At 33.4% G+C, this 121,896-nt stretch overlaps 10 protein-coding genes across 14 annotated transcripts; 4 read left to right on the top strand and 6 right to left on the bottom strand.

The window, feature by feature from the left end:
- Positions 1-2,957: 2,957 nt before the first annotated feature.
- On the bottom strand, positions 2,958-5,227 carry LOC124538772 (3-hydroxyacyl-CoA dehydrogenase type-2-like). The gene is made up of 5 exons (XM_047115957.1): positions 5,103-5,227; positions 4,862-5,026; positions 4,572-4,736; positions 4,175-4,412; positions 2,958-3,602 (listed from the first exon to the last, which is right to left on the bottom strand). The coding sequence occupies exons 1-5, from the start codon at positions 5,109-5,111 to the stop codon at positions 3,409-3,411; spliced, it is 771 nt and encodes a 256-aa protein (XP_046971913.1). The 5' UTR covers positions 5,112-5,227; the 3' UTR covers positions 2,958-3,408.
- A 201-nt stretch (positions 5,228-5,428) lies between these two features.
- On the top strand, positions 5,429-7,549 carry LOC124538928. The gene is made up of 2 exons (XM_047116201.1): positions 5,429-5,787; positions 5,949-7,549. Exons 1-2 carry the CDS (start codon positions 5,686-5,688, stop codon positions 7,077-7,079), a joined length of 1,233 nt encoding a protein of 410 aa, XP_046972157.1. The 5' UTR covers positions 5,429-5,685; the 3' UTR covers positions 7,080-7,549.
- A 421-nt stretch (positions 7,550-7,970) lies between these two features.
- Positions 7,971-8,790, bottom strand: LOC124538929 (mitochondrial import inner membrane translocase subunit Tim16). The gene has a single exon (XM_047116202.1). The coding sequence runs from the start codon at positions 8,599-8,601 to the stop codon at positions 8,218-8,220; it is 384 nt and encodes a 127-aa protein (XP_046972158.1). The 5' UTR covers positions 8,602-8,790; the 3' UTR covers positions 7,971-8,217.
- Positions 8,791-9,673: 883 nt separating this feature from the next.
- Positions 9,674-12,575, top strand: LOC124538951 (zinc finger CCHC domain-containing protein 10). Its single transcript, XM_047116231.1, has 3 exons — positions 9,674-9,926; positions 10,005-10,172; positions 11,306-12,575. The coding sequence occupies exons 1-3, from the start codon at positions 9,883-9,885 to the stop codon at positions 11,505-11,507; spliced, it is 414 nt and encodes a 137-aa protein (XP_046972187.1). The 5' UTR covers positions 9,674-9,882; the 3' UTR covers positions 11,508-12,575.
- A 417-nt stretch (positions 12,576-12,992) lies between these two features.
- Positions 12,993-29,161, bottom strand: LOC124538877 (DNA replication licensing factor Mcm2). Its single transcript, XM_047116121.1, has 15 exons — positions 28,999-29,161; positions 28,711-28,874; positions 28,056-28,222; positions 27,295-27,484; positions 25,771-26,263; positions 24,745-24,948; positions 23,509-23,740; positions 23,016-23,107; positions 21,854-21,939; positions 21,240-21,407; positions 20,731-20,892; positions 18,545-18,695; positions 17,766-17,865; positions 16,559-16,698; positions 12,993-13,429 (listed from the first exon to the last, which is right to left on the bottom strand). The coding sequence occupies exons 1-15, from the start codon at positions 28,999-29,001 to the stop codon at positions 13,142-13,144; spliced, it is 2,640 nt and encodes an 879-aa protein (XP_046972077.1). The 5' UTR covers positions 29,002-29,161; the 3' UTR covers positions 12,993-13,141.
- A 780-nt stretch (positions 29,162-29,941) lies between these two features.
- Positions 29,942-33,863, bottom strand: LOC124538947 (tRNA pseudouridine synthase A). Of its 2 annotated transcripts, none has more exons than XM_047116228.1 (7): positions 33,732-33,863; positions 33,179-33,440; positions 32,590-32,756; positions 32,048-32,321; positions 31,553-31,652; positions 30,828-30,983; positions 29,942-30,466 (listed from the first exon to the last, which is right to left on the bottom strand). In XM_047116228.1, exons 2-7 carry the CDS (start codon positions 33,412-33,414, stop codon positions 30,002-30,004), a joined length of 1,398 nt encoding a protein of 465 aa, XP_046972184.1. In that variant the 5' UTR covers positions 33,415-33,440; positions 33,732-33,863; the 3' UTR covers positions 29,942-30,001. The 2 variants fall into 2 exon arrangements, with proteins under 2 accessions (XP_046972184.1, XP_046972183.1); XM_047116227.1 differs by having other exon boundaries at positions 33,651-33,834.
- A 368-nt stretch (positions 33,864-34,231) lies between these two features.
- LOC124538920 (protein tipE) lies at positions 34,232-35,161 on the top strand. Its single transcript, XM_047116181.1, has one exon. It carries the CDS (start codon positions 34,313-34,315, stop codon positions 34,991-34,993), a length of 681 nt encoding a protein of 226 aa, XP_046972137.1. The 5' UTR covers positions 34,232-34,312; the 3' UTR covers positions 34,994-35,161.
- A 5,262-nt stretch (positions 35,162-40,423) lies between these two features.
- On the bottom strand, positions 40,424-46,095 carry LOC124538924. Its single transcript, XM_047116186.1, has 6 exons — positions 45,657-46,095; positions 45,187-45,297; positions 43,531-43,702; positions 43,033-43,314; positions 42,421-42,577; positions 40,424-41,591 (listed from the first exon to the last, which is right to left on the bottom strand). The coding sequence occupies exons 1-6, from the start codon at positions 45,762-45,764 to the stop codon at positions 41,114-41,116; spliced, it is 1,308 nt and encodes a 435-aa protein (XP_046972142.1). The 5' UTR covers positions 45,765-46,095; the 3' UTR covers positions 40,424-41,113.
- A 929-nt stretch (positions 46,096-47,024) lies between these two features.
- On the top strand, positions 47,025-78,359 carry LOC124538889 (actin-interacting protein 1). Its single transcript, XM_047116140.1, has 13 exons — positions 47,025-47,197; positions 47,316-47,528; positions 57,505-57,652; positions 59,312-59,492; positions 60,014-60,133; positions 64,569-64,733; positions 68,656-68,857; positions 69,372-69,497; positions 70,272-70,378; positions 70,840-70,942; positions 76,611-76,783; positions 77,271-77,421; positions 78,189-78,359. Exons 1-13 carry the CDS (start codon positions 47,182-47,184, stop codon positions 78,293-78,295), a joined length of 1,812 nt encoding a protein of 603 aa, XP_046972096.1. The 5' UTR covers positions 47,025-47,181; the 3' UTR covers positions 78,296-78,359.
- A 4,087-nt stretch (positions 78,360-82,446) lies between these two features.
- Positions 82,447-96,009, bottom strand: LOC124539019 (modifier of mdg4-like). 4 transcript variants are annotated; one of them, XM_047116324.1, is made up of 6 exons: positions 95,715-96,007; positions 95,404-95,460; positions 92,873-93,013; positions 86,570-86,746; positions 85,598-85,880; positions 82,447-82,877 (listed from the first exon to the last, which is right to left on the bottom strand). In XM_047116324.1, the coding sequence occupies exons 2-6, from the start codon at positions 95,404-95,406 to the stop codon at positions 82,636-82,638; spliced, it is 846 nt and encodes a 281-aa protein (XP_046972280.1). In that variant the 5' UTR covers positions 95,407-95,460; positions 95,715-96,007; the 3' UTR covers positions 82,447-82,635. The 4 variants fall into 4 exon arrangements, with proteins under 4 accessions (XP_046972280.1, XP_046972281.1, XP_046972279.1 ...); XM_047116325.1 differs by having other exon boundaries at positions 95,719-96,007; XM_047116323.1 differs by lacking the exon at positions 95,404-95,460 and having other exon boundaries at positions 95,715-96,009.
- Positions 96,010-121,896: the final 25,887 nt, after the last annotated feature.

Below are 121,896 nucleotides of genomic sequence, written 5' to 3'. Positions count from 1 at the left end.
TATTGCACAAACGCATTGTTCGTGGTCAGGAAACGAGTTTGAACGTACAGACTACAAAATATAACTATATTACTTTGATTCAATCGAATTGAACACAATTTTTTTATGTTTCGAAAGTTTAAGTACCTACAAACTGTTATTTGTTTATTTATTAACGAAATTCTTCAATGTTTGAAATTTATTTTTAATTCAATCTTGTTTATTATTATTTATTTACTAAATAATACAATAGGCTATTTAACGATGCGAAAAATAAATTGTCAAATATTGTAATCATTAGGTATATATTATGAGTTTAAAAATGATTATATACTAACGAAAGTTGAAAATAATAATTAATTTATTCAAAAATTCATAAATAAAATGCATTCTTTGCTCCTGCTCCTGATAGGCCGAGCTTATGATGAAGTCACTTGCTTGTTAACCTCGCTTACCTACTATATGAACCACAAATTAAAATACAAGGAAGTGACGTCACCGACCACATTACAGCGCCATATTGTCCAAGTAGCGTTTTCGTGCTCTATTTAAATATGGAATATTTTATATGATATTTTTCGGCAAATATGTACTAGAAAGCTGAGTTCCTTAAACTCTACTAAATAATATAAAACGGATTTTAAAAACCAGTTAAATAGCCTATTGTATTTTGTAAATGTATTAATAATGACTCTTGCCCAGGTAACTCATAACGTCAACTTCAAAAGTTTTTTTTTTAATCAATTATGTATACTAACATGAGTAGCACGCAAGCTAAGGTCACACAAAAAGGTATGCAACATTTGTCGCTATAAAATATTATTAGGTGCCTAAATTAGGAGTAAAAAACAATTTAACAAAAAAAGTGCAAGTTAAGCTTCGTATTCATGGCGCCGCAGCCGGACCGCATAAATTATATATGAATAAAAACGCGAACACTTTCGCGTCTTTATTGCCATACAAGCGAATCGGCCTGACTTTGCACGGGTGTAATATAATAAATAAAATGAATGCTTTGCGTGAAAATAATAATAGAAGGTATAGTTATTATTTTATAGTTTGCATAAATATGTTATAAATGCGAAAAATGAATGCTTAAAAAATGGTTGTAGTCATAATTGTAATATCAAACAGATAAAATTTGTCTACGACTAATAATTCTAACTTATTATGGTATTCATTCCTCTGATATTGTGTAAAAGAGAATTTAAGCTATATCCATAATACCCCTTTATCTATCTTTAATAGATAGATAAAAAAATAAATATCCATAATAAAACTTATTTGCAGTAAATAAAAAAAAACCGAGGCCTACTTTGGATAGCCCTGATTTAGGCCTGACTGTTTTAATATTAATATCTACCACTCCCCACTTCGTCTGAGTAAGAACTTCAGAATCACGGTGCACATACACAAACAGCCACTCAACCACACCTAAAACAAAAATCGAAATCAGGCCAACCTTTTGGAGCAGGCAAAACCCGAAGGTACAGAAGATTTATACGAAGATTGTTGCTCAACTAAACTACGACCCGAAAAGACAGCTGAGATTGAAGATTCTTAAACTGACGCTACTTGACTCTATTGTACACAAAGCTTATAATAAAGATACGACATCAAAATCTGTTTATATTATAAAAAAAAACTTGCCTTATTTACCTTAAGCAGAGGATTTCACGAAAAAAAATGAAATGTCATAATTAAATTTCAATTTTTTATTTTTATTTTGGTCGGTTTTGGGCTAAGTGGCCTGTACGGTGCTGAGTAGAGGAGACTTAAAATACTTAGTCGAATGTTGGAAACCTACTTAAGAACATAAGATATGGGCGTCTAAACGGTGTCTCCTGAGGCCAAACCTCGAATTAGGAAACCACCGACGTCAGGAGACTATGCTTGTACAGTTATATATATTACCATTAAGTGCAGGCGCGGGCGGAGCGTAATAAGTGAGAGTCAGTCGAAGACATTACCATCCTTACTTTTCCTTACTGTAACTTATAAGATTACACGAGCCACGTACCCAGGGTCCCCATTCTGAGGGGGGCCCGAAGAAACAAAATGTCTCTCAAACGTTATGCTATGTATATTTTAGAAACAGCCATATTTGTGAGAAATAGTTAACATCTTTATCAAAAGCCTATTGATGATAGTCAATGTTAAAAGTTGAAAGCTATAGACGTTAGTCATGATAGAAATAGAGTGAGTGAGGGTTCTTCCTGCTCGCCCATAGAGCGAGCCGGATACGGGCCTCGTGGTTTCCCATCTAAGATAGTACAACCAATCAGATTTCCTAAGGGCCCTCGCCCACGGCGACTTTTTGTAGCGATGCAGTCGCGCGTTTCATAAAAGCGCGACGGCAGCGATACTAACGCTCGTTAGTCGCATTTGCAACGCGCCACACCATCGCAACTGTATCGATGCAAACGCGCGGCCATGTCGGACAACATCGGGGAGAGAACGGTGCGGGGATGGCGTGTGAGTGGAGAAACGAGCGAAACCACCAAGTAATCTCTCTTTGTTAAATGGGTGCATCCAATATTGACGCCGCTTTCGTTGCCCCCGTTTCGGCTGCTCACAAAGCAGCACCAAAGACAACGTGACTAATGTTGCCTCAACGGCCCTAAGAATTGCAGTAGGCGAAAATTACAGCAGCGTTTATTTGAAACTAAAGTTTCATCAGAGGTGTTTAGAATGCCTGAGAATCTGGATAGAGGACCATAGAGATATTAATTATTGCTATTGAAAATTTTTTGTCACAGTCTATTGATTGGTAGTGCGTAGACTCCCGTGCCTCAGAAAGCACGTTAGTTTAGTTATTTCCAGCACACGTATTTGTTCACAGTTCACACACTTTAATGTCCTGTATAGGATGACCTCCCTTGAGTTTGGCGGCAGTAGCTAAAAACGATCAGTCCTCATCACATTATTCATTCATAAAATAACTCGTTTCAGGAGGTAAAAATAAATAGACTTTGTTGGTATATATTTTTAATTCAATAAACAGTCTAAGCTTATAAATCTACTTTGGTATCGATTCTGTTATACACATTCTTAAAGCAACTAAATTGAATCTATTACTATTAAATATTCCAATTTTACTTATGTTACTGAGAAATGCAATGCAACTGAAATATTTAATAATAAATATTTTATAACGAATTACAGTTCATCTTTTATGTAACATTTATATTAAAAATGTCGTACTAACTACACAACTACTGTTGTTTTGACAGTTTGGACTAAATACTTTTTTGAAATTATGAGTTCATTTAGACGGTATGGTTGGTAAAGATGTCAACAAAAAGAATTATTTTCTTTAATTTCCGAGAAGTTTCAATTTATTGCATATTTGTCTTCCATAAGAAAAAACACCATTTTTTGGCTTATAAACTATGTACAAGAGAATCAACACTGTTTTCTAGCTTATATTTATAGTGGGAACCACCTTTGAGCTCCATCTAACCTTATAACTTCACCGTTTAACATTGGATTTTCAATAATACTAGTAACAAGATGAGCATATTCCGATGGCTTGCCTAATCTTGATGGGAATGGTGTCATTCGTTTTAAGAATTCAATCATCTTCTCTGGTAAATATCCTATTAAGGGAGTGTCAAAAAATCCTGTAATAAATAACAAATGTATTAGTATCATCCTATAAATATAAGAACATTGAATACTGCTAGGCGGAGTTCTACTATTCTCTACAGAAGGAGCATTTCAAACAATACATGTTGATATATATTAAGTTTAATTAAATTGTAATGAAAGTACATGTACATATACTTGCAAATACTTGACCAAGAATTAAATTAATACACATTGAATACGAAATAGATATATTGATAGTCATGATTAAAAGGTGACCAGCCAACACTTCATTTAATAAAAATATGATTGACTAATTGTCGCCCACATAAACTTGAATATTCATGGAATTTATGCTTGATTCACACAAAATTCATCAAATTCGGATCAGTGGTTTGACAGTAGAAGAGACCGTACCAAATTTTGTATGCTGTAATATCTTACATAGACAAGTATTAACTTATGTATGTACTGTATATACTGTATATTATTAAACATTCTACAACTTCAATTACAATTATAACTAACTTCCATTGTAGTACAAAATAAAAAAGATATAAAAAATACATGACATATTATAAAGATGATAGAAATCAATGTAGCCCACCTGGTGCTATAGTTACAACTCGGATACCTCTCGGAGCAAGATCCCTCGCTATTGGTAATGTCATACCAACAATTGCAGCTGTTGATGCAGCGTAACCTGCTTGACCAATATCACCCTCGTATGCTATTGTCGATGCTGTATTTATTATAACACCTCTCTGACCATCTTCTGTTGGTTCATTCTTGCCTATTACACCAGCTGCTAGTCTTATAACATTAAATGTACCTATTGTGTTTACCTGTAAGAAAAAAAACATTGATATTTTATTTATTGTTATAAAAAGAAAAAAAATTGAGCACACTGCCTTCACGGTGGATATATATGATTTGTCTTTTTTTTTTAAAAATAGAACAGAAACATTAAGGAAAGTTTTTGCTTTTTTTAATTAAATACTCACATTTATGCAATTTATAAAATGTTCCATCTCTGTTTCTTTGTCCTGGAAGAAGTTGTAAACCTGGCTTGTTTGAGCGTGACCAGCACAATTAACTAGTGTGTCTAATTTGCCAAACTTTGTCTTGGCTAAATCCAACGCTTTTAAAACATCCTCTTCAGAAGTTATCTGTATATAAATTTTAAATTTTAAATAATAATATACTTTTATTGTTGCGTGAACGATAGTTAAAAAAATATTTGGAGACTTTTTAAATATATTCAAGTACATTTGTTCTTAGGAGTTCAACTTACGTTACCGACAGAGACTAGGACGTCATCCCCCAGCTTTTTTTTCACCTCCTGTGCCCTTGTGCCTTGAACATCCAATATAACAACCTTGCCTCCATTTTGAATCAGCCTTTCCACGGTTGCTTTTCCAAGACCTGAAGCTCCTCCAGTAACTAAACTTACAAGCCCCTGTAAAGAGGTTAGCTTTTTGTTTATATATTATCAAGACAGGAAATTCTACACTTTTATACTATAAATGACAAACCTTTAGCATTCTTATTATGGTATTTTATAATTATAAGTAGATGATTTTACACGTTTTAGTAATTTTCACTTATAATTTATAGTATTAAGCCCTATCATAAGCATAACCTCAATTTAAAATTTATCACTCAAATCTAATGTCAGTATTATAAATATTCGATACAAGTACTAGAATAATATTGTTATTATGTAGAGTATTGTTGTTGAATTAAATAATTCTTAATTATCACTCGAAATTAATTTACAATTATGTAATAAACTATAATATATATTACAGAAAATAGTATTATTGCTTTTGGTTTTGTGTAAGTATCCGATTTGTATCTACCGAGATCCGATGTTTGCGAAAAACAATGAAAATTGAAAATGGTGGATTAGCATTTTATTATGTTTTCTAAATATCCATGGCTCAACAATTCTAATTCGTTTAATACTGTATTATGATCAATTTATAATTAAAATTCTATACAATAGCCTGACTTTTACGAATAAAGTAATTCAAAACTAAACGATACGAGTTCGAATTAAAATATCGCTCCTTATATTACTTATATTTACAATAGCTGAACAAGACCGAACTTATAATGGCTAAAGTCGAACAACCTATATTCATCCTGCCAAAAAAACGAAATGGAAAGAAGCCAAATGCAATCGCCGGGCACGTTGATCATATAATCACAGTGCAGGTTTGTTTAACGTACCTGTGTATTATTCCATAAGAGTATTTGTTGATAAAGTATTATTTTTTTGTAACACTTTTTTCTTTTTATTAAAAATATATAAAAATGTTCTTATAAGTGTTTTTTTTATTCATTTGTAATTGAACTTATTCGGTTTGCGATTTTAGGGAGCTGTAGAAACTGAACTGCCGTCGAAATACAAAAATGGACTTTCGCCGGTTTCTGAGCATGTAGTAAATGGAATTATTCATTCAACAATGGAAGGTCTCAAGTCTAATATGAAAATAAATTTGCCAATAATTAATGACGTTAATGATGAAGAAATGACTGAAAGTCAATTACAGTTGGATCAGAAGCCTCTAAGCTTACAAAAGAACGGTTACCAACCGCTGTCAACAATACACAGCAGTCGTGAAATTATTGACCTATCGCCAATATACGAGAATTCTTCCGACGCATGCTCCAGCCACGGAGACTTGAAAGAAATAAATGATAATGATATTCAAAGAAGCTGCCGAATTTTGAATTCAGAATACAATGAGAGTTCTTGTGCCACTCCAAACAGTTTATCCCAAACACAATCTGAAAACAGCTTTGAAATGGGTCCACTGACCGATAGTCTTAAAAACAGTGCTAAAAGAAGAAAACGAGTCAACATTGTTCCTGGTATTGTAGAAACTGACAACACTGACACAGAGATCACAGCTCTAAGAGTGGAATCAGAAGGATCAATATCCCCAGAATTTTCTTTGTCTGAGAGTAAGGACTGCTATTTGACCATGACTGGTACTATTAAAAGGGGAAAGAAGAAGGGTCAGAATGTCGATGTGAAGTTGAACATATCAAGAGAGGAATTAGAAATAATTGAAGCAACAATAGTTGCAGAGGAGTATAACAAAATGGATGTTTCAAAATGTTCCTTGTATAATGGGCCGCATATATTTTTATTCAGTCTTCTCTGCATTCCGTTTGTTGCTTTCATATCATCAATGTATTCATTCTATACGGGTACCATGGCTTGGTATAATATATTTACACATGTTACAGAAGATTTAAGTTGTATCAAGAAGGTGTTATTGGCACCAATAGTGATACTATCTTACCCATTTCTGATAGTATTGTTTACAATTGGTCTCGGTGTATATGCTGGAATTTCGCAACTTACATTCAGTGGTGCTAATTGGTGGAAGGACGTATGTGATTTCGAGAAAGGCTTTTACGGATGGCTCTGTAATACTCTAGGCTTATCTGAATGCTGCCCTTATGAAGTTGTTGTGTTAATGGATGTAAAGCAATAAAAAATAACTCTACATATTCCAAATTCGAAAATCAGTATCTCATACTACATATTCAATATAATGCGTTACTTAAACTAATATATAAAGCAATATTTATAATTATCGACTCTTAAAAGTTGAGTATCAATTCTATAGCAAAAATAAGAATATTTTTTCTCTATGTTCAAATCCAGCTACAATTGACTGCCATCCTCAAATGAAACAAAGATATATAGACATTATCACAGCTTTTATAAATTATATTAATTAATTTTATAATATTAATTCCTATCAAAACAATTCTAGTCAAAAATAATAGTCATTTTATTATTTTAAGGTATTTCATAAGTTTTATCATAAGATTGGAGAGATTTTAAGGATAAATGGAAGATTAAGAAAAAAAAAAGAGTAGGCAATTTGGCGGGAACAAAATGGGATGTAACAGGTTTTATACAATATTTTGAATTTGTATTTTTTACCTAGGATTAAGATGTATTTTAATGGAATGTGTTTTCCAATACGAGTCTTCTGCTTCCATTATTTTATGTAATAATTTTATACAATGTGTAATCATAGTTGCATAACATTTTCGCCTAAAACATCAAAGTCCATTATCATCTAAGTATATATTACAACCTCCCGATGGTGTATAATAGATTTTATAGTGAAACCAATTTTTATCTTATTGCAAAAAGGAGGAAATTTTAAAAGAAAATATTTAATCTGCTTGTTATGTAGCACAAATAACTTTTATAAGTATTGTAAGTTTATCCATTTTGAAGAGAGAATTTATTTAATCCAAGGATAATTTTTATGTATAATGTTTGTATTCATAAAATGTAAGTCTAAATGTTGTCATTCAATCAGTTAGTATAATTATTAGTTTATTAAGTAAAAAAAAAACTGTTTGTACTGCTTAGGGTTTATTAATAATCATATCAGGCTTAAATTATTTTTAAGCGATGTATCTGCTTATGCTGCATTTTTATATAATGCCATAACTATTTTACATAATCATGTTACATAGTTAAAGACTGATGTATTCTAGTCACTATTGTGTCCATTTTCTACGTAATAAAATATTTTATAAAACATAATTGTTTTACTAAAACAATAATTATCTACAACCAGAACAGAAGAACAACTTCTTTTTGTTTTTTCATGATGAGGCCTTGGATTGACTTTGATCTTGCTTTGGTTGTTTACTTTTCAGTTCCGTTTCTATTCTCTCCTTAGCTCTAACTATTTTAGATTGTAAGTAGAAGGAACCGCCTTTTGCCTTATCATTAACGTTGAATAAATGTTCATAGTTGTTCTTAATTTTTTCAGGGTCTAATTTTTCTACGTTAAGGATCTGCATAGCTTCTTCTAGAGTCAGTCCTGTGGAAGCATTTGCTGCGGCTCTTCTTGCGCCTTCAGGGCCTCCACCAGCTCTTTTTGCAGCCTCTTGTGACGCAGCTAATTCCTGTTTCAGTGCCCTAGCAAACGCTCGTCCAACAACCTGAGTTCCAAGAACTATTATTTGAGCAATATATTTTGCCATTTTTTGTTTAAGAAATAGGAAAATGTTAAAACCAATGTCATTACGACAAATCCAAATATTGTTTTAAAATTTATAGGTTATGTTATTGAATGTCAAATTTTATCCATTTTACTGATCTGAAATCAAGTGATTTTAATTATGTTTGACATAAAAAAATGCCTGTTCGAGCTTATTAAATATCATCCGAATTTTAAGGTTTAGTTTAAGCAAAAAAAAACAGAGTCAATAAAATGGTAACAATTAAAAAAAATTAAGTTAAGCAAGTATCTTAGAAGTGATATTAAATTTTTTTCATAAAATGTAGGTAATTATATTAATTGATTATATAAAACCGATAAACGATATTAATGCAAAAACTATTCGTTTTAACCAAAACCTATCGAGATAGTGTTTTTTCGGTATTTCAAGATCTCTCAATTTTTTCAAGATAACTAATTTAGTATGCCTTGTAAAGACACTATATATAATAAATTTTTGCCAATAAAGAGAAATAGAATGAATGCATGCAGATCACATAAAAATCAGTTATTTTTATACTGATTAAGTGTACTAACATTAGCCAAACTGTTGCTTCTAACTACTGTTGCTATATATAATTCATTTGAAATAGCTTGTCTATTTTTCCCACCTAATATTATTTTTAAATTTTCATTTAATTACAAAATAAACATTTGCATGGTTGAAATATAATATTATTTCTTATAATTATAATTAATAATTCACTTATTATTTTATTTTTATTATATTCAGGCAAAAAAATTTTTTTAATAACGTCGAAGAAGTGAGAAATATTTCATTATGTATCAAATTACTTAATTTAAGAACTACATCCCTAGAAATCTATAGTACTGAAGCATGTACTAAAAATGTATTTTATGTACATATTTTTATAAAATATATTAATACGATAAAAATATTACATAAAACATTATAATAATTTTTTAACAGAACATGTTTGTGTTAAATTAATTAACAAAAGTCTAGGTCTAGTTTAATTTTCGACAACCTAAAAACTTCACCAACTGAAGATATTATGAACCATTCTTTTATCTTCAATAATAATTTTTGTTGACAGGTATCACCAATCCAATCACTAACAAAGGTTTGTGTTTGACAATTTTCTATGGCCACGCTTGACGCAAATTTGTGTGCGCATTAGATTTAATTGTGATCAAGGAAGAGTCGGACATATATCCAAAATACAAGGGGTAATAATACGAAATTGTTAAACGTTTTTGACTTGAAAATAATACAAGACTACAGAGCATTATCTGAGGAAAAATGACTTTGGGTACTTACAACAGACATCAAGCAGAGCGCAAAAAGTGAGAAATTTTCGAAATACCTGTCCTTCATATTATTATTTTTATTTCGATTATGAGATAATTTCGTATAATTTGCAGGCAAGCAGCTTTGGCAGCTGCATTTCCTCAAGGGATACGCTGTCAGAAATGTCTGGAATATGGGCATTGGAGCTACGAATGTAAGGGAAAACGTAAGATACCAGTGCGTCCGTCTCGCTCCCAGATCTTAAAGAAGAACTTGAAAGCGAAGCAAGAGAATGACTGCAGGTGAGATTTACTTCTATTATAAACTGCTGTTCAGTTAATATGAGTTTTCCAAATTCAAATTTCTGATTACCTTCATCAAATATATATATATATAAATTAACAAAGTTTGTTAATTTATTTCATCTACAATAAAATAATTATTAGAGTTTATACATTATTTATGTACTATTCATTTATATTGTATATGCAATTTTAGATAATTGATATGAAAATAACATAACTCAATGATAAATGTGTGTGGGTAGTTTATAATTAAACCCCTCTTAAAGAAATGAAACTCTTAAAGAAATTAAAATTTAACTGAAAACGTAATAATATGGCAAATTGTGGGTAGTTTTGATTTATAAATAATGTACTGCTAATTTTTGTAACTACCTGTTGCTATTGAACAAAGTATTTTTTTTATATGCTGCTAAGTAGCAAAGATCACTTTACCTTATTATTTTTTTAATTTAAGCTAACCACGGGCTCACAGTTGCCCGTGCCTTTTTTTATATTTTAATATTTTTGTGCCAATTTATAGCATACAGGGATTTACAGTAGTTACTATTCTAACATTATCAGCTTATTAAATACTGTATTATATACTGTACCTTATTTATAAAATTGAATATTTTTATCTGTGAAATTATCATTGCTTGCGAAGGTAGTAACAAAATTGTTCTAATAATACCATTAAATCTTCTCTAATACCCTCATCATTAAACTAAGAATTAAATTGAGGGTAACTGTAATAATTTTATTTTAAGCAGATTTTGTATTCCTTATACATACCCTATTGTTTACCCTTTTCGAAATAAAAGTGATTTTAATGATTTACACACAATCCATATGATTTGTTCTGCTATATTTTCACTAAAGACAGTAATTATTTATTTATTCTACTTACATACTTATATTCAGTTTAATTCTAAAGTTCCGAGAACTTCGACATTTAAAAAGCCGTTTGTTCAAGAATATGTATGAATATCATAGATTAATCAAGATCTCAAACAATGATTTAGCACCAATTCAATATCTCTTGTTACTTATATATACAAGACTATGTCTAACTATTCCCTCTGTGAGAAGCTAATTAGATAAATCTATATACAATTTTCGCTGCATTTATTAAATAGTTCTTATCATTTTAGCAATGGAAAGTGCAAGATACCAAACAAAAAGAAGCGCACAAACTCAGATTGCTCGGACTGCTCCGATAGCAGCTCATCTGGCAGTTCTTCAGACTCGTCGTCAGGTAGCTCAAGCTCCTCCAACAGTGACAGCAGCAGTGACTCCGAGAGCGACAGCAGCAGCAGCAGCAGCAGTGGTTCCGAGTCGTGTAGCGACTGTTAATTTGTTTCGTTGTTGGAATTTCCTCATTTAGATTTATTTTTACGCATTTGAAGATTAATTTTAATTTTTTAATGAATATATTTATTATCTATAACAAACTTACTCTCTAATCTTTCTTTTATAGTTCTTATTTTCTTTTTCTATCTGTATCTGTATTTGAATGAATTGTTTCTTTTTTTAAATGTGATGAAGAAGTTCCAGTTTGCCAGTATGTTTGATATATGATGCTGGTCATTGAAAATTAGGATAAGTTAAATTTTTGTCTATATATTCCTTATTAATCATACTGGCATGATATTATTATATTTTATACTTGTATTATTTCATTGTTACCTGATTGCTGATAAACAATTAAGACTTGGGTTAAAGAATAATCTATGACTTAGTTTATCTTAATTATATTAGGCTTGTAAAAATTGTTGTAAGTTATTCTATTTATTGTTTATTGGTAATAAAGGTCATTATAATTTATATTAAAAAAAAAAAAATAGATTATTAATTTGTGTGATTCTACTATCTTAGTGTTAATGTTTTAAAAATGTGACTCTAGGCATAGTTTTAAAAGCTGTAAAAACATGCTCTTATTGTAGTTTTAAAAACATAAATGTATTGTAGTAGATTGTGTATTTCTCTATTTTACTATTTATATTAAGACTATGTAAAATGTTTTCTGGAGTTAAATTGTTTTTATTTAATTAGCAAAGTATGAAATTCGAATTTTAATATGAATAAAACAATTTCAGTAAGGTAATGCATATTTTATTCAATAAAATGACATATAAAAAAAACAGTTTAATTTAAACCGGCAAATGGGTTACACATTACAGAATACTTAACGACTTTGTACTTAAATTTAAGGCACATATTCTATAAACAATAATTGTGTGTAATTAGGTGGGCATATTTAACACATTTAATGAAAACAAGCTTATATAGTGCATGTTTTATGATCACAGATAAACATTTTTGACCGTAGAACTCGGCTGTATTGTATTTCAGTTTAGAGATAAAAATTAGCAGACATTGTAGTTAATTATAAAAAAAAATTTCAATGAAATGAATGTTACGTAATATACTTAATTATAAAAAAAAATGATTTTCAATTAAAACAATTGTATTCAGTTTACATTAAGGAAATAAATTTAATTGCGAAAACAATTTTAATATATAATTTCTTAATAACTTGTCATTGTCATGATTGTTTACATACAGAGCTCTATTAGAAGCTGTTTACATCTTTATAATTCTACTTGATAGATGTCATTTAATATATAGTAAAATATACAACTGAAAAAGTCATTGAAAAGAAAAAAAGGTTCGAAAGTTAAGTTTTAAAATACAAAAGCAACAAATACCCTTGCAAGATGATTCAGCTCCGACTTAAGCTATTATTTTTATTTAAAAAAATTATTTGCAATTATACCAAATTTTAAAAGTAATGCTTAAAACTATTACTAATACATATAAAATAAAAAATTGTGAATATTGTCGTCTGTGGGAATATACACCTAGTATTATATAAATGACAAGAAAAAAAAAAAAAAGATTCAATATGGTTGATCAACAAGACACATCATAAAGCAACGAAAAATCCTTAAAATATTAAAACAAACTCACTTAACAATATTTTAAAGTTATGATTCAGTCGGCACCTCAGGTAGTGTATGAATAATGACTTTACGTTTTTGATCGTAGCTGAAGCTGTTTAATTTGAATATTCTGCTGTCATAGAAGGGTTTCAAGTCTGAGATGTTAATCTGCCTTGCTCGCTCAATAAGATCCCGCTCAGATATTTCAATAGTCGACTGTGAATGGTTATGAAGACCCCGCATATATGCCAGCTGATCCATTGTGAGCTGACGGAGTATGTAGTAGAGTAACTCACTATGATCTTTCTTGTACGATAAATATTTCTGGAATGTCTGTAAACAAATTAATTTATTTTTATTAATATGATTAATGGGCTTCTATATCTTTAACAGTATGTTTATTAGAATTAAATATTAAAATAACATGACCTTATGTTAAATATGTACATTTTTTACAATATGTAGGCTTAATAGAATTATACGATGTTCATAATATTTTACAATTACTATTGTAAACGGTATTTAAAGGAATATATGTGAAAAATAAATAAACATAAAAGTATTGTTACTTCTTTAGGTGTTCTATAACCCAATTTAAAAGAAATATGTAATGTATAATTTTGAAGGGGGTGTCAATTGTAATAATTAATTGACTAAAAATAAATTTAAATTTTAAAAAGGTTAATTTTCTTCGAGGTAAACTAAAAATGCGGTAGAGCTGGACAAGGTTTTTAAATTAATCAAATCCTCGAAAGAAAGTGCTCCGGAAGTCAGTTAAATAACCCTTCAACATTACAAGTAGATTTACAGAAAAGGCAAATCTATGTTATAAATTAGTTTATTCAAAGAAAATATATCAAAATAATTTTAACAATTAAATAGTCTTAAAGTAAAAACAGTAACAAAATCGGGCGCCTGGATGTTTACATCCATTTAAATTCACTAAACTTAATTAAATATTTACTTATGGTAAATGTTTTAAAGTTAGCAAAAAATTTTAGAGTTAGACTAAGATATGTAATTAAAAGTTACACACAAGTCAAATATTAAGTTTAAATAACGGTACAACAATGTACATAACTATCCTAAAAAAAAAATGTTTGAATGCCAAATTTTCTTAAAGTTATAAAATCTATACTAAATCCCACGAAGTTCCAAAGTTGCGGTAAAAATAAATATGTCAAAATTACATACCGAAATCCAGAAGTTAAATAATTGTTATAAAGTTTTCACTTCCTTTACGGTTTCTAAAATTTAATCTTCAAAATATCCAAAGAAATAAAGTTCATAAGTTCTTCGAGAAGCGTTGAAAATAATCCACTCGAAGATACAGACAAAGAGAATAATTCAAGGAATAATCCACGATAATACAGTTGTAGAAAATAACTGTAGAAAATAAATTTCGAAAATAATTGTTGAAAATAACCATTGAAAATAATTGTAGAAATAAATTGTTGAAAATAACTGCAAAAGAGAAACAATTCTAATTAGAACCTAACACGAATTTCGAAAATCTATAGTTTCACTTTAATAATTCAACCAACTTACCCGGTCAATCCCGGTTATTTTCCAAAAATAACAAAATGCATCATGGGAAATATTCTAAAAATTCCCTGTAAAGAACCACAATCGTTGTTACGAAACCGAACAATTGAAATAAATTCAAATTTCGAAGAAAGTTTTTCGACTTACCACGAGGCGACAAATATCCAAATTTATTTTTGTAATCCGACATGGATTTACTTCCAATCGTTTAAATTAAGACATATCGTGCCTTAAAACTTCAATTTTCAACAATATTCAATAGTTTAAACCAAATAAAAGTTACAAAAACTTTGAAAATAATTTAGCGTCACATTTCGACTTAAAAGGCGGAAGGAAAGTGAGGTCTTAGACAAATGTCAAAGATCATCTCAAAGATAATATAAAGATAATAAATCACAATTAGGTCAGGAACGCATAATGCATAAAAAGTGCATTTTTATTTTAAATGTCAAATTTAGCGGTATTTTTAAATTTTGCATAAACATAGCCTTAGAAATGGTTGTCAAAGTCAAATGACAGATGACATCCGATAACCTATGTTAGAAATTTAATATTTTTTGTTGAAATTATTTATAAATGGATGAAACATGTAACGTGCGCCACAATTACGTTACAAATATATATCTATAAAACTCTTAAACTAGGAAAGCCATTACTTTTTCAAAATTAAGAGTATCAGCAAATAAAATGAAACATTTCTGGGCTAAGGAAAGAAAACCGAAAGTGAACCACATTACAGCATACTTCCATTGAAGGTTGGGAGATACACATGTTATAGAATTTCATTGCACATGCAGTGTCCTCCACTGTGTGTGTGTCACAGAAGAGAACAATATTGATTAAATATTAGTCATCGATTTGCGCGATATTTGAACCTTCGAACATTTTTTTTTTTTATTAATAAATATGAGACATCACATACATTACTCTGATTCCAATGTAAGTAGCTGAAGCACTTGTGTTATGGAAATCAGAAGTAACGACGGTACCACAAACACCCAGACCCAAGACAACATAGAAAACTAATGGTAATCTACATCGACTCGGCCGGGAATCGAACCCGGGACCTCAGAGTGGCGTACCCATGAAAACCGGTGTACACACCACTCGACCATTTACGTGATCTTTGTAACAGAAAATTCAAGGCACTCAAGTTACACATTTTTATATTCTTAGATAAAACTCAACTAACTATATCTTCATGTACAATACAAAGCCACAAATAATTTATATATAACTAGCTTTTGCCCGCGACTTCGTTCGCGTGGACTTCAGGCTCGTCCCGTCTAGTCTAGTAATCGCTTAAAATCGCTTCGTAAATAAGCCATTATTTCTCGTACAAAGTAAAGGATAAAAAATGGTTATTGTGGGTTATTCCTAAGAGATAAACATATACCATCACGGACTTTTTTGTAGACCTTTTTAAGTTGTACAATACTGTTTTTTTTTTTTTTTTTTTTTATACTCTTTATTGTACACCAATAATAAAAAACAAGGCAAATGGGTAAAATGTTGAGTAGATGTACAAAGGCGGTACTGTTGTACATTGTTTTGATCTATCTTGTAGGATTCAGTCAGCGTTTGCAATGTAAGCTCAAAAAAATTTTTTATTTACGACCTCACATTAGAAACCTCAAAAATTGTAGCCTATGTGTTATTCTTATGTATAAGCTATATTGTGGTAAAGTTTCATTCAAATCCATTCCAGTAGTTTTTACGTGAAAGAGTAACAAACATCCATACATACAAACTTTCGCCTTTATAATAGTAGTAGGATGTATAAGCTATATTGTGGTAAAGTTTCATTCAAATCCATTCAGTAGTTTTTACGTGAAAGAGTAACAAACATCCATACATCCATACATACAAACTTTCGCCTTTATAATAGTAGTAGGATTTGACTATTTCGTATATTACCTGTCTCATAGCGCGCATGACGCTGTACTTCTGCGTGTCCACAAAGCTCTCCAGCATGGTTCTGATGGCCAGGTTAACATCTTCCTCGTTCACTTGGTTCCGCAGATGCATCCGTGCGTGCGCTTCGCTCATCCGGATAACTGAAAAATAACAAATAGATTAATATTTTAACTATAATAGGTAGGCTTACTTGGTGGTAGGGCTTTGTGCAAGCCCGTCTGGGTAGGTACCACCCACTCATCAGTTATTCTACCGCCAAATAGAGAGAGAGAGACTATGATGACACCGAAAATCTCTTAATTTTTTATTTATAACCTTATTCTACTACAGTGAAGGACTATCTCACTCATTATAAGTTGGCACTTATTAACACACACACACACATACACTCTAACACACACAAACAATCTCTCCAACATACATACAACTATATAATGTAATGAGAACACCTTGTTAATAAGGCAGTGTGGGGACCTGGAGACCTGTAATACAGGTATTCTTATACCCATCACGGGCTCCAGTCTCTCACAAATGTGTTCTTATGTAAGATGTCTATAGTATTTTTGTGAAGAGAGAAAATAAATGACTTTATTGTTATTATTATTAAATAACAGTACTCAGTATTGTTATGTTCATGTTTGAAGGGTGAGTGAGTGTAACTACAGGCACAAGGGACATAACATCTTAGTTCCTAAGGTTGGTGACACATTGACAATGTAAGGGATAGTTAATATTTCTTACAGCGTCATTGTCTATGGGTGATGGTGACCACTTAACATCAGGTGGCATATATGCTCGTCCGCAAACCTATACCATAAAATAAAGCAGACTGACCATTGGCCACTTTATGGTGAATGGTCACTACAACCCTGCCAATGCGCCACCAACTGTGGGTAAGAAGATATGACCGTTTTGCCTGTAATTACAATAGACCACTCAGCCTCCTACTGTAACATTACTAATGTTGAGAAATGTTTGGTTATATAATTAAGTGAGGTTGTTTTTCTTCCACTTGGGGTAGCACTCATTTTATTTGTATATAATTAGACGTGTGGCATTAAAATAATTGATAGGGCGGGGTAAGCGTTACTACAATCATGTAGTAACGCTATATATCAATATACATACAAGCAAAATACCATACTACTATGAATTATTATTGCATACCAGATTCACAGCGGTAAGTGGTAAGTACATTACTACTTACCAGATTCAATATGTCGAACAGTGATAGGCAGGCTGCCAGTTGCCAAAGATTCTTGTCTCAGCTGGCTATACATTTTCGCCACTTTGTCTTGGTCCATGTTCTATAGGAAAATTTAACAGTTATAAATAGAATATTTTAATTGACGTAAAAGTAATATTTTAATGATCTATACTAATATTATAAACTCTGTCTGTCTGTTGCTCCAAACAACTGAACCTAACTTGAATAAACTCCAAGGAAGATTGGGTTATTAAGACATCACATAAATTACTCTGATCCCAATGTAAGTAGCTAAAGCACTTGTGTTATGGAAAATCAGAAGTAACGACGGTACCACAAACATCCAGACCCAAGACAATATAGAAAACTAATGATAATCTACATTGACTCGGCTGGGAATCGAACCCGGGACCTCGGAGTGGCGTACCCATGAAAACAGGTGTAAACACTACTCGACTACGGAGGGCGTCAAAGAGGCGTTATTAATTATTTATTTTATTGTTTTTTTAAGTCTAGCACCAGACATTCAAAATTACAACGATAGCGAAGCCGCCGGTAAAAATTATGTATATAAAATAATGTACTATTTTAAATTATAGTATTTTTTAAGAATTTATAATTATTTCATATTTGTATATATTTAAACATTTAATGTTATTAATTCTTATGTTAATGAAGAAAAAAAAAATTTCTATACGAGTACCAGCTATAATTAAATTGTCTGCAGTATATTTCCTTATCAGTCACACAGTTTTCAAAATATATTTTTTTAATGTTACCTGCAATTTTGGATGTACATTTTCTCTCGCATACACAATGTACTTCTTGAATAGCTCTTGAGGTAGGATGAAATCGTTGTCCGTCGATGTGTCTTCCAAAGTTGTACCGCGTTGGGTGGGGTGATGTCTTATATGTGAGCTCACTACAAATCTAAGATAAAAAAATTAATACAATATTATTTATAATATGAATCGGTCCAGCCGTTCTTTAGATTATCCAGAGCAAACAGAAGAACAAGTCTTTAGTAGAAGTGTTTTATAATTTACACTTAACTAATAACAATATAATATCGACACAAATAGTTTTGTACTACACTAACTTGAATTTTAGTGAAAATCGTTTTTTTATGCCCAGTTGCTTAAAATATTTTTTTTTTTCATATTTATTAAAAAATCGTGAATGAATATACAAAATTAACGAAGCTACAAATTTTATTTATTTAGATTTTAATTACGCTAACATTAACATTATTAGGGGAGTGTGTGCTCTCGAGTTAATGTATATAGTATATTACATATATGTATGTATCAGTTTAAGTATTGATTTTGGGAACACTAGGGTAGAGTGTGAGGCTTCACACTACTTTATATATTTAAGTACCATTTATTTAATTCATGAACTAAATTAAGTACAGATTTTTTATTAATGAAAATCTAAACATCTAAAGTACCACTGTTATTTTCATATTTTGAAATGGAATGGCTCAGTGGCCAAGTTTAAATGAACACATTGTTAGTAATTATCAAATAATTATAAAAATTTAAAGGGAATTTCCCTTGTATCTTAATCAAAGGTCTTTGTTTAGTAGTCCAGTCTGCAACTGACTCTACACTAGATAAATAAATATGAGACAACATCACATACATTACTCTGATCTCAATGTAAGTAGCTGAAGTACTTGTGTTATGGAAATCAGAAGTAACGACGGTACCACAAACACCCAGACCCGAGACAACATAGAACCCGGGACCTCAGAGTGGCGTACCCATGAAAACCGGTGTACACACCACTCGATCATGGAGGTCGTCACTAAGCTTCACTTTTACGTTTATTGTAATATATATATAGTACGACACAAATTACATGTAGCATCGGAAAATGGAATGGGATGAAAATAAAACCGATTACTACCGATTTACACAACCAATAGAAAGAGCTCCCTGTCGCGCCATTCGACGCTATTCGTCGCTATAGATTCACGCGTCAGAGAAAGCAAGTGCATGTAAAACGACGCGTCAAATTGACGAATATATTAGGTCATATGACATTACAAGTAATTACGTTTGTGTAAAGATCATATTCGCGTGAGACATAAATACTGATAATTTGGGAGCGCGCACTCAATTTACGAATTTTGCCGATGCGACATCTAAGTTGTGTCGTACTATACTTGTGTTATGGAAATCATAAGTGACGACGGTACCACAAACACCCAGACCCGAGACAACATAGAACCCGGGACCTCAGAGTGGCGTACCCATGAAAACCGGTGTACACCACTCGATCATGGAGGTCGTCACTAAGCTTAAATTTTACGTTTATTGAAATATCAGCTCAGGATGTTGTTGGGGCTACCGTGGCGCTACAGTGCTTCCAACATGTTCGCGGAATGGCGCATTGATGGCTTTAAAGCCATAATGCGTAAGAGGTGCGCGTCGTTGATTTCGCGTGTCCGCGGCAGCAACAATAATATTCTGAGTGTATTCGCTGATAGATGGGAGTGTCCAATGCTGCGTCATTGGATTAAAATCCATATTGAATATTAAAATTTTTTTTTTTTTTATTGTATAGTTTGGCGGCCGAGCATATGGGCCACCTGATGGTAAGTGGTCACCATCGCCCATAGACAATGACGCTGTAAGAAATATTAACTATTCCTTACATCGTCAATGTGCCACCAACCTTGGGAACTAAGATGTTATGTCCCTTGTGCCTGTAGTTACACTGGCTCACTCACCCTTCAGACCGGAACACAACAATACTGAATACTGTTATTTGGCGGTAGAATAACTGATGAGTGGGTGGTACCTACCCAGACGGGCTTGCACAAAGCCCTACCACCAAGTAGATAATTAATAAATGTAACTGTGATGTAATTCTCTACTAACACTAGTTTTAAGAACATTGTTACTAACACTATATGGGCGTAGCCTGAAATAAATGATTATTATTATTATATACTCACTTAGCTAAATGAGCGTCTTGCATGGGATCAGCCTCGTCCCTGACCACGCAGAGCACGTCGAACCGAGATAGGATAGGCTCGGAGAGGTTTACGTTCTCAGTGAACGTGAGAGACGCGTCGTATCGCCCGCCGATCGGGTTGGCTGCTGCTATTATTGAACATCTGGAATATTAATACGCATTTCATGAGTTTCAGTTTATATTTAAACGATGTGCCTTCGACTTCTTGGTCCTTTGAATTAAAAAGAAGTTATTATCGTATCATAAGGTCCTTATTACATCAGCTATCTGCCATTGAAAGTCAAATCAAAATCGGTGTAGCCGTTTTATAGATTAGCCGGAACAAAATCAGAAGACAGACAAAAATTGAAAAAAAAAGAAACCAAAATTTTGGTATATGTGCCGTGGCTACAATTATACATATATATGCATTTAGTAAAAAACGGTGAATTTAATATTAGAAACAGACACTCCAATTTTATTATATGTTTAATTGTATATGTAACTCACCTCGCATGTAATGATGTGACAATACCAGCTTTGGAAATTGATATGGACTGTTGCTCCATAGCCTCGTGGATGGAGGTTCGGTCTTGGTCATTCATTTTGTCGAACTCATCTATGAGACAGACGCCTCGGTCTGCCAGAACTAGCGCACCCGCTTCTAAAGTCCATTCCCTGGAAATATCATGTTTTGATATATGTTTGTAGACAATCTACTTTTTTATTTATCTCCTAATTTTAAATAGTAAAATTTATTTTAACCAAAAATAGTTTAAACATTTAAATAAAACGTTTACACGGGTAGACCCGTGACCACGAACGCTGTAAAGTGCTCGAAACGTCGGGATGTCCAAAATAATTAATATACGCGATTACAATCCGTTATAACTAGTTTTATTTAAATGTGTAATAATCGCGAAAATTTAAGACAACATTATAGTTTAAACAGCTTAGCTGCAAGGCTGTATTTTGTAATTTTTTTTTGTCAGGAAATTTGTTACACCATAGAAGAATAAATAACTGTAATTCTGCACAGCACTATGCTTGAGAATGTCCGCTATGATCCAAATTTGTAAGATCATCATCACAGATAAGATTAAAAATAATAAACTGTATAGTACCTTGTGGTTGGGCTCTTTCTCACGTAGGCTGTGAGACCGACGGCGCTGGCGCCTTGACCGGTTGTGAATATGGCTCGGGGTGCGATCTAAAAACAATATTGATACATTAATATTATTAACTACCATTTTGTCTATTAGCTATATATATAGCTGAGTCTGAGGTCCTAGGTTGAAACCCCAAGTCAGACTGATGAAGTTATTAGATATTGCAAAATTGTCAGTAACATTGCAGAGTTGGAAGTAGGTATACTCCTGTGCCTCTGCCTTTGATCTTGCTTTTTCCTATCGTTTTGAAACCTCCCATCGGATTATGGTGTATGAATAAAAATATACCTGTGTTATAGCGCACACTTGTATACATAGAAATGTACTTCTATAAAGATTATGTGCAAGGCTGCTGGTTTGGGTATCCATGTAACTGTTAATCTATCCCTAAAAATCAATACACATATTATTTTTTTCTTAGAAAAAAAAGCCAGCAGCAGGCCAGTGTTATTTCAGACACATGACACATAACATCTTAAATGCCAAGTTTAGTATTGAATGTATAAGAAGAACTGTGAAAATTTCATTCAATCTCAAAATTTTTAAATGGAAGCGAGGATTAGATGATCAATATAAGAGTAGTAACTAGAATAATTTTATTTTGTTTTATTAACAGAGCAATGTTTGTATATCTTTCTAAAATATATAAATATACAAAAGTACCTTACAATTATCCCTGTTTCCACAAATAGTCAGCATGTAAGGAAAAAATATTGTTAAACATATTTAATTTGAATCTTTCTATACTCTATTCCAACCATAAAAAAGAAGCAAATTGACGAGATATCATTGGTCGAGAGCTTGATTAATCTATGATATTCACTATGGATTTGCTACACAATGGCGTTTTTAAAGTTGACGAAGATATAATGGGAAATTTGGAAGTATAATTTAAGTGGAAATAAGTACTTAAATGTAATAGTATGGTATCATAAATAAAGATATATTAATCATACGCTCTTAGTGCGGTAAACTGCGTTTATAGGATAAGAATCTACCATATTTAAACACCAACTAACACTGTAACAGCTGCACTAGCAGATAGAGTAAGCTGCAAAACTTATCCAAAAGGTCAAAAATTCTTATTATTATAAATATAGAACTATATTAAACTCACCTTTTCTGTATATTTCAAAAATTGTGATTTAGCTGTACCGGGGTCCCCGCATATCAATACATTGATGTCTCCTCTTAGTTTATGCTTATCACCTAAAATAATATAAGTATATTAATTAACATGGCCAGAAGTAGTATTTTTTTTTTATATACATTTCACATTCCAGCTAAAGTATAATCTATTTCAATGATGTCAAACAAATTTTACATTGAATGAATGTGGTATCATGGAGTGAGACCTTAAATTAACTATGGTATTTAGTAATGTATGTAAATCTAAAATATTCATTCGGAGCTGTTTGTACTACATATTAAAACAAATACATTATGTTAATCTAATGTTTGTTATATTCACTTTACTCCTTCTTTGATAGGATCAATATTGTCTATGAATTTGATAATATGACACCACCTTACAATTTCTGTTTTCACTTTGGTGTTTTTTTGCAGTCTACAGTAATGTACATATTAAAAACAAAAATTATATTTCTCACCAGGATTCTTAGGTTCACCCCCAAACAAAGCGAGTGCTAAGCCTCGTTTGATGTAATCATGTCCGTATATAGATGGAGCAATACTTTTGACGATTCTCTCCCCAATCTGGGGATCCTTTGAAAGTTTGACTATATTGGCCACATCGTCGTCTGTTAGCGAATCCACTATGTGCTTACAATCTTTCACAACTATATAATTTGCAATGATCACCGTTGCAAATACTGGGAAACCCTGTAATATTTAAAAATAATTCATATAATATTGGAAGATTTTATAAGTCGAGATGGCCCAGAACGCGTGCATCTTAACCGATGATTGCGGGTTCAAACCCAGGCAAGCACCGCTGTTTCATGTGCTTAATTTGTCTTTATAATTCATCTCGTGCTCAGCGGTGAAGGAAAACATCGTGAGGAAACCTGCATGTGACAAATTTCGTAGAAATTCTGCCACATGTGTATTCCACCAGCCCGCATTGGAACAGTGTGGTGGAATATGTTCCAAACCTTCTCCTCTAAGGGAGAGGAGGCCTTTAGCCCAGCAGTTGGAATTTACAGGCTGTTGTTGGTGTTGTTGTTATGAATTATATATAATAATAATATCATCTAACATAAATGTGACCAACCCCTCATTACATCTCCCTTGCAAATGCTGTATTTTTATTATTTCCTACTTTCTAAACTTTATTAAAGGTATACACACTGAGAGATTTTAATTTGACTTCATATGTAGTGGAATGGATTTTGTGTGATTAATTTAAATGGCCTGTACTTAACACAACTAGTACTAGTTTTCAGATTATAGCATAATATTATTTTAGAACTTTTTTTATCTTTTTTCATATACACATTATCATTTGGTAAGAGATTACTTTTTTTTTATTGTATAGGTTGGCGGGCGAGCATATGGGCCCAACTAATGGTAAGTGGTCACCATAACCCATAGACAATGACGCTGTAAGAAATATTAACTATTTCTTACATTGTTAATGTACCACCAACCTTGGGCGCTAAGATGTTATGTCCCTTGTGACTGGCTCACTCACCCTTAAAAACACTTTAGTAAAAAACAATTATACAAACTGTTATTTGGCGGTAGAATAACTGATGAGTGGGTGGTACCTACCCAGACGGGCTTGCACAAGGCCCTACCACCAAGTAAAACTTCTAATTAAAGAGAACATTATGGTGGAATATCGAAATCAGTTTTGATTAACCGAACATTGAAAAATAACTCACCTGTTCGGTATTTAGAGAGCCATCATAATTGTTAGTGTATATCCCTGTGAGGTCTACTTCATCACCAGGTTTGCAGCGGTCACAGAGGTCGGACAGCAGTATGCAATCCTTGCTCCTTGGTATACGTCCTGCGGGAATCCGGCCCGGAGACTCTTGTATGGTTACTTTTTGATAGTTACGATACACTGTTTGTTCCATGTTCACCTGTAAACATTTGAAAACAAATATTAATAACAATTTTTTTTAGTTATTGCTGTGAACTTAATTATCTTCTTTAAGTTGAAACTTGCGTGTTCTTAACTTGTAACGAGATGGGTTTTGTTGTAAAAGGTCGTATGTCGTATAGTCTTCCAAGTCGTACGAATTATAAAATCATCGGGATTTTAGATATTATTCCAACAATTGTAACGTAAATGGAAGGAATTCAACTATATACGAATTTTAAACTCCTATAACTCTAAACCTGCTATCAGGAACATTATAAATATGCTGAATTATTAATAATTCAATTACGATACAAGATATTATAGATGATAAAAAAGCGTGGAGTTAATACCAGTTGACTTCCAAGCAGGATATATTAATTTAAATAATTGTATTTAACTAACATGACTTTGTATTTTTTAAATGTTAAAAAAGGTTTCTTGCTGGTTCTTCTCGGTAGAATCTACTTTCCGAACCGGTGGTAGCTTCACTTAATTGTAAAATGACGATTCAAAAGTGCTTGTAAAAGCCTACTTGAATGAAGTTTATTTTGATTTGATTTGATTTGATATGCTAAATTGCCTCTGGCATTTGAACCAAGTTTGGATTTGCAGCTTTATAAGCTTCAAGATCAACCCGAGACCCACGTTAGAAGTACATATTAATATATGGTGTCATATTAATACAAAAATATGATGAAGTTATGTAATTATATCAGCAGCAGTCCATATTTTTAGGATTTGACACACTATAGCTACTCTAATATTACCATAATTTATTATCACATTTACATCGAAAGAAATATTACTTTATCGAACTCACCATAAACGGTCCAGCGCTTTGGCACTCAGGGCAGGAGCCCGGCTTCACTTCCGAATTCTGCGACTGCACGAACGGTCCAAGAATGTAACCACAGCGATTACAATCGTACTTCACCACCGACAGCTGTGGCAGGACGCCAGTGGTGGCGGTGATCACTCCCACCGTCCTCACCAATTGATTCAGATGCAGCTTGCGGAACGTCCGCAACTCTTCGATGAGCGGCAGGTCAGCAATGCGGACGTGGATCTCTGACGTCACGCGCTCGTAGCTCGGGAATATCTGCAGGACGATTTCCTTGGCGACCTCGTCGAAGATCTGCAGCATCTGGAAGGGGGCTTCCGGCAGAAAGTAGGCCAGGACCTGTTCCCGACGCGCCAGAACATCGAACTCCACGTGAAACGAGGCCTGGTTGTGTTCACACATGCGCCGGATCCTTTCTTTGTACACGAACTGGCCCTTGCTGTTTGTGTATGTGCGGAGGAAGTTTTTGAATCTAAAGAAAAGGGATAATGTTAAATTGAGGCTTTTGTTAGCAATAGATGCGACACTAACACTAAGATAAATATTACTATATTATTTGTTGAAAATAGTGACACAACACTATTATTGTAGGAGATTTGCTTCTTAATTATAATTATATCTTTGCATTTATATGTATAATTCTATATCTATATTTACTAATTGTCGCTCGCGTTTTAGGCAGTGGGTTGTCATATGTTTTGCAAAAAAAGGTAGCTTATGTCCTTCTTTGGAGGTCAAGTTTGCTCCACACCAAATTTCATCAAATTCGGTTTTTTGATTTAATCACGAAAGACAGACTGACAAACAGATAGACATAGTTACTTTCAATTTATAATATTAATATATATGTGTAGTTGACATTGAGAAAAGCTGTGGTCATCAGTCACTATTCACATTTTTATAAATAAAGTTACTTTAAATGTGTAGTTTGCTAGAAAAGAGATACTCAATAGTAGTTTGGAGGTGAAGGAGAGTAAACCTCTTTTGTTTTTTCTTGTTATTATGGGTTTCCCAACATAAGCAAACTCTCTGGTGCCCAGGATGCTTATTGTGTTATAGTTCACCAGATTACATAGTTCCCACTAAAAAAGCAGCAGTACACTCTCCGTCTCTTTATAGGTGTCATGAAATCTTTCGTGTATGCTATTGATATGCCTAGAATCACTAACCCCGCTTTAACAAGCATTTTGATAATATGCCTCAACTTTTCTCACCATCAAGTTGATTGGCTTACCATTACATAGACAGCGAAATAAGTATATATGGTTCACTAAGGACTATAACACTCATTTCCTACACTAGTTAACTTTCGCCGGAGGTTTTTCTAAACCAATACGACATGGGAACCTTCAAGAAAAGAGCGTACACCTTTTTTAAAGGCCGGCAAAACACCTGCAAGCCCCCTGGTGTTGCAGATGTCTATGGGCAGTGATAGTCACTTTCATTCAGGTGAGCCTCCTGCTCGTTTGAAAAAAAACATTAACTAGGTATTTGCACTGTTACCTGTTAGATATCTCAGTCCTTGGCCCCAACATGGAGACCCACTCCTTGGTGGTATATCCCTTTGTGTCTTCCAAGTTCTCAATACTCTCAATTCCTTCCTCAACTTGTTCATCTGAACCAGTAGCAGCCTTCTCTGCAGCTCTTCGACGCTTAGCGCGAGGAGCATCACCGCTTTCATCATCAGAATCATCTGAATGAAACATCAAATTTTCATCTCATTATAATACATAACAAAAAAATTAAATTACAATTTGATAGATACCTCATTAGAGATAAATAAAAAAGACCTTAAATGAACATAATATCATTGATTAAGATCTTAATAATACGTAGTGTATAATGTAGCAAAATTTTGAGCTAGTCATTTTTTGTCTCTAATGTGAAACTTTATTTGTTTCCCTTATATTGGACAAAGTGTTTATATACATAGTATATAGTAAGAAATTCTATTTCAAATAAGCCTAAACAGACTCGCTAATAAACATTGCATAGCATATGTTATATATAGTTACACAATACCTAGACTTCTTAAACCAAATTTCAATACTATCAATATATAATATATTTCAATATTAAGAGGAATATGTATCTAACTATTCCATGTACAACACTAACTGTAAAGGTCAAAACCTTCTTCTCTTGTTACAAAATACTTGTAAAGTAATAAGTTATTAATGCTATTGAATAACAAAGATTTATGAGAGACCATTAAAATATTTTATTTTCAAACTTTTTTTACTGATTCATTAACTAAAGCTAACCGTAAAGTAAATCTCGATCATCTCTCCTCATCCTGCCCTCATCTCTGTCTCGTCGTTGAAGTTCTCTTTCTGCTGCCACACGGTCTCCAACAGACATCGCTTCGTAGTCTTCATCGTCAAGATCTTCAGCATCATACCTATCCAATGCTGGCATTGGACGGTAATCACTAGAACACAAAGTTGTTCAAATTGTTAAGCTGTTCAATTGCTTTTATTATAAGAAATGAGAGTTTGTTTGTTAAAACTAATCTTAAGATAATTATGCTAGAATAATTTGAAATTAGTAAAACAAGGCCTGTAAATTAATTTCAAAGAGTTTCAATGGTTATGTTATACAAATAAAGTTATTACGATGCAGCTCATATTCAGATACTTGCAATAATATAGTGGTAAGGTAAAGTGAAATTAGTCACACATTTAACACACAATATCTATACAGTAACGCGAGTCGAATAGTCAGATATTTTATAGAAATAATTGTAAAGATTTACCATAAACATGCATATTATTGTGTAGCTAAATGAAAATTGTTCGAAATTTCAGAAAAAATAATAAATAACACTGTACTAATGTATTCTAATATCTGGTTCAATTCTACAAGTTAATTAAAGTTAAGTTCTGGTTTTGTCACTTATGTATCAAGAACATTACTCACGCTTCCATATTGTCATTAAATAGTTCCTCTCCATCTTCTTCCTCTTCTTCAGGATTGTCACCCAAAATGGCCCCTTCATCTTCGAACATTTCATAATCACGGGCTGGTGATGTCATGCGAGACCGAGCTCCATCTCTATCGGGCGTATCAGGTATTGGCGAGCTCTGAACACAATAAACAATATGTTAAAAATATACGAAAATACTTACAACATGACACAATAAGCTTGAAGAAATTATGTGTATACAAGTGGCATTTCTCAATTGATAACGATAAAGACATACTAACCATTGTAATTTAAGTTATTTATATTTGTAATTTGTGTAAACTATAATATTTATTTCAATAACCTATATGTTTATTGACTAAATTCCGTTAGTTCAGATTCGGAGACATGTTTTCATAGTTTGATAGTTTACTGTCAAAAAGCGCGCGAACGAAAATCTGACAGTTCCATCTGCCTGACAATTCGAATTTTTCGTTGAATACAGATAAACTAACACGTCTGAAAATGTTTATCGTACAGAACACGTTCTACAGAATATAGATACAGAGAGATACGGTAGTATTTGTATCTGTTGTTTCTTATGGAATACTAGATCTGGCCAATGTAAATATAAAACTATTTTAGTTCTCACACTTAAAATTAAATACGCATATCCTATAATTATTATGCCTTCCGAGATAGAACTATTTTCTAAAAACGACTCTTTACCTAAATTTTTAATGATTAAATTTTAAGGGCACATTTTTTTTAAATCGTATAGCTCTGTCCACTTCACTAGTTTACTTATTTTTTTCTTACGATATTTAAAAAAACAAGGGTCGATACTATGTTTCAACGCTATTACATTATAGCAAGATTATATTGTTTTCTAATGATAATAAACGCAGGTCAGATTTTTTATTTAAAATACAAGCTAATAAAACAAAAAAATTGTGTTCAAGAGCAATAATTGTATCGTTAACGAAATGTTATGTTACTGCAGTTACTATTCCTTAGTTAAAATGAAGAGTTTTGAGAGATTAAATATTGCTTGAATCCAGAGAATAAAAATATGTTATATCATTAAATATTCCTATAATTATATATTTTAAGTAATATACATTGTAATTAATCACCAATTAAAAAAAAATATATATTTTGATTTGTTTAATAATCGTTAATAAGCATACATTACTAAATAATTATTTAGTCTTAATAGGATTGGAACATTAAAACAATGGTACATCAAAATATATGTAACTCTGTCATACTTCATAACATTTAATTATACATTTCTATTTTATTCTATCGAACAACACTATCACTGGATTTGATTTCATTATCAACAATATTATTTGCATCATTTTTACGAATATCTTCTGTTTCTTCAATTTTCTCTTCACTTGAAATAGTAACAGTTCTTTCATCATCTCTGTTGTCAATATTTTCTGTTTTGCTTATAGTTTCACTCGGAACTGGAAGTTCTACTTTGTTATTCTTAAGATCATCACTCTCTATATCATCACAATCATCATCATCATCATCACCATTTACTACATTCTTATCTTCTGGAATATCATCACTAGGCTCGAAAGAATGCCCCTTTATCTTTTCAAGCCACAACCCCATTGAATTATCTTCTATTTCACCTTTTACAATGTTTGGAAAAATTTGCTCTCTCTTAAATCTTTCTACGGCTTCCTCCTCTGCGTCCCAGGATAGACTTTCATGGCTATCTTTGAATTTAGCATCATATCTTTCATAGTGCACCTAAAATTATATAATTGCTCATAAACAAACATTATTTTTTCATTAGGAAAACATGTACAAAAATCTCACTATTATATTTGTATAATTTATGAAATGAAATGCAACAAATTAGAGATTTGTGAAAGTGAAGTTTTTAAGCATTTTAAGTACTTAAACTAAAGTGGTCAATCATCACAATCATTATCTTTTATTTTCTCCTATTTGGGAGTCATTATAAAATTATAGTATTAAATAAGTTATATATACCAAAATTTATTTTACTATTAAGATATATTTCTGAATAAATAACTGCAGAAAACCATTTCTTTGTCTAAATTGTTTCTAAGATTATCCTATTGTTTAGTAAATATAAAAGTAATACCTTATCAAGCATGAGTCCTAGGCCAGGTGCAGTTGGTATCATCACTTTATCCTTGCCAAATGCCTTATCCATCATACCCATGTCTGTCTGTCCTCTAACAACGGCTATCATGAGACCCACCATCTTCCTTATCTGATGTAACATGAAGCTCTGACCCTAAAACAAATATAAAATCAGTAAAACTTTTTGATATTGATATATCTTTTATTACTTTGAAAATGGAATTCCTAAGGATATCTAAGTGAAACAAAAATTATAAATAGCCCAAAGGTCTATATTATATTTCACACTTTCTTGGCTTATGTCTAAAGGACCATTTATTTATTACGTAAATCTATTTTCGCTAGTTTTTAAACCCCTCTCCTTATTATAAGAAAAAATAAGTATAATCCGACCCCCTCCCTCTTTGTTTAATATTTATTATGTAAGAATTCAAGGAAGTAAATGAATACCTATATGTTTTGTTTATTTTACAAAGCAACAATATTTTGAAACATTTATTTGTAATTTCAATGGTGCTAAAGGTCTGATCCGAGCGAACAATCGGAAATCGCGAGATTTCCCGCGCTTTTTCAAATAATATTAACTTCGCGCCTTTTTTTGATCTTATGTAAAAACTATTGAAACTTTTTACCATCCCCTTGTAAGAAAATATCTGACATGTTCGAGCCGACTATGGCAAAATTCATTGTGCTAATACAGCATTGGATTTAGACTTAACTCACCTTTACTAGTAACTCTGCAAATTCAACTTCAGACTCAATGAATACTCTCTCTAACGCAAAACTCATCATATATCTTAAGGATGATGGATCTTGATAATGTCTGAAACAATTGTACATAGTTATATTATCCCACTATTGGTAATATGGTTGTTACCGGCACAATGTTACATTAAGCTCAGGTAGATGTTCAATATCTTTGATGACTCATAACACTAAAACTTCAGACTGCGGCAGTGTAACATACATCTTTTAAGAGGTATAAAATACTTTACATCATTATACAGAATAGATCACGAAAATCGATCTAACAGCCAGTTAAAAGTTTAAATAATACAACAGATTAAAAACATTGTATTTGCAATTTTATATAATTGATACACAATATTATGCCACAGACTTTTTATATTGATGTTACCTTTTAAAGTTAAAAAACGAACAATTAGCAAATCCAATTGCTACACAACTACCTACAAAAAAAACTGTATTAGTGCTTACTTTTTCTCAGTGAAATTGTGATAACTTTTCGTTCCTTTATAGACTCCCAGAATCTCATTAACTTTCGTCATTTTCTCTGCTGTAATCCGGTACCTCTTTCTCTCTTGCTCAGTAGTCAAACTTGGTTCAAAGACATACGTGGGTAGAGTATAGCTATATGTCCTTGCATTGCACTTTGATTTGGAGTTGAATTTATTTGTGGCACGTTTGATTCCAAACACTTTTATACACTGAGGTAATCTATTGTTTATTTCTTCAATATTCACTTCTAAAGCTAGAATTAAGAATATTTTGTTATTTACATTTAATATACCTACATGATTCTTAATAAACAACTTACTTTTGTTAATAAGTTATTTTATTTAGTAAAAATAAAATGATCAAAGCTGTTTTGACTTATATGGAATGCAATAGGCTTACAAATACAATTATTATAAACATAATAACTATTAAGACTCTTTTAAGCAAAAAAATAATACAAATAAAAAAAAAAACAGACGCCATATTAAAGTAGCATAAATTTGACAACAATAAATACTAACGTAGCTTAAGTGAAACCACCTGTCTTGCCGCAGAAACTCCTTTGTCTGTACGAGAACTTCTTTGGAACTGTGCATTTTGCTGATTATTGAAATCTTCCTCTGTGATGTACTTTGCATCATATAGAGCCTTTAGTAGATCCTCCTCAATGGTTGGCACACCTGGATTTCTGTTAGTTAACTTTATGTTAGATTCATAATTTAAATACAATAAAATATAAGATATATATATTCAATTTCAATAGCAGCTTACTGCTTTATTATTCAATATTTTTGACAGCACATCAATAGTGTAGTAGTTCATAACCAAGAACTATTAGCAAATTTTTATCTTCACTCCTATTGCCATTGGAATAGACATTATAAAGAATAATATAATTTATTTTTTAAGAATTATTGAAACAACAGAGGTACAGAAATTATACAGTTTTCATGTAACTTCAATTATAAGATCAAATTGAATTAAATTATAAATAATTTTTGTTGCAGATGAATAGAAGAAAAAAAGTACTATTATATAAGATTAAATATGTTCTCAATATTATACTACAAGTACATGTGTGTATTATAGTAATATAGTTTGTTATCGTACCTTTGCATACCATAGTAGTTAACACCACAATAACCTAACAGTACAGCCATTTTCTTCCTCTTGATCCTCTCAAATGGCTTGTCACATACCTTCTTTTCTTCGCTTTCGCCTGGTTCTGTTTCCTTCTTGGTGGTTTCCCATTGCCGTTTTAAAAACCGACGTTTGTAGCGCGTATGATTTTTGCTTTGTACTATCGAATCGTCGATTTTCTCTTCTAACGGTTCCATTGCGTTCATTTCTGTTATAAATCTTATTTGTACCCCTGTTTTAAAATAGGATAAACTTAATTTATTAATCTCTATTTAATCGTTGTTAACATAGAGTTAAAACTAAATAGATTGAATTAATACTAAATGTAAATTTGGGTGGAAAAATTAAGGCTCAAATCAAATAAACCTCTACAAAAATAAAATAATAACCAAAGTTGAGAAAAGTTGCCTAAAAACACGTGAATTTTTGTAACGAGTTGTACCTGATCTTACTATATTTGAGGGCCTTGGTAGATTCTGTCTCAAAGAACTAACAAATAATTGAAGTAAACGAACGGACATACCTAAAAATTAATATATATATTTGTAAAACTTGAAAAATCCACAATATTTATGTATAATCAAGTTTATATACTACGCCATCTTAAGGCTTAGGTTGACAATTTTTGACACTTGACAAATTGCAAATCGACAGTTCAAAAACTAGAAATAAATGCTTTTTTAAACTAATCGGGTCGATTACGCACAAATATAAACTAATAGAAAGTTTTAATATATTTTTTTTAATTAATAGTAGGCATATTCAGTGAATACAAATTGAAACCTATGCTACATTCAACACCGATCTGAAATTTATGGTAGCAACGCACTAGCAGTATGAACTTGTAATCGTTTATTAATTTAAATTTAATAAATTAACGACATAAAATTTTAATTAATTAATAAAATAAATGCTTTTGTTGTTTTCCTAAATGTTTTTATATACATTTTTAATAATAATCAATTCAACAGAAGTAATCAAAATATCTTAAATATTTTTCACTTTGCGCATGTTCCAATTTTGCGCATGCTACCTGAATACTTTCAGTAATTGTATTTAGGGCAAGGATTTTAATTCAGCATGGGTTGACGCAGTGGTGATAAAATGAGGGGTGGAAGTTCAGAGCGTTTGGTGGTGCGTTCTTCGCGCCGAAGAGGCGACACGCGCGCAAAACTTACCCGATACATTACTGTTATGCTCGCGGCTCTCCTTGGAGGTGGCGGTTCAGCTCTTCTCTTCCTTGTGCCATTGTATGCTGACCCCGCTTTAAGCGCTTTAGCGGCTGACTTTGATCCTATACCAGCTGAATGTGTGACAGAGCGTCGTGACGACAGGCTAGGATTGGATAATTGCACATGGGCATCATGTCGAGAAGGTTGTACTAGCGACGCTTATAAATGTATTCAATTGCACGTCAAGTACAAAGCGCAGGCTGAGGATTGGCGTCCTGCTGTTCTATTTGTAAACATCAAAGGATGTGGATATCCTCCACAGGTGAATTGCGAGAACTTCACGTTGAATTACGGATATGTTGGAGCAAGGTATCCCTGTTATTGGTCTCGTGCTGATACAACAGTCGTAGTTCCTAGATGGTCTAGAGGCGAGCAAGTGGCGACTGTGACCAGAACATTGGCTATACCTCTTTTCTTGTCTGGCTGTGCTGGTATTGGTCTGTGTGCACTACACTGCGAGTGCAGACCAAGGCGCCGAAGACGTCCTCCACGCAGACCACCACGTTTGCCGACGCTGACTCTCGATGACACAGCTGTTTACCGACTCGCCTAGGTGTGACATATCCAAATTACTTATTTTATGAATTGCACCAATGTACCAAATTTCCGTTTTAATGTTAGATATCTTGTAATTTAAAAGAATCAAGTTGGAATTTTCGCGCAGATATATTTAAATATAACTATACTATGTGGAGAATAAGTAAAGTACTGTATATTTTAATGATGTTTTATTTCAAAATTTAGTTTATTATTATACATATAAAAAAAAAAAATTGGGCCCTGAATTCAACGCAATGCACTAAATTAAAAATATAATGTGATGTAAAAATATTTTTTTTTTAACTATAAGTACTATTAATTTTTAATCATGATCAAACAATGTAATAAATTAGTGTTGTTTCATAGTGCATAAATTATTAAATGCAATTAATTTTACTTAAACGCTTTAAATTTTGAATTCGGCAAAGTTCGTAGCTAAAAACAAAATATTAGGTAAGTATACAAAATATTAATATATATACAAATTTCTAGATTAATGTGTTTTTAGTAAACATTACTGGCACATCAGATTTTTTCATTCATTCGAATGTTTTTTTAATAACTAATTATTACTATATAGCAGCATGAAAAATTCAAAACTGAATATTTTAACAATGAATTCTTAACTTCGCCTTGAACTATGAATATTGCATTGTCCATATTACAATAAAGTTATTGAAAAGCTTCTAGTCACTTGAAATTGAAAAGACGAGGCCTTCACATTAATCTTTCAACGTAATTCTTGTCGTCTGTGGCAGTAGGTTCAAGGTTGCAATTTGCACCATTTATACCTACTACAAATGCTGCGGTTTTATTAAGAAAGTTAATTTCCGGATTATGAATATTTGAAGCTATGCCATTATTCGGCTTATTATTTACTTGCGACCCGCTCCGGCTTCGCACAGGTGAAATACTATACAATATAAACTTCAAAAATTATTAGTGTTTGTTAATTAGGTATATTGTTCATGTATTATATACAAAAACACTATCTGTTTAAAAAAATCGCATCAAAATCCATTGCGTAATTTTAAAGATCTAAGCATACGTAGGGACAGACAGCGGTGGGCGTAGGTTTGTCAGTAATTACAGTTTTAAAAAAAGTCAAAAGTCAAGAATTAACTTGACTAGATTTTACATATTTAAATTTGATTATAATTTGTCTGGCGGAAAGATAGTAAGTCAATTAACATGGTGGAATATACATTAAACCTTTTGGTTAATCTTAGTCATAAACAATGAATTGGTAAATTACGATTAATGAAATTATGTATAAAATGCAGTACATAAAATAATTTACATACTTCTGCCTCAAAAGCTTTTACAATTGAAATTATTCATAAGCAAAAAGCAATTATTTACTTAACGTTAAAATTTATTTTGCGGTTGCGACCACGGGCGCCTATATAATTTACAAGTGTCCCAATTGAAAAGAAAAGTGGACTATTGTGTGGTAAAAAAATATGTTTTTATCTGTATGCAAATCATCATCATCTGGAAGCGTGAATTTTGACCGATGATAGTGGGTTCAAACAAAATTCTGTCTGACGAAAGCTCCAATTAGTTTGGCTATAAAAGAAAACCACGTTTCTAACCAACAATTACTACGAAATAGAAAGAACCCGTAGTAGCGGTGTGGATAAGCTCCAAACCTTCTCAACATGGGAAGAGGCCCTAACAAATAATATTTTCCTTGATTTCCAACGACTAACTTAGGTCAATGGGTTAATCCATTGTATAACGTAATTTTGTATACATAATTTCTTTATGGGTTTCCCGGGCTACATTTCAAGATTATCTTACTCCGCTGATGAGATTATACGACACGTGTAACGTAAGGCGCTGCTCTTTTTTAATCGCTCGTCACCCAAGCTTCGTGCAGTGTCTTTGAAATTTTTGAAAAAAAATGTTGAGAGTTTATTTTACACGCGGACTGCCCCGCTGTCAGTTGGGCCCCACACTTACATCGTGACATTCATAAGTCTGAGTCCACATTTATATTTAATATTGTGGCTAAGGTTGATGAACTCAAATTTAATAGGTATTTTTTATATTACAGTCACCACAGTAAATACTTCTTTTGATGATATCGAAGAAATACAACTCTTTATAACTACTATCGTTCTCTTTTTTTATATTGACAGTGACAAAGGCAATAATGGTATTTATGGTTTTAAAATATTTTTGTTTCTAATTCGGCATTAAAAAGACGCATGACTTATAGTACGACACAACTTAGATGTCGCATCGGCAAAATTCGTAAAACCGATCCACATCCGAATTGAGTACGCTAGCCCAAATTATCAATATCTATTTCTCATGCGAATATGATCTTTGCACAAACGCAATAACTTGTAATATCATATGACCTAATATATTCGTCAATTTGACGCGTCGATTTACATTCACTTGGTTTCTCTGTCGCGTGAATCTATAGCGACGAATAGCGTCGATTGACGCGATAGGGAGCTATTTATTGGTCGTGTAAATCGGCAGTAATCGGTTTTAATTTCATTCCATTGCATTTTCCGATGCTACATCTAATTTGTGTCCTACTATACGTGATTATACATAAGAATTTTATTTGTCTGTATCATATGACACTATTAAAGTGAACCAAATATTTTAACATTATATATGTACTTGTTATGTTAAACCGCTGTTTGCATCAATACCTTGTACCACAATAAATTAAAAAAAAAACGCGCGGTCGTCTACCACGCGCGAAGTTTAAGTGCTGTTATATCTTTTTGAGTCAGAGTGAATTTGTTTTAGTTGGTGAGTCCAAATAGGAGGGTAAAGAAAACAATTAATTAAAAAAAAACTTCTGCACTTTACTTCAAGTTCACATTTGAATTTAACTGTAACTAAACATTCATTGGAAGCATATTAATTTTTTTAAACATATATACCTACAGTCAGATGAATATTAAAATTAGAAAAAATAAAGAAACATATTCATAGGTAATTTAAGCGTTGAACAGATTATAAAGATTTTTTTGAAATAAGAAACGAATCTTCCGACTGTTGGTACATTTAAAAAAAAATTAACATGCGTAACAAAATTGAATACATTATTATATTTATTTCTATAAACAATCAATTTTAAGATTAACGTTACAAATTTAACAATGGTAACTTAGAGAGAACGTTTGGTTCGGAAAACAATTTTAAAGTTTCTGAGTTCAATAAAATAAAAAAAATACAAACGGTTATTTAAACTGTCTACATAAAGAATGCAATTGAGAAATAGCGATTTGTTTTGTAACAAAAATGAGATTTTTTACATTGTAAATGAATAATGCTTTCATTATTATATTCGCGTTTACCTGCGCAAACCGGTTTGCGCAAACTACGTACAAGTAATCGATTATGTATTTTTGTTTTAATATCAACAAAACTGGCTGATATATCGCTATTTCTAAATTCAAATAAATGACAATGCAACATATCCCCAAAATCGTAATGGTGTGTAATAAAAATATAAATTGAAAAAAAAAAATCTCTTTCAATCACTTGCTAAATTAAATACATTTAAAAGTGTGAAAAAAAATAAATAAGATCAAACTCTTTATTCACAACCACACCATCGAAAACGTCCCTTAAAAAAATAAATAAATGTATATATTTAATATACAATTTTCTACGTTTTATATAGCACGAGTAGTTTTTGTCTTTGTTAGTCGATTCATTCAGTCTGTTATTATTTTTAAATGCATTTATCGTATTAAAATTTATTTCTCATCGAAATTCGAATGACTTAGACGCAGACTTCTCGTGTTACATTCACAATGGGTCTTAAGATATGAATAAAACTAATAATTAACATTAGGGTGATGTTTTAAAACAAATCCAATTTTATTAAAAAAATTGAATTTTTTAAATGGCTCAAGATTGCGACTCCTTTGCTTGAATTAAACTTTTAAAAAAGTACCTTCAATTTTTATTTAAACAAACATGTTTGAAGGTGGATGTTGCCAGTTAAGTACTCACATAATTTATATAAAATGAATCTTATAATAAATCCAATGCCGTCTAAATCTAAAAAAATCACCCTAATATATTATAAAAAAGTAGGAAAAATTAACTAATTACAATTAGGAAACAAAAAAACCTCAAGCTATTGCTTTGGTAATTCTCAATTAACAATTCTGTAACTCATCTATCCATACAAATGTTTCTTCAATTTTGATCATTTTTTTAAATTCCATTTCACTATTTGTTCCCGTGAAAACAAAGTGAATATTACACTAACTCAATACAAGCTTGTTTAAGATTCATGATTAAGTGAATAATATGTTAGGAAATAAAAGAACTACTTGAATGTAGAAATCTTAACTGTTAGAGATTACTGATAAACATTATATAACGGATGAATTATGTATAGAATCTTTCTTTCTCGCATTAATAATTTTTCATTTGAAAGAAGAAGACAAAAGATTTAACTATAACACAACCGCTATGTAATATTTATTAGTAAGTAGCTAAGTAATTAATATTGTTTTAATCATACATGAAAATTTCATTGAAATGGCTATACTATTGCCGTATTTATACAGATAACATCTGTCTTAATATAATAATACTTACATTTGTAAGCTGTTATACGATTTAGCGTTACTTCTTATATCAAAATAGTTTTTATATCTCAATAGCGACTTTAACTATACTAATGATATAAGAATACTTATCATACATTGCTATAAGACTTACCGTCTTTACATAAGGGCAGTATATTTTTTTCATAGCTTTAGTTATAAACCATATGCTATTAATACATTTATGTGTAGATACATTATAATAGATAGATAGGTTATAGAATAACTCATGACGTTTACACTATGATGAACCGTTTATTTCTCATTAAGAATTTAAATGTCATATTTAATATATATGTCCTTCCAGATATACTATAGGCACGTAGGAATTAATTTGAGACTCTACATTATATTTTTCCTTTCTCGTGTATTAAAATGTGCCTATACTAGCCTAGAATGTGAGGCTCTTGAAATATCACTTGTAATTTTCGTCTTTGAAAATAAAAAAAATAAAGAAATAGTCGGTCCGTCATATTGTAAACGCGCTACGACCGACGACGACGACCGAACACGAACAAAACATTCGACACTAATACATTTATTTACATCTAACGTTTCTACAACTGGGCGTTTAAAGCTCTGGCATAGTTAATGTTCGTTCCTCGACGATAGTCTTACATCGAAACCACAACCTTATTACGTTATTTTTAATACGTATTCATTAAGTAACTACATGTTATGTCGTTGTGTTAATTTGTAAACGGAATCCGGTACTTTAATTTAGCTTGTTTTTTTTTTTAATAATTTGTAAATATAATCTGCAGATCTATTTGTATTTTAAAATTATTGTTTTTTTTTTTTTGTTATATTATAAGGAATATGAGGGCTACTAATACTATGAGGGCTTATGCATTTAATATTTCCTGTAAAAAAATATAACAAATATGTAGTTTTTTTTGTATTATTATTTCAAGGTTGTGAAATCGATTCTAATTTGTTTCTATCTAAAACTACGATTCTAAATACATTGTATAAAATGTATTAAGAGGTTAACGATTATACAAGTCTTTTAATAAATATCGATGCAGGCAAAGCCTAGATATAATAATTTTAAACTAGCATTTTTAATAAACAAGTACGTCTCGATTATTTGTCAGAATATTATGCGTTTTCGCGGCAATTCGGCAGCCATTTTTTTAAATGTTTTTTTTTTCTATCTACTATACTTTTTTTCGTTATCTGTTTTATATATTTTTGTACTAGTTTTGTATGTTTGTAATTTTTAAACAAACTAAAGCTCAGATAATTTATTTAGAACTATTTTTTGAAGATGCCGAATCATCGCTTTAATAATCGATTATTCGAATATATTTTGGTATGTACTTTTAGCATTATCTGTATAAAGGCTATTTAATTTTTTATCATGAACATTTAAAATACTGCTAAGAACAGTCAGAAATTTATTTTGTACTGTGGAATAGGACAAACAAACATGGACTTTTGAATCTGAACTGTAACATAAATGCAAATGTTTCGAATATGTCAAATAAAAAAAAAAATTATGAAATGAATATTCTCGAAGACTAGAAGGATAATCAAAGAACAACTTGCGACATTTGCGAGGCGAGACGATACCTCTTTCTATCAAATTCAACGTTACTATCTAAACCTCTCTTCACAGCCATACTAGTAGATGGTTGAACCGGATCGAAGCTAGCTTCAATTAACCTACTTGACCTACAGAAGCTGTAATCCGCTGGGTTATTGACCCTTTGACAGGTCATATCAACCGCAGAAGGTAGCCTATAGTACTCTTGGTTCGGAACGTGAGATACTTCTGTGTCGTCCAAGTCTAATACGGTGTAAGCGTTATCTGACCTTACTGGACGTTGGCGGTATGATGTGTCAACGTTCAGGCAGCTTCTGGAAGAGGTGCTACATGTGCTGGAAGCTGGGGAGATCTGATACCTCGGTGACGCACAGGGTGTTAGGTTGGGCGAGGTTCGAGCGCTGCTGTAGCCCTGATCGACTTCAGAATCGACTGTTTCACGCGACTTTAGAATCTGCATCATCCTGTAAGAGAAAATTAATTTTATTACGATTTTTCATTATTTGGTGATTGAAGTTTTATAACACAAACGATCAGATTTTCGCTTCGTTTTTATAACCACAAAAGGAAAGGACGTCAACCTTACGGGATATCGACTCTCCAAGACTTTTCGGCCTTTGTTCATCATTAGATTTACATAGAATAAGATTTTTAATTGTTTTAATACGAATCAATATTCAATATAATTTTGTTGTTTCAATTTAAACAATAAAAATCAGAACTAGACACTTGAATTGCTTTTATTGAGTCATTTATCAACTGAAACAACAACAACAAGTTATGTAAAATGGAAGTTGATCGCTGATCCCCAGTATGAATGGTAAATGTTGTCAGGCATCAGTAATGTCGCCCGACTTTATCAAGTTTTACTTGGTGGTAGGGCTTTGTGCAAGCCTTTCTGGGTAGGTACCACCCACTCATCAGTTATTCTACCGCCAAATAACAGTACTCAGTAATGTTGTGTTCCGGTCTGAAAGGTGAGTGAGCCAGTGTAACTACAGGCACAAGGGACATAACATCTTAGTTCCCAAGGTTGGTGGCACATTCACAATGTAAGGAATAGTTAATATTTCTTACAGCGTCATTGTCTATGGGTGATAGTGACCACTTACCATCAGGTGGCCCATATGCTCGTCCGCCAATACCATAAAAAAAAGTCTAGTACTGTACACTCAGATTGTACATTCAAATTGTTTTATTATCAATAAAAAATTAAGGTTAGGTTAGGTTATATATTTAATTTTTACCATATATAGTGAATAAATACTGCGTGAACAAAGCGAGAGTACTGACCGCTGCAGAAGGCGCGCGACGGGCGCGACGGCGGCGGGCTTGCGGCCGGCGCGCGCCGCAAGCCAAGCCGGCCACGCCGCCAGCCCCAGCGCCGCGCGCGCGCACGCCACGCACGCGCAACCCACGTCCGCGCTCTCCACAACCTTTAGACGCACGTCTGCGCAAAAAACAATAAAATTATATTTTATACTATTATATTATACAAATAATTGTTTCAATATAATCATAGATTATTCATATTACTAAATTTGGTATTACAATGTGAAAATAGATGTTATTAGCATTTATTAACATGTAAGTATTGTAACGACTGATTGAGGAAGAAGGTTTGCGTGATGTTTTGTGCACACTACACGCGTTTGCCTACGCAAACTTTAGAGTTGGAACCTTAAACATTTAGGATCGGAAGTATTATTTTAACTTTCAATTTAGTAAAACTCTTATTTCTAAATAGACATTTAATTTAATTAATAATAATTGAATTGCTTGATCTATATGTACATATACACCTATAAGATAAAAATTATAAAACTCAATTTAAATTTGAATAAGTGTAAATAATATTCATATCGATTTATATCTGTATTATACTTATTATAAAAATGAACTCACCAGACAAAGTTAAATCTAAATATGCTTCTAACAACTTGGCTCCATCTCGTTTGAACCGCCTAACAAACTTTGGATGCCTTGTGGTCAAATCGCAGTCAGCTACCACATACTGTGCCAGCAGAGCTGCGAAGGTTACTGGCGTCGGTGCAAGCAGCCTCCAACGCACATGCTGCCCTACCATCCACTCTAACTGTCTGAAAGTCTTGCCACACAGCTGCACGCCGGATATTTTGGATAATGTTTTCAATGTAGGTGCTCTGCTGAATTTCTCCTCGCTTTTTGCTGTAATAAATAAAAATTGTATTAACTCACTTTCTGAAAGAGTAGGGAAGAGTTTATTTCCCCTGTGATATATTTAGGGTACTGCAAATTTCTAAATACGAAGAGAAATAAAATCAAGTAAGAGAGCTGTTTATAATTTTAATCCCCTGGAAATCATATTTTTTGGGAACTCATATACATATCACAACTAAAATAAAGTTGAACAACGTGTCTTACCTGCTAGACTCAAGCAGGCGAGTGCAACATGTGTCAGTCTATCTGCACGTAGCCTGTGTGCGTCCATAAACAGATCTAACTGGGCGACGGCTGAGTGTAGAGTGGCCAGTGTCAGACCCAGTTTCTTTGTGACGTCACGGAGTTGTTGAACTAAGGCACCTCGGAACTCTAGCTGTTGGAAGAAATTGTCTTTGAGTGAACACATTCGAAATTTAAAGTTCTATTTAATGTTTTTTTTATATACCCTTTGTGTATGGCCACCTTCCAGAGTGCCCACCAATCATTAATTTATTACTTTCGTCACAATCATTTTTATAAAAAAGTCTATGTGATCCAATATATTTGTGGTCACAAGAGTATAATCCATTATGAACTATAAAATTTGAGTTTCATTTATCAAATTTTCGTTATTTCAAATCAATATTACATATATAATCATTGCATAACAATAAAAAGCTTTTATAAACATATCCTATTTCAAATGAAATGCAACTATGATGCAACAATCAAGATAATGATGAAATATTTGAAAGTGATACAATAACAAGAGTAATTGTGTAAGTACAAAGAACAAAAATAGTATTTTTTTAAATACAAAATAATGTTATATATTTGGGATACAAAAGTATCCAAAGGATACAAAAGTAATATTTTGCAGATAAAACTGAATCTGTGGATATATGTAAAAATAAATTATCATAACAATTGTAACTATATGTATATATCATATTAAACTACCATTTGTACTTAAAAAAGTTGTTATATTGTAGATATTGATTAAAAAGGTTGGAGAATGATGCATTTATAGACTAATATTGACGTCCTTGGAGATTCAACTTACAATTAGCCACTGAACATAAACATTCACATGATACACATTTAGAGATAATATAATTGTACATTTACTAAAATCTATACCTTAGGCTAAGCCCAAGGGATTAAGGCTATGATAGATTAAACTATGTTTAACAACTCTACCCTTTCTATAATGATATTTATTGTAACCCTGTATATATTATTACATATTGCAATAAAATCATTTAATTAATTGCTCTTATTTCATAGTATCATTTTTATCTTTTAAATCATAATTAATTTTATTAGAATAGTTCAACAGAATACATAAATAAATAACTGTATATACAAAACATTGTCAAAACTCAAGTCATATTCATTCTTCAAAGGAAATATGTGTGTTATTTATTGTTTAATGTAAACAAAACATTTAATGTTATTGTTATTTAAAACATAAATTCTTGAGATTGCAGATAATAATTTATACTTTGATTATAGAAGCTATGAGACAGATCCAATGCCAACATTATGGGAATTCTTTCACTTTACTATGAAACATTAAGTGTTATTAAAAGAATGTATACTTAAGGAAATACAATAAATAAGTTAAATATAATTAAAGGGTAAAAATGTGAATGTACTAGTAGAGTCAATCTCAAAAGGAAATCCGTAAGAATTAGTAATTATAATATGTCATGCATTACTCTATATCTTTCTAATCTCTGTTTTGATAGTCCAGCGGCCACATTTGTCCATATAAAGATAACAAACAGGAACAGACACATCAATGCCAAAGACTACAGACTGTATTGTAGGTTTTATGACAGAAAGGATAATGATTATAGTAAATTTATGTCATACCTGCGGTGATTGAAGGTGTATAGTAGGTTTCTCTGCATCCTGTTCCAGCAGGTTCTTCCAAATTTCCTCACGATATTCACAGTGATATTCATCGTCTGGATCAGTTAAGGCCTGGAACAAATAAAATCATTTTGAGCAAAATTTATTAAATATTTAGTATTTTAGCTTTTGTATTCTTAATGAAATTCAATGATGAAAAATATAGGTAATTCTCATTTAGAAAGAAATAAAATATATTTTCATGTATTTGTTTTAATTAAATTGAGACGTATTAAGGATGTCTATTAAGTGTTTTTTTTCGATATCTGATGCAATTTTCAAGGTTAAGTGCACACAATCGTTACTTTTTGTATGCAACACATGTTTCCTATTTCGTATCATAAAACATTGTAGGGGAACAATGACATTAAGTTTGAAAATAGATCTTAAGTTATCTATATGATAATTTCTATAAACAAAAATGCACTTACAATGGTCTCAAACTTTGGCTCTATAACATCTTGTTTTAATGTATTGTCACCAGGAACGGTGCTCCTCACGCTGGACAGATTAAGTTTAGACATATTTAAAGTCTCCATTTCAATCTTCAAATGCCGTCGAGAACAAAAACACAGTTAATATGACGAAAGATTCGTAACACGTAGACCAAATGTGACAGTCACCACGTGGAAACAAACGTCAATTAAACTCGCTTTAAAATATCACAGCTCGATCAAAAACACCCTATTTCGTTTCTTTAAATCCCTTTACATTTGTTCCATACATGTATGCTACAAAAATGCAAGGCACATATTGTAACGAATGAGTGAAATTTTCATGAACATTCATGATGCAATGCTCCCCCAGTCCGAACTCCGAGACATCATTGAAAAGTCGGCGCTTGACAGTTGACTGACACTACATGAAAAAGAAAAGTTCAATGCATTCCACAGGATGCGAGAATTATACAAAGTGAAGTTGACAATGACAATTGACAACGTCATTATATTTCTTTCGGCGAATATTTTGTTTCGTTCCTTTTATGAAGCTTTAGATAAAAAGTTTTATTTTATAATGTTAATGAGTATGTATTTTTATACTTATACATTATATATCTTGTTACATGGCTATTCAGATAGGGTGAAATCTCAACCGTACAGAAACAACACATTACGAATATATGGAATACTACAAGACTTCGACATTTGCGTATGAGACTCGAGAATGTGCATGTAATATAAGCTATTTTATTTAGCTATAAAAATAAGATTAAAATTTGAAATATTTTAGAAAATAATAAAATATATGTTATGGCAATACTACTATTATTATGTATCGCCAAATATGGGCATTTCTTGAAATAAGACAAGGCTACCAACATCGTTTTAATAAGTTGACATTAGTGTTGTCTAATTTTGAAAAAATCGATTATTTTAATTAAAAGATTTTAATCAGCTTAAATATTACAATGATAAATATGTCCTTTTAGTACAGTGTGCAATGTGTAAAAAATAATATTTTTTTTCTATGTGTCATTTAAAGTAACTAGAAATATCAATTTTTAAATAAATCATTTTTATATTTTTCAAATAATAATTAATTTAAACATTAATTAACATTTACATATGAATTATAATTTCCATAAAATAAAAATGACAATTCACATTAAAAAGAATACTATTCGTATAGCAAAGTTTTTTTTAAATGATTCATGTAAAAAATAGAATATTTTTAAGATATTATAACTAGGAATGAAAAATATTATTTAATGGTATAAAAATGTAAATTTATTATAATGAATCGATCCGAAGCGATTATTATTTATATACATTTTCAAAGTGAAATCTACCTCGGTACGTCACTATTACTATACGTCACGTCATTTTTGGGAGGCTATGGAAAGTACCTACCTAATAGCGGCTGATTTTGTTTTTCTATTTTAACTTAAAAGTACTGAATAAAACTTATTTATTGTATTTAAATATTAAGGAATAGTGTAATAGATATAAAATTAATATGTCGTATTCAAACAGTAAGTAGATTTTTATGTTTTATGGTGAATCATGGAGCGGTGGACCGAGACTGTTTTCTGTAAAAATTTTAGATCAGTTTTCCATGTCTGTGAAGTATATGAGTGCTTCTTTCCGCAGAGTATACCTTCGCGGCGTTGCCCAGAACGCAGCGGGGAACACCCCTAGTGTTGGGAGGTGACCCTAAAGGCAAAAATTTCCTGTACACGAACGGGAATTCTGTTATAATAAGAGATATTGAAAATCCTGCAATTTCTGATGTATATACGGAGCATTCCTGTCAAGTGAATGTTGCCAAGTACTCGCCTAGCGGATTTTATATTGCCTCTGGAGGTAAGTCAGTCATTTATATATCAATTTTTTCAGAATATATGCTCATTGCTCAAAAACACTACAGTGAAACCTTATAGGTTTAATTAAAGTACTGAGCTAAAATGCTAATATCTATTTACAATTGGATAATACATATAATTTGATCTAATTTTTGCCACCAATTAAAATAGGATTGTGAATAATATAAATATTTCCATTTGGTCAATAAATTATTCTAAATTAGTTCATTATCTATTTTATATAGTTATAGCAGAGTATTACTATTTTTCTGTGCAACATAGGATGTCACTCATGATTTCTGTCCAATTTCTTATACATATTAGACTGAATCTCAATTAGACCTTCCTTATTAAGCAGTCTATTTATAAAAATACTTGACTTGTCACTGAGAATAGTGAATGATAACATAAAAAAATCCAAGTGTTTATAAAAAAAAATCTACAAATTCTTTAAATATAATTGTGACAAAAAGTTTCAATTTAAAATTTGATATCTGGCAGGTAACAAGAAAAGAAATATATATATATTTTTTTTATTTTATCTTCACCATATTTGTAATCAAAGGTGTGTTACCTGTGATTCATACTTTGTACTACTTTATCAGATACCTTATATGTATATATTTTACTAAAGTTCTTAGATTGGTTGATAGTAGCATTTAAATCAGATACCATATTTGTTTACATGTTTAAGATAAATTTAAATTTTATAAACTGGATTCCTTTTTCTATGTTTTTTTTTTTTAACAATCAAATGATTGAGTTCATATGTTTATAATTTCACTGTGTGAAAAAAAACAACACTGTTTTTTTTAATAAAATCTAATAAGAATTTAACTACTTAAAAAAATATGTTTAGGTGCTGAATTTTTAACTTACATTACTCTGATATAGAAAATGAATTTAGTGAATATGTTCTTTTTATTTTTTAACCATTTACTATATTTTTCATGTTTCTCACAACAATTACACAAATTTTATGCTATAAGCACAATATATATATATATATTTAAAATATATAATTTCCTGTATTAACTTAAAATATATTTATGCTTATCATAATAATTATTGTTTGAATCGAAAAAAAATATACATAAATAGAAGTTTATAGATAATATGTGATAACAATACAAGTTTGATTGGTTTTATGATAAAATTAAAAGATAATATGTATACTAAAAAACCCTGATATTTTATAGGTTTTTTTTACTAGTATGAGTTATTCTCAGACTTAGTAAGATCTTTTAGTGTGTATGAGATGATAAATGTAAGAATAAGGCAATCATATAATTGAAAATTGTTCTTAATAATTTATGGTAAAGTGGCATGTCTTCACAATTCAGATCTATATATATATGTTCTTAACTGATTTGAAAGTTTTTTCTATGTATATCACAGACCAGATGTTTGCAGATTGCTCAAATATAGGTGCACTCATTTTCACAAGTGCCAGTTCTTCTCGGTTTCATAGTCCAATGTGATTGAATTTCAGAAAAATTACATTCCATTCTTCAGAAACTATTAGGCGAAATGGCAATGTTGGCAGTGTCAGTGCTAATATCCTATGTTCATTAAGGGCAAGAAAATCATGTCCAAGGGTTTTTAATATTTAACTGCTATAATAATTATTATATTATCTAGTATTATAAGTAGTTAACCTAACTTCCTGTTCCATAGAATTTTGACGCGATACTTATGTTATAATTTGTTACTTTAATATAGTCGTGTCAGCGGTGAAGCGAGCATATTGCGTAATAAAAAGTTACAGGAAGGATAAATCTGCTTTACGAAATCGACTTCAGTATCATATTCGGGTAACGGAAATGTTTGCCTACTTTGAAGTACTTGTTAATTTTTAAACGAAGCATCAGATATCATCTCGTAACTAAATATAAAAATGGTTTATAGTCATGCAAATATAATTACATATCACCTCCACTAATAAGGTGTAGGGTAGGGGCATCGTCAGTCCAGACCTATATCTGGAGAACCCTATGGGTATAATATTATAGATACTATTTTAAAGGAGTGTTCACATCGTCAAATTAATGAGATAATTCAAAATAAGAAAGAACACAGTGGTTGTATTTGGATAGATCTATGTCCATCAGTGGACGAATATGGGCTGCTGAAGAACGCAAAAAAACTCGTACTATAATGAAGTAAAACGAAAGTTATTTTATTGTCCACGCTTTGTGTTTATTGGATTAGAAGTAACTGCCACAGCTAACTGATACAATTGACCGCAGTCGTGTTTGCAAGCGCAGTCTCGTGGTTGATTTGATCTCATTATTGTTGTTATATAGGTACTTTTTATATATACTTTGTAAATGTAATATATTTACTGTCATGTTGTTTATATGCTTTGGATAGATGATTTTTTTTAATGTATATACAATACGTTAATGGATAGAGTGATTCGAGAAGAAGGTTTTTGCATATAATACATGGGGATTTGGTATCAGCATTGCACTCGTGCGAAGCCGGGACAGGCCGCTAGTTTATTATATATTGTGCGATCTTTATATAGTACATCGTCAATGGAAAGGAAGAAAGTCTTAAGCGCCAAAATTGTTATTTTCAGAATTAAAATTTTAAGTTAAGTTAGTATAATCTCATTATACAAAAATATTAGTTCCGTTTTACTATTTCTTTCTTGCCATTAACGACATGATTATATAGATAGTGATCATATTAGATCTTTTCATATTTATGAATATTATGTCTTCGTTATTTTAACATTAATGATAATCCCTTTTATTTCTTTTTTTATTTTTTTTTAAATATGAGACAACATCACATACATTACTCTGATCCCAATGTAAGTAGCTGAAGCACTTGTGTTGTGGAAACCAGAAGTAACGAAGGTACCACAAACACCCAGACCCAAGACAACATAGAAAACTAATGGTAATCTACATCGACTCGGCCGGGAATCGAACCCGGGACCTCTGAGTGGCGTACCCTTGAAAACCGGTGTACACACCACTCGACCATGGAAGTAGTCGAGGTCGTTTTATGGACTCTAATTACGTAATTAAAAAAAGTACTAATCGATTTCGGTCTTATTGAATCTTCTAATTGGAGAACAGGTGCACGCTCTAATCTCTCTAGGTGTCTTATAATCCAACGGGACAGAAATCTAGCATAACAGGACAGACATCAGGGTTGGGAGAAAAGCTCTACGTGCTTCCCAAAGGTTGATAATACCGTTTAAAACTCGTGCTGTGTTACTGAGAATTGCTTCATCGAATAACGACTAAAGTGCTATTCTCAGGAAGACAGCATAGATTCGCACGCGATGGCAGTTTTTAATAATATGGATATTTGTAGTAATTATATAGTTTCTCATTGAATCTCGTTAAAATCTACATTCCAAGCAAATCATTAAATGTATTATACATATAATATTCCCCTTGAATCAATCTATCTATTTAAAAAAACCGCATCAAAATCCCTTGAGTAATTTTAAGATCTAAGCATACATAGGGACAGACAGCGGTGTGTGGCTTTGTTTTATAGTATGTAATGATGATTATATATTACTCTGTTCTTTAAATTCTAAAATACGTTCGATTATTTCATTTATTTTTTTCAAAGTTATATTCATCCTTCTGTCTAGGGATTATTACTTTAATTTAATTATGCTCGATAGTAAACTTTTAGAACGTGTATGGAATAAAATCACGATGTAGTGACTCTTCAAAAATTCAAACGGACAATTGCCTGTTTGTCCTTTGTCAATTTTTGTGGATAACTTGAGCTATAAAGGCCCAACAAACGGATAATTTTCCTTTAGAGGAAGTGATTTTTTACGAATTTAGTGTAGTCAAAAGCTGAGGGTAATATGTTTATAATATAAGTAGTTTCAAGATTATCCTCTAATTAGTATAGCTACTGATCTCCATGGTGGTTCTTCTCGGTTGAATCTACATTCAGATTTCAGAATCGGCGGTAGCTTCATTATTGACATTACAGACATCTGTGAAATAACGATTCAGAAAAAATAACTCAAAGTAATTTTCATTTTCACTTTAGTCACAATAATAGAAATCGATTTAAGAAATTGCTGATGATGTCGTTTACTTTTTAGTTGTAAAATCGATTGTTGGCGGAACGGCCATTGCCCGTACTTGCAAATTTATTATGTAAGAAGCGTGTTTAACAGTCGACCTTAAATTATTAAATCCCAACTTACGTTACAATTAAAGCCTATTTTATGCCTGTTTCTTTTAAAAATCTTTCACCTCGGTTTAAATTTTCAATTAAGATTAGGGAACTGTGATATTGTTACTGTATATATTATACATAGTACTAGAATAAACAATTTTGAATTATAAATTATACTACGACACAACTTAGATGTAGCATCGGCAAATTCAATAAAACCGATTCCTGCCGATTTACAAAACCAATAGAAATAGCTCCCTATCGCTCCATTCGACGCTATTCGTGCCTATAGATTCTGGCGTCCGCTTTAGTTCAACCCGAGAAAGCAAGTACTTGTAAATCGACGTGTCAAATTGACGAATATATTAGCTCATAATAATATGATGTTACAAGTTATTACGTTTGTAAAGATCATATTCAAATAATTTTGCCGATGCTACATCTAAGTTGTGTCGTACTATACGTAACCTATAAAGTTGTATATCCTATGAGCAGTTAATGTATAATTATACACAAGAACTATTAATGGAAGGAATCCGGTTTAAATAAAGGATTATTTATATTTATTTCCTTGCTGTTGGTTACATTGGCAGATGACCAAAACGCGGTGTTATTTACTGTTTACATCTGTCTGTTCTTAAATATATATTTATGATGAATCAATAGCAATACTCCAAACAGTTCGGTGTTTTTTTAAATTAATAATTCAATAGTATACCTATAAAAAAATATGGGTTACTTTCGTCCGTACATTTGAGCACATAAGCTATCAAAACCTTCCGTGACCACCTTCAGTGACCATCGATGGCCTTTAAAGTTCTACGAAGCCTTTGTATATCTGCCTGTTCGAACTCGATAACCTCAGAAACGTATTATTCATTAGGTTTATGTGGTCAATTTAGACGATTATTGTTGAAAATATCGGAAAAATCATATTGTGTTTACTGGCGTGCGACCCGTCACAGAAAAGTAAGTTTTAGACGATAGTGACCATAAATTTTAAGTCCCGGAAAAGGATATAGGTTACTTTTGTTAATTCACTCCTTGAGGGGGCAAAATGGTTGGACGGTTTTGTTGCCAAAGGTAAAATGTTATTAATTACGAGTAAAGTCGCAAGTTCAAAAAGTTACTGGTTACGTTATATACGTATGAATAATGTCGAATTAGCTATAGCTTACATTTTTGTTTGATTTTATCTGAACCCAACACAATTGTGTCGAGGTATCAAAAGAGCTATTGTCCAGGAATTCGAAACAATAGAACAAAATACAGGTAACTCCATAGATACTTATTGTAACTGATAATTTGATGAGATGACATTTGACTATATCAGTTCGAATTTATTTCCTTGATTATCTGTGATGTTCCATAATGAATCCTATACAAATCTACATATATATTTAAAAAAAAATTAGTAAGGCGAAGAAGGTTTCAAATCAGTGGAATAGACAAGGATCATGGAGCGTTTTTAAAGCACTCTCGACGCGTTTGCAATTGAAGTGTGCAAAATATCCAGTGAGGGAATCTTAATTGTCTCCAACCGTGTGCGCCAGCTCGTAAAATGTAGGGGTAGTCTGAACTATACTCAAGCCTGAAAGGTTTTTTTTACTAATTGTCGCCAGCGGCTTCGTTGCATTTTAGGGTTGATAGGTGTTGGCATAAAATTTCATCAAAACAGACAGACAGTTAGGTATTTTCGCTTTTATAATATTAGTATAGATTACAAATGTCCGTGACGTTGTAACATCACTTTATTTAAAACTAGCGACCGACCCCGGCTTCGCACGGGAGCAATACTGATGCTAAATATACTACAGATTTACTTTGTTTATTTACGACATCACGTTAGAAACTTCTAAAATTATCAGCGTTTCTTTACTAAATTGTCCATGTATTATATACAAAAACTTCATCTTGAATCACTCTATCAATTAAAAAAACCGCATCTATGGGGTAATTTTAAAGATCTAAGCGTATATAGGGACAGACAGCGGAAAGTGACTTTGTTTTATACTATGTCATGATGTCTAGCTGTGCCCGCGACTTTGTACGCGTTTGAATTTTTTATTTTATTTTATGGTATACGTTGGCGGATGACCATATGGGCCACCTGATGGTAAGTGGTCACCATCACCCATAGACAATGAAGCTGTAAGAAATATTAACTATTCCTTATATCGTCAATGTGCCACCAACCTTGGGAAATAAAATGTTATGTCCCCTGTGCCTGTAGTTACACCGGCTCATTCACCCTTTAAACCGGAACACAACAATTCTGAGTACTGTTATTTGGCGGTAGAATAACTGATGAGTGGGTGGTACTTACCCAGACGGGCTTGCACAAAGCCCTACAACCAAGAAAAGCCCTACCACCAAAAAACAAAAATAATATTGAATTTAACAAAAATAATATTGTTGTAGCCTAAGTTACTCCCTATATCATCTTTTATCTTTTTTTTTAATATTACAAACGAACACTACGATTTTATTATATACTAGCTGCGCCCGCGTACCTTGTATGACTTGAATTTAACAAAAAAAACGTTACTGTAGTCTAAGATACTCTTCATTATATCAGTTATCTGCCATTGAAAGTCCCGTCAACATCGCTCCACCCGTTTCAGAGATTGGCCGGAACAAACAGACAACAATTGTAAAAAATGATATTTTGGTGTATGTACCGTGTATACATACATATGCATTTAGTAAAAAGGCATTTCTTTTAATATCACAAACAGACACTACAATTTTATTATATGTATTCATTATTAGATTATTTCAGTGTTGTATTTTATTGGCCAACAGCATTGCAATCTAAATGTTTTACTAAACTTACAGAAACTATGAATCTAGGGAAATGCTGAATAAGTGTCATGCAAGATGTAATCTTGTGATACGCTGACTTGGAAACAAGCCAACTGGAAGCGCTCTTATATAAAACTATGTTTAGAATCTTAGTCGGACGGACTGTACGTACCTACACGATATGTATATGTATTTTTGAACTAGCTTCCAAATATATATACAACGAAACGACGACTACATTTGTGTGACTAAATAAATTGTAGATTAAAAATCTCTGTAACAAGAATGACAAAAGAAAAACGAAATAAATAATTAAAACCTCTTTGGTTTTAATGATAAATATAGTTTTTTAGTCATTACAGTATCGTACCTACTGTTCCAGATTCACATTTGTACAATATACTTATTTTAATATTTCATATTGAAAGTAAACAATAATTTTTCTCTTGTACATATTATATAAAATATTTTCTACTAGCGGCCCATCTCAGCTTCGCACGAGTGGGCATAAGCTTTTTTTATATTAATACCTTTATTTATAATTTTTTTGTTGTTTTTTCGACATGTTCAACAATTGTCGTTTTATTTCAGCTTATTTACACAGAAACCTTAACAAATTATATACCTAAACCTTTCTTATGAATCCGTCTGTTTGTTAGTAAAAACCATATGATAATCCGTTCAGTAATTGTGGAGTTTATCGTGAACTCTACTATACGGGCAGGGCAGGCGCAGCCGGGGCACTTTGTTTTATAACATTCAATGTATATCAATATCAACCGCAGGCCTGGTCGGGTATGACATGTAAAAAGAAGCCATATTTTTTACATAAAATGGCTAACGACCACATATACATAACATAAAGAATACGATACTAATATTATAAATACGAAAGTAACTCTGTATTTCTGTTTGTCTGATACTTGCTATACTATAGAATCGAATTTAATGAAATTTGCTATCAAGCTTGTATTCTAAAGAAGGACAAAGACAACTTAATAATGTAAAGTAAAGTAAGAGCCTGTAAATTTCCCACTGCTGAGATAAAGCCTCCTCTTTCCATTAAGATGAGGGTTTGGAACATATTCTACCACGCTGTTCGAATGCGGGTTGGTGGAATGCACACATGGCAGAATTTTGATGAAGTTAGACACATGCAGGTTTACTCACGATGTTTTCCTTCACCGCCGAGCACGAGATGAATTATGTACACAAATTAAGCACATATATATAGTGGTGCTCTCCTGGGTTTGAACTCGCAATCATCGGTTAAGATGCACGCGTTCCAACACTGGGCCATCTCAGCTCATCACTCTTTATAATGAGTGATGACGAAAACCCAAAACGCGAGTGAATTCGGCGGCAACAACTAGTTTATTATTAAAAACTATAGAGAAATACTGGTTTTTTAATACAAGAATATAAAAAGTGCTATCTATGTATATATTTCATATTAACATAACAATTTATTAGGTATTTAATAAGTTTTTCGTCATCACTCATTATATTTCCTATATCAGTACGTAATATACAAATACACACAAGAATACACGAACTCGCATTCATAATACATATTAATAAGATTTGATAATATGCAGCCTGGAATAGATTGCGTGGACTTTGCTTGTGTTGATAGAGATTGGTGTCAACTTATGTGTTGTCAACTAGTGTTGGTGGACGTCGTTTTGTCGTCAACTGTTAAATTATATTCCAAAATTTAACGCATTGTCCTAAGAATCGGTGATTTTCTTTCTATATCTTTACGTATATCTATCTATATACATATAAAATAAAGTCTATTGACCGTCTCTATACGCGATAAACCCAAAAACTACCAAAAGGATTTTAATATGTTTTTCACTAATGGACGATTTATGAGAAAGATATAATTTGAACACGTTTTAAATTTAACAAAAAAAAATATTGTAGCCTAATTTACTTCTTATCATATCAGTTATCTGATAGGGAAATCCCGTCTAAATCGATCTAGCCGTTCCAGACATTATTCGCAACAAACAGACACACACGAAGACCGACAAAATTGTAAAAAATGTTATTTTGGTATATGTACCGTGTACATATACAAACAGACACTCCAATTTAATTATATGTAGATAATTATTGCTCAATATTTATGGGAAAATTCGCCAAGTTTTGTATAATTTTGGTGTAGATAACTCGTTTCATTATACATTTATTTATATGTATACGTGTGTATATAAGGATATTGACATCGCGTTGACTCATATACAGTTTCAAATGGTAATGCACCGTATCTCTATTGCGTTAAGGCTCTTTATGCAAATACAGAAGCAATAATGCAGATTGTGTTAACTAACCAGGAGGTGCTACGTCGATCAACAACATACAAATTAGTATATACTTTTTTTATATAAACAGACATAGATGATACCCATCGTTTTGTATTCGAACTATCACTGCGGAAGTGTATTTGTTTTTTTTTTATTGTTAAACATATGCATGTGTGTGTATGTGTGTATGTGTTATTCAGAGAAAAAGAGTAACTGCTGGTTTTGTATTTGGTTCTTCTCAATACATACTGAATCTATTTATTTATAACTAGTTTTCACCCGCGGCTTCGGTCACGTTTTAGGATATTGGTTGTCATGTGTCAGGCAGAAAAGTAGCCTATATACCCTTTCTTAGAGTTCAAGTTTGCGCCGTACCAAATTCCATCAAATTCGGTTCAGCGGTTTGGTCGTGAAAGAGCGACACACAGACAGACAGAGTTACTTTCACATTTATAATATAAATATATACATTTAACAAAAATCTGTATAATGACGATACAGAAGTTATTATAAGAGTACAATTGTATCATTTTTAAAGATTTAATTTATAAAATAATAATTAAAAAATTAAAAGGTTGTTGACCTTATCAGATTGCAGGATATTTAAATAAAAATTAAACCCGTTTATGATACAAGCAAGCACGTTATAAAAGGTAACAGTTTTTTGAAGGTCGGTAATATTTGTTACAGATGTATCGGGCAAAGTTCGCATCTGGGACACCGTGAACAAGGAGCACATCTTGAAAAACGAGTTCCAACCAATCGGCGGGCCGATCAAGGATATCGCTTGGAGCGCTGACAGCCAGCGGATGGTGGTCGTCGGGGAAGGGAGGGAGAGGTGAGATCTGAACAAATCCTCTAGACATGGTCAAAACGACGCAACTTTTAAGTTTTAAACAATAAAAACAACAGGAGTTTATTAATTTGACGTGTATTTATGAGATACTAGTTGTTACTCGCGACGCTCACGTTCGAGGTTGGTTGTCACGTGTTAGGCAAAAAAGTAGGCTATGGCGTTCTTTGGTAGTGAAAGACAGACAGACTGAGTTACATTCACAATTATAATATTAGTATACAGGAATAAGTTAGGGCCATGAAATTTGTTGAATAGGATCGTTTTATTAATTAGACATCCACCTAAGGAAGGTATTTATGGAAATTCTTCCCTTTAGGGAGTGAAATAGGAGTTGAAAGTTTGTGTGAAAGTCCGTCATTTTTAAGGTGGAAATACAAACTTTATTTTTTAAATACTGATTAAATTTTAGTAGATGCGTATTTAAGCGTTTCTGGATATTCTACCATAAGGGGTGAAATGCAAACCAATCGCATATACAAAGAGGTCCTACGTTAATATAATATTCTGGTTACTCAGTAAATATATTAAACACGGGTATAGTTTATTAATAAAGAATTATATGATAAAAATATATTTTATACCAACTCACTGAACTGAACTCAGTTGAGTAGATTTAATTGACAGTATAAGTATAAAAAAATATTATTTACATGACAAATGTGACTTTCTGACGGAAATGAAAGGTTTAGAATAAAATATTTAAGCTCACAGTCATTACTTTCATTGCAATAAAAGAAAACATGAGAACGTCTTCTTCCTCTTGCGTTTGCCATTTGTGGATCTCTATCCTATCCTTTATTGTTGGAGGGATATTGTATTTTGTAACCGGGGTATTACTGAAAATTTATGCAAAATGGTTGATTCGTGTCTGCGCCGTAAAAGGTTACATATCGAGTTCCTTTACTCTTCTTTTCTAAATAAGTAGCAGATACGATACACTCCAAATAATATTTTCATGAACTTATAGTTTGAACTTATGTTTAGTTTTATAACTCTAAATTCAGTTCGATAAGATATAAATATTTTTATTTTAACATAATAAGTTCATTGGGCACAATTCCAAGTTGTACAATCAATCACACTTAATTTTTAAGTTAACCCCGTTGAACCCCTGATTCTGACCATCGATCGCTCTCTTCTGTTTCTCTTCTCTTCTTTTTATTCCTCCTGTCACCTCGCAATGTGTCCGGTCATCCAATTGGCCAGCCGTACAAAGTCGCCTTTCTTAACCAGTCAAACACGATGCAACAGTGCTACCATCTCTAAATCAACTACAACAACAACAGCCTGTAAATTCCCACTCCTGGGCTAAAAGCCTCCTCTCCCTTTGAGGAGAAGGTTTGGAACATATTCCAACACACTGTTCCAATGCGGGTTTGTGGAATACACATGTGGCAGAATTTCTATGAAATTTGTCACATGCAGGTTTCCTCACGATGTTTTCCTTCACCGCTGAGCACGAGATGAATTATAAAGACAAATTAAGCACATGAATCAGCGGTGCTGCCTGGGTTTGAACCCGCAATCATCGGTTAAGATGCACGCCTTCTAACCACTGGGCCGGCTCCTATCTCGATCTCTAAATCAGAATAACATAAATAAAAATCATCATCATTATTAATAACAGTTTTCGTTTTACAGATTCGGTCATGTGTTCATGGCAGAAACTGGTACATCCGTAGGAGAAATTAGCGGTCAATCGAAGCCAATCAATTCGGTCGATTTCCGTCCGGCGAGACCGTTCCGGATCGTCACTGCTTCCGAGGACAATACCATCGCAGTGTTCGAGGGTCCACCGTTCAAATTCAAGTGCACGAAACAGGTGAATATGAGAACAATCTTGGTGGTCTTTGTGCCTTCCAGTCATCAGATAATCAAAATATACTTCATTCAAGTAGGTTTTTACAATCACATTTAAGTCGTCATTTAATAAAATAACTATATTAATTGAAGCTAACACTTTGTGGTATGCAGATTCTACCGAAAAGAACCGGCAACTTAGTAGTTACTTTTTTTCAACATTTAAAAATACAAAGTCATTTAAATATGTATGTGATACATCCTGACTGGAAGTCAACAAGTATTAACTCCACGTATTTTTCTCATCTATATATAATAGTATACCCTCTTTACCAATGTATATTTTACAAATTATTTAAATTTATGATAACGGCAAAGTTAAAAATGTCTGTGGAATTTTATCATTCTATCGGAGTCGGAAATTCGGCGTTATACCATATTAAGAAGCAGTTATAATTGTAATGGTTAGTCAGTTAGTTGGTTTCCAAAAATGATCTTGGTTGAATTGTCGAAATGTATCTCATTTGTCGTAATATGTTTCAGGAGCACACTCGTTTCGCCCAGGCCGTTCGCTACAGTCCGGATGGCAGTCTGTTCGCCTCGGCCGGTTTCGACGGCAAGATATTCCTTTTCGATGGAGCTACGTCAGAGCTTAAGGGAGAAGTGAGTTTTTATAATAAATATATGTTAATCAGCGTTCTTATGTATTGAAAACGCGCAAGTGGCATATATTATATCATATGTGTCGGTATATGTATTGTATGGTCGTTTCTGTGTGCAAATGGTGAGCAAAAGTGGGCAGAAGTTTGCGCATGTACACTTTCGGTTAAATGACAGTAGCCCAACGCTCAAAAGAGTCCAAATAGCAGGTAAAATGAAAAGTGAACCGTATAATAATTTATTATACATTTAAAAAACACTCTGTGCAAATAAAAAATAAAGTCTGTATGTTAAACATTCGTTAGATTTTGATGAAACTTTTGTGGGTCGTTCTCCGTAAGCCAGTGATGATGATGATGGAGCAAAAATTAAGAATATTGTAAAATTAATTAACAGAACAGAACAAGCCAACCTCACCTGCCCGTGGTCATTCTGCCAACTAGCAAACGAGGCTCTGGCGACCGAATGATGGCGGTATAACCTTCAAAATAAACGTAGCTAAATACCACAGGCCGATGACGGGCAGCAGCGTCACCGGTGCGAGTAGCTACGTTCTGCGATCGCCAACACGCCTGCCCAGCGTGGCGATTATGGGCAATATCCTCTATATGCAGCACTCACACAAGCCACGGCCCCCAGTTCCCGGCAGCCCCGCTATTCCTCGTCATGGTGGCGATGATGGTAACGGCGGGACGGGGGGTGCTAAGAATCACCGGGCTACGGGAGGCCACCACAACCGACTGACCCTTGCGACGTACAACGGACGCACGCTACGGCTTGACTCGCATCTGGCGCAACTTGAGGTAGAACTTGGGAAAATTAGGTGGCACATATTAGGGTTATGTGAAGTCCGGAGAGAGGGAGAGGACACCGTAACCCTCGATTCGGGCCACCTAATGTACTTCCGAGAGGGAGACCAACAATCCCAAGGTGGCGTTGGGTTTCTGGTAAATAAGTCCCTAGCTGACAACGTTGTGGAAATCTCCAGTGTGTCGAACAGGGTTGCGTACCTCGTAATAAAGCTCACCGAGAGGTACAGCCTCAAGGTAGTGCAAGCGTACGCACCGACCTCGACACACTCGGACGATGAAGTGGAAGAATTGTTCGATGATATATCGAGGGCCCTCCACTTCACCACGAAAACCCACTACAACGTTGTCATGGGGGACTTTAACGCTAAAGTGGGAGTACAGAGTTACAGGAAATCGGTAGTAGGACCCCATGGATTTGGAAGTAGGAATCATAGGGGGCAAATGCTTGTCAACTTCCTCGAACGGGAGGGGCTCTTCTTGATGAACTCCTTCTTCAAGAAACAGCCCCAAAGGAAGTGGACGTGGCAAAGCCCCGACACTATGACCAAAAATGAGATAGACTTCATCATGACAGACAAGAGGCACATATTCAGAGACGTCTCTGTGATCAACAGGTTCAATACCGGTAGTGATCACCGACTTGTCCGAGGCTCTCTGAATATCGATTTTAGGGCCGAGCGCGTCCGTCTGATGAAGTCCACGCTCCGACCAAAGCTGCTCCAACCCATTGCGGGATCTGAAACGTTCCAGTCAAACCTGGAGAACCGATTCACTGCCGTGAAAACCACAACAGACGTAAACCAGACCCTAGAAAATGTAGTTCGAATTCTCAGGGAAGAAGGTACAAGATTTTGTGGCATGCAGCGTAAGGGCAGGAAGTCCAAACTTTCAGAAGAGACCTTAGGGCTAATGAAGAAACGACGTGAAAGCCCACCTGTCACTTCGTCAGAGAAGCGGCAACTAAACCGAGAGATCAGCAAGCGCGTACGACACGACCTCCGGTGCTCCAATACTCTTACGATTGAAAGAGCAATCGAGCAGAATCGGGGGTCTAAGGTGTTCGTACAATCTCTTGGAAGGAGCCACCTGACGAAGTTGACCGCATCAAGTGGAGAAGTCGTTTCTTCCAAGACGGCAGTTCTTTCGGAAGTAGAGGACTTCTACGGCCAATTATACGCATCGCATGCACCTCGACCTGATCCCGAAAATGAGGATTCTAGAGCTACATTAACACGCCATTTCTCAGAAGACCTGCCTGAAGTCAGTATTGGCGAAATCGAGATTGCTCTTAAACAGCTTAAAAATGGAAAAGCCCCTGGAGAGGACGGTATTACTATAGAGTTATTAAAAGCAGGAGGTAATCCGGTACTCAAGGAACTCCAAAAGCTTTTTAACTCTGTCTTCTTCGAAGGGAGAACTCCGGAGGCGTGGAGTAGGAGTGTGGTCGTCCTGTTCTTCAAAAAGGGAGACAAAACCCTGCTGAAGAACTATCGTCCCATATCCCTACTGAGTCACGTCTACAAGCTGTTTTCAAGAGTGATCACGAACCGTCTTGCGCGAAGATTCGACGAATTCCAACCCCCAGAACAGGCCGGGTTTCGGACCGGATACGCCACCATAGACCACATCCACACAGTGCGGCAGATTATACAGAAGTCCCAAGAGTATAATCGGCCCCTGTGTCTTGCATTCGTGGACTATGAGAAGGCCTTTGACTCGGTTGAAATCTGGGCTGTTCTGGAGTCCCTACAGCGTTGCCAAGTTGATTGGCGATATATCCAAGTGATGAGATGTCTCTACGAAGCCGCCACCATGTCCGTCCGAGTACAGAATCAGCAAACAAATCCCATACCATTGCATCGAGGAGTGAGACAAGGGGACGTTATTTCCCCCAAATTGTTCACTAATGCAATGGAGGATATGTTCAAGACGCTGAACTGGAAAGGACGTGGCATCAACATCAATGGCGAATACATCTCTCACTTGAGATTTGCGGACGACATCGTCATCGTAGCAGAAACGCTGCAGGACCTACAACAAATGCTGAACGATCTAGCTGAGTCTTCTATGCGTATCGGCCTACGGATGAACTTGGATAAAACCAAGGTCATGTTCAATGAACATGTTCTACCGGAACCGATTGCGATACACGGTACCGTCCTCGAAGTTGTTCAAAAATATGTCTACCTTGGGCAGACTCTGCGATTTGGTAGAAACAACCTTGAGGACGAGGTGAATAGAAGAATTCAGCTAGGTTGGGCAGCGTTTGGAAAATTACGTCGAATCTTTACATCGTCGATCCCACAGTGCCTTAAGACGAAAGTCTTCAACCAGTGCGTCCTACCCGTCATGACATACGGAGCCGAAACGTGGACACTCACGGCAAGGCTGGTCCACCAGTTTAAAGTCGCTCAGCGTGCTATGGAAAGGGCTATGCTCGGCGTTTCTCTGCGGGATCGCATCAGAAATGAGGCGATCCGCCAGAGAACCAAAGTCATCGACATAGCCCACCGGATTAGTAAGCTGAAGTGGCAGTGGGCTGGCCATATTTGCCGCAGAACCCATAACCGTTGGGTGAAACGTGTTCTAGAGTGGAGACCGCGTCTCGGCAAACGTAGTGTAGGACGTCCTCGGGCACGGTGGAGTGACGACTTACGCAAGACGGCTGGCAGGAGCTGGATGCGAGTAGCCCAAGAACGATCTCAGTGGCGTGCAATTGGAGAGGCCTATGTCCAGCAGTGGACGGAAATGGGCTGATGGATTGGATTGATTGGAATTAACAGATAGACTTAGCTAAAGTTACTTTTGCAATAGGCTATTTGACAATGCGAAAAATAAATTGAGAATTATTGTAATCAATGTATATTGAGAGTTTAAAAATAGCTATTTACTAACGAAAGTTGAAAATAATACTTGATTTATTCAAAAATCAATAAATAAAAATGCATTTTTTTTAAACGTTTGTCACGTGACACAAAACGCTCCTGATTGGCCGGGTTTATGATGAAGTCACTTTCTTGTTAACCTTGTTTTTCTACTATATGTACCACAGATTAAAATACAGGAAACTGACGTCACCTACCCAATGCAGCGCCTTATTGTCCAAGTAGCTTTTTTTGCGCGCTATTTAAATATGGAATTTTTAATATGATATTTTTTCGGCAAATATGTACTAGAAATAAAAAACACATCTTTTACTGGGTTCTTTAACTTCTACTTAAATAATATAAAATGGATTTTAAAAACCAGTCAAATAGCCTATTGTAGACCCAGCTTCAGATAAACAGGAACATCAAATAATTAACAATATTCAATATGGTTTACAATATTTATTTTTACAGTTTTCTTTACAATCATCCATTATCTTCCGTATTTAAAGGCAGATTAACAATTCCCATGTCAAATGTAATAATATTCTATTTCTACTTTTATTTATAAAAATGTCAAACCAAAAAGTATTCATTACATTCATATAATTCTGTGACTGAATATAGCTCAACAGCTAGAAGTTATATAACATTTAATGATTATTTATAAATATTATATTTAAAATACTTTATAGGCTTACACTATTATTATGTGTATGTGTATGTATTATATTTAGATGATTTAATTCGATATCACAGATCGGTTCTCCGGCACACAAAGGCGGTGTGTACGGTATCGCTTGGTCGCCGGACGGCAAGCAGCTTCTGTCCTGTTCCGGTGACAAGACCTGTGCGATCTGGGACGTCGAGACCATGCAGAGATCTGTCACCTTCAACATGGGAACTGCTGTCGAGAACCAGCAGGTAAAATGCCTTTTGCACAATAGTATTTTTTTTCAACCGACTTCAAAAAGGAGGAGGTTATCAATTCGTCTGTATTTTTTTTTTTTTTTTTTTTTTTTTTTTTTTTTTTTTATGTTTGTTACCTCATAACTTTTTACTGGGTGGACCGATTTTGATAATTTTTTTTTTGTTTGAAAGGTAGTGCTTCCCGTGGGGTCCCATTTTTTTTAAATTTTTTTCCGATGATGGTATCCGTATGAAAACGACATAAGTCTTAAATTTGCATTATGTTTATGCGCGACAAATAGGTGAATAACTCAAAATCACGTTAACCAATTTCGATGATTCTTTTTTTATTATAAAGGATATACTTTAAGGGTAGTTTGGTGAAAGTTTGGTAAGGTTCTGAGCACAGGATCCATGACAAATTAAGGGAACGGGAGGGAACGGAACAATTCTGAGGAGCACGTTATCAATACTCGGTCAAATCTTTTATTTATGGGTTACTTGGATATTTGAATCACCTTCCGGAACGTGGTTATGTTCATGTAATTGTCATAATCGAATATTATAATCAACTAGCGACCCGCCCCGACTTCTCACGGGTGCAATACTGATACTAAATGTACTAAAGAATTTGTTTATTTACGACATCACATTGCAAACTTCTAAAATTGTCAGTGTTTCTTTACTATATTGTTCATTTATTATATACACAAACCTTCCCCTTGAATTACACTATCTATTAAAAAAAAACGCATCAAAATCCGTTGCGTAGTTTTAAAGATATAGGGACAGAGAAAGCGACTTTGTTTTATACTATGTATTGACGGAACTCCTAAACGGCTTACAGTTAGGGTGCGATTTGGGGCAGAATTTCTTACTGTCTTTAATCAAATTTTGTGTATATGATGTGATGTCATATGATGTACGACATAGCATACGAATAGCTCTTTTGCAAAGTTATTTTACTGAGGTCGATTACAGCTCATTGAAGGGTGGTACCTTGTAGTTTATGCCGCATTTTCGAAAGTCTGTTTTTGCTTTATTCGAAAGTTTCTTTTGAAATTGTTCCTGAAGTAGTTTCTGATTCATATAAACGGCACGCTTAATATATCCATATTAAGAAAAAAATGTTAGTCTACATCAGCCTCACTTAAAATCAAAAAATAAATAAAATTTTAACAAAAAGAAAAACCGACTTCAAACAAAACAGTATTTTAAAACAAATTAAAATGCACTAAAAAGTAATAAAAATAATTGCATATTTAAGATATTTTTGAGAGTCCTCCTAGGTAAAATGAAATGAAAAATATTAGACTACTTAAAAGTCGATTTACGATTATATAATGTAGTTATAATTATTGCTATACTTGGAGTCGGTGTCAGCCAACCCTATACTATACCTATCAAAAAACAATACGAGAATACTTTAAGAAATGTTTCTTACAAATTACCTTTTATACGATATTATACTGGGTCAATCAAGAGGCTCGTATCGCTTCTTTCTTTTGATTGTTGAAGCGTGTGCCTGTGGCTGACACCGGCTCCAAATATAACAATAACTATAACTACGTTATATAATCGTAAATCGACTTTTAAGTAGTCTAATATTTTTCATTTCATTTTACCTAGGAGGACTCTCAAAAATATCTTAAATATGCAATTATTTTTATTACTTTTTAGTGCATTTTAATTTGTTTTAAAATACTGTTTTGTTTGAAGTCGGTTTTTCTTTTTGTTAAAATTTTATTTATTTATTTTTTTTTTTTATTTATTTATGGTCCACAAAACAGATTATAACTAAATACACATTTAATATATAAGTAAACATTATAGCAAGCTAAGTTATAACCCAACAACTATGTGAACACAGATTGTAGACGAAATATTTCACTTATAAAAATCAAATAACATCAGCTCTTGAGAATACATTGTATACATTACAAAAAACAATAAATGAAAAGAAAAAATTATACAGAAAAATATGAACAACTTATGACAATGAAAAATAAAATGAAATTATGAAATGGTGAAATGTATATATGTAGTATTAGTGGAGAGGAAATATCATATCATGTTATATATATTAAATTCATTTTGTTAAAATTTTAAATTACTTTAATTGGACAAATGTTCATTTATAAGAAAATTTACAAATAAATATAATAATAATCTAGCAACCATATTTGCTAGATATAAGATCTATGATACAGTTAAACCATGAACTGTAAATGTATAAATCAATAAATATTAAATACATAAATTATAAATCAATAAAAAAATGACATTATGAATACACATAAAATTCAAGTACCTATATGATCTAATTACACATATACAATTAGTATGAATGCATATAATATGTCCTTAATCATATCGAGAAATAGAAAAAAATGAAGATATAAAGGCCTGTCTTGTAAAAACTTAAATAGCGGCTTCGCACGGTTGCAAAATCAAAATAAACTTTATTCAAGTGGGCTTTTACAAGCACTTTTGAATCGTCATTTAACAATTAAGTGAAGCTACCACCGGTTCGGAAAGTAGATTCTACCGAGAAGAACCGGCAAGAAAATCAGTAGTTACTCTTTTTCAAAATCTAAAAAATACAAAGTCATGTTAGTTAATACAATTATTAAAATTAACATATCCTGCGTGGAAGTCAACAGGTATTAATTTCACGTTTTTTTATCATCTACAAAATCTTGTATGGAGTAATACGCCTTTTTTAACAATGTATTTTTTATAAACGATTTGAATTTACGAAGAGGCAAAGTTAAAAATGTCTGCGGAATTTTATTATAAAAACGGATACCTTGCCCCAAGAAAGAAATGCAATCCTGATACTAAATATACTGTAGAATGTCTTACAATGTTCACAGTTTTTCAATCATTTTCTACTATATTGTGCATGTATTATACATATAAACCATCCTCTTGTATCAATCTATTTAAAAAAATCTGCATCAAATTCCGTTCTATTATTTCAAAGATCGACAAATGACGACCTCCATGGTCGAGTGGTGTGTACACCGGTTTTCATGGGTACGCCACTCCGAGGTCCCGGGTTCGATTCCCGGTCGAGTCGATGTAGATTACCATTAGTTTTCTATGTTGTCTTGGGTCTGGGTGTTTGTGGTACCTTCGTTACTTCTGATTTTCCAAAACATAAGTGCTTTAGCTACTTACATTGGGATCAGAGTAATGTATGTGATGTTGTCTCATATATTTATTTATAAAAAAAAAAAAAAAAACATCAAATTTAAGTACCTATATGATCTAAATACACATACACAATAAGTATGAATACATATAATATGTCTTTAATCATATCGAGAAATAGAAAAAAAATGCAGATATAAAGTCATGTTTTGTAAAAACTTAAATAGCGGCTTCGCACGGTTGCAATGCTGATACCAAATATACTGTAGGATGTCTTACAATGTTCACAGTTTTTCAATCATTCTCTAGTACATTCTGCTTGTATTATACATATAAACCCTCCTTTTGTATCAATCTATCTATTTAAAAATATGCATCAAAATCTGTTCTATTATTTCAAAGATCGACAAATGACGACCTCCATGGTCGAGTGGTCTGTACACCGGTTTTCATTGGTACGCCACTCCGGGGTCCCGGGTTCGATTCCCGGTCGAGTGTTTGTGGTACCTTCGTTACTTCTGATTTTCCAAAACACAAGTGCTTTAGCTACTTACATTGGGATCAGAGTAATGTATGTGATGTTGTCTCATATTTATTATTTATTATATATATATATATATATATATTTTTTTTTTTTTTAATTATCCAAGTAGGCTTTTATAAGCCCTTTGAATCGTCATTTTACAATTAAGTGAAGATATTAAAGATCTAAGCATACATAGACGCAGACAGCGATTAATAACTTTATTTTATACTATGTAATGATTTTATCTGTTTCCAGGTGTCATGTCTCTGGCAAGGCAAGCACCTCCTCTCCGTGTCTCTGTCTGGAGACATCAACTACTTGGATATTGACAACCCCGACACGCCGCTGCGCGTGCTGACGGGGCACAACAAGCCAATCACGTGCCTCGAATTGCACGACAGGGGCCTGTTTACCGCCAGTCACGATGGTTCCGTCACGCTGTGGGACGTCGAGACCGGTGAATATCTTGTGTTTACTTTATTTGGTATTTGTTTAATTAAGAATATACATGAGATTGAAATTAAAAAAAGAAAATTTGTAATTTAAGTAATGTCAAAATAAAATTGTTGATAAATAATAGTTCTTAATCTTCAAATGGATTGGCGATGTTTGTAATTATTCCAACATGGCAAAAATGTAATACATACTTACATAAATGTTAATTCCCAGGTTTAGTAGGCGTGCGAGCAAGGAATGGTTTAATATTTGTCACTCGTTGTCAATATCATTCGTATAAATAAATGTCATATATATGTATATAATGACGAATTCCGTGGTCGAGTAGTGTGTACACTGGTTTTCATAAGCACGTCGCTCCGAAGTCCCGGGTTCGATTGCCGACCGAGTCGATGTAGGGAAATTTCATAAGTTTTCTATATTGTCGTTCAAGTGCTTCAGCTACATACATTGGGATCAGAGTACTGTATGTGTTGTGCAATGTTTATTCATGTAACGTGCGTGTGTGCGTGCAGGCGCGGCGCGGCGCGTGTCGGGGCGCGGGCACGGCAACCAGCTGTACGGCATGCGCGCGGCGCGCGGCGCGCTGCTGTCGTGCGGCATCGACGACACGCTGCGACGCGCCGCCGCCGACAACCCCGGTACGCGACGATACGTTCCCTTTACTTTTTATATTTACAATACAACCCTCGAGAATTAGATGAAATTTTTATGTCAAAATTTTAAAAAAGTCTACCCAGTCTTGAATGCAATAGGCTATTTGACTGGTTTTTAAAAACCATTTTATATTATTTAGTAGAGGTTAAGGAACCCAGTAAAAGTTGATTTTTTTTATTTCTAGTACATATTTGCCGAAAAATATCTTATTATAAAATCCATATTTAAATAACGCGCGAAAACGCTACTTGGACAATATGGCGCTGCAAAGGGGTCGGTGACGTCACTTTGCTGTATTTTAATCTGTGGTACATATAGTAGAAAAGCAAGGTTTACAAGAAAGTGACTTCATCATAAGCCCGGCCAATCAGGAGCGTTTTGCGTCACGTGACAAACGTTTGAAAAAATGCATTTTTATTTATTGATTTCTGAATAAATTAAGTATTATTTTCAACTTTCGTTAGTAAATAACCAATTTTAAACTCATAATATACAGTGATTACAATGATCCACAATTTATTTTTCGCATTGTCAAATAGCCTATTGAGTAAGATTTATGTTATCTACTTTACATTAAAAAAAAAAATATTAAAAACATGCTCAGATTGATAGTTGGTTATATGAAAAAAGTAGATAAAGTAAGTATTTCATGAGCTTAAGAAAGAACAGTCAATAATCTAGGCATTTGGTTCAAGTTATACTACTCAAAAACTCAATTTTAAAGTATATGATATAAAATATTTTGGTTTGCGTTTCAGATGATGTCCCGACCTACACAGATGACGCCATTCCGCTCGGCTCTCAGCCTCGTGGACTGGACCATCTCGCTGACGAAGACTTAACCATAGTCGCTACTGTTAAAGAGGTATACATAAAGTAATAATAAAAATTGAAAAAAATTATTATAATATATATATATATATATATATATGAGACAACATCACAAATATTACTCTGATCCCAATGTAAGTAATTAAAGCACTTGTGTTATGGAAAATCAGAAGTAACGAAGGTACCACAGACACCCAGTCCCGAAACAACATAGAAAACTGTTGATAATCTACATTGACTCGAAGGGGAATCGAACCCGGGACCACGGAGGTCGTCAAATATTTACACAATTTTATCCAGACAATTTTTAGTATTTACAGAGTAAATAGCTGTAATTACTCCTACTTTTCTATAAACATATTTAATGTTTTTTTTTTAATTTATGTATTTTGTTTTCTAAATAACTTTATAAAATATTTAAATTTCTAGGATCTTTTAAAAAATCGATAAGCTATGTGTTTATAATGTTTCATTAAATTAACGTATTATTTCCAGCTGGCGGTCATAGTGGGTGGTTCGAAGAAGTCCAGTCTCCCCATCGACTACGAGCCGAGCTGCGTCACCATCGACCCCAAAAACAAGCACGTCGCTGTTGGTGGTCAGTAATATAATCACAATAATATTATTATGAGCCGAGATGGCCCAGTGGTTAGAACGTCTTAATCGATGATTTCGGGTTCAAACCTAAGCAAGCATCAATATATATTTATGTGCTTAATTTGTCTTTATAATTCATCTCGTGCTCATCGGTGAAGGAAAACATTATGGAAACCTGCATGTGACAAATTTCATAGAAATTGTGCCACATGTGTATTCCATCAACCCGTATTGGAACAGCATGGTGAAATATTCCAAACCCGCTCCTTAATGGGAGAGGAGGCCTTTAGTCCAGCAGTGGGAAATTTACAGGCTGTTACTTTATATTATTGATATATATCTTTAAAAGCGAAAGTAACTATATCTATTTTTATGTTGTCCTACCACATCTAAACCACTGAATCGATTTTGATGGATTTTCATATAAAGCAAGCATGAACTACAAGAAAGGGCATAGCTAGTTACCTTATAAAGCTGTATATAGCACGCTAATCTAAAATATAGATAAGCAAAGCTTAGTTTTAAATATCCCATACAATTGGCTGCTAGTTACACGTTATTACGCAGATGTATATATATGTATATGTACATAATATATAATTTATTTGGTGTTTGAAGGAAAGGGGTTGATACAAAATTGATAAAAGTAAAAATTACAGATATAAAATACTAAATATCTATTAGTCATTAAAATAATAAAAATAACATAAATTTGAAAGCCAGATATAGCCAATCATGTATAAAGAAGTTATTGATTATGCAATGTGAATGTTTATATAGAAAATGTTTGTTGCGCATATTTTTAACCGCTAACAATTATTTAATGGAGATTCTGTTTATTTAATTATGTTTGCTATTAATGTTTGCCTAAAAAAGACAAATGGACAATGGAGAGCCGAGATGGCCGCGTGGTTAGAACGCGTGCATCTTAACCGATGATTGCGGGTTCGAACCCAGGCAAGCACCGCTGTTTCATGTGCTTAATTTGTCTTTATAATTCATCTCGTGCTCGGCGGTGAAGGAAAACATCGTGAGGAAACCTGCATGTGACAAATTTCATAGAATTTTGCCACATGTGTATTCCAGTGTTGGAACAGCGTGGTGGAATATGTTCCAAACCTTCTTCTCAAAGGGAGAGGAGGCCTTTAGCCCAGCAGTGGGTATTTACAGGCTGTTGTTGTTGTTGTTGTTGTTAAAAAGGACAAATAAATATACTAATTAATTTAGTAATCTCGTTAATAAATATAAATCACTGTCAAATTGTTGTCTAAAGCGGTTGTGTAGCTAGTCTCAATTCTCAAACTTAAATCTACCCACAATGGCAAGCAAATGCGATAATTGCAACAAAGCAATTACGAAGACTTCTCCTGGTATAGAATGTAACAAGTGTGAACGGCTAGTACATATCAACGCGAAATGTACCGGGCTAACGAACAAGCAGGTTGCGGTTCTGAAAGCAGCATCATCTGGACTGGGATGGACTTGCCTAGAATGCATTCGAGAATCACCGAAGCGCAACTCCTCCATTGTGATTCCAGAAGAAGATGACGAAGAAGACGATGTACACAATAATCCTGATGCGAAAACCCTAATCCATAATATATCAAAGCACGTTGAAAAAACAATCAAAAAGGAGATGAAAGAGATAAGTGAATCCCTACAATTTCATAGTGCGAAGCTCGATGAAGTAATGGGAAGTATAGAAATATTTCGACAAACAATTAAAAACCTAGAGAAAAAAAATATTGAGCTTACAAATAAAAATAACAACTTAGAAACTAGAGTAGGTGCGCTCGAACAACAAATTCAAGCCATGGAACAAGAAAAGCTTTCAAAAAAGATTGAAGTTTCCAACGTACCTTACAAAAATAATGAGAATGTTGAAGTCATAGTTGAAAACCTAGCTCGAAATCTAAACGTTCCCAAAAGTGGCATTAAGCATACCTATAGACTAAGAGGAAGAGGTGATCGTGAAGGAAACCTGCTAGTGGAGCTAAAAGAAGAAGCTGCTCAAACAGAGTGGTTAGCAGCTGCACGATCGACATCGGTGACTGTTGCAGACGTTCACCCCCAGGAACCTAGCAATAACGGAAGAGTATACGTAAGAGAATGCATGACTCGCTTAAATAAACAAATAATGTGGCTAGCAAAACAAGAACTTAAAATAAAACAGAACTATAAATATGTGTGGTTCAAAAAAGATTACGTAAAAGCTCGCAAAGATGACCAAGGAAAGATATTCTATCTAAGAAATCTACAAGATGTACATTCACTGGCCAACAAAAAACAGTGAAATTTATAAATACACATATATATATATTCTCTTATTAAAATGGCCATTCAATGTAATGATCTTGTTGAATACTTAAACTGTATAAATATTAATTGTTTTATAGAAAGAATACCTCAAAAGCAGGTTAATTTATTATGTATGCATGTGAATATTCGATCTTTAATTAAAAATTTTGATAGTTTAGAAGAAATAATATTAAATTCAAAGGAATGTATAGATGTCATTATCTTAACGGAGGTTAATATTCATGAATCAGATAGCTGTGTATTTAATTTAAGTAATTATCAAATGACAAGTCGTCTGCGAAAAACCCGTAGGGGAGGTGGTATTATCCTTTACATACATAACAAACATAAATTTTTAACGAAACCAATAAACACTGTACATTTTGAAAGCATATTGTGCACAATCACTACTCAGTCGGGTTATTCGGCAGACATTTGTGCCGTGTACCGTCCGCCTAAGAACAGTAAACATTTTTTTATCTCTGAACTTGATAATATGTTGCTCCTACATAGCCCCAACACGGAGTTGTTTGTGGTAGGGGACATCAATATTGACTTAAATTGTGATAATCCTGTAAAACATAAATATAATAACACACTTTATGGCAAGGGTCTTGTGCGAGGGATAACTAGCGATACGCGGATTGAAGTAACAGCTGGTAGGTTAACTAAATCCTGCATTGACCACATTTATGCGAGATCTCATACACAGGACCTATACACAGCAGCGATTGGCACGACACTAGCGGACCACCGCGCGATCGTTTTCGCCTGCGTCGGACCATGTATACAGGACGTTCCTAGAATCAGGAAGTGTATTAATAAAATCAAACTAATAAAATTATTGAATGATGTACGATGGGAAAATACTAACGAAATGAGCTGTCCCTGCGAAATTTACAGTTTCTTGTATGATAGTTTTACCGAGTGTTATGCAAAATGCACATTTGAGACAAAAACAATACTAAAACCAAAACGTACTAATAATGAATGGGTAAATAAAAAAATCTTAGAGGTTTGTCGCTATAGAGACAGGTTATACAATAAATGGATTAAAGACAGCGGCAATATGGTCCTAAAACAAGAATACAATAAGGCAAGAAACCATGCTAACACAGTAATTCAACGGCGTAAAAACCAATGGTTAAAATCGGAAATTTCTAGGAATGCAAATAACCTAAGAGTACTTTGGCAAAAATTAAATAGACTTACAGGAAGAATTAAAAAGTCAATCGATGACGTTATACTGAAAAGTTTTAGTAGCTTGAGGAATATTCCGTTTCGTATAGCACAATCATTTGCAGAAAACTTTGACGTAAGTGTTAAGAAATCGATTCTTGAATGCAACGTACCATTGCTAGAAAAAGGTTCATATAGTGATGACGTTGATGTGTCAATGCGATATAGACCTGCAAATGGAGCTGAAGTAGAAAAAATTATCAAAAATTTGAATAGCAATAAAGCGCCTGGCATAGATTCCATAAGAGCTATAGACTTAAAAAAAATATGTTCTAGGGTTAAAGATACCATAGCAAATTTTATTAATGCGTGTGTCAAAAAAGGGAAGTATCCAAAAATTCTAAAAACTGGCATTGTTAGACCGATCCATAAAAAGGGTAGCCTCACTGACTATAATAACTATAGACCCATAACCATATTACCTACAATTGACAAAATAGCTGAAAAATATATATGTACACAGATATATGACTTTTATGCTAAGAATGACATATTAACGGATAAGCAGTACGGATTCCAGCCTCACAAAAGTACTACTCAGCTGTTGTCGGCTTTTACTAATAGCATTTATAAGCACCTGGATGAAAAAAGACACGTGTTAGCCATCTTCATCGACTATAGCAGGGCCTTTGACATTCTATCTCATGGTAAGCTTATAGAGAGTCTTGATGACAACGGTATTAGAGGACCATTGTTGGGTTGGTGCAGGGACTATCTTACAGATAGAAAATATACGGTTAAAATAGGGGAAGCCTTGAGCACCTACATTGACACTTCAGTAGGCACGGCACAAGGATCTGTGATAGGACCGTTGCATTATATTACGTATGTCAATAGTCTCGTAAATGTCATCAAGCAATGCGAAATATATCAATATGCAGACGACACTTGTTTGATCGCAGCCGGGAAAAACATCAATGACGCTGTACGTATATTGCAGGAAGAATTCGACATTCTAATGAGATGGTCTCATGATAAGGGGCTTGTTATTAATGCGTGCAAGACTAAATTAATGTATATTAGTACTAGCCAAAATAGGAGCAATGTTATACCTAGAATAATAGTACATAACCACGAATGCCTACACAAAAGATACAGACCGACAATAATGGACCCATGTACTTGTAATGAACTAGAGCTGGTAAAAACGCAGACCTATTTAGGACTTGTAATAGACAATCAATTTAATTGGAAACATCACATCGAAGTCACATGTGACAAACTTCGAGGTCTGTTATCGAGGTTTGCTATGGTTAAACGTAAAATCTCATATAGAATTCTTATTTACTTATATCGCTCATTGGTGGAGTCTGTCATCTCATATGGACTGTCTAGCTTTGGAAGAACATACAAATCACACTTAGATAAAATTTACTCACTTCAGTTGCGTATACTAAAAACTATAGTACCAGACAATATTAAAAGAAAACACAAAGATACAAACTATCATACCCTTTTTAATCACTGTAAAATCATGCCTATACAAAAAAAAGTGCAATATACGTTACTAAAAGAAGAATTTTTTAATGAAAACCTTAAAAAAATTGCAACCTATAACTATACTGGGACTCGTGGATCTTTAAAAACGAAACTAGAAATACCTAAATATAATAACTTATACGGAAAACGAACACTAGAATATATGGTTCCAGAATTAATAAATAAATTACCTATAACATTAACAAGAGAACTTAATAAAGAAAATATCAAAAGTAAACTTAAAAATCACATATTAAATTTTAATTAATTAATTAAAAATTACTTATATTCATTTTGTAAAACTTTCAATCATAAAGTAAATTTGGATTGTTTGTAACAGCCTGTACATACCAGGCGGGACGACCGGATCGTATTGTTTTCATCTTGCGTCATAATGATTGGATGATGAGAGTGTTTGTCGCTTCTAATTTATCTATTTTGTATAATTTTCTTTGCCTACCCTATTTTTGTTCTCTTTCTTGTTTTTTTTTTTTTTTATTGATATTTCTTTATATAAATAAAATATGGTGACTGTGGTACACGGTAGAGTTTATAAAACTTATGCTGTACTATAATAATTTGCTGCTATTTTGTATCATGCTAAACGAATAAATAAATTAAAAAAAAAAAAAAAAAAATTATTTTCAATTCAGGTGGAGACAGCAAGGTCCACATATACACTCTCCAAGGCACGACCCTCTCGCCTCTCACGGAGTTGGTGCACCTCGGCCCGGTGACTGACGCCCGCTACAGCCCGGACTCGAGCCACCTAGTCGCCTGCGATGCTAATAGGAAGCTGATATTGTATACGACTGATGAGTACAAGGTTAGTTGAATTATTTGTTTAATCCTTAAGTCCCAAGTCTCTTTCAAATTTTAGTTTTTAACTAGCGATCCGTCCCATCTTCACACGGCAATGCTGATACTCAATATACTATAGAATGAGTTTTTTACGACATCACCTCAGAAACCTTTAAAATTATTAGTATTCCTCTTCTTTATTGTACATGTATTACTCTTGAATCAATCTATTAAAAAAAGCGCATTAAATTCTACTGTATAATTATAAAGATCTAAGCATACATAGGGATAGACAGCGGTGAGCATTTTTGTTTTATACTATTTAATGATTGTTTAGAATTAAGTTCTTTTACGCTGCATACTGTAGAGTGAACTGACAGAAATCTCTTTCTCCATCTTTGTCTCTTTTTATCGTATAATGTCATGTATTATAATATTATTTATTATAACGCAATTGGGATGTATCTGTTCTATGATGTGAGATAAAATAAGTAATGTGTTTTGGGTTCCAGCTGGCGCACAACCGCGAGTGGGGCTTCCACAGCGCGCGCGTCAACTGCGTGTCGTGGAGCCCCGACGGCACGCGCGTGGCGTCCGGCTCGCTCGACACCGGCGTCATCGTGTGGTCGCGCCTCGCGCCCAACAAGCACACGCACATCAAGAGTACGTGCCGCCCCACACACACACACACACTGCACGCTCCCTACACGCTCCCTACACGCTCACTGCACACTCACTGCTCACCCACTATATACTCCCTACACACTCACTGCACATTTCCTACACATTCTCTACACACTCAATACAGACTCAATATACACTTAATACACACTCAGTATACACTTACTACACACCCACTATATACTCCCTACACACTCACTGCACACTAAGTACACACTCACTACACGCTCAGTATACACTCAATACACTCTCAGTATACACTCACTACATACTCCCTACGCACTCACCGCTCACTCACTGCACATTCCCTACACATTCTCTACACACTCAGTAAACACTCAATATACACTCACTACACACTCAGTATACACTCAATACACACTCACTGCACACTCAGTATACACTCAATACACACTCAGTATACACTCAATACACACTCAGTATACACTCAATACACACTCACTGCACACTCAATATACACTCAATACACACTCACTACTACACACCCACTACATACTCCCTACACACTCACTGCACATTTCCTACACATTATCTACACACTCAATATACACTCACTACACACTCTCTGACACTCACTGCATACTCCCTATTCGCTCACTGCACACTCCCTACACACTCACTACGACGCGTTAGCTAAGATTTGAATGAACAATATCAACATTTATTGCGAAACATCATACTAAGATTCATTTCAAAAGATAATTAATGAACTTCTACGTATATTCCAGATGCACACCCGCAGAGCCAGATCACGGGTCTGACGTGGCTCGACAACACCACGCTGGCCACGGTCGGCCAGGACGCCAACACGCGCATATGGGACGTCCCTGCATAAACGCTTATAACTACGGATACATTTTTACTATACAATGTATTATTGGTAATGTCAGCTGGAATTACGAAAGCATCATAGAATACGTGTTACAATATTTTATAATATTTATTTAAACTGCGATTTGCTTTGTTAAATAATCGTTTCACAATATTTTTATGTACAGTCGGGGTAAGGAAAGGTTTGTCATCTTAAGATCTATTTTCGTGTGCTCAGTATGAGCGATAATCTGCTTCACCGATCGAGAATATATGACACTGACAGACATATTTTGACAATTCAGTTGAAGATATCATATCTCATTTAAATTTGTAATGACTAGACGTAGTCCAAAGATGTTACACTATTTTGAATCAAGTTATCATACTGAGTATGTTTAATTTTATATGCAGTTTAGTGCTTTACTTTCAAAAGGTACTAAGAGTGTATGACTTGATAAAGGAATTAATTTGAAACTGACAGTGGTTTTCTTACTCTGACTGTAACATAAAACTTCAAATGTCAAACTGAAGTCTAAATAATTTTGGAACACGCTGTATAAATTGTTTTTAAAAACGCATATAGAAGTCAGTATTTATTGAGAACAGAGCATGAAAGAGTAATGCTAGAAATAACAAGTAATATATATATTGTATAGTAAATACATCCTAAAAACTAACTCGTGATTACATAGTCTATACTATATACTAACCTATTTATTTACGAAACTAATTAGCTGGTTTGTGACTAAAGTTACTAATCAGGTTTGGATAAATGCATTTTTTTATATTTATTTTTTGAATGCTCAGAGATTAAACGATCTCATAACTGAACCATTTCATTAGACATTGTACATTTTTTAAATATCTTTTGATTCTGAAACCGTCATTATGAATTTATGTTTACTACAAACATATTACTAAATTGATGATTTAATTCATACAAAGCTTTTTTGTATAATTAGCGAGGTTCACTTTGCCTCAAACGCATCACAGGCTGTGATTGATGGTGTTATTAATTGTTTATACCCCATGTCAAAGAATTCATGTTTTAATTCTTTAAAGTTTATTTGAATTTTGTACAATTTGTAATGAAATGGATAATGAGTCCTGATCGTCGTATTATTAAATGAAATTATTGATTATACCAGTGAAACCTTTATTACTATTACGGCGTGTGTGCGTTTTTTTTTAATTTCGTATCTTAAGCTACGAATTTATAATGTTTTCAAAATCAGAATCAAGTAAGCTTATAAAAAAAATTGATGCAATAGTGTGTGTTACATGACAATTCAAGTGGAATTGTCATGTAACACTATTGCATCAAATTTGAATTTAGCACCAATAGATTCTACCGAGAAGGGAGATTTTTTGTAAATGTGTATACAAAATCTTTTGTGTAATTTTACTAAATTATGCAAAATCTTTTGAGTAATTTTAATAAAATATGAAATCATTTATATATATACAGACACGATTGTATCCATATTTTTTTTATAAGAAATACTACAATGACGTTCAGGACTTAATTTTTTTTTAACTAAAACATATTCAATGGTTTATCGTTTAATTACGTATTTATATTCACCTAAAACATATTTTGAAAAATGTCGTTCGAACAAGCTATCTTCGATTGTGAAATTTATTAAAACTGACTTGTCTTTAATACAATTTCCGCAAGTCTTTCAAATGGCTTACATTATAATTTCGATTTAAAAATAATTATAACTATACCCATTTGAAAAAAGTATATAACAATATTATTTGTTTTGCTGACGCTATGTATAAATTTCAAAATGACATGTCCGCTGTTTAAATAGTTTATATTTGACTGTATTTAATTAAACGATAAATCATGATCGAATAAAGATTCTTAGATAGTGTAAAATGCATTTACGATTGTCCTTTTATAAGTTTTTACTTAGTAAGAACGAAATCTAAACATTTCGAGCAGTATTTTTATACTACCTAATTTTCTGATAGATTTTCTCGTTTTTTACGTGGTTTCTACTAAAACTAAGCATATAAGTGATAAATAAATTGTGTACACTTGTATTTGCAGTTTTATTTTTTTCCAGTGGAATATAGTGTCACTTATTTAGTACTAGCGACCCGCCTTAGTTTTGCTCGGGTGCAAAGCTGATACTATATGTACTACAGAATTTGTTTATTTACGAAATCACATTAGAAACTTCTAAAATGATCAGTGTTTCTTTACTATATTGTCCATGTATTGTATACAAACTTTCCTTTCGAATCACTCTATCAAAAAAAACGGCATCCAAATTATCAGTTGCGTAGTTTTAAAGATTTAAACATACATAGGGATATAGGGACAGAGAAAGCGACTTTGTTTTATACTATGTAGTGATGACAACAAACATTGATATCGAAATTATTATACTAATGAACTTTACAAAGTGCGTGGTTAATTTCGTAATGAAAAAAATAAATAAAAATATATGGAGCAAAATGGCTTCATTGTGTTTTAAAAATTTATAATTACAGAATCAGACAAGTTTACTAATAAGAGTTAAATTATTAATTAGTTTCAGTTCGCGCATGAATTTTCGGGGTCATGAGTAAAATTTCATAATGGTCGGTTGAATAGTTAAAGACACAAAAGCGTAACACTGAAATGAACTAAAAAAATAAATAAATATGGTGTTATTAATAAAAATAAAATTTACGATAACAAAATATCATTTATTTATAATTATTATGTCTTTTATAAAAGTCCTTATAACTAAAAATGACTAGATTAATTATTACACTGTATATAGTAAGAATATGTACCTAACTATATTACTATAATGCGCTTGCAAACATTAACAATTCAAATTTTTAGGATTTACTAAAAACATTTCAACCTAATAGATAATGAAATTACTACTAAGTTTCACTATGGAGTGTCGAAAAAATGAATCAAAATTGTTGATAAAATGACGTTATATTTTTCAAAATGGCGTTACTTTTTTTTTAAAAAACAGCTCGTTTAAAATTTGGATGTCATATAGTTTGACTGTTTCACTTTAATTGCGTTTTAATTAAATACATTACGATGAATATTCTTATAAACACTACATGCTAGACTCCATTTTTTATTAAATAGTAAATGAGCATAATTTATTTCAACAACAAGTATAGACTATGGAGAAACAAATAACTTTTGACATCGCTTTAAACGTTGTTGAACAGTTACCTAAACTTTTTAATTTTCTTAAAAAATACTGGATTACTGTTGTATAAAAAATAATAATGAAATGTTTTTAGTATATTATAGCGCAGTTGAATAAATCGCATTGAATGCGTTTTTTTTAGTATCTATATTGATTATATCGATATAGATTATATATTAACTATATCGATATATTGTTAACATTTGTGAGCGCGGTAATTTTTTAAAATTGGAATTCATTCTTTCCGTTAAGGCGACGCTACAATTGGTGCCCATAATATTTAAGTGTTTTTTTTAGGATTGGTAAGTATTACATGATAAAATAAATAAGTAATCACGTATCACGTTAAAATTAAAGGGAATATGTAGTCACAACTCAAAAATGAAAATTCTACCTAATCAGTCGAGTGGAACTTGATTGAAATTAAGTCATACTAAGAAGTGAAGTTTGTAAAAATTAAATAATATCGCGTTTCTATATTTTCGATGGATAGCCAAATGACGGTCTCACTATTAATATTTCTATTCGATATTGGTCTATAAATTAGTCATTATCATTCTGAATTATCTGTGGCAGATTGTCAATCGTCTTAGGCTTAACTTAGACTAAATAACATTTTGTAAATGTGGGGAACTGACTAACTATCTACCAAATTCTTGTCTAGTACTGATCTCATGGAATAAGGGCAAACAAACAGAGGTACATTACACAATTATACATACATGTTTAAAAACTATACAAAATATTTGTAGGTTTATTTTAATTAACGAAAGTTCGAAGTAAAGGTGAGAACGATATTGTTTTACACTTATTGTATATACAATATCGTTCTCACCTTGCATAAGTCTTAATAGGGCCGGATATTGGGGAAGGCATCCGGAACAAATGCCCTGAGGCCTCCATGACAAAGGGCCCCACAATAGAGATTCCGACTAGTTTAAAAAATAATGTAATATTTGTGTATATATCTAGATATAGTAAAATAATTATGATTTATTATTATTATAGAGTTTACTGACAGAAATGAAATTATTAATTTGTAAAGTAATAATTAGAGGCCTCCTATTTTCTGTTGCCCCAGGGCCTCAACAATTTAAAATCCAGCTACGCTTGACAAACATACATCTTAACGTTCTCGTTAAGATATATGTTGTGTAATCGTGGTCGGTCACTTCGGCCGCCGGCGTCACAGCGGGCGGTCGCGCGGCGCGGCGGGCGCGGCGTTCGCGGCGGGCGCGTGGCGGTAGGCGACGTGTTTGCGCAGCGCGTCCCGCGAGCGCGACACGTGGCTGCAGGCGCGGCACGCATGGCGCCGGCCCGCGTGCGTCTCCATGTGCACGCGCAGGTTGTACTGGTTGCTGAGCCGCTTGTTGCATATCGTGCACACTGAACTGTTCGAACGCCATTTCCTATCGAAGTCCGGTGATTCTGGAATTTGTTTAATCGATTTTTAATGATTTGTTTTAAAAAAAATTATGAATTTTATAAACAGTATGTAATGTATATGTATATATAATGTATGTATACAGGGTTACAGGTTAAGTCGACCGAAATCCTTTAAGAGGGGATAGATTCCATCATTCCTAACCGATTTGACTATGGAACCCCATATCCTAAACCTAACCCTTCTCAAGTGATTGGCCTTTGAATTTATTTTATAAAAATGACAGATTTTTTGACGATTGCCTCTTTATTTTCGTTTTGTGTCCCAATTTTGAATTCTTTTTGCTATTTTTGAGTAGAAGATTAGTTGCTTTATTATTTTAAGCTACAAAACTGCCAGTAACTATACCAAATGAGTCGTAGTAGACAGTCAATTGTTAAAAAAAATAATTACATTTAAAAAAATATTTTTTATTTCTAAGATATCTTTCAAAAAGTCTATGACATATGTACTGCAGATATGCTAAAAAATATCTACGGCTCTTCAGCTTTCCGATAAGGTATAATAACATTGGGTATTATTAGAATCCTTGGAAAAAATCTTTAAACAAAAACGCCCGAGTAACAAACGTTAAGCCGCTCGCAGCGCCTGTTGTCCTGCAATGAGTGCGAGCGGGACATTTTTCAATGTAAATAGGTACGAGAGGCATAGGTAAAAACTATTTAGTTGTTATTGTGTGTGCTTTTTGGTAATTCCTTAATTCCTTATTCAGTCTGCTTACGCGAACCGTCCGTGGTAGATGCGATACATAGTGCTCTTGGTTTTTTACTCGATTTGGCTTGTTTTCTGGACTGTTTCTTCCTATTCGTGACTGTGCTTGTTAACTTGTGTGTTATGATAATTAGTTATCCCGTCTTGGTCGAATTTTGACTCATCAGTCCACAAGATTCTTCTAAATAACAACGGATCTTCTAAATCTGCGTTGAGCATAAATCTACAGAAGTCTAGTCTCCTCGCAGGATCTCCTTCTTCGATGATATGTACTGGCGTGAAGTGGTAGGGGTAGAGACCAGCAGTATGCACTGTAAACCACATTTTCCACTGTGAGAGTCCAAGTCCTCGAGCAACAACATTAGTTGACGTAGTGGGATCCTGTCGAAATCGTCGAATTATCTCATTATCTTGCTCTTCGTCGTTGTCATGAATTCGTGGTCTGCCTACGTCTGTTCGTCGTCTTGAAACAGAGCCAGTCTCTCTAATTTGCCGATAAACTCCGTCAAAGACACTAATATCCGGTATACGGCGGCCAAGATAACGTACTATGTATTCTTCACGTGCTCGTGAAGATACACAGTTGCAGTACCCATAACAAATCAGAATATCAGCATATTCTTCATTTGTAAAGGTCGTCATTTTCAACAGTTCCAAATCAGAAATACAAATCAAGGTCCAGTTAACAAGCACAGTCACGAATAGGAAGAAACAGTCCAGAAAAAAAGCTAAATCGAGTAAAAAACCAAGAGCACTATGTATCGCATCTACCACGGACGGTTCGCGTAAGTAGACTGAATAAGGAATTAAGAAATTATCAAAAAGCACACACAATAACAAATAAATAGTTTTTACCTATGCCTCTCGTACCTATTTACAATGAAAAATGTCCCGCTCGCACTCATTGCAGGACAACAGGCGCTGCGAGCGGCTTAACGTTTGTTACTCGGGCGTCTTTGTTTAAAGATTTTTTCCAAGGATTCTAATAATACCCTATGTTATTATACCTTATCGGAAAGCTGAAGAGCCGTAGATATTTTTTAGCATATCTGCAGTACATATGTCATAGACTTTTTTAAATATATCTTAGAAATAAAAAATATTTTTTTTAAATGTAATTATTTTTTTTAACAATTGACTGTCTACTACGACTCATTTGGTATAGTTACTGGAAGTTTTGTAGCTTAAAATAATAAAGCAACTAATCTTCTACTCAAAAATAGCAAAAAGAATTCAAAATTGGGACACAAAACGAAAATAAAGAGGCAATCGTCAAAAAATCTGTCATTTTTATAAAATAAATTCAAAGGCCAATAACTTGAGAAGGGTTAGGTTTAGGATATGGGGTTCCATAGTCAAATCGGTTAGGAATGATGGAATCTATCCCCTCTTAAAGGATTTCGGTCGACTTAACCTGTAACCCTGTATATATAATGTATAACAGTATATATTGAGCTGAGAAACCTGCATGTGTCTAATTTCATCCAAATTCTGCCACATGTGCATTTCTCCAACCCGCATTGGAACAGCGTGGTGGAATATGTTCCAAACCTTCTCCTTAATGGAAGAGGAGGCCTTATCCCAGCAGTGGGAAATTTACAGGCTGTTACTTTACTTTACTTTACTTTAATGTATGTATATGTTATGATTGAATAAATATGGTCAATGTTTGATTATCTAAAGGTCATGAAAATTATCGATTAGTGCGACCACTAATGTTGTCATCATGTTTAGTCTATTATTAGAATAAAATACCCAATAAAATACAATAAGTAATAAAAATATTTACAAAATATCTATAAAAGCACTATTTTCAAACAAAATAAGATAGTTATATACGATTTGGAATGGTGGACAAAGCAAAAAATCTGTAAAAAGCAGATTTAACAGTTATGTTATATATCAGTTCAATTGGGTATTACAAAAAAACGTCTTCTCTTTTTAGTATGAATATGGATACACAAATAATATACACGGTATTCGTTGTACATACCTCCTAACGTGGGTATTGGTGGTGTTGTGATATCCGGTATGAAACTTCCGACTCGGTGCGTGCTGTACAAATTCTGTACGATCTGGTCCAGTTTGCTGATCTTCTCTTTGTTATTTCTATCAACGGTTTCAACGTATTCCGTGGTCTGGCTTTTGATGTCATTCGTTTTGTTAATATCAGTTTGGATGTCGTTTGTCATGAATTCTTGAGGGTCAGATTTTTCTAAATTGATAGGAGAGGCAGGTTCGTTGATCGCTTCTTGTGTTTGGGTCAAATTCGCGTTCTGAAAAAATCGACGCGCATTTGACTAATCATGGAAAATGCTGACGCAGTTTTACATAAAATCGCAGACGTAACCGTAGACACTAACTAGTATTATAAAATAATGCTAACGCCGATTGATACTCAACGGAATTACAGCAATTTTGAATGAAAGCGTCATACTTATTTCCTAAGGTATAATGTCTTTATTACATAAATGTGATCAATATAAATATATTATCATATTAAATTACTTGGTGGTAGGGCTTTGTGCAAGCCCGTCTGGGTAGGTACCACCCACTCATCAGTTATTCTACCGCCAAATAACAGTACTCAGTATTGTTGTGTTCCAGTTTGAAGGGTGAGCGAGCCAGTGTAACTACATTTGGTGGCAAATTGACCATGTAATGAATAGTTAGTATTTCTTACAGCTTCATTGTCTATGGGTGATGGTGACCACTTACCATCAGGTGGCCCATATGCTCGTCCGCACAACCTATACCGTAAAAATATATATATATAAAAAAAAATTGTTCAAGCTTCTTTAGTTCACACAATGACCTATTTCAGACAATTCATCTTTGTTGCATTGAAGATTTTTCGTAATACTTTGCCGAGCGATTGCTTGCTATCAAGCTGAAACCCTTATAATTTTTACTGTTCATTTCATTACCATAGACTTATGCGAGAAGAAAAACTTTACATCCTTACATTGTCAGCATCCGTTAGTCCAGATACTTGCAAAGTGTGAGCCAGTCGAAGCAGAGCAGGCAGGCAGCGTCGGGAAGCGGTCACCTCGCCAGTATACATGAAGGTTAGAAGTAATCTGAGTTCAGCAGCTTCGCATCCCAGCACAACGACTAGCGTATTGTTCTCAGCGTCTATTTCCTGAAAAACATCGTTTGATTTAATTTTTTAAATTAATTTTGAAGTAATAACTTCTTATGGGAGGGAAAACTGCTTGTAGCGCGTTACGGAGTGAGTCTATATGAAAGTCTTACATCCAGCAGTGGTGGTGGCCAGAATTGTATGTAAGAATAAAATATATTTCAGTATCAATTTAACTTTATTAATAAATAGCATCTAGCATCATTATACAAGGTGTCTCAAAAGAAATTTTATATTTATTTAGCTTACTGCGTGAGCGCAACGTATCCGAGGGGCGCGGGGGTTATGTCAATCGGTAGCCTGGCTCTTGGGAAATCAATCGCTATGGAGCGTTTCTCGGGAGCAGACCGCGCGTTGTGCGTGCGAGAGTTTTACAAAAACGGTGATTCGGCGACTGTAGCGCGTAGAAAATTCTGCAGTATTCGAGGTTTTCGCCACTTAAATGATGCGCCAAGCATTCCTCTCATTCGACATTGGGTTAAAAAGTTTGAAGAGACCGGTACAACGCTAGATAAATCAAAATCCGGGCGACCTAGGTCATCAAGAACGGTAGAAAACGTGGAGAATGTTAATCAGTCTGTTCGTGACGACCCGAACCTTTCAATTCAGAAGCGCGCAAGTGCTTTAAATGTGCATAGATCATCATTACATCGCATCATGCACAAAGACCTAAAGCTGCACCCCTACAAAATTCAATTGGTGCAAGAATTAAAGCCCGAAGATGCCAGTCAGAGGCTTCATTTCGTAAATCAGATGATTGAGCGATTTTCAACGTTTACCAACATTTTGTTTTCGGATGAAGCTCATTTTCATCTTAATGGCCACGTAAATAAGCAGAACTGCCGCTACTGGAGTGCAACGAATCCAAAACGCAAACATCAGAAACCCCTACATTCGCCTAAAGTGACCGTATGGGCTGCGATGTCGGCGCGAGGAATTATCGGCCCTTACTTTTTTGAAGACGAAAGGGGGCGTGCAGTTACAGTGAATTCAGAGCGTTATGTGGAGATGTTAGACAACTTCGTGGTACCTGAACTGCAAAACTTTCCTGGCTATAACCAAAGAACATGGTTCCAACAGGATGGAGCAACTTCACACACGTCCAATATGTCTCTGCATCGTGTTCGTGAAATTTTCTCAGGCAAATTGATCTCCCGGAGAGGTGACATAAATTGGCCTCCACGCAGTCCAGATTTAACCCCTATGGACTTTTTCTTATGGGGTTATCTTAACTCTAAAGTTTACGCCAATAAACCGACTTCACTGGCCCATTTGAAAGAAAATATCCGTCACGAAATGGCAGCCATCCCTAAATCCACCTGCCGAGCCGTCATAAGTAATTTTACTGTTCGATTAAATGAGTGCCGAGAACGCGAGGGTCTACATTTAGACGATATCATTTTTAAGAAATAAATCCCCAAAAAGTGTATTTCAATAATTAATAAACATTTTTTCTATATACGGCTTACTTTTTTTTTAATCGATCCACTAAATATAAAATTTCTTTTGAGACACCTTGTACATATATATACAACTAGCGACCCGTCCCAGCTTCGCACAGTATAGTCGGGGTAAGAAAAGGTTCGTCACTTTAAGGTCAATTTTCGTGTGCTCAGTATGAGCAATAATCTGCCTTACCGATCGATAATGAATGAATAATTATTTTATGGTTAGATTCAAAAGGTACTAAGAGTTTAAAACTTGATAAAGGAATGAAATTGAAAACTGACAAAGGTTTTCTTACTCTGACTGTACAATACTTACAGTAAATACACTACAGAATTTGTTTATTTACGAGATCACATTAGAAACTTATCAGTGTTTCTTTACTAGTCTCGAAATATACTATCTATTAAAAAAAAACAAATCAAATTTATTAAATGTGTATCAAAATCCGTTGTTTAGTTTTAAAGATTTAAGGATACTTAGGGTCTAGGGGTATAGGGACAGAGAAACCGAATTTTTTTTATACTATGTAATCATAATCATTTAAGTGATCCTTGTATTCCTTGTACTAGCTTTGTGTTTTTCATCCAAGTTAAATATTCCTGCTTCGCTATCCCATGGCGATACTCTATAACTTTAGCAATAAATTCACTGTTATAGTAAGTAAGTAAAAGCCTGGTAAATTTCCCACTGCTGGGCTAAGACCTCCTCTCCCATTGAGGAGAGGGTTTGGAACATATTCCACCACGCTGTTCCAATGCGGGTTGGTGGAATGCACATGTGGCAGAATTTCGATGAAATAAGACACATGCAGGTTTTCTGACGATATTTTCCTTCACCGCCGAGCACGAGATGAATTATAAACACAAATTAAGCACATATATATAGTGGTGCTTGCCTGGGTTTGAACCCGAAATCATCGGTTAAGATACACGCGTTCTAACCACTGTTATATCTAATGTAAATGTTATTTTTCGAATCGAGTTGTAAGTTCGTTCGAACGACACATGTCATGCGCAACTAGCTTAGTTAGCCATTCAATTAAAAGTCTAGCATTTTCACTAATCTGCTTTCAATCAACGATCTAACAAAAAATAATTCGTGTTTTTTACCATGCAAAATGTAAAATTTAATTTTATAAATTTTTATTTCACCAAAGGCTCTCGTCCAGCGTAACTAAAATAATTATTTTTATTGTGATGTGATTCTAAAGCTATTCTGTTTATAGATATATTGGCTTAATGTTAATTAGTTTGTTTAAACGGTTATTCTGGTAATTGAAAGGCTAATTAAAGTTATAAAAACAATCAAAATAAACTTTATTCAAGTAGGTTTGCACAAGCACTTTTAAATCGTCATTTAATAATTAAGTGAACCACCTGTTCGGAAAGTAGATTTTCCAAACCGGTGGTAACCGGTGGTGGTGGTATCAACGCTCAGCTTAATATAAAATAATGTTGTTTAATAATTGTTTATTAAATTAATTGTATATGATTACAATCTGTTGCTAATACAGAAATTGTTACCTATTATAGTGGAAATATCGTAAGGAATACAGTCGACATCTATGCATATAATAGAATTGGAGTGTCTGTTTGTTTGTATATCAAAATAACTGCTTTATACTGAATGCATATGTACGTATACACGGGACATGTAGCAAAATAACATATTTTTAAAATGTTTGTTAGCCTTTCTGTTTGTTCCAAATAATTTCTGGGACGGCTGGATCGATTTTGACACGACTTTCATTAGCAGAAGGCTGATGTTATAAGTTAAGTATAACTTAGGATACAACAATATTTTTTGTCAAATTAACTCACAACTAATCTTTAATATAACTAGTTGTCAACTAAGGTTTCGCTTGCGTTTTATGGGCCTGGTCTTCAGGTTTTAATCATAAAAATGCCTATAGCCTTCCTTGGAGTTCAAGCTAGGTGGATTAGGCTCTAAATCTTTTTAGGAGCAGTGTTCGTGGCATTTACGGCGCTGTGAGATATTATCTTCTAATAAAATCGCGGTTTTCAACGCAGTGTTTGTTTATTTGAATTAATTGTGCGAACGAGACAATTTGTAAAGGACTTATGTATACTAATATTATAAATGCGAAATTAGTTATGTCTCTTACCTCGTTACTCTTAAATCATTGAGTTTTTACCTACATTATATTTTTACTTATTATTAAATAAGTAAAAATATCGAGTAAGCCTTTAAATATTTTTTTGTCACTAGACAATACTAATCGCTAAGTCCCTGTGTTTTAAGTCTGTAATATATTCGAAAATAATTATTTAAATTACAGTAAAGGGTCATACTGTTCTATATTGAATGCACGATGTTTTTAAGGTACTTAATTGGGTAAGGATTAATGCTGTATTGCTTTAGATCGCTTCGAAAATAATCCATTATTTCACGTAAAAATTAAAGGATAAAAATTGGTAATTGTGGATTATCCCTAAGAGATAGACATATAACACCTTTTTTTGAAGACCTTTTTAAGGTGTACAATACAGTAGTATATTGATCTACTTTGTTGGTTCGTTTGCAATATAATCCTACCTCTTGAATAACACTATCTTTAAAAAAACGGTATCAAAATCTGTTCTGTAATTTTAAAGATCTAAGCATACACAGGAACAGACAGACAGCGGTAAGCGACTTTGTTTTACACTATGTAATAATAATAAGTGAACTTTCCTTGTAATGCCACCTCTAATTGTTCGTAAAGCTTATTTGTAGTCACGACAGTAGCCTAAGAGGTCAGGACTGCAGCTACGACTTTTGTAGGTGGCCCATACGCTTACAGAGGTTCAATTCTTCACTAAAAGGACAATACAATACCGCCACTAATCCGCCGACATACCTGAGTCTTGTAGTTGCAAATAACATCCTTTGAAGAACTAATAATAATACAGATTGCCTCGTGGAATACTTATTGAATAAGACAAGTTACTTAAAAAATTATCATTACATAGTATAAAACAAAGTCGCTTACCGCTGTTTGTTCATATCTATGCTTACAATAAAAGTCTGTATATTTCCCATTGCTGGGCTAAGGATTTCTCTCCCTTTAAGGAGAAGGCTTGGAACATATTCCACTTCGTTGTTCCAATGCGGTTTGGCGGAATACATATGTGGCAGAATTTCTATGAAATTAGACACATGCAGGTTTTCTGACGATATTTTCCTTCACCGCCGAATACGAGATGAATTATAAACACAAATTAAGCACATGAATATTCAGTGCTACTTCGCCTGGGTTTGAACCCGCAATCATCGATTACCTAACCTAACCGAAACACTGAACCATCTCGGCTCTCTTTATGCTTAAACCCTTAAAATTACGCAACGGATTTTGATGCGGTTTTTTTTAATACATAGAGTGATTCGAGAGGAAGGTTTTTTAACTAATACATGGACAATATAGTAAAGAAATAATCTGTAGTATATTAAGTATCAGCAGTGCATCCGTGTGAAGCCGGGGCACATCGCTAGTTAGTAATAAAAAAAGCAAGTACTGAATTTAAATTGACTCAGAGCAAAGCGAGGGTTTAAGAGCTATTTTCATTGCATTGTCTGTTAAGACATTGTTTGCAATTAAACTTTGTACTTTATTCAGACAACAATAATGTTTTGTGTTATAATTCGCATTGGAGATTGTTGCATTGTAATATTCATTTAATTATATTTGCAGTAAATAACAGCGCGTTTGTTATATATTACTTTTTTTGTTAAGGATTAATAATGTGACAAGTAAATGAAATGAATTATAGTTAAATTAATTTAAATTTTATAAATGTTTTCGATTTACTTTTTATATAAATATCGATATAGATATATATGTGCTTTAATTATTTATTGATTGCTAAAATCAACCACCGATTAGACAATGATAATGTAAAAAAAGTTATTAAGGATTAATAATGTAACAAAAAAAATGTAAATTTGCTATATGTTCTCGATTTACTTTTTATATAAATGTGATTGACTTTATAAAAGATAGATGTCAAAATCGAATAAAATAAAATTCCTTTTTTAAATATAGAAACATTACACTTAATTATTGATTGTTAAATTAAAAACAACCATGGATTAGAAAAAGAAAAGAAACGGTGAAATAAACTTTACTCAAGTAGATTTTTAAAAGTACTTTTGAATCGAAATTTAATAAACAGTATTGAGTGAAGCTGCCGGTTTGGAATGTAGATTCTACCTAGAAGAACTGGCAACAAGTAAGGTCCACGCACTTTTATAATCTGTATAATCTTGTATTTCTTTTATTTTTTATGGTATAGGTTGGCATATGGGCCACTTGAAGGTAAGTGGTCACCATCACCAATAACAATGAAGCTGTATTATATTAACTATTCCTTACATCGTCAATGTGCTACCAACCTTGGGAACTAAGATGTTGTGTCCCCTGTACCTGTTGTTACACTGGCTCATTCATCCTTTAAACCGGAATACAACAATACTGAGTACTGTTATTTGGCGGTAGAATAACTGATGAGTGTGGTACCTACCCAGACGGGCTTGCACAAAGCCTTACCACCAAGTAAGTGTAAAAGTATTGAATAATATCCCCTTTTTCACCAATTTTTTTTTATTATTTGAATCTATGAAACGTTGACAAACAGAACTTACCTGATCTTAATACTAAGTATGTTTGTAAGTCCTCACCTTAAACAATTGTGCGAAGTACTGGCTACAAGCGGCTAAAACCAGTTTATGTGCTCGCAACAGAGCCCCGCTGGCGCTCAGTGTGACGTCACTCAGGGCCCCCGTCGTCAACATGCGCCCTAGGGCTCCTATTACGCTCGTCTGTTAAAATCAAACGTATTTATTAATTACAGGTTGAAAAGAATGTGTTCATGAAATTTTTTGGTGAAAAATTTTATGTGATCATGGTTTATTTGTGTATCTATGTGTGAAGAAATAAAATACTGAACGAATAATATGCTGTATCGGTAGGTATTTGTACATATTCATTAAAATACCATACATATACCATACCATACATACAATACAATGTTTAAACAAATACAATATTTGAAGACTAATTTATAGTTTTGAATTAAAAGCGTCATAACATCTAGGTTTTTTAGTATTTGATTTTTTGAAATTTAAATAAGAAGGCAAATTGGCTTATATAGGCGTTGTGTTTCAAACCATTCCCTATACTATCATATCCAATTGAATGTAATTTTGCCACCATTCCACGCGGTCAAGATTTATACAGTAACTAGTTTTAGTTCATATTTGTATATAGTTAAGCATTTATTGTTATTAATTCTTATGTTAATAAACTATTTTATTGATTGTAATACGTAGAACAAATTAGTAGTAGGCAAAACAATTGCCGAAGAGGTCTGGATTAAACCTGCCATTTCTATATTCAAGGGCTACAAGATTAACTGTTAGATTTAAAGAGCAAAGGAAGAAGAAGTGAGAGTTTTGGAAGAACTATGTTCAGCAATGACTCTTTATTATTATTTAACTAGTAGTCGCCCGCGGCTACGCTCGGGTTTTTTAGGGTGTTGGTTGTCATGTGTAAGGCAAAAAGTAACCTATGTCCTCTCCTGGAGTTCAAGTTTCATACCAAATGTCATCAAATTCGGTTCTGCGGTTTGGTCGTGGAAGAGCGAAAGACAGAGTTACTTTCATATTTATATAGATTAAGTTAAGGGCTTTTGCGAACTCTACTACAACATAGAAATACCAGAAAACGAAGATTTTGAGAATGTAAGTGTGAAAAACAATAAAAATTACTCGTAATAGGCTATTTGACTGGTTTTTAAAATCCATTTAATATTATTGAGTACAAGTTAAGGAATCCAGCAAAAGTTGTGTTTTTTATTTGCCGAAAAATATCATATTTGAAATTCTATATTTAAATAATGCGCAAAAACGCTACTTGGACAATATGGCGCTGCAATGGGGTCGGTGACGTCACTATGCTGTATTTTAATCAGTGGTACATATAGTAGAAAAGCAAAGTTTACTAAAAAGTGACTTCATCATAAGCCAGGCTAATCAAAAAATGTATTTTTATTTATGGATTTTTTAATAAATTATATTATTTTCAACTTTCGTTGGTAAATAACCATTTTTAAACTCATACTATAACACCGATTACAATAATTCACAATTTATTTTTCGCATTTTCAAATAGCCTATTAGTGTTACATTTGTACTAGGCGCACATAAGATCACAGAGTTAGAATCGATCAAGTTCAGCCAACGCTAGACGCTTCTAGCAATATTGTTAGTAATATCGGTTGGTGTAAATACATTGCGTAAAAAAATGTTAATAATTTTAATACGAGTAACTATTACTTCTTTTGAAACTTTTAATTTACTTTTCCAGAGTGTTAAACAATTTTGTTACAAAAAGAGATGATTAAATGTTTTAGAATTATAAATTCGGTTAAATGAAAGAGGTACTTAAAATTATACTTTTCGAAAGATATTCTTTAGTTTGCTGTCTTGAAATAAACTTTAATTTCTTTAAATGTTTTTTTTTTTTTTTATAATACTACGCAATAGGTCACTTTTGCAAAAATACTGAGATTCAAGATATGTGGCCAAAACAGTGAAAACTGCGTTATTATTTTAGCAATATAAATTTGAAGATTTGTTTAATTTATTTGTGTATAAAAACTGTGCAATTGAACTCAAAAATTAAGGTCTTAGCTGTTTGACTGAAAAAAAATAACCTAGTTGATTAAGATCAATTTGTTGCTTATTTTAATTATCTGTGCCAACAGCATTTATCTGTATTAGCATATGGCGTGGCATTCAAATGACAATCGAATCGACACGGATCATCTAAGATAATAATAGATGGATTAGACAATGTTTTTCTAACACTATGTTAATAATTATAAAAAGAAAATAGTTCGATACGTTTACAAAAAAAAAAAACATTAAAAATTATTCTAAATTAAAAATCGTGTAGAATATTTTTGTTTTGTTATTTGAATTATATAAGTTAGTTTTAAATTTAATTCATATTTATAGCTCACTATGATAAAAATCATGCATTTTTTGCGCGGTATTTCAATATGTGAGTAATTCTGAAATAAAAATGTTGTCACTGGTTAGGATTGCAATAGAAACAACATTAGAACTGGGAAGCATTTAGCCAAATAAGCTACATATAATTAAGCTTAATAGTAAAATTAAAAAGATGGTGGTTCACTTGCTAGTACCATTTGTATCGTGTCCAATTAGAAACAGTGCTTCAGATAACACGGTCCTCAGTGTATCTGTAATTATTAAGAAATAAAAATATTTTTAATAAACAGATAAAAAAAACAACAACAATTAATATCACAAAATAAAATAAAAAACATAAATCATTTAATTTTAATTACATTTTAGTCACGTGCTAACAGTAAACAAGAATTATAGAAACATAGTATGAAGATTACCATGGCATATAAAACTTGTGCAGTGTAAATTATTTGAAAAAAAAAAATCATCTGACAGATATGTATTGTGTATAAAAAAACTTACTTACCCACCTGGTGGTTGTGCCATCGTAAAGAGAACTGCTGAGAATCATCATCCATATTGAAACAGTGCGTTTGATAGACTCACAATGACTGGACGAGCGGTACAGACAATATTATTGTTTAACGAATCCAGGCTGCTTTATTTTAGTCGGTACGCCTGGAAAACCTGTAGCCACCTATTTCTGGAGCTGATCTTATTTATAAATACAATGACATTCAGTGACGCGGCATACCAAAACTCATCCAAAAGCAGATTTAGTTCGCCCGACACGATGATTGGCATTGTTCTCTTTAGACTGATTTATTTGTAACATTTTTTTTTAATTGAGATCCGAATTGTTCCGAAATTGATCGTGTCAATTGACCTATTTCGTTAAATTGTTGCAGCGATTGCAATGCTTTTTATTAATTCATCTTTTTAAAGATTCAATTGCTTTATGTTGAATGATTTTGTATCATTAAAATAAAAAAAAATTACTTTGACAGCATACATTACAGATTAAAAACAAAATGTATTTTATGGTAAGCGCGGGAAAATCACCTAGCGTAGATACACGACTGAATTTTAGTCAAAGAAAAATAGAACTGATTTATTCAGAAGATATTATAACTTAAAGTATTCGTATTTACGTTTATGTTACGAAAATGGGTAATCTGTCGGAATTTACTGATGATCCAGATTTTTTTAACATGGCTAAAATTACTATAGAAACAGAAATATCGAATTTGAAGAAAGTAGTTGACCAAGTAACACAAATGCGAGGTATATATTTTAATTTGTAAAAATACACTTATATAAATGGCAAACTATTATTCTATGCAAGACTATATAGATAATATTGTTGATCGTGTATGACATATTACTTGGCAACTTTTCTAGGAAAAATTGTAAATTTACGTTTGTTTGTTTTGGTATGTATTACATATGTGATCATCTTCAAAACATGAAACAATATACTATTTGACTGGTTTTTAAAATCCATTTTATATTATTTAGAAGAGGTTAATGAACCCAGTAAAAGCAATTTTTTATTTCTAGTACATATTTGCCTTATTAAAAATACACATATTAAAAAATTCATATTTAAATAGCACGCGAAAACACTTCTTGGATGTCGACACCGTGGAGTCGGTGATGTCACTTGCCTGTAGTATAATCTGTGGTACATATAATTCACATAAAATAGGTAAACCAGGTTAACAAGCAAGTGACGTCTTATAAACCCGACCAATCAGGAGCGTTTCATGTCATGTGACAAATGTTTAAAAATTGGATTTTTATTAATGAATTTTTAAATAAATTAATTAATATTATCAACTTTTAACATACTGATAACAATAATTGACACTATATTTTTCCCATTGTCAAATCGCCTGTTGTAAGTTTAATATATAAATACGGATGTAAGGTATTTGTATATCGATGAATTTGATCTGTCTGCTGGTCCATAACATCTGACCCAGTATACACATGTCGAGTTAAAAATATTTTTCCGTTGGATCGTTATTGGAATGCACACGAGCTATTAGTTAATTGCGCGGATGTTTTTATTTATAAATCGTATATCCATCCTGGTTTTATAAATATCACAGATTCAAAATGAATTCGTAAAACACAAATTACTTTAATTTATTAAAAATCTATTGTAACTCGTATTTTAAATGAACCTGTTAGTCGAAGCGATTAACGCCATCTGTTAACGATTTCGAGAACTTCAGGAAAAAATTGATTAGTAAATTAAATTAACACACGTTTAATTCCGATGTACAGTCGGGGTAAGAAAAGGTTTGTCACCTTAAAATCTAATTTTGTGTGCTCAGTATGAGAGATAACCTGCTTCACCGATTAAGAATGACATATTGCGCTGCAATGATTTGGTGTTTAGATTCAAAAGACACTAAGAGTTTAAGACTTGATAAAGGAATTATTTAAAAAACTGACGAAGGTTAAAAAAACTTTCGTCAGTTTTTAACTGTACAATGAATGCGAAGTGTGAAAATAGTTTTTTTTTTTTAATTAATTCTGATCAAATAAGTCGCATTCGAAACGAAACCGTGAGAGAAATTCGTCAGGATTATTTTATGATTAAATGACTAAATGAGCCTGATGGTAAGTGGTCACCATCGTCCATAAACATTGACGCTGTAAGAAATATTTAAATAAACAAATTAAATTTAAATAAACAAATTAGATTTAAATAAACAAATAAAAATTTAAATAAACAAATAAAAATAAAAAAATTAACCATTCCTTACATCATTGTTCCAATCCACTACCAACGTTGGGACTTAAATGTTACGTTCCTTGTGCCTGTAGTTACACTGGCTTACTCTCTCTACAAACCGCAACACAAGTATACTTAATACTGCTTATTGGTGGTAGAAATACTAATGAGTGGATGTTACCAACCCTGATTGGTCAGCACCAAACCGTAATCCTGTCAACAAGTAAGGTAAAGTTGTTCAAGTTCTTTAAACCTATAGTCTGTTAGCTTCAATATATCTATGGAAGCTAACTAATATGGCCCTACTTGGCGGTAGGGCTTTGTGCAAGCCCGTCTGGGTAGGTACCACCCACTCATCAGTTATTCTACCGGCAAATTGACGATGTAAGGAATAGTTAATATTTCTTACAGCTTCATTGTCAATGGGTGATGGCGACCACTTACCATCAGGTGGCCCATATGCTCGTCCGCCAACCTATACCATAAAAAAAAGATTAAAATCTTTCAACCGTTATGGAATTCAGGTCTACGAATATCAATTTTAGTATCACATATTTGAATTTTCTTCCATATGTTAGATATATATATATAACAAAGTATATATATTCAAGTACATTTTTATAAGTTGTATTGAATTATCTAACGATGTTTTGAAAAGAAGACTTTACTTATAATATCCGCCTAAAACGCTGTATTTACTCTGTTAAAAATATACAAATGACGTCAATAAATGTTCATGTTTTAATCATTTGTCAGTTCTCTATTAATCCCCGAAAAAAAGGTCAGATAAAAAATATATTTATGCATCAAAATCCTGCAACAGAGTAGATTACACGGTTTGTTATAAAATGAAATCGAATCGAAATACATTTGTGTAGCGAACTCTATCAGGTTAAATAAAGCTATATACAAAGTTTATTTTATTATCTGTGATAAATACATAAACATTTTAATATTAACCTATATTATATTATTGACTAGCTATGCCCGTTATATAATAAAATTGGAGTGTCTGTTTGTAATATTAAAATAGCCCTTTTCAACCGACTTCCAAAAGGAGGAGGTTATCAATTCGTCTGTATTTTTTTTTTTTTTTTTTTTTTTTTTTTATGTTTGTTACCTCATAACTTTTCACTGGGTGGACCGATTTTGATAATTTTTTTTTTGTTTGAAAGGTAGTGCTTCCCGTGGGGTCCCATTTTTTTTATTTTTTTTTCCGATGATGGTATCCATGTGAAAACGACATAAGTCTTAAATTTGCATAATGTATATGCGCGACAAATAGGTGAATAACTGAAAATCACGTTAACCAATTTTGATAATTCTTTTTTTATTATAAAATATATACTACAAGGGTAAGTTGGTAAAAGTTTGGTAAGGTTCTGAGCACAGGATCCATGACAAAGTAACGGAACGGAAGGGAACGGAACAATTCTGAGGAGCACGTTAGCGATACTCGGTCGAATTTTTTATTTATAGGTTATTTGGATATTTGAGTCACCTTCCGTAATGTGGTTATGTTTATGTAATTATCATAGTCGAATATTATAATCAACTAGCTACCCACCCCGGCTTCGCACGGGTGCAATACTGATACTAAATATACTACAGAATTTGTTTATATACGACATCACATCGCAAACTTCTAAAATTATCAGTGTTTCTTTACTATATTGTTCATGTATTATATACACAAACCTTCCCCTTGAATTACACTATCTTTTAAAAAAAACCGCATCAAAATCCGTTGCGTAGATTTAAAGATATAGGGACAGAGAAAGCGACTTTGTTTTATACTATGTAGTGATGGAACTCCTATACGGCTCGCAGTTAGGGTGCGATATGGGGCAGAATTTCTTACTATCTTTAATCAAATTTTGTGTATATGATGTGATGTCATATGATTTACGAAATATAGTTGGTCTTTTTCAAAGTTTTTTTGCTGAGTTCGATTACAGCTCTTTCGAGGGATCGTTGTAGTTTACGCCGCGTGACGTATTAAATCCGCATTTTCGAAAGTCTATTTTTGCTTTATTCGCAAGTTTCCTTTGAAATTGTCCTCGCAGTAGTTTCTGACTCATATAAACGGAACGCTTAATCTATCCATATTAAAAAAAATTAGTTAGTCAACATCAGCTTCACTTAAAATCAAAAAATAAATAAAATTTTAACAAAAAGAAAAACCGACTTCAAACAAAACACTATTTTAAAACAAATGAATATGCACGAAAAAGTAATAAAAATAATTGCGTATTCAACATATTTTTAGAGTCTTCCTAAGTTAAATGAAATGAAAAATATTAGACTACTTAAAAGTCGATTAACGATTATATCATGTAGTTATAATTATTGTTATATTTGGAGTCGGTGTCAGCCAATAAAACCCTACAGTATATCTATCAAAAAACAATACGAGAATACTTTAACAAATATGTTTTTTACAAATTACCTTTTACACAATAATATACTGGATCAATCAAGGGGCTCGTATCGCTTCTTTCTTTTGATTGTTGGGGCAAGGGCACCATGGCTGACACCGGCTCCAAATATACCAATAATTATAACTACATGATATAATCGTTAATCGACTTTTAAGTAGTCTAATATTTTTCATTTCATTTAACTTAGGAAGACTCTAAAAATATGTTGAATACGCAATTATTTTTATTACTTTTTCGTGCATATTCATTTGTTTTAAAATAGTGTTTTGTTTGAAGTCGGTTTTTCTTTTTGTTAAAATTTTATTTATATACTCAATGAATATAACATATATACACAGTACATATACCAAAATAACATTTTTTACAAATTTTGTTTGTCTGCCTGTCTATATGTTTTTTCCGGCAAATCCCTGGAACAGCTGGACCGATTTTGACCGGACTTTCACTGGAAGATAACTGATATAATAGGGAGAAACTTAGGCTACAATAATATTTTTTTCTATTAATTTCAAACGTATACAAGTTCGCGGGCACAGCTAGTTTAATATAAATGTGATAATTGTTGTTGTAAGTTACTCTTTATTACGTCAGCTTGTTTTAGTCTTAACTTTAAGTGAAAGTATCTTAAGTATTCTCTTCAAAATCGGTCCAGCCATCTTAATTCGGTTTTATAAGATTTACAAGCGTTAATAATCATTTTACCATGTTTTTTGTTATGAAAATAACAATAAATATTATTACTTTGTTTAGTGCAAGCGTCCTTAATACTACTGGAGATGATGACGACCATTGATGCTAGAACCTGGCAAGATATATCAGCTTTAATCGGCTTGACAAAGATCGATTTGACTGACGTGTTCAATGAAAAAGATAACAATGAAATACCTAATAAATAATTTCCCCTAAATTTGTTTTATTTATTATCTTATATTACTTTAAATAAAATTTATAACAGTAACTTTTTTTTAATTTGTAATAGTAGCTCATAATAATACCTACGTGTATAGTTCAGATATAATATATATTTTAAGGTGAAAGTGCAAAGTGAACAGATCGATTTTATAAATTGTGTATTAATTTAATTAAGTGATAATGACTTTGTGCAAGCCGTGCTGGATTGGACATATTTTCAACCGCCAAGGATACTAAGATAATACTTCATATTGTTACGGTTTGTAACTAGCACAAAGACAGCGGCGGCCTTACCCATTGCGAGGCTCAGGGCGATAGGTCTTTGCGAGGCCCTTTGGCCTACGAAAAAGTACCTACCTATGTGATGCGAAAGTTGGTCTGGTTGTTTGATAGGTAATCGTTTTGTTTGGTAAGAAATGCTAAAGTTGTAATAATAAATAAATGTTGAGTTTTAAAATATTTTACTGACATTGAGAGATTTACAAAATTAACAAATACAAAGATGTTAGCCACTGATAAATATTAAAATTAATGTTTGCGGCTTTCACTAAGACTAAAATCTTCAATTAGAGCACAATAATCGAACGAATGAGCTACGTCATTTTCGATTGACAGAATAGCAAGAGCTGAAAGTCGATCTTGTGTCATTGAATTTCTTAAATATGTTTTAAAAATTTTAAGCCTCGAAAAACTCCGACGCAGACGCAATCGTAACAGGTGTTGTGGCAATGATCTTTTTCTTTACATATTTATATGGAATAGGCGTTTGTCTTCCATCTCACCTGATGGAAAGTGTAGATGAAGACGAAGGTGGTACACGCCCATCCAAAAGAAACCTGTTCACTCTACTCTTAAAGGCTCCGGAGTTCAATTTATCAGGAAAAAATAGACGCAGGCAGGTCGTTCCAAATCTTAGCGACTCTTACCAAAAACGAGCTGACAAATCGTTTAGTTCGACTTTTGGGTATGTCAACAATGAATGGATGAAACTTTTGTCTGCGCCTAGTTGTCCGATAAAGGAACGGAGATGGTTCTATCAGTTCAAAAAGAGCCTTCGAGCACTCTCCAAAGTGCATCCTATAAAAAACCGATAAGCTGGCCACTCGGCGACGATGCTCAAGGGTGTGCAGTCTGCTATTTGAGAGCTTTTCGTCGTTAATTAACCTACGGGCTCTTCAGTCAACTGAGTCCAATGCTTCCAGATGATATTTGGCTGCACCGTCTAAGAGTTGACTGCAGTACTCCATGCATGATCGAACTTGTGCAGTGTAAAGATTAAGCAGCTGTTCAGAGCTGAAGTATCGCCGAACTTTTGAAAGGATTGAAATTTTCTTGGATGCCGCTTCTGCCATAGACTCGATTTGTTGGCCAAAGTTGAGGTTAGAGGTGATGGTAATGCCTGAAAGCTCTAGATGGTCTGGTCGGATGGTGGGTGTTAAATCGAAGTTACTTTTTTTTGCGGAGAAAAGACACGCTTGTGTTTTGAAAGGGTTGAAATGGACAAGATTGGCGTCACCCACTGCAAAGTCACGTTTACCCGTTCAATCATGGACTCTCTCAAGGACCGTATTTCATCTGGACTGGCTCGCGGGTTGGACATGTACCTCTCAACTACAGTGCTGTCATCGGCGTAGCTAATAATACCGGGTGTTAGAACATCGTTTATGTGCAGCAGAAACAAGGTAGCAGAGAGAACAGATCCCTGAAGTACCCCAGCATTGATTGCCATTAGATCGGAAGAATAGTCATCCAAGACAACTCGAATCGATCGTTCCCTCAGGAAATCACATATCTAGTCACAGAGCTCTTTTTGGTGCATTTTAACGGCGTTCTTTTTAGGACCAAACGGAGGTAACTGCACCTCAGTTACTTGCCATTGCTGTCCAGACGAGAATACTCCGCGAAGAGATTGGCAAATAAATTTGCTTTCTCCTAAGCGGTGTGGGCCAGGGATCCGTCAGGTTTGCGGAGAGTAGGCAACGAAGAGTGACAGAAGTTTTTCTCAACCGCTGAGGGAAAAGAAGCTAACTTTCCCCCTATACGGCTAATGTGGTCAAAATGAGCTTTTCTTATCGCTTTTTTACAATATTTAGTAGCTGCGTTGTATGTTTTCTTCTTAGACTGAAGGTCCAATGCTTTGCTTTTACGAGCATCAATCCAAGACAAATAGGCTTCATGCTTACGCTTTTCAGCTGAGAGATATTCAGCATTATACCAAGGGCGAGCTTTGGTCTCAAGGGATACTTCAGCAAAAGGAATAAAATACTCCATAGCTTGATAAGTCACACTGGAGACAGCATCTGCGCAGCACGATGGATCTTTAGAAGAAAAACAGACCTGTTTTCAACAATAAGAAGCGAAAAAGTGACGCATCTCGTCCCAATCCGCCAACTTGTATCTACGCTCGCCTAGTGCCTTTGGGGCTAGTGTCAAGAGGCGAGTACACACACACACATTGTGTGACACAGATTTTACCACACAATGATCCGATGTCCCGAGTGGTGGTGAAACGGAAACCGAATATCTGTCGGGATCGGTTGTCAGCAGAAGGTCTAGGCAATACTCAGTGTGGCCCACGATATCTGGAATACGAGTGGGTTTGTGGACGAGCTGGGAGAGGCCATAAGATATTGCAAATTTATAGAGCTCTCTTCCAGCGTGGTTAGTATCTCTATATATACGGGTACAGCTACTCAGAAACAGAACTATTTCGCAGAACTATTTCGATAGTGGGGTAAACTTCAGTTTACATTATTATTTGTTTTCTATTATGTATTTCAGCACCGAGATAATGTCATCGTTTCCTTCATACACAAAATCAAAAGTCTTAAATAAATAAAAATATAGTAAGAAAATTTATTTTTTTTGGCTGGACGCGAGGCGAGGCCCCTTCAAGCGCGAGGCCCCGGGCGATTGCCCTGTTCGCCACCCCCTAAGGCCGCCACTGCACAAAGAACATACATAACTGTATAAAATATCATTTGGGAAACTAAGGGAGGTTGGTAGCACATTGGTGGTATGAAGAATCATTATATGCAGTGGTACCCACTTACCATTGGGTGTCCCTTATTCGCAGCCCGCCTATAAGAAATATAAAAGGGCTATGTTGGTCGATAATCTTAAGATAGCATAAGACAGCCGTCTTAAGTAGTTTAGCATAAAACGTTTATGCTTTATTTTGCGACGTAATGACAAGATTATATGACTAAGTATTAATGACTTATTATACACTAATACACACATTCCCACACATAGACATTATTCGAAAAATTGCATCGAAGCTAAGAAAGTGAAGCTAAGAAAAATAAACATATCTGGAAGGGAGAAAAATCGTTTGAAAAGCAATTTTTAAACGAAACTATTATATGAAGTTTATGAAGGCAGCGTCATAGTTAGCTGCCATAAAACGTTTTTTAAAAATTACTTATAAATGTTACTATCCGAGTGAACTCGATTCTTTCTAAAAGGATTTTCATTGTTGCCGTTTTCAAGTTGATATTTGCAAAGTTCTTAAAACGTTGCTGAGTTAAAACGACCTCTATTACAAAGGTATAAGGTCCAGGGTGGATGTAAATTTAATTTAGTTGAGGAGCTTCGTAAATTATTCGGTTCAGAGCGCTTTGTAGTATTGGAAACGGTCGGCAGACGGCGCGACAATCTTTTGTAGGGTGACGTGCGGATGTGTCGTACGTGGGACAATTATTCATCTTTTGTCGGTCCTTTCAAAGTAAAGTATTTTATGAAACACGCCAATACATAAAGCAGAAAACGTTTCCGTTGCATTTTTCAATACTTTGTTACAATGATTTGTATTGACTGACTCTTTGTGTCTTTTACTTAAGCTGTATTAAGTAATAAATACTTTTTCATTAATAATGTTACTTTAATGTATCTCTTTAAGTTTTGTTTTTTACTATTTTAATCTAGACTAAATAATCAATGTATTCCTTTTTTGCTATTAAATTGTTTGGCGGATATATTCTTTTGGAGTTTCATAGCGCCATCTAGCGGCGAGTTACATAATTATATATTTTTAAATTCTTGCTTTTAATAAAATACACATGTTATATTCAGTCAATTTTCACTGTGGAGAAGTCTAGTAATCACAGATTTACCCACACCCATTTTTATAAATAAATGAAATTAAAATTAAAATAGCCTTTATTTCTACTACAAAGAACTGTATATAGTTCCTATTCTAGGTTATAATAATGGTTAATAAATTACATATTTCATATTAGTTTTAGTATATAAATAAATAAATATATAAATTAAATAATGTTTCAGTAGTCGCCTAGTAGTTTTTATAAATAAATAAAGTAAAAGTACGATTAAATAAGGACAAGTCCCACGATTACCGTAATTATTATTATTATTACCGTAACGCGAGTGATCCCCAATCTCCGGTATTTTATGAAGGTAGGCAACGGAATTTTCTCCGATTTGAAAAGACTGAAATCGAATCACTTCAATCGATAGAGGGTTCCTTAGTTTTCTGATTTTTGTTATATTGGATTTATTTAAAAGATAACTAGCCCTCTCTTTCTATATAAGACCATAACATTATAATATTCTACACTTATATAGTATTTTAATTGGTAAAAATCGAATCTTTAATTTCCATGATTTAAAACAAATGTAATTTAGGGACAGCTTAAAATTTCTCTTCCCTTACCGTCAGGTGGCACATTTGCCTACCGGTACTGTAAAAAAAACCTTTTTATCTTGGTCAAGGTATTTTTTCTTTATTTTACTGTCAAAGGGACTGAACATGTTAGTTTCCATAGTTTGTAGGGTATTATTAGGAATAAATAAATATAGTATACAATAGTCTGTGCAAACAGGCGTACTCTCTCTCTCATGTCCAATCCGATGGAACCACAAATCCGACACGATCAGAGAGATTTCAGTTGTTGGTATAAAGTTTTTATGTACCTTCCCAAGCCCTCGCGTACTCATTTCTAAATTCCAGACTCTAGACTCTAAGACTTTTTTCGTGAAATAAACTATGAGATGACACTTATGGCTTAATACAATATTACATACATCAGCTAAGTTACCACTGGTACTAATTAGACAATTATTAAAATTAAACAGTTACTAACATAAACAAATTTCTATCGGTAACATTATTATATATTGTAATGTATTCTTATGGAAAACTGTGAAATGAATAAAGTTAAATTAATAAAAAAAAAACAAACAATAAGGCATCAATAACATTGGTAAATTCATTATAGGGCTAAATATTTATACAGCACATATTAGCGAATGAGAATCCATCATTTGAGAACCCAATAACTTATTATTGGCCCGACCTGGGATTTTGAACCACGGACCTTGGGACCAGTGACCTTATAGCCACTAGACCAATGAGTCATTTGTCTATAATAATTATATATAACGGAGAGCTGGCAAGATTGTTTGGTTAAGTGTCATCATCTTCGACATATGCATTCAGGGAACAATACAACAAAACTATAGCTTGATTATTAGCGTATACTGGTTTGTTACAATTTTTTTTATAACCCATGACACTTTTTTTCTGCCATCTGTCATTTCTTGTTTTTCTAACATGATTCTCACTGGCCAGAATCAAATCTCTAAATTAAGAAATTTTAATCAAAGTATTTAATTATTTAGGTTATTTTTTTAAAGTATAATTACTTATTGTGTTACATATATGTGTTGGAGTCTATTACAGAACCACCTACGGTTTCTATTTTAAGGTCTCACTGGATGGATTGGCTTGTTTAGAACAAATGATTAATTAGCCATTATGCCGCTTTTGAACCTACGCATTAATTACTTCTAAGTATTTTTCTGCTCTATTTTATCGTGATGTACAATATAAGTAAATGAAAAGAATACCTTTTTTGACAAAAACATTCCTCACCTTAGAGAACGGACAAGAAATTTATTGTTATATAATAAATAATGGGATGTGTCCTTGGATATCTTTTTGGATCGTAATTGCTTTCCCCACATATTATGTATATAACGGAGCAAGCACGTCCGAGCGCGTTTTTAAAAAGCATGACGTCAGCATAGCTGACGTCACGAGTGTCAGAGTTTCGATCTTTAACCATCTTCGGTGGTATGAAATAAAACTCAGGAAATAATCCTCTCTGATTTATTCCAATATGAGACGGTCCGTTCGCTCCGACGGCTCGACCAAGTCTGTCGATACCGGCGGGCGCTTGATCTTTTATAACAAAAATAGGTGGGTAGACTTATTCACTCAAGTTAACAGTTGTTTACAAACATTAAAATATTTCAGAGTAATTTAACATTTCAAAATTCACTAAAAATTATTCATTTAACAATGAAACAGTTTTAAATTATTAAAATAATCATTTCTGGACACGTGTTTTTCTTAAATTCGTGGCTCCGCGCCGACACGGCCATTCTGACAGGCGGTGCGCGCTCTGCACCTGCCTAAGTTGTGCGATTGGAAATCTGTGAATCAAAAATATTTTTGAAGCAGGTATCTGTAAGCAACACATCATGTTGACCTTTGATAATTGTTTTGTAAAACAGTACACAAAGAAATCTCTCATGCACCTTTATTATAATAAATGTGGGCAGATTTTACGCATACTATGCTCATAACTGTTAAAGGTTCTCGTAGATCTGTGGTGTATACATGTCTATACCACGGTCCACAAGGTCTCCCTACGGTATCTCATGGTTCTCTGTGGATACATCAAGGATCCGCGGGTAGCTCAAGGGTAACACGTGGTTAGCTCAGAGGTATCACTCTCCAGACTATGGTATATACATGGCTACTAAAGGTTCTCGTAGATCTGTGGTGTATACATGTCTAACCACGGTCCACAAGGTCTCCCTACGGTATCTCATGGTTCTCTGTGGATACATCAAGGATCCGCGGGTAGCTCAAGGGTAACACGTGGTTAGCTCAGAGGTATCACTCTCCAGATTACGGTATATAAATGGCTACCACGGCTCCACAACGCCTCCCAACGGTATCTCATGGTTCACTTTTGGATACATCAAGGATCCGTGAGTAATACGAGGGTAACACGTGGTTAGCTCAGAGGTATCACTCTCAAACGAGAGTGTACGTGTGTAGTTATGGTTGCATGAGGAATCTCAATGGTAATTAATATTCAAAATTTTTTTTTTTCTTTTTTGTTATTGCTCTTTTTTATTTCTTTAGATTTTAAGAGGTAAGATAAGTAAATTTTGCCTCACAGTTTTATGCGATGATTAGTTCTCGTCGATGCTGACCACTCGCACTGACTGACCAGCTCGTGATATGGACGACAACTCCCACTGTCACGGCCATTCTGCGGGACGGTGCGCGCTCTGCACCGGTCGCGTTTCTGGTTGTGGTGCTCGGCGAAGCTGATCACGAGCGCCCTCTGCCAAGCTGATCACGAACGCCCTCTGCCGACCACCTTCTCCACTGTCTTAATTTTTATGAAACCTGTAAATCTCGAAAGACACAATTAATTAATCACATCAAGTAATGGTGGTTACGTGCACTCTTTAATCTTTATGCTGAAAATAATTAATTTTAGTTTTCTGAGAATAGAAGCGATGACTGTTTTATTCCGCACAAGAGTCACTCGTTGCTGTTGTTGTGTTGTAAGTGTTGCAAAGTCCTCTGGTTATTAATGTCGATCAGGTTTAAGAAGTTCAGGTGGTATGCGATGTTTTCTTTGTTTAATAAGAGAGTGGTGCAACTCCATATACTAGATGCACTGTTCGGTCACGTAGTTCTTGATTATTATTAACTCGTTTTTGAGGGTAGTAATAACTTTTTCCACTTAGCCATATGCTCGGCTGTTTCCTGACGTGTTGATTATCTTAGTGTGTCTCATTTCCCCATGATATCCATGTTTTCCGTGATCCACATGGTCACTTGTTGATTTTTCAGTTAAGATGTTCCACACATATGAACAGCATGGCAAATGAGGATGCCCTTGAAGCGTATTGTTCTTAATTGTAAGAAGTAGCCGCCTCAAGTGTTGACGAAGTGGGTACTCCCGCACGAGTCGTCCTTGGAGCTGATGAATGATTTATTGGATCCATGGTTTGCGGTCCTCCCTCGTAGATGTACCAGGCAGTTAGTATGAAGTGCTTAGAGATCTTCTTATCACTTCGCAATATGGTTATGTCTTGTAGCGATCCTTATGTGACAGGTGGTACCGAAGCTGATGAGGACGTGGCAGAGATCGGAGCTTGTTCCGATCCCGCTTCTGATAACGGAGCAAGCATGTCCGAGCGCGTTTTTAAAAAGCATGACGTCAGCATAGCTGACGTCACGAGTGTCAGAGTTTCGATCTTTAACCATCTTCGGTGGTATGAAATAAAACTCAGGAAATAATCCTCTCTGATTTATTCCAATATGAGACGGTCCGTTCGCTCCGACGGCTCGACCAAGTCTGTCGATACCGGCGGGCGCTTGATCTTTTATAACAAAAATAGGTGGGTAGACTTATTCACTCAAGTTAACAGTTGTTTACAAACATTAAAATATTTCAGAGTAATTTAACATTTCAAAATTCACTAAAAATTATTCATTTAACAATGAAACAGTTTTAAATTATTAAAATAATCATTTCTGGACACGTGTTTTTCTTAAATTCGTGGCTCCGCGCCGACATATATTATATTTCATAGTATAAAACAAAGTCGCTTACCGCTGTCTTTCCTTATGTATTATTGTCAGATCTTTAAAATTACGCAACGGATTATGATGCGTCTTTTTTAGTAGATAGAGTGATTCGAGAGGAAGGTTTCTGTATATAATACGTGGACAATATTGTAAGAAACACTGATAATTTTAGGTGTTTCCAACGTGATCTTTTAAATAAACAAATTCTGTAGTATATTTATTGTCAATATTGCATCCGTGCTGAGCTAGGGTGGGTAGCTAGTTAAGTATAAGACATGCCTTTACACTAATAACTACTACCTACTAATAATTCTTTTACTTTACATTGTATTATCTTTATTTATTTTTTTCTATTTCTCGATATCTTTAAGGACATATCGTATGTATTCATACTTATTGCATGTGTGTATTAATAATATATATCATTTCAGTATTTTATATTTATTGATTGATAAATTTACAGCTCTTGGTTTAATTGTATCATTGATATAATATCAAGCAAATACAGTTTTATCCCATGAATATAGTGGATATCATTTTCGAATAGAGACAATAAATCTTATTGGAATTATCTGACTAAAATGTTGTAAGTTCAGATTTCTTTTTCTTTTGCCACAATTTCTTGCCACTTGATTTAACACGACTTACCTTGCTTAGGAAATCACTTAGAAGTCCTATTGACCTGGGCGTGTTCGATTGCCGTTTTATTGGCCTCATCTCATGATGAGGCCGAGGGAATAGACATGGAGAGTTGTTGTGTCTGCGCCCACTTAAGTACTGTAATATTAGAAGCCTCGGAGCCTTTTGTCTGTTTGGTATAAATAAATGCCACGATGGTTTTATATAAAAGTCTTCTCGTTGGTCTAGAGGTTTTGGGTTCGAATCTAAAACTCTTTTATTAATTTTTTTGCGGCCTAATAAATAAAGTTATGGGTCTTCTCTTGACTTTATGTCCAAAAATTCTCAATAATAGGCGATGTTTGGAAGTTGGAAGTTGTAAGTAAGAAGTGTATAGGTTTCGAAAAGCAAGTAAACTCAATCAATGGTCATGTAAATCTTTTGGGTTGTGTGTTTTTGCCGTTCAGATTATGAGAGTGACAGAATATAGATTCCATTTTGTTTGTGTATAAACTTGTGCATTTCAATAAGTCTTACGAAGTTTGTTTGGTCTCTCACGAGATTGAGCACCGAAATCGGATGGATGACATAAATCCAAATTAAAATATACGTTATTTATATATTAAGTGAAACTACCTCGGGTTTCGGTAGAAGAACCGACAAGAAAGTCAGTTGTTACTATTTTTCAATATGCATATTCGATTAAAAAGTTGCTTTTTTTTGGAAGTATATACCATTATTGTGTAATCTTAAATTTCGTGGTATAAAAACGTGCCGCTTTTGATTATACGTCTAAAGAATATATATTCCGATTAGAAGTAATTTCTCAAACTGGTTTCAGGAAATGTAATTTCATTGTGGAAAAAAGAAAGTAAAATGTAGGCACTGAGAGTGACGCGTCATTTGCGCTATCTCTTAAAGCAGCTTACACATTACTTTACCCTATTTTGAACTTATTACCGTAACTTAGATGCTTCCAACAGCTTCCTCACTTTGTTTCTTTTAAGTTACAAACCACAATAAAGAACGTGATACAGTACACGTGACAGCGAAACTTTGCGATAGAAGTTTATTACTGAGACTAACATATGTTTTTGTTCACTCAAATTCGATTTTAAATTTCACTCACTTCGGGCCGCATTCGAGTTTATTTTTACGAAATATTCCAGATGACATTTCTTTTTGGAATTTTATTTGGATGAGTGAAATGAATGAATGAAGTAAACTTTATGATACACAAACGAAAATAAGGAAAGCTTAGGATTAAACACAAAAAATAAAACAAAATTAAAAATTATTACTGAAAACAAAAAAATAAATAAACAATAATTTCAAGTATTGTTTGTACAATGGACGGACTTATGACTAGTCATTCAAACAACCCAATTTGAAAGAGATTGTTAAAACCATCGGGTTGGGTGCAGTCATAAAATATTTGACTAGTATTAGCTTGACTCCACTGTCAAGCTAATACTAGTCAAATATTTTACAATATATACATATGTTACCGACAAATAGTTATTATGTAGATTTAAAATGTATGATCGATGTCATTTTTATTTTTTTAGGTTTTTAAAAAAGTTGACACAATAAAATAGACATCAATGTTTTACATTACATGATAAATCAGGCGATTTAATTCGATACTGCTGACGTCATAGCTGTGGTTTTGTTTTAACCATAAATCGACAATTAGATAACTGAGGTCTGAAATCAATGCAAGAGTTTCGTTTTAAGGTGAGGAGGCTGTATATATGTTATGTTTTCCCAGTTCGTCAGGAAAGAAGCGTGATAATAAACATCACAAAGGCGTATTCCAGTTTTCAGAAAACGTGTTTCTCATACGAATTGTGTTTTATGAACGGCCTTTGAGTAGGCTTTTTGTAGTTTTCGAGTTCGCGCCTAAAGTCTAGAACTTGCTTGAGTAACTTTAAAATTTCTTGAGCAGTAACTTGTTTCTCTTGTAAATATAATGTGTATTTCTTTTCGAGTTCAAATACAAATGTTTGTATTCAAACTTATTTTATCAACAATTGTTTGTAGTAGACTTTTTTTATGTGATAGGTGGCAAACGAGCAGGAGGCTCACCTGATGGAATGTGACTACCACCGCCCATGAACATCTGCAGTACCAGGAGGCCAGCAGGTGCGATGCCGGGTTTTGAGGAAGGAGTAGGTTCTTTTCTTAAAGGTTCCCATGTCGTATCGGTTCGGAAAAACCGCCGGCGAACGCTGGTTCCACAAAATGGTAGTGCGAGGAAAATAAACGACTATATAACATGACTGTTTTTTTAAATGTTAAAAAAGAGTAACTATTGAGTGTCATGCCGGTTCTTCTCGGTAGAATCTACTTACTAAACCGGTGGTAGCTTCACTTAATATAACTTTGTTAAATATTTCAAAAGAGCTTGTAAAAGCCTACTTGAATAAAGTATATTTTCATTTGATTTATCACTTTAAATAGGTCATTTATTATTATTTATTTTATATTAAACAGTGATACATTGTGTAACACATTGTGTTACGAAAATAAATATAGGCGTTATAATCGAAGCTATATCTACGTAGCAATCATTTGGTATATAGTCTCATCAAAATATACAAAGCAATATTGCCTTAATTCGCAGTTGGTAGGTCATTCGTTTTCTATGTTGTCTTGGGTCTAGGAGTTTGTGATACCGTCGTTACTTCTGATTTTCCATAACACAAGTGCTTTAGCTACTTACATCGGGATTAGAGTAATGTATGTGACGTTGTGTCTACAATATTTATTTATCTAAATGTAGATTATTATTTTAAATCAAGATGGGATTAGAGCATAGATGTCGCAATGACATGCGAATTTGAACGCATAGCATTTAGTCCTGTAATATGAAAATATTAAATCATTCCTTAATCTGTATAATAATTGGCGACCTGTACCTACGCTGATCTGGAATTAATTGTACAAATCTACTGAATTGTCATTTACGTCCAATAGGGGTATTTTTTTTTTGCATTCCGGTTTGAAGGGCGAGTGTCACCAACCAGCCATTTTTAAAATAGGCACAAGGGACATAATACACTTAAGGCTTAAGTATTCATGATTTTCAAGGGGATATAAGTATAAGTAGGGGTCGTTACATAACGCGCAGCATCATAAGCATATGACCTATTTACTGTACTTCTTTTTTTACATGCAGGATTTGTCATTATATCCATTATAGATTTATCAATAAAAACTCATTGGTGCTTGGCTGAATATGTAACTCCATTGGACTATGACCGCTATCTGTACTTTAAATAAATAAAGCATTCACGTTTCAGTGATTTCAATTAAATAAACAAGTAATACATAATATTGACTTGTACCGTTTGTGCTCGAAAATTATTATCTATTTTTATATAGAACTTTCTCATATATGTACATGTAGGTTTGTGTTCAAATAAAGTTATTTTAATAAAAAGGAAGGAAAATATAATACAACCATAAAAAATAATAATGGGATTTTGTTAAGAAATCTGACGCACAAATTGGAATGCCACTCGGCTATTGTGGAGGAGCGTCTGACGCCGGTTTTCAGAGTCAGCCGACTGACACGATTGAGAATAACGACGACATCGAAATAATTATATTTAAAGCTATACATAACTTGTAATAATATTATGACATGATCTCGTGTGGTACAGTCAATATGTTCATTTTATATAGAATCATTACCCTTGCTTATGAAATAACAAAACAACAACAGCACATAAATTTCCCACTGCTGGGTTAAGACCTCCTCTCCCTTTGAGGAGGGGGTTTGGAACACATTCCACCACACTGTTTCAACGCAGGTTGGTGGAAAACACATGTGGTACAATTTCTATGAAATTAGACACATGCATGTTTCCTCGCGATGTTTTCTTTCATCACTGAGCATGAGATGAATTATAAACACAAATTAAGCATATGAAATTTCATTGGTGTTTGCATGGGTTTGAATCATCGTTTGGATGCACGTTTTCTCACCACTAGGTCATCTCGGGTTTAATTCGTCACAAATGATTACACCTATTTCATTTATTGATTTATCACGTGATGTACAAATATGACGTTGCCTTAACATGAAACTATTTTATTGTGAAAATTAAACATCAGTTGATGGTTGAAGTATTTTTAATACGATAAAAAAAATTGTTTACATGTTATATACGTTAAATCAATATAATTAATATTTTTATATATGTTGTACAGTCACAGTAACAAAACCTTCGCCAGTTTTCAAATACATTCCTTTATCAAGTCTTAAGCTCTTAGTACCTTTTGAACCTAAACATCAAATCATTGCGACGCAATGTCATTTTCGATCGGTAAAGCAGATTATCGCTTATACTGAGCACACGAAAGTATATATGTATTACATATAGTTTTTATTTGTTGTATCAAAGGCTTTATTTATATAATTTGACTTTGGTGTGCCAAAGTTTAGAAGCGGTTATAACTTAAGGAAAGATTGTGTGTGACACTCTGTGGCATGGTAGGACGATTTCTGAACGGATAAGGATTGTCCGTGATGGGGATAGTTGGCTTTTTATGAGCACGGTTTTCGTCCAGCAATAGAAGGCAAGGATAAAAAAAACACTAATAACGTACATCTCGGTGCATATCCAAGTCAGTGTGGAGAAAATACTCCCTGAGTTTATATACCTCACGATTATGTAGGGTCTTGGCGTTTAAAAAGCCACGGCCACCACATCTCCGTGGGATATACAATCACCGAAGACCGAGGATGATGCGTCCGATATGTAGTCAGCAGGACACGGACACTAATAAAAGTTATGATTTAAAAGATTTAAGTGGAGCGAGTGATTCATGAGGAGCCATTACATTCCACGAAGGTATTGTATTAGAGGAAATATGTCATGTTAAAGATGTCGGAAATAATCATGCCGGAAGTGTGCTACGTAAACCAATCGAGTGTTATTTTATCGTTTTATATATAACCTTATTGGTGCCAAGCGGGAGCGGCTGGCTAGTTAATACACTACACTAAAACCTCCGTAACGCGATGCATCTTTTGGTATGAGTTTTATATCTTTATAGTATAAAAACAACAACAGCCGCTGTCTGTCCCTATGTATGCTTAGATCTTTAAAAATACGTAACGAATTTTTTAGGCCGTTTTTTTTTTAATAGATAGAGTTATTCAAGAGGTAGGTTTATATGTATAATGCATGCGCAATACTACACACACAATAGTAGACACTGATTATTTTACAGGTTTCTGAAGTGATATCGTATATATAAATATTTTTTGCTTTTGTTTACATTACAAACGGCTGAACCCTACGAGATAGATCAAAATAATGTACTTACAGTATTGGACACCTAACAAAAGTCTTCAGCAAAGTCAATGATGGTAGGTTGTGGGTGTTAAGCCGGGCGGATCGTTAGTATACATATATTATAAGTAGTATATTAGTTAGCATATACATGTATATACAAATCGATAAATTATTAGTATATTATATTGGGTTCTTACTTCAGGTAACTTAACTTCAAAAACTTATATGAAATATGGTTTTCTTTCACCTCAAAAGACAGCTCATAAATTCCACCCTCGTTTCAATCCCGAAATTACAGGCAGATGACAAACAAACAAGCAGATGGAGTTCGTGACCTATCTCTAAGAAGATCGACCTTCGTCACGATCGGATAAGATGATAACCTAAATACGTTGATGAGAGCCTGTAACAATATAACGGAACGCGTAAATAAACGTTATTTGATAATACATCTCTAAATCTGATGACTAGCTCGTAAGATGGACTTTAAGGTACCGGCTTCGACTCTTGAATAATCCGCGAAATGTATTCGGAATTCTTCCTGAAGCTGTGGAATCTTTAGATAGTATAAAACAAAGTAGCTTTATTGTCTGTCCCTATGTATGATTAAATCTTTAAAATTTAGCAACGAATTTTGATGCGATGCTATGAAGCTGGTAGTTTTATTAAGCGGCTAGTTTTATTATTATTGTCTCCTTTGGTCAACACATCTCACCCCGGGAATCCCCCCTAGGAATTGGAGGCCTGCATAGGTTGAACGTCAGTGCGCCACGGTAGCATGCGTTAGTGATCCCGTGGCGCCCACCGAGAGACGGTGAGGGTACCGCTGGTTTTTTAGTGGGTAAGCCCGGTGGAACTGGGAGCACTTGGCGTCCAGCAAACCGAGGAGTCCCACACCCCCCTTCCATCAAGTGCGGGAAGCAGGTAAAGTGCTTTTTTAAAGCGATAAAAAAAAACCAACCTTTGGGTTGAGAGGATCATAATATTGACACAAATGGGAAGGATAACTTTAAGTAATTTTACTTACATACATATATGTAGTATAAATACATAAAATAATAGTATACAATACACAAATAACAATATATAATACATATATATATATACTATAATATACTACTAATAACTAATACTATAATATACTATAATAAATAGATACATAAAATATATCTAATAATATAGGAGATATTAACTAAACAAGAAATTAACAACAACAACGACTACTTATAATAACTAATGCGGTAAGTAAAATTATATGTATCGGATACAGTTTTATATTTTTTACGATACAACTAAAAAATTACGTGTTATATTTAAATATTTATCATCGTTAGCCAAAACAGGGTAAGGCTCTGTTTAAATATGAACGCCGATTATATTAATTATTAATTTCGTTAATAAGGTCACTTGGTAGGGCTTTGAGCAAGTCCGGAATAAATAAAATATAATAATAGTAAAATTAAAAACTTGTTGCTGATATATTTTTTATTTAAAACTGTTTTTTTTTTAAATGCAAATGAAATTGTTGTCACCCAAAGAAGGTTATTTATGAAAAAACTAGATGAAAATTCAAGTTACACTACATTAATTAGATACTATTAATAATGTAAAAAAGTAAAAGTACATAAGGCTTTATTAAAACTATAACACCTCGCCTTATTGCCTCCACTGGTGACAGGAGGGTTAGTTTATTTTTTGACCTGAGGGTCGGAATTGCGCTTCAGACGGGGAAATGTTGCTAGCATTCTTGCCAATCCACGCGGTCAAGATTTATACAGTTGCTATTTTTAAATCATATTTTTATATGATTTAATTTTCACAAGGGACATTGACGATGTCAGGAATAGTTAATATTTCTTACAGCGTCGTCGTTGTCTATGGGTGATAGTGACCACTTACCATCAGGTGGCCCATCTGCTCGTTCACGAATCTATCCCATAAAAAAAATAGGTAATATATATATTATATATATATTAACTTATGGATTTGATGTTAATAATTCTTATATAAATAAATATTGGCTGTGTATTTATAGAAGAGGTGATAACATGACAGTTATTATTAAAAATTAAAGTTGTAATTATGTCGAGAGAAGTTATTAAGTGTTATAATTTATAGTGCGACACAACTTAGACGGCAAATTCAATAAAACCTATTACTGCTGTTTTATACAACCAATATAAATAGCTCCCTATCGCGCCATTCGACGCTTTTCGTCGCTATAGATTTTCGCGTCAGTTCAACCCGAAAAAACAAGTGCATGTAAATCGACGTGTGAAATTGACGAATATATTACGTCATATGATATTACAAGTTATTACGTTTGTGTAAAGATTGTATTCACATAAGAAGTAAATATTGATAATTTGGGATAGCGTACTCAATTCGGATGTGATCGGTTTTACGAATTTTGCCGATGCTACATTTCAGTTGCGTCGTACTATACGATGATCTTTCCTGCAGCTTACAGCAGAGTGAACTGGAAAGTCTTCACGGAAAGAAAGTATTAAGACGTCCTCGCCCTTTTGACCCTTTCTACTATATACGATTTTAAAAGTAAAATATTTATTTATTTTTCATTATATTTCATCCACAATTTTAAATCAATTTAATTTTATTATTATTATAATTTATTCTCAAATTTATTATAAGTCCAATGAACATAGCTTAGATTATATCCGAACTAATTGGGATTGAGACTAATTCGGATAATCAAGAGTTCGGATAATTGAAGAGTAGGTATTTTACGATGAGATCAAACAAAAATAATATTTGATATAAAACAGAACAGTTTTTTTTTAATTTGATATACATATTAAATGTGAAATATAAAACATAATATTAAACACCGTAAAAATATAAAATACTCTTTTTATATAATATTTTATACAGCATCGTAGTCTTAATTGTCGAACGGTTGCAACCTGTTCGGATAATTGAAGTTTCGGATAAACGTGGTTCTCTTACACATAATATGACACGAGAACAACTTTTCATACAAATGTCGTGTCCTTTTTTTTTTAAAAAAAAAACTGTCCAAAAACGAGTTTCTTATCGGCTGCACTTTGTTGATCGCGTTTTGTTATTTTTTTTAATTTTATCTCCAATTATTGTTACTGAAGTCCCGGAATCACATTGAAACTTTACACATTCGTACATAAAGTTTAATTACATTACCTTTAAAGGCGAACTTCACTAGTTTATTCCTAAATGAGTACATTACTTTTCCAAATAGATTACATCTTTAGGTCTTCACTATTTGTGAATCGAAATAATCCAATTCGAAAATATCAATGAACCTTATGAACTAGATATTAAAGTTTATTTTCCTTTGAAAAATAGGAATGGCGACTTCTAAACTTATTTCCATTTTAAACCCCCGAGTGATCTTAGGAAAAGTTACATCTGATTCGCCCACACCTGTTGGAGGGAGATAGACTTATACGAGCGCTTTATTGTCTGAGAGGAACGGGTATATTACAGAAGACGTATGTAGATAGCGAGATTAAGTGCAACAGAAATATGTACGTCGAGTTAATTTAAGTTGTACGTGATGGTAATGTTGAATAGAAAAGTGAGGATTTTTCTCTGAAAGTCCTTTTAGCATTGGAATTATCAAGTACAGTCGTGCAGAGAATTGACATTGTTCGAGAATGTTCTTAAAAGCTGCGAAAAATTTGATTGGATCTTTTCGAGATTTGTGTGAATGACAGAACGTAATAGTTTTTATGTTACATCGTCACGCCGAAACGGCAGTACAGATAAAAAATCGTTTTCGGATTGTTATATATTAATACATACTATTATCTATATATTATTATTATCTATATACTATTATCTATATATTATCTATATATTATAAATAACTCTGTGTGTTTGTCTCGCTTTCATGAAAAAGTATTGGGTCGATTTAAATGAAATTTGGTACACAAATAGTCTAGAACCCGAGAAAGGCCATAGTCTACTTATTTGAAAACCTCTTTGTAAACCAATCATCAAGGTAATATTCAAAGTTAATTTGTAAATATAATAATATTCTACTTGAGCAAATCCGCGGGTAAAAGCTAGTTCACAATAAATACTTACGTCATAATGCTTTTACTTGGTGGTAGGGCTTTGTGCAAGCCCGTCTGGGTAGGTACCACCCACTCATCAGTTATTCTACCGCCAAACAACAGTACTTAGTATTGTTGTGTTCCGGTTTGATGGATGAGTGAGCCAGTGTAACTACAGGATTTCTGTCCGTTCGCTGGAACGCCAGAGGTTAGCTGAAACAAGCAAGCAGCCAAAAACTGAAAATATAAATGTACTACAAAGCGATACAAATTCATGGTTTGGACAAATGTAAATGAAAAGAACACAACCACGATGAATCCTTATCATAAATAAAGGCAAATTTAAAATGAATTATAATATGTTTTCGTAAATAAAAATTACTGTGGACTATATGATACGAAATTCTGATTTTTGTTTTTTAAAACAAGACGAGAGGTGTCCGTTTAAATTGGACCGCTTGTTTGCTGCCGGCTGAATGCAGTTGTTTAAATACACACAAACATTATTAACACATCTATTATATACTGATTGAATTCCAACACATATGTAACCTAAAAAAAAATCTATTACAAACTATTATATATTTACTTGGTGGTAGGGCTTTGTGCAAGCCTGTCTGGGTAGGTACCACCCACTCATCAGTTATTCTACCGCCAAATAACAGTACTCAGTATTGTTGTGATCCGGTTTGAAGGGTGAGTGAGCCAGTGTAACTACAGGCACAAGGGACATACCATCTTAGTTCTCAAGGTTGGTGGCACATTGACGATGTAAGGAATAGTTAATATTTCTTACAGCGTCATTGTCTATGGGTGATGGTGAACACTTACCGTCAGGTGGGCCATATGCTCGTCCGCCAACCTATAACATAAAAAAACTAATTTATTTATGAGAGCCGAGACGGCAGATTTTAGTGATTATCTAATTAATTACAAATAGTTGCACACATATATGGCAAGTTATTTTCCAGCCACTTTTCATAGCAGTGTATAGTTTAAATTCGGTGAGAAAGGCGAGTGAGCTAGTGTAACTATAGGAAAAAAAACATCATTATAGCTCGTAAAGTTGGTGCAATAGCTATATAAGAAATGGTTTATGGGCGGCTTATCATCTATATTTTTAAAACTAGTTGTTACCCAGGGTTTCGCTCACGTTTTAGGGGATGGTTATCACATGTTACATCCCTTGTGTCTCTAGTTACACTGGCCCTTCAAACCGGAAAAAACAATACTGAGTACTGCTGTTTGATGATAGAATATCTGATTAGTGGATGGTACTTCCCAGACGGGTTTTCACAAAGTCAAGATAAACAACAAAGAGATGGAACATATAACGTCTTCCAACTTTTTGACGTCGTTTAAAAAGAAATAGCTCATAAATGGCTGAACAAATCCTAGTCGTCTGGTGAACAAATCCTCTATTTTTAAGAATGAGAACACACTCGTAAAACTTTTTCCACAAAGCTGCTGTGACGTATGGTGGGACATTATACGTGTCAGAATATCTGACGACATATGCAGGTTTTCTGTCTGTGTTTTCTTTAATAGAGATAACTTATAATTATTTTATATTTGCCTTTACTTTGGTGTTGATATTTATGACTTTCTTTGATAGTCAGGTACCTACATTTATGTATGATTTGGCACAAGAGTGGCATCTACCCAGATCGACTGGCAAAAACCCCTACCACTGAATAAAATAACATTATGATCTGCATAATATTAAACGTTCCAAAACGTTATTTCTTTTGTTTATCAAAAACATAAACAACACTTTGAGCTGAACTTTGTTAGTTAAACAACTTTATGCAGGAAGTTTTCCTCTTAACAAAATTAGCGCGAAAAATTCTGATTTAGTCACTACACGAGACCTATTTAGTAGACTCCTGGGATGGGCATCTTGTTGGCTTAAAACTTCGCGCTATTTAAGCCAGCAATGTACAACTTTATATATATACCATTATTTTTGTGACACCTTTCTTT

The sequence above is a fragment of the Vanessa cardui genome, chromosome 21 (assembly GCF_905220365.1).
Source record: "Vanessa cardui chromosome 21, ilVanCard2.1, whole genome shotgun sequence".
NCBI lineage: Eukaryota > Metazoa > Arthropoda > Insecta > Lepidoptera > Nymphalidae > Vanessa > Vanessa cardui.
The sequence above is the reverse complement of the archived record's forward strand: the minus strand, read 5'-3'. Positions and strand labels throughout refer to the sequence as shown.

Excerpts from the sequence above, each read along its gene's own strand:
- LOC124538772 (XM_047115957.1), bottom strand. Across the intron at positions 4,737-4,861 it reads TCCTAGTCTCTGTCGGTAAC|ATAACTTCTGAAGAGGATGT; the intron begins GTAAGTTGAACT and ends ATTTATATACAG. Across the intron at positions 3,603-4,174 it reads AGTTGTAACTATAGCACCAG|GATTTTTTGACACTCCCTTA; the intron begins GTGGGCTACATT and ends TATTTATTACAG.
- LOC124538928 (XM_047116201.1), top strand. The coding sequence starts at position 5,686 with ATGGCTAAAGTCGAACAACCTATATTCATCCTGCCAAAAAAACGAAAT. Across the intron at positions 5,788-5,948 it reads ATCATATAATCACAGTGCAG|GGAGCTGTAGAAACTGAACT; the intron begins GTTTGTTTAACG and ends TTGCGATTTTAG.
- LOC124538929 (XM_047116202.1), bottom strand. The coding sequence starts at position 8,601 with ATGGCAAAATATATTGCTCAAATAATAGTTCTTGGAACTCAGGTTGTT.
- LOC124538951 (XM_047116231.1), top strand. The coding sequence starts at position 9,883 with ATGACTTTGGGTACTTACAACAGACATCAAGCAGAGCGCAAAAA. Across the intron at positions 9,927-10,004 it reads CATCAAGCAGAGCGCAAAAA|GCAAGCAGCTTTGGCAGCTG; the intron begins GTGAGAAATTTT and ends TATAATTTGCAG. Across the intron at positions 10,173-11,305 it reads AAGCAAGAGAATGACTGCAG|CAATGGAAAGTGCAAGATAC; the intron begins GTGAGATTTACT and ends TTATCATTTTAG.
- LOC124538877 (XM_047116121.1), bottom strand. Across the intron at positions 28,223-28,710 it reads TTTAATGACAATATGGAAGC|TGATTACCGTCCAATGCCAG; the intron begins GTGAGTAATGTT and ends TTTGTGTTCTAG. Across the intron at positions 23,741-24,744 it reads GCTCTCTAAATACCGAACAG|GGTTTCCCAGTATTTGCAAC; the intron begins GTGAGTTATTTT and ends TAAATATTACAG.
- LOC124538947 (XM_047116227.1), bottom strand. The coding sequence starts at position 33,729 with ATGTCCGTTCGTTTACTTCAATTATTTGTTAGTTCTTTGAGACAGAAT. Across the intron at positions 32,322-32,589 it reads GGTGGTTTCACTTAAGCTAC|CTTTAGAAGTGAATATTGAA; the intron begins GTTAGTATTTAT and ends TCTTAATTCTAG. Across the intron at positions 30,984-31,552 it reads TTGCAGAGTTACTAGTAAAG|GGTCAGAGCTTCATGTTACA; the intron begins GTGAGTTAAGTC and ends TATTTGTTTTAG.
- LOC124538920 (XM_047116181.1), top strand. The coding sequence starts at position 34,313 with ATGAGGGGTGGAAGTTCAGAGCGTTTGGTGGTGCGTTCTTCGCGCCGA.
- LOC124538924 (XM_047116186.1), bottom strand. The coding sequence starts at position 45,764 with ATGGAGACTTTAAATATGTCTAAACTTAATCTGTCCAGCGTGAGGAGC. Across the intron at positions 43,315-43,530 it reads CGCCTGCTTGAGTCTAGCAG|CAAAAAGCGAGGAGAAATTC; the intron begins GTAAGACACGTT and ends TATTTATTACAG. Across the intron at positions 42,578-43,032 it reads TTTAGATTTAACTTTGTCTG|ACGTGCGTCTAAAGGTTGTG; the intron begins GTGAGTTCATTT and ends TTTTTTGCGCAG.
- LOC124538889 (XM_047116140.1), top strand. Across the intron at positions 60,134-64,568 it reads CGTCAGAGCTTAAGGGAGAA|ATCGGTTCTCCGGCACACAA; the intron begins GTGAGTTTTTAT and ends TCGATATCACAG. Across the intron at positions 70,943-76,610 it reads CAAGCACGTCGCTGTTGGTG|GTGGAGACAGCAAGGTCCAC; the intron begins GTCAGTAATATA and ends TTTTCAATTCAG.
- LOC124539019 (XM_047116323.1), bottom strand. The coding sequence starts at position 95,762 with ATGATGATTCTCAGCAGTTCTCTTTACGATGGCACAACCACCAGGTGG. Across the intron at positions 93,014-95,714 it reads ATGGCACAACCACCAGGTGG|ACGAGCGTAATAGGAGCCCT; the intron begins GTAAGTAAGTTT and ends TGATTTTAACAG. Across the intron at positions 86,747-92,872 it reads ACTTCGCACAATTGTTTAAG|GAAATAGACGCTGAGAACAA; the intron begins GTGAGGACTTAC and ends GATGTTTTTCAG.